The sequence below is a fragment of the Moschus berezovskii genome, chromosome 12, assembly GCF_049115385.1.
Source record: "Moschus berezovskii isolate FMDL1 chromosome 12, NW_MosBer_1.0, whole genome shotgun sequence".
NCBI lineage: Eukaryota > Metazoa > Chordata > Mammalia > Artiodactyla > Moschidae > Moschus > Moschus berezovskii.
In genome coordinates this window covers 19,342,174-19,486,352 of record NC_142471.1, presented here as the reverse complement: position 1 = coordinate 19,486,352, position 144,179 = coordinate 19,342,174, and the positions used below count along the sequence as shown (strand labels likewise).

The following is a 144,179-nucleotide window of genomic DNA, read 5'->3' as shown; positions in this document are numbered from 1 at the left end:
GCAGAGAAAGCCTTCGACAAAATTCAACATCCATTTATGATAAAAACCCTCCAGAAAGTGGGAATAGAAGGGACATACCTCAAAATAATAAAAGCTATATATGACAAACCCACAGCAAACATTATCCTCAACAGTGAAAAACTGAAAGCATTTCCCCTAAAGTCAGGAACAAGACAAGGGTGCCCACTCTCACCACTACTATTCAACATAGTTCTGGAAGTTTTGGCCACAGCAATCAGAGCAGAAAAAGACATAAAAAGAATACAAATTGGAAAAGAAGAAGTAAAACTTTCACTGTTCGCTGATGACATGATCCTCTACACAGAAAACCCTAAAGACTCTACCAGAAAACTACTAGAGCTAATCAATGATTACAGTAAAGTTGAAGGATATAAAATCAATACACAGAAATCCCTTGCATTCCTATACACTAATAATGAGAAAATAGAAAGAGAAATTAAGGAAACTGTTCCCTTCACTGCTGCAACGAAAAGAATTAAATACTTAGGAATATATCTACCTAAGGAAACAAAAGACTTGTATGTAGAAAACTATAAAACACTACTGAAAGCAATCAAAGAGGACACTAATAGATGGAGAAATATACCATGTTCATGGATTGGAAGAATAAATATTGTAAAAATGAGTATACCACCCAAAGTAATTTATACATTCAATGCAATCCCTATCAAGCTACCAATGATATTTTTCACAGAACTACAGCAAATAGTCTCACAAGTTGTATGGAAATACAAAAAACCTCGAATAGCCAAGGCAATCTTGAGGAAGAAAAATGGAACTGGGGGAATTAACCTGCCGGACTTCAGGCTATACTACAAAGCCAGAGTCATCAAGACAGTATGGTACTGGCATAAAGACAGAAATATAGATCAATGGAACAAAATAGAAATCCCGGAGATAAATCCACACACCTATGGACACCTTATCTTTGACAAAGGAGGCAAGAATATAAAATGGAGAAAAGACAGTCTATTAAACAAGTGGTGCTGGGAAAACTAGTCAGCCACTTGTAAAAGAATGAAACTAGAACACTTCCTAACACCATACACAAAAATAAACTCAAAATGGATTAGAGAGCTAAATGTAAGACCAGAAACTATAAAACTCCTAGAGGAGAACGTAGGCAAAACACTCTCCGACATAAATCACAGCAGGATCCTCCAAGACCCACCTCCCAGAATATTGGAAATAAAAGCAAAAATAAACAAATGGGACCTAATTAAAATCAAAAGCTTCTGCACAGCAAAGGAAACTATAAGCAAGGTGAAAAGACAGCCTTCAGAATGGGAGAAAATAGTAGCAAATGAAGCAACTGATAAAGGATTAATCTCCAAAATATACAAGCAGCTCCTGCAGCTCAATTCCAGAAAAATAAATGACCCAATCAAAAAATGGGCCAAAGAACTAAACAGACATTTCTCCAAAGAAGACAGAAAGATGGCTAACAAACACATGAAAAAATGCTCAACATCCCTCATAATCAGAGAGATGCAAATCAAAACCACAATGAGATACCATTTCACACCAGTCAGAATGGCTGCTATCCAAAAGTCTACATGCAATAAATGCTGGAGAGGATGTGGAGAGAAGGGAACCCTCTTACACTATTGGTGGGAATGCAAACTAGTACAGCCACTATGGAGAACAGTGTGGAGATTCCTCAAAAAACTGGAAATAGAACTGCCATATGATCCAGCAATCGCACTCCTGGGAATACACACCGAGGAAACCAGAATTGGAAGAGACACATGTACTCCAATGTTCACTGCAGCACTGTTTATAATAGCCAGGACATGGAAGCAATCTAGATGTCCATCTGCAGATGAATGGATAAGAAAGCCTTGGTACATATACACAATGGAGTATTATTCAGCCATTAAAAAGGATACATTTGAATCAGTTCTAATGAGGTGGATGAAACTGGAGCCTATTATACAGAGTGAAGTAAGCCAGAAAGAAGAACACCAATGCAGTCTACTAACGCATATATATGGAATTTAGAAAGATTCAAATGATAACCCTGTATACGAGTCAGCAAAAGAGACACAGATGTATAGAACAATCTTTGGGACTCTGTGGGAGAGGGTGAGGGTGGGATGATTTGGGAGAATGGCATTGAAACATGTATGTTTTCATATGTGAAACGAATCACCAGTTCAGGGTCGATGCATGTTACAGGATGCTCAGGGCTGGCGTGTGGGGATGACCCAGAGGGAGGATAAAGGGAGGAGGGAGGTGGGAGGGGGGTTCAGGAGGGAGAACTCATGTGCACCCGGGGTGAATTCATGTCAATGTATGGCAAAACCAACCAATATAATATTGTAAAATAATTTGCCTCCAATAAAAAATAAATAAATTAAAAAAATAAAAAAACACTTCTCAAGATTTGGCAATTACTTCTTTGGATGTTATCTAGTCTAGTCATCTTTTTTTTCTTTTTATGCTAATGAGAGAAACCGAAAACATGAGAGGTTTAAGCGACAGGAGGGTTTTCCCCCATATTTCAGGTGGGGTAAATAGGTACAAGTGAACATATCATTCAGCTTCCAGATATAGAGCTTTCTTTATTGACACTTCCTCTAGTGTCAGAGTCATCTTTGGAAAGCTCCATAATGGATTCAATTCAAGAACAACACACGCACACATTTTTCTTAACTTTTCCTTTTTCTCCTACAAAGGAGAGAGTAAACAATATGAGATTAATTGCTTAATTAAGGGATCTTGTTAGACAGAATCTAATTAAGGGAGATTTTATTTAAATCAGAGCAATAATGACTTAAGCTTTCTGCTACAAAGAAAGAACTTCAGCGAGTGAGCAAATTGCTTTTACCTCTACATGTTGACTTTATCTCAGCAGTTTCCTCTTAGTTCTTCAAGAAGGAAATATAAACATTTTGCCAACTTAAAATCTCATACTTACTTATGTGGAGCTAAAGTCATTTGATGGTCACACTTAATTGTGCAGACAGTGTCTCTTTTTTAACTCTCCCAAATCATTGGCAGTGTTTAAGAAAAGGAATCCTGTAAACCTTCCTGTGATATTTTCATTATTTTCTGATTTTTAATTCTCCTTTCTTTCACAATAAAAGATTGTTTAAACTTATCAAAATCACTTTGATTTTACACCTACGGTCGGGATCCTAACATCTCGATTTTCGACACTTATAAATGCTTTAATAGATACATGGACAGTAATTTAGTTTGACTTAAATGTAATAATCAAGCCCATTTATCTAGGCTGACAAGATTTCATTTCCTAATGATCTTTTATTGTAAATTTATTTGATTTCCTTTAATATATTATCTCATTTCTCATCGCCTTTCCTTCAGAAAAATATGAATAATTCTGTATGGAATTATGAAGACTTGGCCTTGAGCTGACAGCTCTGAGAGGCCCTGAATATCTCCACCCTTTTAAACAAATTACATAGTTTGATAACAAAGTCCCAAGAAGAAGGGAACATTAGTTTATCAAGAAGTTATTCTAAAAGACACTGAGGATGGTATTTCTAGGGGTTCTTGTTTTCTTTGCAAGAATGGGAACCAAAAGGGACTTCCCTAGTGGTCCAGGGGCCAAGATTCCACACCCCTCCACTACAGGGGACCTTCATTCCATCCCTGTTCAAGGAACTGGATCCCACATGCTGTGCTAAGAATTCACAGTATAACTAAAAGATCCTTCATACTGCAACAAATATTGAAGATCTTGTGTGGCACAAAGAAGATGGGTGCAGTCAAAAAAAGAAAAATCATGGTCACCAAAATAATGAGGCCAATCTGACTCCATTTCTACATTTTCAACTGCCTACTTGAGCTCTGAGTATCCCACAGTCAATGCTCAACCTTTGGTTATAAAACCAAACTTAGCTTCTTTTCTCCAAAATGCCCCCTTTTCCTACATTTTTATTTCTATTATTGATATCACCATCCATTCAGTTAGTCAAGCTGAAAATGTGCAAGACATTTTTGAGACCTCCCTCTCTCCAAAACACTCAAACTTATCCCCATGTCTTGACTCCCATAAATTCTAAATAGTTCTCAAAACTGTCCCCATTTCTTCTTTCTTTCTGCTACTGTCCTCATGATTCTTGCGTGTACAATCATTACAGCTTCCTCCTTGGTGTCCCTGCCTTCAGTCTCACCCCATCCAGGCCAGTGCACAGGTTATCCTTATGAAAAACCACTCTGACTTAGCTCCTTATCTGAATAGTCTTCATTAACTCCCTATTGCCTGCAGAACTAACTCCATAGTCTTCAGCAAGGCGTGTGCAGTCTTCAGGATCTGCTTCCATCTGAGTTATCCAACTTCATCTTTTGCCACTCTTCCCTGTATCTCCCCTCTTACCTCAAACTCCTCTCCATTTTTTTTGGTGCACCATGTGGTATGTGGGACCTTAGTTCCTCAGCCAGGGATCAAACTGTGTCCCCTGCATTGGAAGCGACGAGTCTTAACCCCTAGACCACCAGGGAAGTCCCTCTTCTCCATCTTTAAAGAGTAAACTTGAGTATAACTTCCTTTGATGATGCCCCAGCACAAGCAACCTCAGTCCCCACTGCACGTTTATATCCTGTGCATGCCTCTGAGGTACTATTTACTAATTGCTGTAATTATTCAGTCATTTCTCTCCCTCACTGGTCAATATGACCCTGAAAAGGAAATGCTGTATTCCATTTGTTTCCTCAGTTCCTAATGCAATGTTTGGCATAATGATTACATAACGGATACTCACGGAATGAAGAGCTGAATGACTGAATAAACTCCAAAAGGCTGTTTAAATTACTTCCCTTTGCAGGATGTCTTATTGTTGTCTCTGTGAAGCACAACTGAAATTTGCTACTTATTATAATTATATTTGTTGAAATGGTATTTGATCTGTGTGTCACAATTCCACAGTAGAAAGAAATGCCAATATAAGATGTAATTTAGAAACCTATAGTTGTGGTATAAATGTAGGCTGCTCACAATTTTAATAATTTTTAAAGACCTTGTTGCAAAATTATATTTTCTTTTTCCTCCCTGCCCCACCCCTTCTATAAACGCCCTATACATGTTTGTTTATGTTGTAGAGAAGCCTTCCATATTAGCTTCCCCTCATCAGTTTATTGAGATATAATTGACAAATAATATTGTGTAAACTTAGGGTGTACAATGTGGTGATTTGATATACACACATATATATTATGAAATGATTACCACAATAAGGTTGACACATCTATCAACTCACATAGTTATGTGTGTGTATGTGTGTGTGTGAGAGAGATGAGGACATTAAAGATCTACTCTTTTAGAAAATTTCAAGTATACAATACAGTTTTGTTAACTATCTTCCTGGGTTTTGCAGCAATCTTTAATTCTTCAGAATCAGGTTGGTAAGCATCCCTTCCATTAACTATCAGGATGTGAAGCAATTTGGATAAACCCATGCCGTTAAAATGCTTTAGGTTTTTCTGGAATGGAAAGAGAGCACCATGAAGATCTGCCTATTTACTTATATCCCATCCTGTTTTCTAGGAACTTCCCTGGTGCCTCAGACAGAAAGAATCTGCCTGAAATGCAGGAGACCTGGGTTTGATCCCTGTGTTGGGAAGATCCCCTGGAGAAGGGAATGGCTACTCATTCTTGCCTGGAGAAACCTATTGCCAGAGGAACCTGGCAGGCTACTACAGTCCATGGGATTGCAATGGGCAGGACATGACTGAGTGACTGACACTTTCACTTCCATCTTGTTTTAAATGGGTTGAAAACAGTTGATAATTTTATTTACTTATTTGCCACATAGCTTATAGGATCTTAGTTCCTCCTTCAGGGATCAAATCAGGCCCTGGCAGTGAGACAGCTGAGTCCTAATCACTGGTCACCAGGGAATTCCCAACAGTTGGTAGTTTTAAAATATAGTATGTACTCAGACTTCCCTGGTGGTATAATGGGTAAGAATTCACCTGCTACTGTTTACAATATCTAGGACATATCTAGATGTCCTTTGGCAGATGAATAGATAAGGAAGTTGTGGTACATATACACAATGGAATATTACTCAGTTATAAAATGGAACACATTTGAGTCAGTTCTAATGAGGTGCATGAACCTAGAGCCTATTATACAGAGTGAAGTAAGTCAGAAAGAGAAAGACAAATACAGGATATCAATGCATATATATGGAATCTAGAAAGACTGTACTGATGATTGTACCTATGTGCAGGGCAGCAAAGAAGACACAGATGTAAAGAACACACTTTTGGATTCAGTGGGAGAAGGAGAGGATGGAATGATTTGAGAAAATAGCACTGAAACATACATTGCTGCTGCTGCTGCTGCTAAGTCACTTCAGTCATGTCCTACTCTGTGCGACCCCATAGACGGCAGCCCACCAGGCTCCGCCGTCCCTGGGATTCTCCAGGCAAGAACACTGGAGTGGGTTGCCATTTCCTTCTCCAATGCATGAAAGTGAAAAGTGAAAGTGAAGTCACTCAGTCGTGTCCGACTCTTAGTGACCCCATGGACTGCAGCCTACCAGGCTCCTGTGTCCATGGGATTTTTCAGGCAAGAGTACTGGAGTGGGTCACCAGTGCCTTCTCCGGAAACATGCATTACAATATCTAAAATAGATAACCAGTATGTTTGATGTATAAATATAAAGCAGGGCACCCAAAGCTGGTGCTTTGTGACAACCTGGAGGGACAGGGTAGGGAGGGAGGTACGAGGGGGGTTCAGGATGGAGGGGACACATGTCTACCCTTGGCCAATTCATACTGACATATGGCAAAAACCATCACAATATTGTAAAGTAATTATCCTCTAATTAAAATAAATTAAAAAAAAAGAATTTGCCTGCTAATTGAGGGGACATGGATTCAATCCCTGGTCTGGGAAGATCCTTCCTGCTGCGCAATAACTAAGCCTGTGCACCACAGCTACTGAGCCCCTACTCTAGGGCCCTCAAACCACAACGATTAAAGCCCCCTTGCCTAGAGCCTGTGCTCCACAACAAGAGAAGCCACCACGATAAGAAGCCCAAAAACCACAAGCAAGAGTAGCTCCCGCTGTCTGCAACTGGAGAAAGACTGCACAGGCAACCCAGTGCAGCCAGACAAATGAAATACAGTGGATACTTTTACTGAAGTAAAGGGAAGAATCCCCTGAACTCGGAAGTAGTTTCTTTAAAACATAGGACAAACATGGAAAAAGCCTGAAAGCTACTTCCCACTCATCAGGAACACCTTAATTTCATTTACAATTACACTGTAATCTTTTAAAAGGTCGATTGATGTCCATATCCACCTATCATTCAACTGAGTTTGGGGATTACATAATACCCATTTAAGAATCGCGTAGGCAAGTTAAGAGATTTCTAATAATGGTAAATAAAGTATTTTGGTTCTAATCCTTTCAGGTTGCTTTAAGGAAACCTTAAATATGAAAAACCAATAACAAAACTAGTTTAAGCATCATATACTTGAGAGATCCCAAAGGTTCCATATGTAGTTGTTTTTTAATTACATTTTTATTTTTTTTCCAGTGGCAACTTGAATGTAAAATAGTTCAAGTTATTCATAGAAGGGCATTGCATGCAATAAAAGCCTGGGAAAGAATCAATATGACAATAAAATTATTCTTTCTTCCTTAGAAACAAATCAACTGTTTCAAAAAAAAAAAAAGAATAGGGGACTTATAGGGAACTTCCCTGGTGGTCCAGTGGTTAAGACTCCTCACTTACACTGCAAAGTGTGTGAGTTCCATACCTACTTGGGGAACTAATAGCCTGTGGGACACATGTTCTGTTTTATTGTCTTAGTAACCAAGGCCATTCACAGACTAGCCCAAAGTGACCTTCCTTGAATGTCACTGCCATCTCTGCTCCTTGGTTGTCCAGCTAGACTGTAGGCTTCTTAGAATTCTTTCCCCCCTTTTTAGTCACACATAACTCAGTTGGTAAAGAATCGGCCTGCAACGTAGGAGACTGCGATTCGATTCATGGGTCAGGATATCCCCTGGAGAAGGAAGTAGCAACCCACTCCAGTAATCTTGCCTGGAGAATCCCATGAACAGAGGAGCCCAGTAGGCTACTGTCCATGTGGTAGCAAGAGTTGGACATGACTTAGAGACTAAACCACAACATATCTGAAATGCACTAATAATTACTTTACAGCCTGATGATTTTTCACATTTCCTCCCAGGTCATTTCCAACACCCCAGAATGTGCCCTTAGGCCTCTTCTTAGTAAACACCCGACCCCTCTACAGGTAACCACACTTCTGATTTCTTTCTTTTTTTTTTTTTTAGAGAATAGTAAAGTTTATTAGAGTGGGAGATGCTGTTAGAACAGCAGGCCAGCTCAAGGAAGAGAGGAACCTTCTGATTTCTATCACTATAGATTTGGCTTGTTCTTGAACTTCACATAGATAGAATCATGTGGTATATATTCTTTTGTGTCTGACTTTTTTCTCCCAACATTATATCTTTGAATTCATCTAAGTTATTAACTATCAGTTCAATTCAGTTCAGTTCAGTTGCTCACTCGTATCCGACTTTTGCAACCCCATCGACTGCAGCATGCCAGGCCTCCCTGTCCATCACCAACTCCTGGAACTTACTAAAACTCATGTCCATTGAGTCGATGATGCCATCCAACCATCTCATCCTCTGTCATCCCTTTCTCCCACCTTCAGTCTTTCCCAACATCAGGGTCTTTTATAATGAGTCAGTTCTTTGCATCAGGTGGCCAAAGTATTGGACCTTCAGCTTCAGCTTCAGCATCAGAACTTCCAATGAAAATTCAGGACTGTTTTCCTTTAGGATGGACTGGTTGGATCTCCTTGCAGTCCAAGGGACTCTCAAGAGTCTTCTCCAACACCACAGTTCAAAAGCATCAATTCTTTGGCACTCAGCTTTCTTTACAGTCCAACTCTCACATTCATACATGACTACTGGAAAAACCATAGCTTTGACTAGAACAACATTTGTTGGCTTTAAAGTAATGTCTCTGTTTTTTAATAAGCTGTCTATGTTGGTCATAACTTTTCTTCCAAGGAGCAAGCATCTTTTAATTTCATGGCTGCAGTCACCATCTGCAGGGATTTTTGGAGCGTCCCCAAATAAAGTCTGTCACTGTTTCCACTGTTTCCCCATCTATTTGACATGAAGTGATAGGACCAGATGCCATGATCTTAGTTTTCTGAATGCTGAGTTTCAAGCCAACCTTTTCACTCTCCTCTTTCACTTTCATCAAGAGGCTCTTTAGTTCTTCTTCACTTTCTGCCATAAGGCTGGCGTCATCTGCATATTTGAGGTTATTGATATTTCTCCCAGACTTGATTCCAGTTTGTGCTTCATGCAGCCCGGCATTTCTCATGATGTACTCTGCATATAGGTTAAACAAGCAAGATGACAATATACAGCCTTGACATACTCCTTTCCTGATTTGGAACCAGTCTGTTGTTCCATGGTTCAGTTCTAACTGTTGCTTCTTGACCTGCATACAGATTTCTCAGGAGGCAGGTCAGGTGGTCTGGTATTCCCATCTCTGGAAGAATGATCCATACAGTCAAAGGCTTTGGCACAGGCAATAAAGCAGATGTTTTTCTTGAACTCTCTTGCTTTTTCGATGATCCAGTGGATGTTGGCAATTTGATCTCTGGTTCCAGTGCCTTTTCTAAATCTAGCTTGAACATCTGGAAATTCATGGTTCATATACTATTGAAGCCTGGCTTGGAGAATTTTGAGCATTACTTTGCTAGTGTGAGAAATGAGTGCAATTTTGCGGTAGTTTGAGCATTCTTTCGCATTGCCTTTATTGAGATTGGACTGAACATTGACCTTTTCAGGCCTGTGGCCACTACTGAGTTTTCCAAATTTGCCGGCATATTGAGTTCAGCACTTTCACAGCATTATCTTTCAGGATTTGAAATAGCTCAACTGGAATTCCATCACCTCCACTAGCTTTGTTCCTAGTGATGCTTTCTAAGGCCCACTTGACTTCACATTTCAGGATGTCTGGCTCTAGGTGAGTGATCACGCCATGGTGATTATCTGTGTCATGAAGATCTTTTTTGTATATTTCTTCTGTGTATCATTGCCACCTCTTAATATCTTATGCTTCTCTTAGGTCCACACCGTTTCCGTCCTTTATTGTGCCCATCTTTGCATGAACTGTTCCCTTGGTATCTCTAATTTTATTGAAGAGATCTCTAGTCTTTCCCATTCTGTTGTTTTCCTCTGTTTCTTTGCAATGATCACTGAAGAAGGCTTTCTTCTCTTTCCTTGCTATTCTTTGGAACTCTGCATTCAAATGGGTATATCTTTCCTTTTCTCCTTTGCCTTTTGCTTCTTTTCTTTTCATAGCTGTTTGTAAGGCCTCCTCAGACAACCATTTTGCCATTTTGCATTTCTTTTTCTTGGGGATGGTCTTGATCCCTGTCTCCTGTACAATGTCACGAACCTCCATCCATAGTTCTTCAGGCAGTCTGTCTATCAGATATAATCCCTTGAATCTATTTGTCACCTCCATTGTATAAGCATAAGGGATTTGATTTAGGTCATACCTGAATGGTCTAATGGTTTTCCCTATTTTCTTCAATTTCAGTCTGAATTTGGCAATAAGGAGTTCATGGTATGTGCCACAGTCAGCTCCCAGTCTTGTTTTAGTTGACTGTATAGAACTTCTCCATCTTTGGCTGCAGAGAACATAATCAATCTGATTTTGGTATTGACCATCTAGTGATGTCCACGTATACAGTCTTCCCTTGTGTTTTTGGAAGAGGGTGTTTGCTATGACCAGTGTGTTCTCTTGGCAAAACTCGATTAGACTTTGCCCTGCTTCATTCTGTACTCCAAGGCCAAACTTGCCTATTACTCCACATATTTCTTGACTTCCTACTTTTGCATTCCAGTCCCCTATAATGAAAAGGACATCTTTTTTGGGTGTTGGTTCTAGAAGGTCTTGTAGGTCTTCATAGAACCATTCAACTTCAGCTTCTTCAGCATTAGTGGTTGGGGCATAGGCTTGCATTACTGTGATATTGAATGATTTACCTTGGGAATTGAACAGAGATCATTCTGTCATTTTTGAGGTTGCATCCAAGTACTGCATTTCAGAATCTTTTGTTGACTATGGTGGCTTCTCTGTTTCTTCTAAGGGATTCTTGCCCACAGTAGTAAATATAATGGTCATCCGAGTTAAATTCACCCATTCCAGTCTATTTTAGTTCTCTGATTCCTAAAATGTCAATGTTCTGTATATTATAAAATGTGAAATAGATTGCCAGTCCAGGTTTGTTGCATGAGACAGGGTGCTCAGGGCTGGTGCACTGGGATGACCCTGAGGGATGGGATGGGAAGGGAGGTGTAGGGAGGGTCAGGATGGGGAACACATGTAGATCCATGGCTGATTCATGTCAATGTATGGCAAAAATCACCACAATATTGTAATTAGCCTCCAATTAAAATAATTAAAAGTAAAATAAAATAAAATGTCAATGTTCACTCTTGCCATCTCCAATTTGCCTTGATTCAAGGACCTGACATTCCTGACATTCCAGGTTCCTATGCAATATTGTTCTTTACAGCATCGGACGTTACTTCCATCACCAGTGACATCTACAACTGGGTGCTATTTTTGCTTTGGCTCTGTCTCTTCATCCTTTCTGGAGTTATTTCTCCACTGATCTCCAGTAGCATATTGGGCACCTATTGACCTGGGGAGTTATCTTTCAGTGTCCTGTGTTTTTGCCTTTTCATGCTGTTCACGGGCTTCTCAAGGCAAGAATACTAAGTGGTTTGCCAGTCCCTTCTCCAGTGACCACATTTTGTCAGCACTCTCCACAATGACCTGTCCATCTTGTGGGGCCCTACATGGCATGGATCATAGTTTCACTGAGTTAGACAAGGCTGTGTTCAATGTGATCGGATTGGTTAGTTTCCTGGGATTGTGGTTTTCAATCTGTCCTCTGAGAGAGAAGGATAAGAGGCTTATGGAAGCTTCCTGATGGAAGACACTGACTGAAGGGGAAACTGGGTCTTGATCTGATGGGTGGGCTCATGTTCACTAAATCTTTAATCTAATTTTCTGTTGAATGGTGAGGCTGTGTTCCACCCCTGTTTTTTGACTTGAGGCCAAACTATGGTGGAGGTAATGAAGATAATGGAGACCTCCTTCAAATGTCCCATGTATGCACTGCTACACTCAGTGCCCCCCACCCTGCAGCAGGCCACTGCTGACCCGTGTCTCCACCAAAGACTCCTGGACACTCACAGGCAAGTCTGGGTCGCTTTCTTATGGGGTCACTGCTCCTTTCTTCTGGGTCCTGGTACACACTAGGTTCCGTTTGTGCCCTCCAAGAGTCTGTTTCCCCAGTCCTGTGTAAGTTCTGGTGGCTCTATGGTGGGTTAATGGTGACCTCCTCCAAGAAGGCTTATGCCATACCCAGGACTACTGCACCCAGAGCCCCTGCCTCCACAGCAGTCCACTGCTGACTAGTACATCCTCAGGAGACACCCAAACACAGTTCTGGCTCAGTCTCTGTGGGGTCTCTGCATCCTGGTGTGCAAAAGGTTTGTTTGAGCCCTCTGAGCATCTCTGGTGGGCATGGGGTTTGATTCTAAACACAGTTTTGCCCCTCCTACTGTCTTGCTGGGGCTTCTCCTTTGCCCTTGAACGTGGGGTAGCTCCTCACAGTAACTCCAGTGCCAAACAGTTGCCACTCCAGCGCCGCTGAGTATAGCAATAATTTATTCTTGTTACTGTTATATAATGTTCCATTATATGAATATATCAAATATAGGCCATTTGTTTATCTATTCTACTGTTAGGAGATATTCTGGCTTTATCTAATTTTTTGCTATTATGATAAAGCTGCCACAAACATTTCTGTCCATGTCTCTGGGTAGGTGAGTGCTCTCATTTCTCTTGGGGACATACCTAGAAGAGGGCATGCTGGGTCATAGCACACAGAAATCTAGCTGCAAATGCATCTGGGAAATGATGCCTTAATTTCCAGCATCTATAGTACAAGCAGATACGCCAGGTGGCTTAAAGATAATGTTGGATGAGCCATTATGCAGATTCTGTACAGAAATTAAAGAGTAGGCTAGGAAACATAATAAAAAAGACAAGCCAGGGCTACTTTGGAGACCTAGATGACAGAAACCAGCTCATATTTCTTGTAAAGATATTGCTCTTCCATTTCACATTGTTGTTTAGTTGCTAAGTCATGTTCGACTCTTCTGAGACCCCATGGACTGTAGCCTGCCAGGCTCCTCTGTCCATGGGATTTCCCAGGCAAGTATACTGGAGTGGATTGCCATTTCCTTCTTCAGGGAATCTTCCTGACACAGGGATCGATTTTGTGTCTCTTGCATCTTCTGCTTGGCAGGTGGATTCTTTAACGCTGAGCCAACAGGGAAGTCTACAGAGTTTAAAAAGTAAGGAATGATAGTTTGAATACCCAAATTAGTTTTCACACATTCTTCCTGAGAACCATGAACTATAACAGTCAGACAAAGGAGCCTTAGTGGTGTTGGTTTAGTCTCTAAGTCATGTCTGACTCTTGTGACCCCATAAACTATAGCCCTCTGTAGCCAGGCTCCTCTGTCCATGAGATTTCCCGGGTAAGAATATTCAAGTGGGTAGTCATTTCCTTCTCCAGGGGATCTTCCTGATCCAGGGATCAAACCCATGTCTCCTGCATTACAGGCGGATTCTCTACTGCTGAACCACCAGGGAAATCCAAAAAAAGACTTAACAGAGGTATTTTAAGGTACGAGGTATACTGTAGTATAACTTACATATAGTAAACTCATCTTTTTAAGGCATAGAACACTTAGCAAAATACAAAATATCTCCAGACCCCCTAAAAAAAACAAATTAAAAAATCCAATTTTAAAAATATGCAAAAAAAAAAAAGAAAAAAACCCAACAAAATATTTCCTTTGTTCCAAAAATTTCCATCATGTCCCTTTCCTCCTCCCTAGCTCCAACCCCAACCCTCGGCAACCACTGGTTTAATTCCTGGCCCTATAGTTGTTGCTGTTCAGTCGCTCAGTTGTGTCCAACTCATTGAGACCCCATGGACTGCAGCATACTAGGCTTCCTTGTCCTTCACTCTCTCCCAGAGTTTGCTCAAACTCAAGTCCATTGAGTCAATGATGCCATCCAGCCATCTCACCCTCTGTCACCCCCTTCTCCTCCTGCCCTCAATCTTTCCCAGCCTCAGGGTCTTTTCCAGTGAGTCAGCTCTTTGCATCAGCATCAGTTCTCCCAATGAATATTCAGGGTTGATTTCCTTTACAATTGACTGGTTTGATCTCTTTGCTGTCCAAGGGACTCTCAAGAGTCTTCTCCAGCACCACAGTTCGAAAGCATCAATTGTTTGGTGGTCAGCTTTCTTTATGGTCCAACTCTCACATCCATATATGGCTACTATAGTTTTCCCTTTGCCAAAATGGTCTATAAATGCAAATATATAGTATATAGTTTTCAAGTCTGACTTCTTTCATTTAACCAAAAGATAATTTTTATCAATGAATTTCAATCTCTTTTTCCCTCCACTAAAAACATTTTTTCTTCACACAAACTTTTATGCAGGAACTTTACATTTGAGACAGATAGAAGTGCATTGCTTTCATGAAACCATGGTGAGAAACCCAAGTCCATGGCTCCCTCTGATGAAGGACACCCTAATTTGCTCATGGAATTGTATTTATCCTTTGTATCTCACAGTTACAATTCCTTTAGAACCTCTGTGATTTTTCAAAGTAGGTTTCTTGTTGCAGGCATGTTCATGGGGCATTTCCAAAGGAGGAAGACATTGCCTGGGAAAACTATCAGAAATGCTAAATGATTTCTAGTCCTCAAATTTTTGTTAAATTAGGGATTACTTACTTTATTAATTTATTTTCTTTCTAAAAATGTTCAATTTAGGTCCACTGGGTGTCAGTTGCCATCTCTTACATATTTTTAAACCTGCTTCTTATAAATATCACTGTTAACCATTAAAATGGCAACTGTCCAGATATCACTTTATCCAAACAAACCTGAAGGGAAGGGTCTTGAAGATGTGGCTTCTAGAGCTGTGCTTTCCAAAGTAGTGATCATCAGCCATGTGAGGCTACCACAGAGCACTTGAAAAGTAGCAAGTTTAAATCAAGATGGGGGAAAGGGAAGGTGGGATGAATTGAGAGAGTAGCATGCAAACAAATGCACTATCATGTGTAAAATAGATAGCCAGTGGGAATTTGCTGTATGATGCAGGGATTTCAATCTGGTGCTCTGTGACGGCCTAGAGGAGCGGGGTGGGGTGGGTGGTGGGAGAGAAGTTCAAGAGGGAGGGGACATATATATACTGATGACTGATTCATGTTGATGTGTGGCAGAAACCAACACAATATTGTAAGACAATTGTCCTCCAATTAAAAACAAATTTAAAAAAGGATGTGCTTAAAGTATAAGGTACACAACTGATTTAGTAGACTCAGTTTAAAAAAAAGAATGTAAAAATATCTCCTTAACAATTTTTGTATTAATTGAGACTTCCCTGGTGTCCCAATGGTTAAGATTCTGCACTTTGAATGCAGGGGGCATGGGTTCCATCACTGGTTGGGGAACTAAGATCCTGCATCCCACATGCCACCTGGCACAGCCAAAAAAGAAAAAAAAAAAAAAACCCAAGCCAATTTTTATATCAATTGAAATGCTACCGTAATGCTATTGAGTTAAGGTATATTATTAAAATTAATTTCTGGCTTAAGAGTTGGACTGTGAAGAAAGCTGATCGCCGAAGAATTGATGCTTTTGAACTGTGGTGTTGGAGAAGACTCTTGAGAGTCCCTTGGACTGCAAGGAGATCCAACCAGTCCATTCTAAAGGAAATCAATCCTGGGTGTTCATTGGAAGGACTGATGCTAAAGCTGAAACTCCAATACTTTGACCACCTCATGCGAAGAGTTGACTCACTGGAAAAGACTCTGATGCTGGGAGGGATTGGGGGTGGGAGGAGAAGGGGATGACAGAGGATGAGATGGCTGGATGGCATCACCGACTCGATTGACATGAGTTTGAGTGAACTCCGGGAGTTGGTGATGGACAGGGAGGCCTGGAGTGCTGTGATTCATGGGGTCACAGAGAGTCGGACACGACTGAGCGACTGAACTGACTGAACTGACTGATGAGGCAATTTAAAATCACAGGTATAGGGACTTACCTGGTGGTCCAGTGGCTAAAGCACTTCCAATGGAGAGGGCCTAGGTTCGATTCCTGGTCAAGGAGCTAGATCTTACATACTGCAGCTAAAGGATCCTGCATGATGCAACAAAGGCCCTGTACAGCCAAACAAATAAATAAATATTAGAAAGTAAAATCAAATCAGATCACATGTGTAGCTCCTATTTACAGCTTGGCTTATATTTCTATGGGACATTGCTGACTAGACAGGTTGTTGACTGTGCAATTTGCTAATTCTTCCCAAGAAAGACCCCACATACGGATTTCTCCAGTCTGGATTTCAGAGATCAAAGGTGACCCAAGCTGCTTCCATCTTTTTAAAATTCTTAGTAAATTTTTAAAAATGAGAAATGCCAAAGGTAGGGTTACACAAATGGTTTTATATTTTTCTTGTGACTTTTCAGCCCTCCAGGCTCCTCTGTCAGTAGAATTTCCCAGGTCAGAATATTGGAGTGGATTGCCATTTCTTTCTTCAGGGGAGCTTCCCGATCCAGGGATCAAACCCAAGACTCCTGCATTGGCAGGCGGATTCTTTTGCTTTTAATGTAAAATACATTGCAATGTGGGCTTCCCTGGTGGTTCATATGGTAAAGAATCTGCTTGCAATGTGGTAGACCTGGATTTGACCCCTGGGTTGGGAAGATCCTCTCAAGGAGAGCATGGCAACCCACTCCAGTATTCTTGCCTGGAGAATCCCCATGGTCAGAGGAGCCCAGAGGGCTACAATCCATGGGGTTGCAAAGAGTTGGACATGACTGAGTGGCTAACCACACAGACACATTGGAATGTAATGAACTGTACCAACCATAAGACAATTATAAGGTCTATAAAAAGGAGAGCAATTAGTGTAATGTGGTCCAGGCATAGAGGACAATTTGAAAGTTAGTAAAGGAACTTCTTTCCATCTCTTGATTTGCTTTTGTAATTTGTATGCATACTCTTATTTGGAGATAACTTTAGAAGTCTAAACCGGAGGTCTTTAGTGAATGCGAGACCTGGGCCCATGGTCAAACTGCCACCACCCACTGCACCCCCAGGGGTTGTCTTTCATTTTACACACCTGCAACTTGCACCTTCTATGTGCCGGGCTCTCTCCTACACTTTACAACATTACTTTGAATACTTACAACCATCTGCAGAAAAGATGCCATGGTTAGAGAATGAAAGGATGACAGATAAGTCTACCCTAAATTCCTCTCAGCAATAATGTCCTTTGAGGGGTGGGGTGATGGACGTTTTGGACAGAATGGATAATAAACAGAGGAAAACACTGATGAGAAATTAATCCCCTGTTGCTTGTCTACATACAATTAAGCAATTCTCACTAGCTTGGCATCCAGACGAAACTAGAAAGCTCTTTTTCAGGAACCGATTGTTTGCCTCTGTGTATGCTAGACTGCTACAAACTAGAGGCATTTAAAAAATTATTATCTGGAGGAGCAGGAGGAAAGCTATAGCTGGGGCCTTCCATGAGAGTGCCACCTCTTCACTGCAAATTACTCATTTCTAACCCTGCATTAGGCGGACGCTGCTTTGCCAACTGCCTTCTCAGACTGTTATTCTCCTCCATGTATATCCGCCTTATGGCTGTAAAGTTGGGTTTTGTATTGTGACTGTGTAAATCAGAGCCTGGAGAGTTTCTTTTTTCTCTGTGGTTGGAACCACAGTGAGACATTCTCCACAATCCGGCACTTGACACACTTCAGCGCTGTGTGGGCAGAAAACAGGGCAGAGGGAACTCTTAAATACACTTTTCACCTGGTTTAAACAAGAGCTTTGATTTCCCCCTTCTTTTAATCCTTGTGAGGCTTGAAGTGAAAACAGAATTCAAAGAGTTGTTTTATTAAAAAAAAAAACAACAACTGTAATAAGATGCTTGGATTTTAACACTTAAAATTATGGCTGAAATGACCCCACAGCACTTCTGGAAGATGGCAGAATTCTGGGTGGTCTGTTAGCTTAGGCAGATTTTCTGTTCTTTTCTAATGCACCTCTGCATGTTGGCTAATTATAAAAGGGAACCAAGATATTTTCTTTGAAAAACTGGAGCTGGTTGGGAAAAGTTTCTCCTCTAACACATTCATTCAACCAGCACTTATTGCACTTCTACTGTGTTCTGTGCAAAGACAAAGTCCTTGTTCTTCAGTGGCTGGAAGTTAAGGCAAGGTATGACAAACTGAACAAGTGCAATAGGCTGCCTGCTGCCTCTTGAAGGACAGGTAGTACTAGGTGAAAAAGAGTGGAGAGGGTGGGTTTTTTTTGTTTTTTTAAAAAAAAGACTTCCATTTTTAAAGTCTTTTATTGAATTTGTTATAATATTGTTTCTATTTTATATTTTTTTTACTTTTTTGGCTGCAAGGCATGTGGGATCTTAGGTCCCTGACCAGAAGTCAAACCTACACACCTTGCATTGGAATGCAAAGTGTTAACCACTGCCACTGGACTGTCAGGGAAGTCCTTAGACTTTATTGTTTAGAGCAGTTTTCAGTTCACAGCAAAATGAGCATAAGGTACAGAGATTTCCACTATGGCCTTGTCCCCACATACATAAACCTTCGCTGTTATCAATATTTCCCACCAGAAGTACTGCATCTGTTACAATCCATGGACTACATTAATGCTTTCAAACTGTGGTGGTAGAGAAGACTCTTGAGAGTCCCTTGGACAGCAAAGAGATCAAACCAGTCAATCGTAAAGGAAATCAACCCTGAATATTCACTGGAAGGACTGATGCTGAAGGTGAAGCTCCAATACTTTGGCCACCTGATGTGAACATCCAACTCTCTGGAAAACACCCTGATCCTGGGAAAGACTGAGGAGGGTAGGAGGAGAAGCAGGCAACAGAGAATGAGATGGTTGGATAGCATCACCTATTCAATGGATATGAACTTGGGCAAACTCCAGGAGATGGGGAGGGAAACCTGGTGTGTGCAGTCCATGTGGTCGCAAAGAGTTGGATGTGACTTAGCGACTGAACAACGCCGGCATGAACCTACACTGACACATCATTATCATCCAACGTCCATAGTTTACATTAGGGGTCACACTTGCTGTTGTATATTCTCTGGGATTAGATGAGTGTATAATGACATGCATTCATCGTTATCATGTAATACAAAGTAAATTCACTGCCCTAAAAATCCCCTGTGCTTTGCCTGTTCATCCCTTCCCTCTGCCCCCACATCCAGCTCCTGGAAGCCAGTGATCCTGTCACTGCTTTCACAGTTTGGCATTTTCCAGGATGTCATATATGGTTGGAATCATGCAACATGTAGTCTTCAGAATGGCTCTTTCACTTAGTAATATGCATTTTAAGTTCCTCTGGGTCTTTTCACAGCCTCATAACTCATTTCTTTTTGGCACTCAATAATATTTTATTATCTGAATATGCCACAACTTATTTATCCATTCACCTAATGAACATCTTGGTTGTTTCCAAGTTGGGCAGCAATAGATATTTTAATAAGATAGACTAGAACTTGCAAAGGCACAAAGCGATGAGAGCAAGGTCCTTTGGAAACCTGTAAGTGGCTTATAGAGTGGTGTGTGGATGCTGACAGAGTCATCCTTCATTCTGGAGGCTCATTCCAAAACCACAGTGGGGATCCTATTACTCTGGTGACACTTCTATCATTATAATATGTCACCTTGTATGTCTTGCCTGGAAATAGATATGTAATATCCTACTTATGATTCACTAATTTATCTGATTAATTTTATAATCCTACTCAAAAGCCCTTCTATTAGGATGACTTTAAGTTATGGATTATGTTATAAAAATCAAGTCAAGGGAAACAGTAACTTGTGGGTTTGAGTACAGTTTGGCCTTCTTATGACTCAAAGAATTATGTGGTTTTGGTTCCTGGTGACTGTTCCATTGCACATTTTGGACAGGAGCCCAGCTTTGGAGGTTGGCAGTGGTGGTGGTAATCTGTCCAATTTAGCTGAATGCTGATGAGCCACCCTTTATTTAGAAATAAACTAAATAATAAACAAGTCACTCTGAAAGCATAGTCTACAGCCTCATTAACAGGAAAACAATGATTATTCCTGTTCAATACTTTATGAACTAAGTGAGGTTTACATGATAGATGTAATTTTGCTTTTAGCATGTCTATGATCAATAAGATCAATATTTTACTTGAAGAATCTAAAGGGAGCTGTTTTTCTCCCTGGCAGACTTTGTCTCTTAATGTAACAAACATTAGTTTATCTTGTAATATTTTCTCTCAAATACACTTCATTTATTGGTGAACTCCATCAGTGATGATGTTTCTGAGGCAGTCAGGTCCTCATAGCTTGAAGAGCATTTTGTTTCATTTGTGAAAACACTTTGATCCAGGGGGGAAGTGTTGGGGGTGGGGGAGGGATAGATTGAAAGTTTGGGACTGAAATATACACAGTGCTATATTTAAAATAGATATCCAACAAAGACCTACTGTATAGCACAGGGAACTCTGCTCAGTACTCTGTAATAACCTAAATAAAAGAATTTGAAAAAGTATAGATACATGTAGTGTATATATAACTGAATCACTTTGTTATTTGTTTGAAATTAACACAATCATTAATCAGCTATACTCCAATATAAAAGGAAAATTAAAAAAGAAAACACCTTGAAAAGCATATGGCATTTTGTTAATGCTAACTATAATTATTCTATTTTTTACTTTCCCTTTTTTCAGAACAATGAAACAGTTCAATGTGGGGATATCTGCTTTATACTATTTAACCACTGATAAATCATATCATAATGATATTCAATCCTTTGAGTCAATAATCCCAAACTCAGAGATGAATCCTAAATCAATGATTCTGTGGAAGTAAAAAGAAATCTCTCTCCCCACTTCAGTTATATGGTGTTATTTTAGTTAGCTAGTTGGAGGAAGCTCAACTAAAATAAGAAAGTGGAAACTATCTAAATATTTAATATTAGGGAAATGCCTTAATAACCAAATATATTTAGAAATGGGCTTCCCAGGTAAAGAATCTACCTGCCAATGCGGGAGATGCAGGTTTGATGCCTGGGTCGGGAAGATCCCCTGGAGGAGGAAATGGCAACCCACTCCAGTATTCCTGCTGGGATAATACCATGGACAGAGGAGTCTGGCGGGCTGTGGTCCATGCAGTTGCAAAGAGTCAGACACAACTAAAGCGACTGAACACACACACATTTGTAGAAATATTATCCTGAATTAACATGCTAGTTAATAAGGTTGGAATAGAAATATGCTTACAATATATCATGTGAAAGGGCAGAATATGAATTGATCCATGTACAAAAGCATATAAAATAAACAAGCTCACGGGAATGGAACTATGACATTAGAATTTGGAGGAGGTTAGGGAGATAGAATTTATTGTGCTACTCTTTTACTGAAATATTTCTTAATGTGATATCTTTTCAGTGACATTGAAATTAAAAACTTACAGGTCTTTAACCCAAAAGCGCCACGAGATTTCATCCTAAGGCAAATTTGAAAAGAATTTCTCATGGGACCAACAAAAACATCACCATGTTGTTAGGTGTTCTTTTGTTTATGACTGAATGTTATTAATACTTGCCCTCTAGTGGCTTACAGTTGAAAACAATTTTGATTTAATTTTTTGGTTACTGTTGCTAATGTTTCTGTTTTTGAAGACAATGACGTTTATTGTAAAATTACTGTTCATGTGGAGTGTTGACCTAAAAGCATATTATGGTTAGTCCGGCCTACCCTAATCTTGCCCTTTGTAGCTCACAGTGATTTGTAAGTTTCACGAGGGCAGAGAGGAATTGGAGTTGGGAACCTTAGTTTTGCAGTGCAAAAAGCTGGCTATTCTGAGATTCTGCTGCATACTAACTAGGTGACCTTGGGAACACTCATCACCTTGCTTTCCTCATCTACTACATGTGGATAATAACAGTACTACTTCAGAGCATTCTTTGAATGATAAAACACTTATAAGAATGTATGGAGAAGGAAATAGCAACCCATTCCCAGTATCCTTGCCTAGGAAATCCCATGGACAGAGGACAGAGGCGGGCTACAGTCCATGGGGTCGCAAAAGAGTCTGACACAACTTGGCGACTAGACAACAAAAAACAACTTTTAGTGATGTTAAGCATTTCTCAGGTACCTGTTGGCCATTTGAAAGTCTTCGTTGGAAAAATGTCTATTTCATTTCTCTGCCTATTTTAAAATTGGGCCCTTCGTTTTTTTCTGTATTGAATTATGTCAGTTCTTTATCTATTTTTGGGTGTTAACCCCTTATCTGATACAGATTTCCCCCACTCTCTGAAAGCAGAGCTTTCCTATGAAACCATCTGAAAGCCCAAACAGAGCAAAGTGAAGAAGTAGTTACCTTAGGACACATGTTGCTCATAAATGTCCAGATAGCTGGGGATAAAGCACAAATGCTCAGAGACAGTGCAAAGCCATAGAGTGGGGGTACTGAGATGCTAGAGTGTAGCTCCTGAGGGAGGGGCCTGGTGACACCAGTGTTGCTCTTGAGGTGACACTGCCCCTAGGACGTCTTGCTGCAAAACAAATACTGAGCACTGTCTCTGCTTTTTATCTTTTTCCATAAAAATGAAAAACTTGATTCCTTTCAGTTAGGAAAATCAGGTACTAATGTAGGCCTTTTGTAAAAGCAAAGTGGCTTAAAACCACATAAAGCAAGTCTTCAAAAAGTGGGGGAGATCTGTCCCTGGTCGTACAGATATTTCTCCCATTCTGCAGGTTGACTTTTCGTTTTGCTGATTGTTCCTTTTGCAGTGCAAAAACTTTTAAACTTGCTGTAGCCCCATGTGTTGATTTTTTTCTCTTGCTTGTGCTTTAGGTGTCATATTCTAACATCATTGCTGAGAGCAATGTTGAGAGGCTTCCTCCTTATATTTTCTTCTAGGAGTTTGACAGTTTCAGGTCTCACGTTTATGTCTGACCCTCTTCGAGTTGCTTTTCGTGTGTGGTGTAAGATAAGGGGTTCGTTTCATTTTTCTGCTGTATTTAGTTTTCCTAACATCATTTGTTGAGGAGACAACCCTTTCCCCATTACATGTTCTTGGCTCCCTTAACAAATACTAGTTGGCCATATTATAAGATCTTAATTTTATCTATATCATTCATTATAAGAACTCATGCAAGTCCTCTAGAATGTTTTGTGTGTTTAAGAAGGGTAAGGAACTTTCCTGGAGGTCCAGTGGTTGAGACTCTGTGCTTCCACTGCAGGGGGCCCAGGTTAGAACCCTGATGAGAGCACTGAGATCCCATATGGCACAGCCAAAAAAAAGGGGAAAAAAACCAAAGTAGTGAATATTTATGGATGGACATTTTTTGCAACTTCATGTCTATAGGACTTTACTGGCTACCCTCCCTACTCCTTGCAGCAATATAACTACTGTGGAAACAGGACTGATATTTTTATGAGTCTCAGCAGACAGGGAGCCCCATGAGAGTCAGGGATGAGAAGGCAGGGGACTAATGTTCGACCGGAACTGTGGGCTCATTTGGCCATGTAGAGTCTTATTTACCTGAAGGCCTGAAAACTCCACTTTCCACTCCTGGAAGAAATGAGCTAGTCTTACCTTTAAGATTGTCACATGCTAGTTTTGATCCAGATACTCCGCTTTTGTGTCTTTTGATAAATACAATGTGTGAAATTTCTAAAAAAAAAAAAAAGAATGTACAGTGTAGCATGAGTGTGTGGGATGTAATGTGGTATTATTATTTCTATTTTTCTAGTACTGATTCCACTGCTACAGGTGTTGATCTTGGTGCTGAGGATGAACATAGAAATAAAAGAAAAATGGGGATTTCCAACAGCTTAAGGAGATACGTTTCCATGCAATAATAGTGAAAATACACAGTAATAAAATATACAGAATACTAAAGGAGTGATTAAAAAGCAGAGACATTACTTTGCCAACAAAGGTCCGCCTAGTCAAGGCTATGGTTTTTCCAATGGTCATGTATGGATGTGAGAGTTGGACTGTGAAGAAAGCTGATCGCCAAAGAATTGATGCTTTTGAACTGTGGTATTGGAGAAGACTCTTGAGAGTCCCTTGGACTGCAAGGAGATCCAACCAGTCCATTCTAAAGGAGATCAGTACTGGGTGTTCATTGGAAGGACTGATGCTAAAGCTGAAACTCCAATACTTTGGCCACCTCATGTGACGAGTTGACTCACTGGAAATGACTCTGATGCTGGGAGGGATTGTGGGCAGGAGGAGAAGGGGACGACAGAGAATGAGATGGCTGGATGGCATCACCGACTCGATGGACGTGAGTTTGAGTGAACTCTGGGAGTTGGTGATGGACAGGGAGGCCTGGCGTGCTGTGATTCATGGGGTCGCAAAGAGTCGGACATGACTGAGCGGCTGAACTGAACTGAACTGAACCGAAAGGGGTGATGAAACTATATGACATTGCTCTGAAGAATTTTTCACATTTTGTGTCTACATTATTGGGATGTACCTAATAATCAGTGGTGACTTACTTAATCATTGACAATATCTTTTCATTTTTAGTGGCATATAAAATAATGGTGTGTCACATAACTGATGGTGTCTCAGATTCAATGAAATACGGTGGTAAGTGATGATATGCAACATTTAAAACAATATTTACCATAGACCAGGCAAAGGGTGGAATGAATGCTTATAAAGCATTATCAAACATAATGCTTAGGAGCAATTCTATGAATTTAGAAAATGGAAAAACCACTGGAGAAATCTATGACTCAAATCAGTGAGGTTATAAAGGACTGCTAAGGTCAGACTTAAGCTAACTTGCTAAAGAAGGAAAATTGATTTGGATGAGCCCCAAGAGAAGTGTAGAGATTCCAGGAAGAGAGATGCTGCCAGTGTGATGTCCTGCTTGAAGAAATTGTGGTACAGTTACCTGTGTGGCTACTCTGATTATTCCTTCCTTACTGGGACCTCTCCCACCTTTACTGTATTCCTTTAAAGCGAGGGTCTGGTGCAGCTTGTCTTAAGTCTGATTTCTTCTCATCCATTTTGCTTTTGAATCTTAACTGCTTAAAGCAGAGTTTCTCAGTCTGAGCACTAGTGACAAAAGGGCAAGATAATTCTTTGTTGTGGAGGCTTTGCTGTGAATTGTGGGATATTTAGCATGATCCCTGGCCTCTACCCGCCAGATGCTTCCCAGTTGCTAAATGTCCCCCGGGGGAGCAAAATCACCCACAGTTGAGAACCGATTGTTTAAAGAAAAGATCATACTTGGTATTTTATTATTTTATTTTAGTATGTATGCATGCATGTGTGTGTGTGCATGTTAAGGAAGAACATTCACAAAGTTTAGGATTTTTTTTTTAAAATAACTCTTCTATCTTGCTATGAATTCTTGCCAACAGACCACAATGACGCCATTGTATGTAAGTCTAACAAGCATCCGCTCACTTGCCTGTTTTCTGTTAACACTGAAGTGTGATAGTGGTAGGAGATTGGTCCCTGGGAAGCATTTTTTCCTTTGAAATAATTTTAGATTGATAGAGGAGTCACAAAGATGGTACAGAATGTTTTTGTACATATACCCCCCAATTTTGTCTTATATTGACATCATATAATCATGGTAGTTTTTCAATAAACCTTTGTTTTCTGCTCCAGGGTCCAACCTCGGATCAGTCATTGCATTCAAAGAGAGTGTGAACGTGAAAGTCGCTCAGTCGTGTCCGACTCTTTGCTACCCCTTGGACTATACAGTCCATGGAATTCTCCAGGCCAGAATACTGGAGTGGGTAGCCTTTCCCTTCTCCAGGGGATCTTCCCAACCCAGGGATTGAACCCAGGTCTCCCGCATTGCAGGCAGATTCTTTACCAGCTGAGCCACAAGGGAAGCCCTAAAGAGAGTGTAGTTTGCTTTATTGTTTGATTTTCATGGAAAGAATAGAATTTATTCCTGGAAACTGCTGATTCTCAAATGATGACAGTGAGCATAATTTTCTACATGCTTGTGTTCAGTTGCTCAGTAGTGTCTGACTTTGTGACCCCACAGACAGTAACCCACCAGACTCCTCTGTCTATGGGATTCTTCAGGCAGGAATACTGGAGTGGGTAGCCATTTCCTCCTCCATTTTCTAAGTAGGATGTTTAGCTGGATTAACACTCACTGAGCTAAAAAGTACCCTTCAGTTCAGTTCAGTTCAGTCGTTCAGTCGTGTCTGACTCTTTGCGACCCCATGAATCACAGCACGCCAGGCCTCCCTGTCCATCACCAACTCCCGGAGTTCACTCAAACTCATGTGCATCGAGTCGGTGATGCCATCCAGCCATCTCAATCTCTGTCGTCCCCTTCTCCTCCTGCCCCCAATCCCTCCCAGCATCTGAGTCTTTTCCAATGAGTCAGCTCTTCGCATGAAGTAGCCAAAGTGTTGGTGTTTCAGCTTTAGCATCAGTCCTTCCAATGAACACCCAGTACTGATCTCCTTTAGAATGGAGTAGTTGGATCTCCTTGCAGTCCAAGGGACTCTCAAGAGTCTTCTCCAGCACCACAGTTCAAAAGCATTAATTCTTCGGCGCTCAGCTTTCTTCACAGTCCAACTCTCACATCCATACATGACCACTGGAAAAACCATAGCCTTGACTAGATGGACCTTTGTTGGCAAAGTAATGTCTCTGCTTTTTAATATGCTATCTAGGTTATTCATAACTTTCCTTCCAAGGAGTAAGTGTCTTTTAATTTCTTGGCTGCAATCAGCATCTGCAGTGATTTTGAAGCCCCCAAAAATAAAGTCTGACATTTCCGCTTAAAATAGAAAGTGGAATTGACACTCTCCATGGCAAAAATAGCTGTAATGGTACGTAGTTTTTAAATCTCTGAAAAATAAATAGTCTAAAGATGGCTTTTGTCTTGACTCTCAGTCTAAGCCATCATTTCATAGTTTTTTAATAAATGCTAATGGAGTGGACCAAAGGTACAGTCCTAAACTGCTGTTTCATATTTAGGGCAAGCTGAATGGTTATTTTCCATCTACTTGACAAATATAACATGGACACAAAGCGACATGGAAAAGCTGTAATCTATTGAACTCAATAAATGTGAGTTGTAAGTAATTGCAGTTCTTTCTTAGTCTCATTTGCTGCCCAACCATTTCTCACTATATGATCCCTTAAAGTCAACCTGATTCAGGGGCAGATCAATACCAGGGAAACCCTTTTGTCTTCTTTTAGGGCATAAAATTTAAAAGACGCTTAAGTCAATATTCCTTTTAATAATGTGTCTTAACGGAAATGCCTGGGTTCCCCCTTCTTGTTATATAATTAATTGAACTGCCTGCCACCCACAAGGTATAGTCATTCTCTCCCATAATTCTCCTTTGGCCTAATTGCCATTCTGCTCTCAGTTCTATCTGTCTTTAGATATTTCTTCTTTTCCCCAACACTGTTGGGCATGCTTTGTACTTAGTTTTATCTTTCCGTGCTTTTGCTTCTAAATGTCAGCATAATTTTTCTGCCTTATAATATTGGAGATGTTATAACCATCCATCAGCCCAATAGAAGAGCAGAAAAGATTAGATATCATTTATCTGTATTGGTTGTTCATTGTAATGACCCAGTGGACAACATGAACAGATAATCTGTTGCTTTGATGGAAACTAATTATTCTTAAGCATGACAGCATCGAAATAGCTTTTGTGACACTGTTTTTAAAAATGACGGCTACCTAGTCATTATTAGTGTAGGCAGAAGTTTCAGTTGTGTTCACTGATGATTTCCCTACATAAGCAACAAAACAGTTTGGATCTTTTATTACTGCTTTATGGGAAAATTTGACCCAAAATTTAAGAACTTTAAAATTTCCGTTGACAGTCAAATATAAGTACCATTGTACAAAATTTTCTTAATGTGAAGAAAATTCCTTAATGTGAAATAATCTAGTATTTCCTAGAGAAAAATAAAAGTATGATTAGAAAATAATCTTGCTGGAAAAGGTTAATGTACTTGATTTTTAGTTTGCTGCTAATGATTGGACTAACCATGGAACTGGGGGAGTAAAGTTGTCATCAATTAAAATTCTTCTCTGATGGAATTTCTAAGTAAAGAAAGCATAGTTTAAGGTTAATTCTTAAAATAACAAAGTTTATCTGCACAAATAGGAGAGGAGGTTTTTATGTTTATGTGCAAACCTTAAAAAATCAGTATACTGATGGATTTATATTTTTATGAAGTCTCTAAAATGCTAAAGAAACTTAATCAATATTCTAAGATAGTATTTATATTACTGGCACCACTAATAACCAAATTAAGATTGGTATATTATTACCAGACCACAGCAGAGATGCACTTTCACTACAGCATGTCTTGGTTTGGGAATAGAAGCAAATTAAATAACTTCACAAGCCAGATGTTTCTTTTTCTTATAACAGGCTTTGCAAAAAGCTTTGGGGATGCTTCAGATGTTGATAGACCATGCCTAATGCACCAAACACATTAAACAAGCTTATATTTATACAAGTTGTGCTGTGCTTAGTCGCCCCAGTCCTGTCCGACTCTTTACAATTCTGTGGACTGTAGCCCGCCAGGCTCCTCTGTCCATGGGATTCTCTAGGCAAGAATACTGGAGTGAGCTGCTATTCCCTTCTCCAGGCGACCTTCCCAACCCAGAGATTGAACCCAGGTCTCTTGCATTGTAGGCAGATTCTTTACTGTCTGAGCCACCAGAGAAGCCCATTTATACAAGCTGCTGCTCCAGCTGCTGCTAAGTCGCTTCAGTCGTGTCCGACTCTGTGCGACCCCATAGACAGTAGCCCACCAAGCTCTGCCGTCCCTGGGATTCTCCAGGCAAGAACACTGGAGTGGGTTGCCATTCGCTTCTCCAATGCATGAAAGTGAAAAGTGAAAGTGAAGTCGCTCAGTCGTGTCTGACTCTTCCCGACCCCGTGGACTGCAGCCTACATGGACTGCAGCCTATCAGGCTCCTCCGCCCATGGGATTTTCCAGGCAAGAGTACAAGCTAACTTATTGTAAGAAAAATTATTGCTGTAATAATAGTTCAACAATGCTGAAGTAGGTAGAATGAAGAATCCTTCTACCTTCTACTTATTTTACTTTCCTCAATCCTGATTCCTTTCTTCAGAAGACTGCTAATGATTTGGTGCATATCTTTCCAAGCTTTTTTTCTATGCATTTATGTACAAGTATGCTGGATCATGGAGAAAGCAAGAGAGTTCCAGAAAAAACATCTATTTCTGCTTCATTGACTATGCCAAAGCCTTTGACTGTGTGGATCACAATAAACTGTGGAAAATTCTGAAAGAGATGGGGATACCAGACCACCTGACCTGCCTCTTGAGAAACCTGTATGCAGGTCAGGAAGCAACAGTCAGAACTGTACATGGAACAACAGACTAGTTCCAAATAGGAAAAGAAGTACATCAAGGCTGTATATTGTCACCTTGCTTATTTAACTTCTATGCAGATTACATCATGAGGAACGCTGGGCTGGAAGAAGGACAGGCTGGAATCAAGATTGCTGGGAGAAATATTAATAACCTCAGATATGCAGATGACACTACCCTTATGGCAGAAAGTGAAGAGGAACTAAAAAACCTCTTGATGAAAGTGAAAGAGGAGAGTGAAAAGGTTGGCTTGAAGCTCAGCATTCAGAAAACAAAGATCATGGCATCTGGTCCCATCACTTCATGGGAAATAGATGGAAAAACAGTGGAAACAGTGTCAGACTTTTTTTGGGGGGGCTCCAAAATCACTTCGGATGCTGATTGCAGCCATGAAATTAAAAGACACTTACTCCTTAGAAGGAAAGTTATGACCAACCTTGATAGTATATTAAAAAGCAGAGACATTACTTTGCCAACCAAGGTCGGTCTAGTCAAGGCTATGGTTTTTCCAGTGGTCATGTATGGATGTGAGAGTTGGACTGTGAAGAAAGCTGATCGCTGAAGAATGGATGCTTTTGAACTGTGGTGCTGGAGAAGACTCTTGAGAGTCCCTTGGACTGCAAGGAGATCCAACCAGTCCATTCCAAAGGAGATCAATCCTGGGTGTTCATTGAAAGGACTGATGCTAAAGCTGAAACTGCAATACTTTGGCCACCTCATGCGACAAGTTGACTCACTGGAAAAGACTCTGATGCTGGGAAAGGTTGGGGGTGGGAGGAGAAGAGGACGACAGAGAATGAGATGGCTGGATGGCATCACCGATTCTGTGGACATGAGTTTGAGTGAACTCCAGGAGATGGTGATGGACAGGGAGGCCTGGTGTGCTGTGATTCATGGGGTCGCGGAGAGTCGGACACGACTGAGGGACTGAACTGAACTGAACTGAACTGATGTATACACAAACACACACCCTCGAATGGACTGTTATGGATATGCCATAGAATGTTTTGTAACTTATTTTTTCACTTAAAAATATGTTTTGAGTGTCTTTCCATATATATATATATATATGAATCTTTTTTTTAAATACTGGACATGCCTATTTTTAACTATTAGATCACTCTGTGAAATAGGGTTTGCTCTTTCATACTAGGCTGTATTTCAGGAAGTCTCCTTCAGACACGGTAGATACACTGGAGGAAAACCTCAATTTTAGGCTCAGCTAGTTGAATGTCTGATTTGAGCTGACCCTTCTGACCATATCGGAAGAGGAAACTCATCCCATGCTCAGAAACAGCCTGAGCTCCTGATTCTGCCCTGATCAGGTAGGAATCTGGCTCTGACATAAATGAGCAGGTCACCTTTCTGGGTGTCAGGTTTCCCATTTGAAAAATGGGAGCCAGGGTGGATTGGGCCTGATTTGGTCCTGTCCCTGTCCAAATTTTATTTCCTCTATCTTTGTTTCCTGAGCTAAAAGCTGCATTTTTGACAGGGGGTAATTCTTCTGGGATTAGTTATAATTGTGTGCTAGTGACAGACATTCAAAACATTAAGTATGAACATTCAGGTCTATTTTTACCCATAGTGGTGGGCATATGCTTCTGTCCTTGAATACACTGCTTGGGATGACCTTTGTCAGCACCAAGGTGTGATAATGCTTACCAACAGGGAGAGAAACAGACAGCCCGCTCCTTTTGTAGCCAGCTAGGAAAGCTGCATTGGAAGTCTTGTTATTACAACATGTTATTGAAATCTGAAGGATTGGGGGCGGGAGGAGAAGGGGACGACAGAGAATGAGACGGCTGGATGGCATCACCGGCTCGATGGACATGAGTTTGTGTGAACTCCAGGAGTTGGTGATGGACAGGGAGGCCTGGCGTGCTGTGATTCATGGGGTCGCAGAGAGCCGGACGTGACTGAGCAACTGAACTGAACTGAACTGAACTGAAAGATGATTCTAGTTAAACTCTTAACTATCATTTGAAAACTGTAGTTAATTTTAGAATCTACAATGTAGAGATGATGCTTATCAACAGATGTTGTTTTAGCACATTTACTTTTAGAATGATGGGTTGAAATATCATAAAAATAATAATATAAGCAGCTGACATTAATGACCTCCCACCATGTGTCAGGCACTATTCTAAGCTTTTTAAGATTGGGAAACTGAGACCCAGAAGGATAAGTAATTTGTTCAAAGGCACAGAGCTGTAAGTATGTTATGCAACCATAATGTAAACTCCTATTCAGGGGAAGAAAGTGAGGAGTTAACTGAATAGTTACATAGTTATAAAATGACTTGAAGGCAGTTATAGATGTGGCCATTAGCAGATGGCAAATGTTGGTGCTGCTCCCTTCTTATTAAGCTGTGAGGAGTCTTGACATGAAAGTGGACCCCCAGTTTCTCAGGTACGCTCAATGGTGCTGCCTATTGCAGTCAGTCCTTTAAAAATATATAAAACAAAGCAATTCCTTATGTTCTCTCTGCAGCTACAGATCATTCAGGCTGACTTTGCAAAGCTCCTGCCCTGGTAGACAAGCCCTGGTGTTGGAATCTGCAAAGTTGATGATTAGTCGAAACTGTCTGGACTGCAGCCACAGGACATCTTGTAGCACAATCAAGCACCACTTCATCATGCCTGGTGACAGGAGTTTTCCCACTAAGTTTCCATCAGGAGTGAGGAGCAAGGGCCCAGCTCAGCAGCTAATTAGACAAGGCAAGGTACAAGGCTAGTACACGCCAACTTCAATAGACTGGAGTGGTGGATCTGTCAAACGAATCTGTCTTGCCTTCTGTGCTTTATACCCATTACTGTACCTGGTTGAACATTAACACTCGGAAATCTGCTGATTTTCTCCAATATCCTGGCCCATGCAGAGAAGATGCTGAAAAGGAACTGTATGTCTTTAAGGTAGTTCCATGCTTCATTATCTTGAAAAGCATCAATCTTCAACTAATTGTTAAAGAAGCACCACAAGATGTAGAAATGTTGAAAGGATGGGTGGAAGTGCAGTGTATGGACTTTTTAGTGTCTCTGCTACGATTTCCTCTCCTTCCTGTGATGTTAGTTTTGAAAAAAAAAAATCAAAGATTTTTAAACATGAAAAAGGTTTCCCTCTTGATACAAAAGTCAACAAATTGCAAGTGTTTCCTTCCCTCTTGCTTCTGTGTCTCCTAAAAGATTAGGGCTTAAACAAAAACCTTAATTTTGTGTGTGTGTTTAACAAATTGCCAAATTATGAAGGCAGAAACTCTAGAAAGTTTATAAACACATATCTGGAATATAAAGATAATATTAAAAATATTTAAATATGCAGCAGTAGAAGCAGAAACACAACAAAAAGTCAAATATTTTGTATCAGATTGGGCTATATGCTTGACCACTGAAGCAAATAACACTGTACAATATGTCAGCCCTAAAAGTGCCAATTATGCGTGTGTTGTGTATATGTGTTTCCATCAGAAAACCTCAAATAAGTCTCTACTTTCCGTGGTAAAAGCAGCATATGTTGAAACTTGGAGGCTTGTGGAATCATCTTGTTCAATCCTGTCATTTTAAGGACGAGAAAACGGAATTCCAGAGTGGACATACCTACCGCCAGTACTCTTTACTCCTGGGGTCCACTGCTTTTTCTACAATACTATGCTTTCATGCTATAGGAATCTTGGGGTAGAACCTCTTTTTATAAGCTGAGATACTTGGGGCCACATCTACCCTGGAATCTCAAGGGCTAGAAGCAATGACTTCAAGGGACCACTCCAACCTTCCACTTACAGTCTGCCTATAGAAAATATTTAATTGTATATTTATGAGAGTGAGGTACTGTCATCTTCTGATTGAGTGATTTCAGGGGAAAAAAAAAACATATTCAGAGCTGAGTCATAATGTGCCGAGTTCATTTGTACATGCTCTTCTGTGTAGCACAGTGGACCCTGCTAATCACAGAAAGAGGAGCAAAGAGGTTGAACAGGAAGTCTTGATTTACTGCTAACTGAAAAGAAATTAAAAATAAAATAATATGATAATTTCCCCCCCCCCCCGCCCCCGGAGCTAACGAGCTATGTGACAGGCATCCAAAAGTAGATCCCCAAATCTATGAGTGTTACTGACAAAAGGTACACTACTTTGTTGCTCATTTTCAACTCGGTGAATAAAATTTCCAATCACATATATTATTGTTAGAATTGCTAATAGATAGTAACAAAAAACACACTGAATGTGGAAACTGGAGACTTGGGTCCTAGATCCAGTTTCTTGACCAGGTAGCTAGCACCCTTAAATATGGAATCTCTTTGGGTCTCAGTTCTTTCTGGTGTAAAATGAAAGGATTAAAGTGAGCTTATGGTTAGGGCTATTTCCATGTCTGAATGGTCCTCTGACTTTAATAGTTTCAGTATTACTGCTATGATATATTCTTTGCTCTCATTGTTTAATTAACTTGTTCCTGGGTATCTGGGTTCAACTCAATGTGGGCCAATTGGCACTGTTACATTTCACGTCCATGGATGTGACTCCTCACAAAAACAGATTTTCTTTTAATACAAAATGCTACTCACAGCAGAGACTACACATCGATAAAGGCACCCCAGTTGCTACACTTGAAAGAAAAATCTGAAAATGTATGTCCTATTCACCGTTAACCTCATTTAGGAAGCAGAAGTAAGCAAATGCTATCTTTGCTGATCCCAAAGTTGTGTACTGAATTTAGATTTAGTCAAAAGTGAAAGCTGTGCACGAAGGATGAGGGCTGAGTGGTTGACATGGAGAGATATGGGTAGTCAAAACTACAGAGCCAACCTCACTGTGATCTCAGGACCTGAACGCAAGGGTGTACACAGGTTTTTTTGTTTTGTTGCTTGTTTGGGTTTTTCTGGACCACACGGTATTACCTGGAACAGGGCTTCTTAAGAAAAGTAAAACAAACAACAATAACAACAGCAACAAAAAAATCCAGACTAAGTTGCCAACTTGGGAAAAGTCCAGAAACCTGGTTTCTCCTGAAACATCAGTTTGGCAGCCCTGGGTCCTGAAATGCAGCACATCAGCCAGTTGCTGGAGGTGTGCAATGTCTACCACGTTTATATGGGCTCATTGTGTTCCTATTTTCCACAGTCCCCATGATTCTCTACTGCCAGCCCTGAGGCCTAATATCAGTTGCCATTTACCATGTTTCTTGGAATATTATTTTCAGATAGTAAAGTTAAAAAATAAAATCTATTCCTTATATCCATGTTTTCATTTAAAGAATACAGGACTTCCCTGGTAGTCCAGTGATTAAGAATCTGCCTGCCAATGCAGGGGACATGGACCAGAAGATCCCACATGCCCCGGGCTGACTAAACCTGTGCACAACTACTGAACCTGTGTTCTAGAGCCCGAGTGCTGCAGCTCTGAAGCCCACGCGCTCTAGAGCCTGTGCTCCACAGTGAGAGAAGCCACCACAGTAAGAAGCCTGGACACCAGCCCCTGCTGGCCACTCGAGAAAGCCCGTGGGCAGCAACAAAGACCCAGCACAGTAAAAGTAATACTAAATCCAGGCTAAGTGGGATGTGTGCTTCTTACACCCTCTCTGCTTTACATCTTATGTGGTATGCCTCTCTCCTGCAAATGACTGAGTTTTCAAGCCTTGTTCTAACAAGCTCTGTCTTTGATATAAGCAGAAAAGGAGGGGAAAAAAATCCAGCTGAACTAGAGAAGCACAGAGTATAGAATATTAGCTGAAATCCTCTTCCCCATTGAAATACATGTTTGATTGGATTGTGATTCCTTAACCAGTTTGAAGCAGTCAGGGTTAGATTTTTGCAGATCTTCCTGATTTTGTAGGTGAAGAAAGTACAGGGAAGAGGCAAGCAAGGCACTGATATGGGAGTGGAGACTCTTCCTCTGGCCTCTCTTGCCTGGGAGCCAGCTCACTATGGACGCCAAGGAATGCCCTTGTGGTAAATTTGCCAGAGCAGCTACTGTCCACAATTCAGCTTGCTCTAATTATTTGCAGTTCCCACTTTAACCTGGAAATCTCTCCAGAGAATACTTTGGGGTTTGAGGTTTGCTGTCTCAAATTCTGAAGGCCTTGGGAAAACTTGGAAAGACTGTTGCAAGGAACTTTTATTAGCTACTTCTTAGACAAGATCCACAGTAGCTGATCACTCCAGAAGGAACAGCTTAATAGGGAATCTAATTAAATATCCAAGTCTTGAGCTGTGTTCTTGTTCTTGTTGACCTTATTTCTCTCACCTTTTATGTTCCGCAGTTCTTTAATTAATGAGGTTATGAAAATTTCAAAGGAACTACACACATGTACACCCTTAAAATGCTAGTATAGGCATGAAATTAGATTATGAAATTGGGAATAAAGACAAGTCATAGATAGCATTTAAATTTAACTTAAAGTGAAGTTTTTATCAATTTTATTTTCAGTTGCTCCCTTATGCCCTCAAGAAAACAAAACCTGGAGATATCAGGGATGAAATTGTTAAATGATTGTAGAAATTGGCTTGTTTTCTGGGACTCTTTTACAGACATGGAAACACAGATTTTGTGTGAGCACATCCTGGTGGGAATTTGATGAAATATTTAGGTAGGAAAAAGTCAAGCTCAAGACTCAGATGAACATGCCGACACTACACTATTCACCCAGTGCTTAGACCTCTTTGGTTGGGAAATGACATGAGAACAGTCTTTGTTTTTATATTCTAGTTCATTACTGGTGGGACCTTAGCCAACAAGAAAACGCTGTCCGAACAGCTTCAGAATTCAGACAAAGAATCACGTCAGTTCTTATTTTAGACGAACTGGTTCTGCCGTTCCTCTTTCAGAGAAGTACAGTGGGTTTCCCCTGGTGAGTCTAATTGAAAGGACTTGCTTCCACTTGAAAGATGCAGTAAACATCTGGCAAGTGAGGAGAGGTTGGAACTGTGTAGAAATCTTGGAAGAAACCAGGAGCCAGAGGCATAACTAACTAGATTCAGGGCCAGGGTCACTGGTTTCATGACTCCTCCATTCATTTGACTTTGACCTTGGCTGTGACTTGATTATGTGTTTCCCTCTGTTCAATGGGAATGATGAGATGGTGAGTCACGTTTACCATTGAGACTATTAATTGTGAATAACTAAAAAGTCCTTTGCAAGCAAGGGCTTCCCTGGGAGCCCAATTTTGCTAAAACAGTTGGAAAAAAATTGGTAGTGTACACATTTCAAGGTAGTAAAAATAAACTGTAGATTTTGCTATACAAGGAAATACATTCTTCCATCATTCCAGGATAACTGTGAGCTTTTATTTATTTACTTTGCCACTCCACTCAGGATCTTAGTTCCCTGACCAGGGACTGAACCTGGGCCCCCTACAGTAGAAGCACAGAGTCCTAACCACTGGACTGCCAACGAAGTCCCTATAAGTTTTTATTATTAAATGCACCCCATGGTAGAACAAGGAGTGCAGAAGAAGCAGGTAAGACCAAAAATAGTAAAAGAGATCTTCATTTATTCACTCACTCAACAAATATATATTGAGCTCTTTCTGTTATCTCTGCACTGGGTTGGAAATAGTAATTAAATATATATAGTCTTTGTCCTTATGAAGCTCGTTGCCTAGTGAGGATAGAGAAAATGGCAGTAATAAATTCTAATCCCAGTAGTATGGGCAAGGGACCTCTTGTGTCTTTTTACATCTGAATATGAATTTTTAAGTCAGAAAACGGATTGTACATAACCCTAGAATTCATTCTAAGATTAAATGGAGGATTTCATATAAAGTACTTAGCACGATACCTGAGAACAATGAGATATTTCTGGAAATAGAGAATATCTCTTTTTGCAAGCTTATTTGTAAAAAATCTAGATCACTGGAGAAATTATTTTTAACTATTGGAAGACTTCCATTGATAGCGGTTTGAAAAAAAAAACACAGAATTAGGCAGTTTAGCCTTGCACACAACTATACCTTGACACACAATGTCAAAGAGGCATCCTGGTAGGCTTAAAAAAAAAAAGAAATAGAAGAAAGCAGAGCTACAGTCTAGTCTTGGCTGTGTTACAATGTAACTGTGAAATCTGGGAAAACTCACTTTATGGGTTTCAGTATTTTCAGCTGTTAAATGGATTGGTACTTGAATTTTTATCCTATTCCAGTTGTAAATTTAATGATCATCTATAACAAATATTAAAGTGTTAGTCACTCAGATCATGTCCGACTCTTTGCAATCCGATGGACTGTAGCCCCCCATGCTCCTCTGTCCATGGAATTCTCCGGCAAGAGTACTGGAATGGGTAGCCATTCCCTTCTCCAGGGTATCTTCCTGACCCAGAGATCGAACCCAAGTCTCCTACATTGCAGGCAGATTCTTTACTCCCTGAGCCACTTGGGAAGCCCCAAAATATTGTTACAAGTAGTAGTCAAAATACTGCTAGTACTAATATCTTTTAGGTGAGGATGAAGACATGGACCACTGATAACGAACATCATTTATGTTATCAGTTCAGTTCAGTTCAGTTGCTCAGTCGTGTCCGACTCTTTGCAACCCCATGAATCACAGCACGCCAGGCCTCCCTGTCCATCACCAACTCCCGGAGTTCACTCAAACTCATGTCCACTGAGTCGGTGATGCCATCCAGCCATCTCATTCTCTGTCGTCCCCTTCACCTCCCGACCCCAATCCCTCCCAGCATCAGACTCTTTTCCAGTGAGTCAGCTTGTCACATGAGGTGGCCAAAGCATTGGAGTTTCAGCTTTAGCATCAGTCCTTCCAATGAACACCCAGGATTGATCTCCTCTAGAATGGACTGGTTGGCTCTCCTTGTAGTCCAAGGGACTCTCAAGAGTCTTCTCCAACACCACAGTTCAAAAGCATCAATTCTTCGGTGATCAGCTTTCTTCACAGTCCAACTCTCACATCCATACATGACCACGGGAAAAACCATAGCCTTGACGAGATGGACCTTGGTTGGCAAAGTAATGTCTCTGCTTTTTAATATGCTATCTAGGTTGGTCATAACTTTCCTTCCAAGGAGTAAGCGTCTTTTAATTTCATGGCTGCAATCAGCATCTGCAGTGGTGTTGGAGCCCAAAAATAAAGTATGACACTGTTTCCACTGTTTTTCCATCTATTTCCCATGAAGTGATGGGACCAGATGCCATGATCTTAGTTTTCTGAATGTTGAGCTTTAAGCCAATCTTTTCACTCTCCTCTTTCACTTTCATCAAGAGGCTTTTGAGTTCCTCTTCACTTTCTGCCATAAGGGTGGTGTCATCTGCATATCTGAGGTTATTGATGTTTCTCCTGGCAATTTGATTCCAGCTTGTGTTTCTTCCAGCCCAGCGTTCCTCATGATGTACTCTGCATATAAGTTAAATAAGCAGGGTGACAATATACAACCTTGATGTACTCCTTTTCCTATTTGGAACCAGACTGTTTTTCCATGTCCAGTTCTAACTGTTGCTTCCTGACTTGCATATAGGAAAAAATAATAACAGAAAAGGAAAAAAAATATTCCAGACTAAATTTTTGACAGATTAATATAAGTGTGTGTATACACATATTTAATAGCATTTCGGATTACCACTGATGGTCTTAAGAAAACTGATAAGCAAATCAACTTAAAAAAATTAATTTTTTGGCCATGCCATGCAGCATGTGAGAACTTCGTTCCCTGCCCGGGAATCGAACCCTGTATTGGAAGCATGGAGTCTTAACAACTGGACCACCAGGGAAATCTTTGATAAGCAAATCAGACCACTGATTAGCAATATACTCAAGCATAGTGGAAAGTATGCATGGAATACTTAAGTAGCTGAAAACCGATCTTTTTAAAGAAAGCAGTCTTTGAATGCGGAGAAGGCAATGGCAAGCCACTCCAGTACTCTTGCCTAGAAAATCCCATGGATGGAGGAGCCTGGTAGGCTGCAGTCCGTGGGGTCGCCAAGGGTCAGACACGACTGAGCGACTTTACTTTCACTTTTCATTTTCACACATTGGAGAAGGAAATGGCAACCCACTCCAGTGTTTTTGCCTGGAGAATCCCAGGGAAGGGGGAGCTTGGTGGGCTTCCGTCTATGGGGTCACACAGAGTCGGACACGACTGAAGTGACTTAGCAGCAGCAGCAGTCTTTGAATGAGATAGATCAGTGGTCCTCAAAGGGCTGTTCTTGGGCCAGCAGCATTAGCATCACCTGGGAACTTGTTAGAAATACAAGTTATCAGGCTATACCTGTCCTGTTAAAAAAAAAACACACACACACAACTGAGCATGGGGCCCAGTAATTTAACAAACCCCCCAAGTGATTCTGATGCATGCTTACATTTGATACCCACTAAAGAGACTCTTGTGCAGATAAGTACTAAAAACTGAATAAAGATTAGCAAGAGAAAAATTAGTTTGGGATTAATTAATTCCTTCATGTATTTATTCAGAATCTGCTATAGGACTTGCCTGGTAGTCCAGTGGTTAAGAATCATCCTGCCAATGCAGGAGACATGGGTTTGATCCCTGGTCTGGGAAGATCCCACAAGCTGCGGAGCAGCCAAGTCTGTGTGTGCAGCTACTTAGCTCTAGAGCCCAGGAACCGCAACTAGTGAGCCTATGTGCTACTACTACAAAAGCCCATGCGCCCGAAAGCCAGTGCTCTGTGACAAAAGAAGCCACTGCAATGAGAACCCCCAGGATCACAACTCAAGAGTAGCCCCTGCTTGCCAAACTAGAGAAAGACCTCCAGCAGGAATGGAAGACCCAGCCAAATTCATTTTATTAATTAATCGATAAAAATGAATATAAAAATCACTTTGCTTGATTGTGTAGGGAGGTAACAAGATATATACTCTGAAATAAAATGAAATGTCATGATTGACAACACAGGAGCCTAGTGAAAAAAAGGATCATCAAAAGTTAAAATCAGAAAGAGATCACCCTTCTGCTTCCTCCAACCAGTGATGAAACCCTGAACATACCATCTTCAGTCTCTGGATCATGGTTTCTTTAGCTGAACCAGAATCAGAGATTCATCCAGGAATTAGGAGGACAAGGTCTCCTCCACCTTGTCTTTAGAAAAGCACTGCATCCTTTGCATGAGCCGGGATTGAGAGAACAACAGAGAGGGAAAGGGGGGTGCGGGAAGGGAGAAAGAAAAGACAGCTGGACCTGAAGTCTGTCAACTGACTTTGGCCAGGACCAGGTATGGTCCAGGAAAGCAAATTGGGTGGAGAATTGTGAATGAAGAGTTTTCAAGGTTGGGTGGAATGATCTGGGGAATGAGGCCATTTGTAGACCGAAAATAAGCCCTATAGACTCATTGCTAGAGAATTAGTCTCCCAGGGACCAAGTGTTTTGGCTGGATGGTTAATAGAAACAAGATCTGAATAAACACAGTACTTTTCTTCCAAGGATCCGATCTCCATTGTCTCTTTCACTCTCTTGGCTTCTCCGTGAGATAGGCGTGGGTGGGTGCTATTTCCCCATCTCACCGTAGAACAAGAACACCAGGAAAGCCAGTGCCTTTGATTGGAGCAAGCTTCATCAGTAAACAAATATTTATTAAGTATCTGACATTGTTTTTTTTAAAGGCATGTGTAGGGATGGTTCCTTCATTTAGTCCAAGGAAAACTCAACAAGTTAAAGGAAAATTAAGGTTCTACTGCTTGTCTCATATCACTGGGAGGGGTAGTAGGGATAGGGGCTCAGTACTTTTTTTCTCATCATGATACATTCCTGCCCTTCCAGGCAGTTCTTGCAGTCTGTCTGTGACCAGCTATGAGGACAGGTTATGAAAGACCTCAATTAACCAGGAAAATTGGTCAGATTAAGTTTTGTTGTTAAACAAAGTCCAATCAGAAAAAAAAAAAAAAGGTTTTGACTCTGCTGTTTAAATTTAAAAAAAAAAACAACCTGAAATAAGAATAATGTAATGTGTGTGCTCAGTTGTTTCTGACTCTTTGTGACCCCATGAACTGTAGCCCACCAAGCTCCTCTGTCCATGGAATTTTCCAGGCAAGAATACTGGAGTGAGTTGCCATTTCCTTCTCCAGGGGATCTTGCCACCCCGGGAAGGAACATGGATCTCTTGTGTCTCCTGCATTGGCAGGTGAATTCTTTACCACTGCCCCACCTGAGCAGCCCGAAACAAGAATAATAAAGGAGTGCAAGCATTTTATTTATTCTTTAATTAGAAGAAAATTGCTTTACAATGTTGTGTTGACTTCTACCATGCAACAACTAAATCTGCCATAATTATACATATATTCCCTCCCTTTGCAAACAGTTTTAAAACTGGGGATAGGAGCTCTTTGTTCTAGCCCTGCCTCTGTCATCCAGTGAATGCTATGATGTTTGACAAATAACTTAGGCTCTTTCTGTCTCAATTATCTCCCCTGTAAAAGGAAGGGGTAGTTCCAAATAATTTTTATGATTCCTTTGAGTGCTCTTTTATAGTTCTATGCTTTCTTTCTGATGGCCAGGGACATCATCATTCCAATATGAGCTCATATCCAGGACTGCAGCATAAGACAGAGGAAGTGAAAAAGAATGAGTCCAAGTATGCTCCAGGAATAAGAAAGAAACTTAGTGTTAACTTTTTGGGGAAAAAACTTTGGTATCTGCTTGTTTTAGTATATTTTCAATGTTTAATATATTTCACTACATTTGGTATAGGTTTATTACTATATATTTGCAAATCCAGTTATCTCAGAGTAGTAAGATAGCAGATGATTTTAACTGGCTCCCCAGGTGGCGACAGTGGTAAAGAACCTACCCGCCAATGCAGGAGACTCAAGAGATGCAGGTTCGATCCCCGGGTCGGGAAGATCCCCTAGAAGAGGGCATGGCAATCCACTCCAGTATTCTTGCCAGGAGAATCCCATGGACAAAGGAGCCTGGTAGGCTACAGTTCATAGGGTTGCAAAGATTTGGGCATGACTGAAGCAACTTAGCATACTTAATTGTTTTAACTACACAGTGGACATACACTGCTTGAGTAATAAGAAAAATAGTTACTAAAAAAATGAACATTGGTAAAACAGAATTATTGAGGTTAAAATCTGAAAAAGTTTGTATGTCTAGTTGAATCCACTCACTTTCAGATTGGAAAACTGAGGCCCACAGAGATAAGTGACATGCTCAAACTGAACTTACAGAAGCGGCCTTGGGACTATTGACCAAGTTTCTAGTCTCTTAGCCCAAAATACTTCTTTTACTATAGTACGCTTTCATCATGTTTTTCTATTTTCTCCTTGAAAAACAAAAAAGGAGACAACAATAATCATTGGCCATTCTTGTAATACAGATTCTGCTTAACCAATCTCACATAAACCCCCTGGTCAATCCAGCAGTGATGTCCTGTTCTCCGAGGGGCAGGGGTAGGGGGCAATCTATTAGAATCCAGGCTTTACCAATAGGCTATGGCCAAAATTCATCTGCAGCAGTAAGGTGGGGTGGCCACCGTTTTGGTGTTTGTGTGTCTCTGCTTGCCAGTGAACATTATGTCATAATAGAGATCATTATTAACTTGTTCAAGAGACTAAACAGGCAGAGGAGCAAGGCAGAAAGGATACATGTGAGCCAAGGAGAAGAAGAGTAACGCCCTCGGCTTGTTTATCCGGAGACAGAAGCACACAGGATGCTCATCTGTAGTTAGCAGGGCCTGTGTGTGAAAACTCAACAGTCTCTTTATATCAGTTTCACTAATTATCCCACCCTTAATTGGGGAAATTTCAGAAAAAAGAGAGACATTTCTGTCAACTTGGAGTTAACTGATTTTTATAAATAATCTAAATGCATTGGTACTCCAAACAAGAGTTTCTTCTAGATAAAGAGTGACAAGCAAATGCCCTACAGAATGACAAATGTTTGCAGGTGGATCTGATACGGACCATCTTTGCAAGGAGACCAAGTTAGCTGAATACTTTTGGCTTATACTGTGAACAAGGTTCCTCAGAAACAAGTCCATTTTTCTGATCCTCATATGTAATCTTTATAAATAAATATTTCTTATGCTTTACATCTGCGTGGAAAATTTGCCTCCTACACAAGCCCCACCTTCCAGCCAGGTCCAAATCTTTCACTACCAATGTTATCATTATCCTTGGGAGTCCAGCTGCCTTGGGTTATGAGGATTTCTTGCAAATATGAACCGAAGGGAGCAAAACATAAAGCACTTCCATTTTTTTCCTTCCCATTTCCCCAAGTTAAATAACAGTTTATTCTGCAGGCTTTCAAATCACTCCCACAAAATTGGCAATAGAAGGCAATCGACACATTCATGCTAATCCACCGAGAAGTAAATACACTGTGGTAAAACTGTGACATTTGCAAAGACCATAGCTCCCCAATTACTGAAGAATTAACTAGGGATATAATGAGGGAGGGCCAAGTATGATTCAGCCCAGAAGGAAGCAGCCTTGCCATCCTGTTTCTATCCTCAAGTGAAAACTTTCTATACATTTGAAAACTTAGAAGTGTGGCTCACTTTGACATCTGCTTTAAATAAAATTGTTGCACCACATTTTTTCTTGGTTTCAACCTAACAGCTGCCATAACACTCCTAAGAGGTTGCTGGCATCAAAATATTTCTCAATTTAGCCACTAGTGGAACCTGCTCCAACCCTTGCAGGGACATTTGTGTCATGAAACCATAGTTCATTGGGTCTAATATTTGTTGGATGTTCATTGAAAGAAAAGGGGGTTTAGTCCATGTAGATTATGCTGTATCCTGGAATAAGAATGAGCAACCTGGGTTTGAGTCTGAGACTTGCCCTGTTGCTAAACAATGGCACTAGGAAGAAACAATTTGTTCAGCACTGTACAAATTACTTGAATTTTTAATATGTGTTTTTGCTTTACACTGACCCTGTGAGGTAAGGAAGTCACTAGCTAGTCATTCCTGTCTTATATATGAAGCAGCCCAGGCTCAGAAAGACTGTTAGTTGCATGCTATCTCATAGCAGCCATTCCCATCATGCATCAAACAAACTCAGGTAGAGGTCCAGAGAAGGCAGGTGTTCCACCTGGCACCACACAGCAAGTCTGATGCAGGACGAGGCATAGTTAGTCTGAAATTTCCAGCCCATTGCTCAGGTCATTGGACCATGCTGTCTCGGTGTGTCCAGCCTCGCCTGGGAGATGAGCAACCTCACATTTCATCCCCTAGGCCAGGAAACTGTTTCTGGGCCCTGATTGGGTCAAAGTGAGCATAACAACCATAGCCAGGTAGTTGGGAGAGGAAATAAAACACTAATGATGTTCTTTACAGTTATAAAAGCATCTCCCGTCCCTATAAATGGACAGCTTGGGTAGACTACTCTGTGGTAATAATAAATAAAGACTTGAACCACTTTAATCTCTGATCCCAGTCCACCCACAGGCTTCAGGAAAATGACTGACCAAGCAGACAAGTTCATAGATTTCAGCCTGTGTCCGATCAGGAAGGGAAGAACATTCTGGAGGCGTGGGCCCTCAGGGAGAAGGCCTAGTCCACTCCCAGACTGCTCCCAGACTGCATGCATGCAGCCTGGAGTTACGGCTCTGCTTTGTCTGGAGCGTTGGACAGTAAAATGCAATAGTAAGAAGTCAAGAGGAATACTCTTTTTTCTTCCACTGGACACTCGAGAATAATGAAATAAATTTTATTGACATACTATGTGCAGGACCAAATTCAAATATCTAACAGGTGGTGCAAAACTTTACATGACAAATCTTTTCCCAAGATATGAACTTTAAATAAAATAATAAATAATAGTGGGGGGAATCTGTTTTCTTGAAGATAAGAAGAGAAGAGAAAGAAAGAGTCGAGAATTGTAGAATATAGTTACTGATGTTACAGTTGCTAAAAGCACCATTTATAAATCTGAACTTACTTGGTTTAGGAACAAAAGATGCACTTTGTGCAATTTGGTTTCATTTATAAAGTGGTCATGTTTTGTGTGTTCCTGGAGATTAAATCCAAAGTGAAAAATCTAGAAAGATATGGGACAAAGAAATTCTCCCAGAAAAGTCTTTAGAAAGAAGTATCTTTTTCTGACTTATTTTACTATTTTACTCTAAGGACTTACATTTAATTCCTTTTTGCAGTTATTCATTAACCGTAACAGATTGCTATGGATAAAAAATGTGATTGTTGGGGGAAAAAATAACACAAACATACATACGCACAAAAAACAAACCAAAAAATCCCTGAGAATTTCTTAAATCTATCAAATTAAACCTAACGTGTCTTATTCTTTTATTTTCCTTCATTTCATATTAGTTTTCTTTTACTTATTACTTGTCTAATGACTTAGTAATTTCTGTGGCATTTTCCCCTAATATTTGACCTAAGTACCTATTCCCTTTAGTTGCCTTCAGGGGGACCTCTGTGTCCTTTTTCATTTTAAGCCTCTCATCTCCCCAGCAGACAGGAGACAGTGAGGAGAGTCTTGTGCTTCCTGGCCTTCACACTTGTCATGTATATAGGAGCTCCCTGGCTCCCTGCTCTCTGGTGTCCCTTTGGAGCTGTGGGAGAAGTAGAGAAGAAAAACTGGAACTCCACACTAGGATAAAAATTTAAACATTTGGTTTCTGGTGCTCATTAATGAATGATATCTAATATTTAACTTGTCGATTGAGTAGATATGATAAATAGGGGATTAAAAGAATAAAGATAAAATGATTTAAATATAAAAGATAAAATGAGAAAAACAAAGCCGTCACATTTTATTAAATTAAAAACTTTGAATATTGTGTGTATATATTTTATCCCTCTTTGTGTCTGCTCACTTTTCATTCAATGTTGAATCAAATTTACTATAATATGTCAGGCTCAAGGCTTTATACTGAGGATTCATAAATGAATGACACAGTCTTTGCAGTATTTGGGCCAGGCATTTCCAAACACTGTTTCATTTAATTTTTTTCAATAATGCGCTAAAGTATATATCTTTATCCCTAGTTAAGAGATGTAAGAATGGTCTTTGAAAATTTAAGCAACTTGTAAAGTTGTAAGTAAATGGAGAACTTGGAATGGCTCGATGACCCCAAATTCCATACTCTCTCATGCTGGCAGTACTGGCTGTAGCCTCCCAAAGACTTTAAGGCAAGACTGTAATCTTCTAGAAGTGGTCCAGAGAAGGGTAGTGAAGTGCGGGAAGAATGAGACAGTGGAGAGTGTGAATAGCAGAGGAAAGGTAGGGCATGCCTGTTGAAGCGGGGAGGCAAAGGCAGGGCTGCATTTGGTGAGTCATGTGTGAGTGTGTGCATGTGTGTGTGGTGTGACAGGTAAGGATGGAGGTGGTGGGGAACTCAGCTCAGCAGGCACTGTGCTGAGCTTCGGTAAAGACTTGAAAACCAGACCAAAGAGTTTGAATTTGAAGTCAAATTTTGAATATGAGATTAAACTCTCCAGCCATCGGAGGATGGTAGGATTGGATTTTGATGGGAAAAATAAATTCTCAATGCAGCCACATTATAAGTAGTGAGAAATGGGGTTGTTCACTGACTATTTCAAAGTCCATCTATAATCATCTATTCCCAGATTCCTCTGCTATTTCAACGAGACTGGTTTACTCAGGTCTAAATGAAACCTACATGCTTGAGAACTCCCCTTGGAGAGGATTTCAAAGATCTCACATAAAGGGTATCATATTGGTTGAATCTGGAAAAAAGAATCAGAAAATAGTCACTTACCAGATATTTGCTCAGCATCTACAACTGCGAAGTTTTGTTCTAGACATGGTTGAGAACAAGACATATGCAGGAAAAAGTGTAACTAGACATACAGGGAAATCTTGATACATGATATCACAGCCATACAACAAGATACGTTCTGTTGCTATGAATTAATATAGAAAGTGGTCCATGAGATAGGACAGAATTGATAAGTGTCAAAGAGTGTCATGTAGCTGGGATAGGGCAGTGACGAGGGGTATCTGTTTTAGTTAGAACCAATGGAAAGATGTAAATGACACTCTTTTGTGAACTTAAATTCCCTGTATTTTACAGAAAGAAAAACTGAAAAAGATGAAGATAATCCTGGTGAAATGGATGATGATATTGAGGATGCCTGGGAAATAATGAGTCTGCCCAGTAACTGTTCTTTCCTTTTGAGCACAGAGAGCCTGAAAACTGACAGTAACTGAAGGACATTAAGCTGGTTGCAAACCAATATTTCATTTACTACAAATATTTTTCATGTTAATAAACTTTGACTAGTAGGATTCCTTGGGGCAGGGAGTATATATCCTGAAAAGAATATTGAAAGATTAGAGAAACATTCTTATTGCTAATGACTTGGTCAACTGAGAGTGGGTAATAGACTTCATTTCTGTTTATTATTAGGCATAACATGTTTTATTCCTTAGTGTAGAAAATATGAGCTTTTGATATCACTGCTTAGTATAACTTAGTATAATTGACTCTTCTGAGCCCTGTTTGAACTTAGTGATTCATCATTTTTCAAATTAGTAGGGACATGGTTAGGGTAATCTGAGTCTGTAATCAGTAAAACCTTCTGAATGCCTTCCACAATAATGGATTAGGCTGTCATTTGTAGTATCTCTTATTTCTGTTATCATCTGAGCTTAGGATGTCAATTTAAGCTCATTAGTTTAATTTTTAAGGTGTTCCTCTTTGCTTCCGACAGTCATAGGAAGCATATCCACTTGATACCTGCTGCCTTATTTGTTGAATTTGGCAGAAGTGACCCCCTTGTAAAAGACAAGATACTCAAGTGTCAAGCGCTTTCAGGGTCATCCATCTTCTTCAGCCCTTCCACCCACTGGGGCTGGACCACATGCACCCACCGTTCAGGCCCCGTCTCTGCTTTCTCTTTGTCATTATGCTGTTGTCAATTCCGCCGTTTATTCAGTGATTAATCATCATTTGGAAGGTTCTGCTGGGAGTCAACAGAAAGGGGAGTATTCCTGCAGGTGGTTTCTCTCTGATTAGTCAGAAGTGATAATGACTTGCTGCTGGGGTTTTGTCATAAGGAAGGGAAGACAGTGAATTCTTTTTCCTTTGCAGAAACACAATTGAATTTTATAAACCTGGGAAATAAACTTAATTGCACAAAGAACATTTGGATGGGTCTTTTAAAAGTGTCCCCCTGATTTCAGCTAAAGCACCTTTAGAATCACAACTTGCTTATAGTCTTACCATTAATATTATTTTAAATTTAAGGCATTAAGATGCACGTTCATGCCAACTTAAATGCCTAAAAATAACTCTGTGGAAGATGAGCTATCTAATGGTGTATCAGCAATCACTTCTCACTGAAGTAATATATTTAATATTTTTGACAGCCACAAGATGGATAATGTTGGTATTTAACTTGGTGCAGTATTACACTTTTATGTTATTTATTTAGGAAAAAATATCTCTGACGACAAAGATTTCAGTTGTATGGTTTAAAGATGACTGCTTCCATTGAAAAAAAGTGTTGAAAAGGATGGACATGCTAGAAAATTTTCCAAAGAGACTTGGGCTCTATAGAAAGCAGGGTGTCATTTTTGTGGTGGCAAACTGCAAGCAGTGAGGAAGTCAGCACACTTTTGACTGGTGGGGGGAAGTAAGAGACCCAGGGAGGGTGCGGAGGAAGATGGAGTGTCCTCAGCCTGCTTCCAGCCCGACCAACCTCCCCACCAATTATCATGCATGTGATTTCTCAGTGAGCAGGCAGGGTTTCCAGAACCAGAGGAATAAGTCCTTCAGTGGAGAGTGAAAAAGAGTCTGAGTGTGTGTGAACCTTTTTTTTTTTTTTTTCATTTCTCAGCTGATCAGTGTGAGGATAAGTGGACTCAGAGAGAATTACTCATTTCACTCTTACTCCCGTGGGCAAATTATTCAGAGATCCCGGATTCTGCTCTGTGGATTTATTCCTCGTTTTCATCCTCTCCTAAAAGTTTCTCTCAACTGACATGTCTGGATAGAGACTAAACATGTTGAGATTCTAGAACCAAATACTTACTTACTTTGAGTAACAAATGATCTTTTTTGCACCCTCCCTCCCCTTTGCCACATTTTGCTGGTGACTGAAATTTTCTCTTCGATCTATGCCCTCTTGGTTTGAGGCTGAGCTTGGTATTTGGAGCCCAGAAGCAATATCTGAAGGATTTCTGTGTAGGTGGAGTAAACAGTGGCCTGCTGGTGTGCACGGTGTATGTGTGTGTGTGCGTGTGTGTGAAGTGGGGAAGGGGTTTCTTTGTATGTGTGTGTTGTATGCTCATGTGTGTATAAAATGGGGACAGGATACAGCTGCCTTTTGGGCATGGAACTTGGGCTGGTACTGGGGCGATTTGCAATTCACAGCCTGAGCCACTCACTTCTTGACAGGCTGGTTCCGAGAACTGGGAGCAGATGTTGCCTGACAGGGAAATAGACAAGGGTGACAGCCACGCTGAGCTGCCAGTCTGGGAGGTGGTGGCTGAGAGTCCTGTGGTGGAGGATGGTTCTTGAAGAAATGGGTCAAGAGTAGCCAGGTGTGTGAGGGGCAGGGATAAGTTCAAGGAGCAGCCCAGATTCCTCTTCTGGGAAAACAGCGAAGTACTGAATACAAGCCTCTGTGTTCCCTCCTGACCTTCTAATCCCTCTTTCCCGATCTATCCCCTCTTGGAGACTTTCTCCACCCTGTATGTATGAGGCTGATGACAGCTTGAGTGTGATCTGTCTCAGGTGGAGATTGCTTTTGACTGTACATCATGAACTGGAGCGGTGATTCCCAAAGTGTGATCCCTTGACCAGCAGTGTTGGCATCACTCGGGAATCATTAGTAATGCAGTTTTAGGGCTCTAACACAAACCTATTGAAGCAGAAACTCTGAGAGTTGGGACCTGGCAATCTATTATAACAAGCCCTCCAGGTATTTCTGATGTATGATATAGTTCAAGAATCACTGACCTAAAGAGACCAAGTTATGATCCACTAGTATTTAGGTGCATTTGTCAATGGGTTGAGGCAAAGGGTACTAAGGAGCCCAGAACTTTAATTAGCCAGAGTATTTCAACTTCAGAAAAGCCAACTGTTGAAAACTTGAGCAGATGTGGTTTCCCTTTGTTTTTTCTAGCGCTCAGACTAGAATTTCTAATTGTTCTTCTGAAGTTGAAACATTGTCCTTTATAAGCAATTATCCAAGGTGTGAATTAGGGAGAAAGGGGACTTGTATTGATTAAGACCTGGTAAGCAAATGGTGCTAATAAAGAGTATTAGGATATAGGAAATTCCCCACAGTTACCCAGCTGTTTCTACTCCAGACCCCTGCTTCAGGACTGACACCAAGGATCATTTGATGAAAGAGAGTGGGACCTTCAGAAAATCAGGTGTGTGTCCAAAGTAGTGGTTAGTACACAGCAGTAGATCCTTACTAGATTCCTATGGAACTGAAACCTCCTTCACTTCAAGAGTTTCTTTGTAACTCTTCATTTATGCATTTATCTCAACCTTCTTGAACCTAATTTTATGGTTTATATAGGCTCTTGCAGTAACAAGTTGCAGATGAGGTAATACATTTACAACCCACAGTGTAAAGGAATGTGTCCCTTTATTTATCCTACAATGACCTCTTCCAAGTTTCAAGGGTGCTTATCTGAAATCTTAACTCTTGGGTTTGGGTGTTGATGCTTCCGACTTTGTCTGAGATAGTCTCTCTGTGATTGTGTAAAGATGAGTCAGTAGTACTGATCAGCGCTGCCACACCTTACCAGGCAGAAAAACCTCCAAGGAGAGGAACGCCATCTGACTTCACACTGGGGCTGGGCTTACGTCTACTAGACTTGGTGGACTTCTCCATCATGTGGTCACAAAGACCCCACTACGTTCCTCCCGAATCAGTGCCTCAAATTCCACTCTGGACACTCATTATTTTTTGGCTAAAACATGTCCTGTGCAAGTATTTTCTCCTACTAGATCTAACTTTCCTGAAAGCAAGGAGTATACATCCATCATTTTTTGTTAGTCCCCGGACCAAGACCATCCCCATGGAAAAGAAATGCAAAAAAGCAAAATGGCTGTCTGAGGAGGCCTTACAAATAGCTGTGAAAAGAAGAGAAGCAAAAAGCAAAGGAGAAAGGGAAAGATATAAGCATCTGAATGCAGAGTTCCAAAGAATAGCAAGGAGAGATAAGAAAGACTTCCTCAGTGATCAATGCAAAGCAATAGAGGAAAACAACAGAATAGGAAAAAGAAGAGATCTCTTCAAGAAAATTAGAGATTCCAAGGGAACATTTCATGCAAAGATGGGCTCAATAAAGGACAGAAATGGTATGGACCTAACAGAAGCAGAAGATATTAAGAAGAGGTGGCAAGAATACACAGAAGAACTGTACAAAAAAGATCTGCATGACCAAGATAGTCACGATAATGTGATCACTGACCTAGAGCCAGACATCTTGGAATGTGAAGTCAAGTGGGCCTTAGAAAGCATCACTACGAACAAAGCTAGTGGAGGTTATGGAATTCCAGTTGAGCTATTTCAAATCTTAAAAGATGATGCTGTGAAAGTGTTGCACTCAATATGCCAGCAAATTTGGAAAACTCAGCAGTGGCCACAGGACTGGAAAAGGTCAGTCTTCATTCCAATCCCAAAGAAAGGCAATGCCAAAGAATGCTCAAACTTACTGCACAATTGCACTCATCTCACACGCTAGTAAAGTCATGCTCAAAATTCTCCAAGCCAGGCTTCAGCAATATGTGAACCGTGAACTCCCAGATGTTCAAGCAGGTTTTCGAAAAGGCAGAGGCACCAGAGATCAAATTGCCAACATCCACTGGATCATGGAGAAAGCAAGAGTTCCAGAAAAACATCTATTTCTGCTTCATTGACTATGCCAAAGCCTTTGACTCTGTGGATCACAATAAACTTTGGAACATTCTGAAAGAGATGGGAATCCCAGACCACCTGACCTGCCTCTTGAGAAACCTGTATGCAGGTCAGGAAGCAACAGTCAGAACTGTACATGGAACAACAGACTGGTTCCAAATAGGAAAAGGAGTAAGTCAAGGCTGTATATTGTCACCTTGCTTATTTAACTTATATGCAGAGTACATCATGAGGAACGCTGGGCTGGAAGAAGCACAAGCTGGAATCCAGATTGCTGGGAGAAATATCAATAACCTCAGATATGCAGATGACACTACACTTATGGCAGAAAGTGAAGAGGAACTCAAAAGCCTCTTGATGAAAGTGAAAGAGGAGAGTGAAAAGGTTGGCTTGAAGCTCAACATTCAGAAAACAAAGATCATGGCATCTGATCCCATCACTTCATGGGAAATAGATGGGGAAACAGTGGAAACAGTGTCAGACTTTATTTTTGGGGGCTCAAAAATCACTGCAGATGCTGATTGCAGCCATGAAATTAAAAGACGCTTACTCCTTGGAAGGAAAGTTATGACCAACCTAGATAGCATATTAAAAAGCAGAGACATTACTTTGCCAACAAAGGTCCGTCTAGTCAAGGCTATGGTTTTTCCCGTGGTCATGTATGGATGTGAGAGTTGGACTGTGAAGAAAGCTGAGCGCCGAAGAATCGATGCTTTTGAACTGTGGTGTTGGAGAAGACTCTTGAGAGTCCCTTGGACTGCAAGGAGATCCAACCAGTCCATTCTAAAGGAGATCAGTCCTGGGTGTTCATTGGAAGGACTGATGCTAAAGCTGAAACTGCAATACTTTGGCCACCTCATGTGACAAGCTGACTCACTGGAAAAGACTCTGATGCTGGGAAAGGTTGGGGTGGGTGGAGAAGGGGACGACAGAAAATGAGATGGCTGAATGGCATCCCGACTCTGTGGACATGAGTTTGCATGAACTCCGGGAGTTGGTGATGGACAGGGAGGCCTGGCGTGCTGTGATTCATGGGGTTGCGGAGAGCGGACACGACTGAGCAACTGAACTGAACTGAACTGAACTCCCTGTTGTAGAGCCTGAACGACTAGATTTGCTTTGACTCTTTATGCATACTTGTGTACGTGTTTTCAGAGAAAGATAGCAAATTATTCATTTGTACCTGAGTATGAATAGGATGTGAGGGGGGATTTGGCTCTATGTTTGGAGGCAAATGATGGAAGCATGCTCCTTTCCTTCATGAAAGTTAAATCTAGCAGGAGAACAAACTTGTAAAGGAATTGCTTGACAGAGAGACATCAGTCTTCAGTGGTAGAAGTCTAGGCATTTCTGATCTGCCCAATTGATCTGGCCAAACAGAGGTGACTTTCCTCCTCCACTCCTCTAGGTAATGTCTGAGAGGAACCTCATTTTATAAAAAAAACTTTTGTTCAGTCAGTGAAAACCAGGAAGAGCAGGACAGCATGGGTGCTCTGGTGACTGGGAATAAAAGATGAGGATATGTTGAAATGAAGCTAACATTTATTGAGCATTTACTATGTACCAGGAACTCTTTAGTATGCTTAATATTTACTAGTTTCTTTCTCATTGTAACGTTATGAAGTTATCCTTTCTATCCCCATTTTGTAGATGAGAAAACCGAAGTGCAGAACCATTTAATAACTTGCCAAAGGAGACCTAGTTAGTGTGTGGAAAGGCTAGAATTCAAGATTAGACAATTTGGGACTTCCCTGGTGGTCAGGAATCTGTCTGCCGATGCAGGGGACATGGATTTGGTTTGATCCCTGGTCCAGGAAGATCCTGCATGCCAAAGGGCAACTAAGCCTGTGCACTCCAACTACTGAACAAACGCACGTGCTGCAACTACTGAAGCCCACACACCCTGGAGCCTGTGCCCTGCAACAAAAGAAGCCACTGCATTGGGAAGCCCACACAGCTCAACTAGAGAGTAGCCCCTGCTCACCACAACTAGGGAAAGCCTGAGTGCAGCAGCGAAAGCCTGTACACCAGTGAAGACTCAGCGCAGACAAAAATAAATGAATAGGTTAAAAAAAATCAAAAACAAACAGACAATTCAATTTCAAATCCTGGCTCTGAAACACTATGCTTTACTGCATCCCTGTAAGGGGAAAAGGGGCACAGAGAGGCAGGTTAGGGTTGAAAATGAGCTACTTCTATTTTGTCATTTTTGCCAAAGATGAGCCCAACACATCATGTAGCAGTTTTGCAGAGAATCAAGATTGGACCTCTCTGGGATTCTGAGAGGGAATGAATGAAACACATTCTCTGTGAGAACTCAGTTTGTCAGCTAGGTCACAGAAAAAGGGTTCTTTAGAGGGCGATCAGAAGCTTTTCAGCTCCTGCAGTGGTCCTCGCCTCTCCTGTTCACCTCTTCTTAATAATTTGATCAGTCCTCTGTGGAAAGCACTTAGTTGCTATGGCAATGAGTACTTTATAAATATTAATAGAATAAAGCCAAACAGAATATCACCCTGTTAATGCAGAGGCTCACAGAATTAGCCTTGAACATTGTGGTCTAATGATGTGCCACTCCATCATTTTGTTTTAAATCCTGAGAACACGTGTGCTAGCCTTGGACCTTGTAGTGATACGGAACAAAGATCTGGAGTAAAGGCTGATACGCTGCTTCAGAAGCCCTGATCCACCTCTTTCCAAGTGTTGTGTACATCATATACATTCACTGTTCCAAAGGTTTTAGTGAAACTTAGGAGAAACAATTGTTATTCTGGCTCCTTGATATTATCTTGGGAAACTTAACTCATGGGATTTTATCACTGAAGGCATATGCTGCTGCTGCTGCTGCGTCACTTCAGTCGTGTCCGACTCTGTGTGACCCCATAGACCGAAGCCCACCAGGCTCCCCCATCCCTGGGATTCTCCAGGCAAGAACACTGGAGTGGGTTGCCATTTCCTTCTCCAATGTGTGAAAGTGAAGTTGCTCAGTTGTGTCCGACCCTTAGCGACCCCACGGACTGCAGCCTACCAGGCTCCTCCATCCAGGGGATTTTCTAGGCAATAGTACTGGAGTGGCTTGCCATTGCCTTCTCCGACTGAAGGCATATAGATTCATCTAATTTAGAGAAAATTGGGTCTAACTAGGAGTCTTAAACGCGAATGTCTACAGAGTTGAGGTCACTAAAGTAAATGAGAAAGGCAGGCTTGCATAAAACAGTTGTGAGTGGTAGGCACTGTGGCGTGTCCAGAGTTTGGAATCTTTTCTAGATGCAGTGTGTATAGAAATATTCCAGTTATGGAAATACACACCACATATATGTGTATGTATGTATGTATGTATATATATGGGGTTTCCCAGGTGCCACAGTGGTAAAGAATCCACCTGCCAATGAAAGAGACACAAGTTCAATCCCAGGGTTGGGAAGATCCCCTGGAGTGGGAAGCGGCAACCCACTCCAGTATTCTTGCCTGGAAAGCCCGTGGACAGAGGAGCCTGGCAGGCTACAGTCCATGTGGTCACAAAGACTAGAACACGACCAAGTGACTGAGCACACATGCTCATATGTACATATATACACGTACATATAAGCTAAACACCTGTAATATCTCACATAAAGGTTAAATTGTGGGGAATTTGCTAGATAGATTCAAATTTATATTCTATTATTTGTCAAAAAGAAACAAGAAAATATAGTTATTGAGACTTAACATTCAGGTCTTCTGGTTTATTAAAATCTTGACTCTGAGAAGAAATACTATACCCTGATTTTCTAAGTGTATATGACTCATTTATTTTCTTCATTACCTAACAGGCTTTTTCCTAGTCAGTATCACTTTTTAAAATCACAATTAGCCTTCTCAAGATGGTACAAAGTCTTTTCAAAGCTGCTATTCTTCTCACAGACAAATCAAAATATTGTGAATAAATCTTTAAATAGTAGCTGTCTAATTCCATGGTTTAAGTTCAGTCTTTAGCACAATTTAAGCATCCAGTGCAGGCTCAGTAGTGAGATCATATCTCTGGAATTTTCTAAGACAATCTTGGTTTCACTAGTTCCTTGTTTTCATAAAAACCAACTATATTTTCTACTTTGGGGTTCAGAAAACCTGGTGACTGTACTTTTAATCTTTTTTCCTCCAGCATTTTTGAAGAAGATTTTTCTGTATGAGTAATTCACCCTGTTCATCTCTTAGTAGTTAAGTACCTAAAAAGGTAGTATTATTAAGTATTTGACATGTTAAGAATTACAGATGGTACAATATGCAAGTTGTTTTCGGTTTTGCCTTCAGGCTCCAAGTAGAACTGAGTCACCATACTTTAAAGTGATTTTGTTTATAGGATCTGTTTCATCAAGGAAACAAATAAATTTGTCACCCCTTCTTTAATTTTTATAGTTAAAATAAATGTGAAGTTTGCGTTTCTCCCAGGATAGAATAAATTATTGTTTTAGTTATCTTTTGCTCTGTATTAAATTATCCCAAAACTTAGTGGCTGAAAATAACAACAAACATTTATTATCTCACTGTTTCTATGGGTCAGAAAATTTGGAAGTGGCTTGTTGAGATGGTTCTGGCTCAAGATTTCTCATGAGGTTAGAGTTATATGTTGCCTAGGGTACCAGTCATGTGAAGCCTTGACTGGGGCTGGAGGATTCAATTCCAAGATGGTTCAAAATGGCAAATAAGTGCTAACTGTAGGCAAGAGACTTAACTTCTTACCATAGGGACCTCTCTACAAGGCTACTAAAGTGTTCACATGACACTGTCACTGGCTTTCCCAGATACAGTGATCTAAGAGAGAATAAGACAGGAACTCAAACATCTTTTATGGATCTAACCTCAGAAGTTATAAACCTTCAGTTACCCAGAAAACTAAAAATAGAACTACCATTTGATTCAGCAATCCCACTCCTGGGCATATACTCAGACAAAACTATAATTCAAAAGGATACATGCACCCTTAGGTTCATAGCAGTGCTATTCACGATAGCCAAGACATGGAAACAACCTACATGTCCATTGCCTGACGAACAGACAAAGAAGATGTGGTATATATACACAATGGAATACTACTCGGCCATTAAGAATACTACTTGGCCATTAGAAAGGATAAAATGCTATTTGCTGAAGAATGAAAGCAACTAGAGATAATCATATTTTTTTTGAGACAATCTTATTAAGTGAAGTAGTCAGAATGAGGAAGACAAATACTATACAATATCACTTATATGTAGAATCTAAAATATGGCACAAAAGAACCTATCTACAAATAGAGACAGACTCACAGCATAGAGATCAGACTAGTGTTAGCCAAGGGGGAGGGGTGGAGGGAGAGAGATGGACTAGAAATTTAGGGTTGGTGCAAACTATAAAATTGAGAATGAATAAACAAGGTACAGAGAAGCATATCTCATCTCCTGGAATAAACCATAATGGAAAGAATATAAAAAAAGAATATCTAAGTGTGTAGCTGAGTCACTTTGCTGTACAGCAGAGATTGGCACAACATTGTACATAAACTGCACTTCAATTAAAACCAGTCATAATGTTTCATTTACACAATATCCTATTTTACATACAAGTTAGCCCTGTTCAGTGTGGGAGAGGACTATACAAGGACATGAACACCAAGGGGTGAGAATTGGTGGCATCTTGGAGACTGACTTCCACAGATACTCATTTAACAATTCCTAATTGAATATTGTCAGTGTGACAGATAGGAAGAAATACCAAGTGTGGTTCTGCCTTTGTAGGGCCATAGAGACCAGGAAAAGACACTAGCCATCAAAGACAATGCATGTTAAACAAGTGGTAGTCATTTCAGGCAACAGTATCTATTGAGAGTGAGCCTACATGGAAACGGTCAGTGAAGGTTTCAAGGGCAAGTGTGATGCTCCTGAAGTTGGAAGGTGGATGAGTGATTAGAAAAAAGAAGGCTCTTGTTCTTCCTACTTCCTTCTCTGAGCCACTAACCATTCTTAAAACAAAATACCAAATTATATCCCCTGGGGTTTGTTGGTTCAAGCAAAGATGACATTTACTCTCTTTCAGGGACTGTTTTAAGAGTTCTACCTATACACCTATACGGTTTCATTTACTCCCCACAACTTTGAGAGATGGGTTCTTTTTTTATCCCTGTTTCTCAAGTGAGAAAACTAAGGAATAGAGATGTTAAGTGATTCTGTAAGGTTACTCATGACGTAAATGGTGAAGCCAGGGTTTTGACTCAAAAAGTCTAAAGAAAAAGAAAGTGAGTTATCTGGAGAATGCTGGAGTTCCTCCAAGGAGCCAAAGACAGATGAATAACAAGGGCTATGGAAAACAAGTGTCACAGTAGCCCTGGGAATCGCGTTTGCACGAATGCATAGACAAGTTCTTCAGGGTGAGACGTCACATGAACTTGCTTCATTGTCCTTGTTCTGAGTTCCCAAAAGAATCTGATTGGTCCAGCTTGTGTCATGTGACCACTCCAGTGGAGGAGACAAGAGAGTCCTTAATTATCAGTCTCTCAGAATCTGAAGAAATGGAGAAGGGCTGACTCCAAGAAAGGTAGCCCAGAAAGATACCTCTTTTTAAACCCAAATAATTCTCTATTTTTAAAAATTTGTATTTTAAAGAACATGAGACTCTGAGTCTTAAACACTATCCTATTTATTTTTAATTTCTTTATGCTGACAATGTTGTTGGAGATGATGATACCATATTTCAGGGGGAAAATAGCACAATAATTGCCTTAGGCACTGAAATTGTTTTCTCAGAAAGGTACCTAATTTATCTTTGGGTTTCTGATGTGTTTGGGTTTCTAATTAGTTTGCCTGAGATTTTCCAGAATGCTGTCCTCTGGAAATGACCATTATCTCTTCCTGCTCAGAAACAATAGTTATCTAGAATTTCCCAATAATTTTTTTCATGATATTTCCCAATTTTTTCCATAGTATATACCCATTTATAATTATTATTTATTTTTATCTATAATAATCTGTTTAGAAATTGAAAAATCTCCATCACTAAACCAAAATCTTTACTAGCACTTATAAAACAAAATTTCTCAAACTCAGCACTATCGAAATTTTAGAAGGGATCAGTTCAGTTCAGTTCAGTCGCTCAGTCGTGTCCGACTCTTTGCGACCCCATGAATCACAGCACGCCAGGCTTCCCTGTCCATCACCAACTCCCAAGGTTCACTCAAACTCACATCCATCGAGTCGGTGATGCCATCCAGCCATCTCATTCTCTGTCGTCCCGGTCTCCTCCCACCCCCAATTCTTCCTAGTATCAGACTCTTTTCCAGTGAGTCAACTCGACGCGTGAGGTGGCCAAAGTATTGGAGTTTAAGCTTCAGCATCAGTCCTTCCAATGAACACCCAGGATTGATCTCCTTTAGAATGGACTGGTTGGATCTCCTTGCAGTCCAAGGGACTCTCAAGAGTCTTCTCCAGCACCACACTTCAAAAGCATCAATTCTTCGGTGATCATCTTTCTTCACAGTCCAACTCTCACATCCATACATGACCATGGGAAAAACCATAGCCTTGACTAGTTGGACCTTGGTTGGCAAAGTAATGTCTCTGCTTTTTAATATGCTATCTAGGTTGGTCATAACTTTCCTTCCAAGGAGTAAGCGTCTTTTAATTTCATGGCTACAATCAGCATCTGCAGTGATTTTGGAGCCCCAAAAAATAAAGTCTGACACTGTTTCCACTGTTTCCCCATCTATTTCCCATGAAGTGATGGGACCAGATGCCATGATCTTTGTTTTCCGAATGTTGAGCTTCAAGCCAACCTTTTCACTCTCCTCTTTCACTTTCATCAAGAGGCTTTTGAGTTCCTCTTCACTTTCTGCCATAAGGGTGGTGTCATCTGCATATCTGAGGTTATTGGTATTTCTCCCATAATTCTTTCTTATTGGGCTTTCTTCTTCAAATGCATGCCTGTGCATTTCAGTATGTTTAGCAGTACCCTTGTTCTCATCTCACTAGATGCTAACTATTGTTGTTCAGTCCTCAGTTGTCTGACTCTTTGCAACCCCATGGAGTACAGCACGCCAGGCTTCCCTGTCCTTCACTATCTCCTGGAGTTTGCTCAAACTCATGTCCATTGTGTCAATGATGCCATCCAACCATCTCATCCTCTGTCATCCCCTTCTCCTCCTGCCTTCAATCTTTCCCAGTATCAGGGTCTTTCCAACAAGTCAGTTCGTTGCATCAGGTGGCCAAAATATTGGAGCTTCAGCTTCAACATCAGTCCTTCCAATAAATATTCAGGGTTGATTTCTTTAGGATTGACTGGTTTGATCTCTGTGCAGTCCAAGGGACTCTCAAGAGTCTTCTCAAATACCACAGTTCAAAAGTATCAATTCTTTGGCTCTCAGCCTTCTTCATGGTCCAACTCTCACATCCATACATGACTACTGGAAAAACCATAGATTTGACTGTATGGACCTTTGTCAGCAAAGTGATATCTCTGCATTTAAATATGCTGTCTAGGTTGGTCACAGATTTTCTTCCAAAAAGTGTGCATCTTTTAATTTCATGGCTACAGTCACAATCTGCAGTGATTTTGGAGCCCAATAAAATAAAATGTGTCACTGAATTCAATTTTTCCCCATTTATTTGCAATGAATCACACTGCCTAGGTGTTTTATAAGTCTTATAAGTCTGGACTTCCTAAATAAAAGTTTTGAAGAAGATAATTAAGTGGAAAAGTCCTTAGATGTAAATGTGGTTCTAATTTTACTTCTCCCATCAGTCTAGCTTTGTGACCTTGGGCAGGTTGCCTAATTGCTGAGGCTCACTTAATTTATGAAATGGAAATGATTTTACCTGCTCCACAACTACCTTACAAGGATATTGAGGTTGTTAACTGAAATAATGGATATAACTGTATTTGACAATTTTAAAAGCACTATACAACTGTAATATGCTGGCATTATCAACATTAAGAATAATATATAATAAATACATACTTCTTGGGGCTGTATTTTTACGTATCTTTGTATCTGTAGAAACTACCACATGTCTAAATATCTGTAAGGACCTTCACAAGTGATAGCTGGTGATGCTGATATGAAGTATGAATCTCATTCATTATATAAACTTAACTCTGATTATACACTAGTCAATGAATAGTTGTAAAATCAAATTGAATTTCAGATAATCACCCAAGAAGTCTGTATTATTACTTATGCATATGAATGCTGACACCTTCTGAAGCTATGAGATGTAAATATTCTATATGAAACATATTGGGGTATCATATAGGATACTTATGGTGTCATGGATTTTTATTGACAACATTAAAGAATATTTTATTTTATACAGCAGCACAGTAAATAAGATGGAAATTCTGGTAAGAGTTCACTCTGAAGTATATTAAGAGAAAAAGTAATGTGCACTTGGGCAGATTCATTTTCTTTTTCGTTTTTACTATAAAAGAGACAAATTCTCCAGAATACAGGAAGAGATTAATCTAAAAGACTTGTCTTTCTCAGATCCTTGAGTTTTAAAAATTGTTTTAACCAAGGTATAAACTCAGCTGACTAAAACTTGTTATTGCAAAAGTCACAGTTGGTTTTGCCCTCCTGATATTGGCCTATTTCACAGTAATGCTAAAATTCAACACCATGGTAACAAATTTGTTTTACTAAAAATATTGAGATAACACAAATAAGACATTAAGCAAACTCATGCATTAGGTGAGTTGACCTTTCTTGAAAAATAAATATTAAGGAAATATTTAAAGGAGTCCCTTTCCCTCCCTCACCTTAGAGTTCACTTCCAGTCAAATATTGCTTTTGCTTGAAAAGAATTAGGTTAATACCTGATAAATGTGGCAGTAAATTTTTACTACATATAATTAAGTTGTAAAACTAAATGGACTTTATGGGTATAATTTCCAATACAAGCTTTTATATTTTTAATGAAAAATAATTGACTAGCTCATTGTACTAAATACTATACTAGTAATAGAGCTTTGAAACTATTCAGTTTGTTTTTCAAAAATGAGAAATTTAGAATGAGATTTAAGTCCACTTAAAAAAAGTGATGTGCACAATATTTAATTAACAGCACTGAAATTTTTCTCTACATAAATTCAGATTCAGAGTGCATTTACTGACCATCTTCTGTGTTAGCTTCTTCAGATGTACTCACTTAATCTTCTAACAACTGACTGCTTGTATCTTCATTAGAAAGAATAATCTGAAGCTCTTCAAGGTAAAGAAACTTGCCTAGAGTTACTAAGTTTTAATAGTGCTAAAATTGGGTTACCAGATTTCCTTATTGTGAAGTCGATACCCTTGTAAGTACACATAGTCAGGGTACTGGGAACCTGGGTACCATTATGGTAGTACCAACTTTCCTGAGTCTAATGTGCTAAGATCTGTGGACCTCATGCTGGACCAGCTAGACATGCCTATAAACTCTAAACTCCCATAAAGTTTCTCTGACCTTGACAAAAATAACTATTACTCTTGGCATGCCTATTTAAAAATGGCTAATTTTTAATTTCAAGATGGTGGGCTGAACTCATAATTTTATTGGTTAAAATTGGTTAGTTTCTTCCTGTATTATCTTGCAGAGGACAAGTGTGAAATGTTCACTGGGTTGAGTTGAAGCTAAAACCTCACTTCAGTCACTCATTCATCTGCATGCTTCTAGTTACAAATACAAATCGATCTGGTTCTGTCAAAAAGTCCATTTGAAAAGAGGTACTAGACGTACACTATGATCAGAAATGGGTAGAAAATAATTTTTTAAAGTAACCAAGAATCTTGGCTTTCTTTGGTTAAAATTGGCTTAACCTGTTTAAGTTTACACTGCTTAACCTGTAGTATAAACATACTAGGAGCTCTTAGACAGGGTTAAGGAGGAGGGTAAGGGTAGATAGGATGTAATGATTTGGCGAGCTCTAAGGTCCGTCTAGTCAAGGCAATGGTTTTTCCCGTGGTCATGTATGGATGTGAGAGTTGGACTGTGAAGAAAGCTGATCGCCGAAGAATCGATGCTTTTGAACTGTGGTGTTGGAGAAGACTCTTGAGAGTCCCTTATACTGCAAGGAGATCCAACCAGTCCATTCTAAAGGAGATCAATCCTGGATGTTCATTGGAGGGACTGATGCTAAAGCTGAAACTGCAATACTTTGGCCACCTCATGCGACGAGTTGACTCACTGGAAAAGACTCTGATGCTGGGAAAGGTTGGGGGCAGGAGGAGAAGGGGACGACGGAGAATGAGATGGCTGGATGGCATCACCGACTCTGTGGACATGAGTTTGAGTGTACTCCGTGAGTTGGTGATGGACAGGGAGGCCTGGCGTGCTGTGATTCATGGGGTCGCGGAGAGTCGGACACGACTGAGCGACTGAACTGAACTGAACTGAACTGAAGGTGACACCATCACTTCAAATTCAAGAGAAATCGGGTCTAAGCAAAATCTAGTCCAATACAGCAAGAATTAGACACAGGGGTCAGGGCTGTGACAGCGCTTCTCAGCCAATCCACATCTAAGCATCTAGTAGACGTCCCAGTGGAGTTAGGGAAGTTGTATAGGTATTATTATTTGCTTATCTGGTATCCTTTATGTCTTTCTTACTTGTAGATGGTGATAGAAATGGATAATCATCTGTAATATGCATTTCCTCATCTTCAAGAACTAGAATTCCTCCCAAACTAGCTAGTTATGGCCACCTAGAATGTATTTCTCAGCCTCCTTTTCAGCAAAGTGTGCCTGTGTAACTAAGATCTAGTTAATGGTATGTAAGCAGAGAGATACATGGAACTGTCAGAAAGTGTCTTTAAGGTCTCCAGCTTCTCTTTATTCTAGCTAGTTGAACTAAAGATATGAATGCTGAAACAGGGGCATCCATAGTGTGTTATGGACTGGATATTTGTATCCCCTAAAATTCATATGTTGAAGCCCTAACTCCACTGTGATGGGATTAGAAGAGATGACTTTGGGAAGTTTTAGATAAGGTCATGAGGGTGGAGCCCCCATCCTGGGATCAGTGTTCTTACAATAAGAGGAAAAGAGATCAGAGCTCTCTTTCTGTATACACACAGAAGATCATGTGAATGCATTGCAAGATGGTGACCACCCACAAGTCAGGAAGAGGGCAGCCACCAAGAACCAAATCTGCTAGCACACTGATCTTTCTTCCCAGCCTCCAGAACTTTGAGAAATAAATGTCAGTTGGTTAAGCACCAAGTCCATGGTATTCTGTTATAGCAGCCCAAACTGATTAAGACAACACAGAAATCCCATGTTGAAGATGGTTGAACCAAAAGGTAAAAGGAACCTGCTGCTGCTGCTAAGTCACTTCAGTCGTGTCCGACTCTGTGTGACCCCATAGACAGAAGCCCACCAGGCTCCCCCGTCCCTGAGATTCTCCAGGCAAGAACACTGGAGTGGGTTGCCATTTCCTTCTTCAATGTGTGAAAGTAAAAAGTGAAAGTGAAGTCGCTCAGTCGTGTCCGACCCTTAGCGACCCCACGGACTGCAGCCTACCAGGCTGCTCTATCCATGGGATTTTCTAGGCAAGAGTACTGGAGTGGCTTGCCATTGCCTTCTCCAAAAAGGAACCTGAGCTCCTGGTAATTGTGCAGCCACGAAACCAACCTTGGATCGCTTACATTAATGTAAACTTAATACACTAATATATTAACAAACCCCCTATATTACTGGGTGTGGCAATGCATTCAGTAATAAAGCTGTGTTTTCTAGCCTCCCTTGAAACTGTATATGGCAATATGTCTAAGTTCTAGCCACTGAAATACAGTCAAGATTATGAAAGAATTCTGAAGTTTCACTGAAAGAAACATAGACAGCTAAGAAAGGCCCTTGAGTATCCCTTCCTTTTCACTTCCTGCTGTTTGAAATGTAGAAGCAATGAATGGAGCTGCAGGGGCTCTTCCAGACCATGAGAGTCTCTGAGGAGCAGAAAGATGAGTGTTCCTCTGTCTTTTCCAAGGTTCCCTGATGACTTTGTGAAGCCATTTTACCAGTACTGGACCACTTATGTTTGGACTTCTTTTACCCAAAGAAACAAGTTTTCTGGGTTAAGTCACTTTATTCTGGTTCCCATTTGGCACTAATGGTAAAGAACCTGCCTATTGACGTAGGATACATGAGAGACTCAAGTCTGATCTCTGGGTTGGTACGATTCCCTGGAGGAGGAGATGGTAACCCACTCCAGCATTCTTGCCTGGGAAACTCCATGGACAGAGGAGCCTGGTGGCCTACAGTGCGTAGGGTTGTAAAGAGTTGGATGCAACTGACAGACTTCGCATGCACGTATTCTGGGTCTTCTATTAGGTGCAAGCAAAGCTAATCCTATCTGATACAGCAGTTCATTAGAGTTATTGAAAAGGTACAGGAAAAATGGGTCAAACCCAGAGACCTGGGACATGGGGCTTGTGTCTCATCTGGCTGGGAAACTGTAGTCGAAGTGTCAGCTTCCTGGCCAACACCTGGCTGACCATTCAGGGTCACTAATGGAGTTAGTTCCCGGTCAGTATGAACCCTGATCACTGGGGGGGAGGAGCAGCTAGCATGCTTCCAGAGCAGGTACTCACGGCTTTGGCACAGCTGGGTCTGCAAGGGTCAGGCCTTTAGTGTCTGACATAGGCTGGACACAGGCAGAAGCAGACAGAATCGACCTAACCCATGCCTCTTTAAGACACAATTAAGGCAGAACAATATGCAGGACGTCTCTCTTCTCTAGGGTTGCAAGCAGCTGGATGACTCTCTAACATCCACACTCGTGAGACCCAGCTTTTCTCCTCTCTGTCTGTCATGTGTGGGCCAGCTGCATCCTTACTGGTCCTCATTTTCCGTGCATTGAGCTCATTTACTCCCATGGGATCAATCTGACTGTGAATACTCTGGACTCCAAAGTGTGGGAAAATTGGAGACACAAACAAGTGAAGCCTCAGTGCTCAGGGGCAGAGAGTAGTGTCTTGCCCTCGCTTAGTATCGTATAAGACCTGGAATGTGCTCTTGTTGCAGTGAATACATAGAGACACTTCTAGACAGTGACTCTGGGAGGGAGCCTGCTGCTGCGTAAGGGGGAGGAAGGTCTGTGTGCTGGAGTTCAGAGGATCCTGGGCTCATATGAGAACTATCAGCTTTGAGCTTTTATTGTCAAAGAGGTAAGGTGTGTGGAAGCATGCTGCGAAATACAAAGTGCCCTACAGATTATTGTATTAATGGAGAGAAAAACAACAAAATCACTCGATTCACCATTGTTACTGAGATGATGAGGTACTGACCCCCTTCAATCTGCCCAGAGACTGCAAGTTGCCCTTTTGTTAATTTCTTTCCATCCAGGCTGCTCTTGGGGTTTATTTTAACCAAAGTTCATGTAGATTAACAAAGAGCGGGGGAATGAAACATTTAGAATGACTTGCCTCAGAACCTATTCCTTTCCAGGGGTGACCTGTTCAGAGTCCTATTGCAAACATAAATGACAGATCAGTGTATCTTCAAAATTAACTATGCTAATGATGTGTACTCAGTTGCTCTTGATGTGTGCTCAGTCGTGTCCTACTCTTTGTGACCCCAAAGACTGTAGCCCACCTGCCTCCTCTGTCCATGGGATTTTCCAGGCAAGAATATTGCTGTGGGTACCATTTCCTACTACAGGGGATCTCTCTGACCCAGGGATTGAACCCACATCTCTTGCTCCCCCTGCATTGGCAGACATGTTCTTTATCATTAGCACTACCTGGGAAGCCCCTAGGTGAGACTAATGAGGAGGTACCCTAATTATGTATGATACATATTAATCACATACCCCAAATAACATGCTATTTACTACTATTTACCTCCATCTCCAAAAGTGTGTTCTACTATTAATAGGTGCTATGTGAAGAAATGGTATAGAATAATTTGGGAAAATGCTGGGTTAAGCAAAGTTGAGCTAGACAAGTATTACTAGATATATGTCAGTCTGGAAGAGGGAACTGTCTATGTGTAAATCCTGAAGTGAGGGCCTTTATTATCCTCTGCAAGGAATCTGACAGGATAGATAATAATTTTCTCTGCCTCTGGCTTGTCTGTCTAGATGCTTCCTCTCAAGATGTTTTATCTGGGGAATGACACAAAGTCAAAGGAATAAATGAGATGATTCATGGGGGCCATGGTAGTGCCTGAGACGGATTTTTCAAGTGTTTTTCTGAACTTAACATCCTTAGTTTTCCAGCCTTACATATATTCTGGAGGCTGATACTTCATATCTTCTCTCTGACTCCCTTTTCCACTTATGATAGGCAGAGTCCATCCTACTTCCTGCAGCCTAGGTCATTCAGTAATGCAGCACTTATGTGAGTTTCTTTACTGCTGGACTCTCAGAACCTTAAAATTCTAGTTTGCATTGTGATTCTCCAAAAGGCACTCAAGAGTGTGGCATTCTATAGTATTTTTTTCATTTGGTGAAATTTTAACTGTTAATGTTTATGGCATTGTGCTTTGTACCATTTATTAAAAAAAAATTTTAAAAAATTAAAAAAATAGAGTGTGGCATTTTCCAAAAGTGTTTGCTCCAGAAGATCCATCTCCACACCCCTTTACATCTCCCTGCAAACATCTGTTAGGGTTGGTGTTCCATGGAACACACTGGTGGAAATGCTGATTTAGCTAAATGAGAAGACATCTTGGTGGTCTCGGTACAAAAGAGTTAATTTCACTGAAAAAAGGGAACAGTTTCCTTCCTGCTCCATGATAAATCCAGGTTATCATAATAGATTATGTCTTATCATGAATTTTCTCTAGAGGACCATCACTGACCTTACACACACAGTCTCCTGTAACTATCCTCCACGCTGGCAACAAGATCTGGGGACAATAGTAGATGCTTGTGGAGCACTTTAAAGTGCTTATAAAAGCCAAATATGTCTTACTTTTATGCTATCCATTACATTTGCTAATGATTTAGGTCAGCTGGGTAAGCAATGTGGTCATTCATAATTAATTTTGCTTTTCCTTATAGCCAATGACTTTAACTACTGGATCGTTTGTATTTTTATACAATATGCAGTCTTCCAGGAACACACAAAAGCTTAATGGGTTTTATTATGTGCAATCCCTGATCCATGATTAACATGTGGTTTAATGAGTATAATTTCAAGAAAGCTTGAAACTTGAGGCCCCCTGCTGCTTCTACAAAGCCAGGCACTGGAATGAAAAGTTTGCCACATTAATGGGTTTTGAATGTTTTAAATGGAAGGTTACTCTCACATAAATGAGACTTTCCTTGAAAGCTTGTTAACAATGCTGATTTCTTTTCCAGTCCTAAATATTCTGATTCAGTAGGTCCATGGTGGGTGAGGCATGAGCTTTTCCAACAAATGTACCAAGAAATTTTTTTAAATTAATTTATTTATTTTAATTGGAGGATAATCACTTTACAATATTGTGATGGTTTACACTGGGGCACACTTCTCAAAATAGTAGACTACAATTCTTTTTTTTTTTGAGGTTTATTGAGGGTGCAGGGAACTGGCTGCCTTAGCTGGGAAAGCTGGAAGCCGAGAGATTGTTCAGGGCACGTAAGCACAGTGTTTGTTTCTGGTTTCTTTAACTATTTTCTCTTTCTGGAGAAATGTGTGGCCTCGCTAAAGCTGAATTTGAAAGGGAGGGTGGGATGAATTGGGAGATTAGGATTGACATATATAACTACCATGTGTAAAACTGATAACTAGTGGGAACCTGATGTATAGCACAGGGAGCTCAGCTTGGTGCTCTGTGATGACCTAGTGTGGTGGCAGTGGGGGAAGTCAGAGGGAGGTACAAGAGGGAGGGGATATATGTACACATATAACTGATTCACTGCATTATACACCAGAAACTAACACAACGTTGTAAAACAACTATACTCCAACTAAAAAAAAAGAACCAGAGGAACTCAATATTTGTAAACATTCCCTGAATGCACGCACACAGCTTGCAGGCACACAGTTTGTCTGGAATTCTAAGTATGGAAGGCTCTAGTGTAGCAAAAAGTGGACTTTCCAGGTTATATTAGATCTTACTTTCTGTAGATGCTCTTTCACCAACACCTGGCTGGGATCCTGTTGGCTGTTTTAAGAACCATAAGAAGACACACTGGAGCTATGCTTGACCTGCCCCTGTCTCTGTGGCCTCCATTCTTCCAACAATTGTCTGCATCCTTGCCTAAGTACACCACAGACTTCATTCAATCTGATAGGCAGGTGGACACGGGTGTTCCTGAATGCTATGGAGTGAAACCATGGGCTGCTTTTATCTTACTCCAGTTTTCAACTGCTCCCATTGAAGTGTTGGGGGAAGGTGATGCTCAGTGATAAGATCATTTACTCAGTCCTCTAACAATTTGCTTCTTTACTGGTGACTCTGGGTAGTTGTTTAACCTTTTAAATTTTCTAGGTTGAAAAATAGCATAATAATAATATTCCCCTTTCAGGGCTGTTAGGATTAAATGAGATAAGGTGAAGTATTTAACATGATTCCAGGCAGATGGGGCTCAAAGAGTGTCAACTGTCTCTCTTCTTCCTTCTCCTCTCTCTCTTTATCTCCTGATCTTCCTCCCCTCTTTCCTACTCCTTTCTCCTAAGTGACAGGCAGCTCAACTTCTATTTAAGAAGGTTGTTTAGGTTATGCAATCAGGTTGGAGGAGGAAGAGGAGTGGGCTAGAGAAATTGTCTTAATACATGTGTTCAGTGCAACTTCCCTTGAATAATGTGTTTATTTGAAATGGCTGAGAATGGGACAATGAACATCCACAAGCTGTCCCTTGGTTCCACCAAGTACTATACCAAGGACCTTGGGAGATACGAAGATGATGGAGCCACTACTCATATATAACACAACTTACATTACTCAGGCTTCCCTGGTGGCTCAGACTGTAAAGAATCTGCCGACAATGCAGGAGCCCTGGGTTTCATCCCTGGGTTGGGAAGATCCCCTGAAGGAGGGCATGACAACCCACTCCAGTACTCTTGCCTGGAAAATGCCATGAACAGAGGAGCCTGGCAGACTAAGTCCATGGGGTCGCAAAGAGTCGCACACGATTGGGTGACTAACACACACAGGTTACATTACTTATGTTAGAACAGAAATATCCTTGGCTATGGCAGCACAGAGGAGGGAGCAATTAATTCTTAGATAATGTGTTATCTCTAATTCAGAATCAGAAAAAAAGGAACTGCCCATCTGCTAAAAATAATAATACTGTCATGTGTATATTGCATCAAGTAGATTATTAGCGAGAATATCAACAAAGACAATAGTATATCCATCAAAGCATATCTACAGGCTCAGGAAGAAAGTGGTAGTGGGAAGGATCTGAGGAGCTTCTTCCCTACAGCAAAGTTCTGATTTCACCCACAAACCTTGTTAAAGGAGTTCTGCTCTTATGCAGAAATAGTGATGGTGAAGTTGAGAGACACCAGGAGAAACCAGGGTTTGCCTTGAGTTGTAGGCAATAAATTGTGTGGGAAATGCCAATTTCAAAATTCCTTCTTCCTACATGATTCAATATGAGTAAGACAGAATCATTGTTGTTGACTATAAAATCCATCTCAAAGACTCAAAAATCATTAATGTCCAATGATACTGATTTGTTTTCTGTTAAATCTGAGTCTTGCAGGTTCTATAAGTCTTTCCTTTGGCAGAAAATTCAATAATTTGTTATCACTGAAGGTAAAAGTAGTCTCAAAAATGTTTAGTTTTGTTTTGGTGTTATACACCTTTAGTCCATAAAATGCTAGCTGTGTCTCCATAATTCTCTCCTGGAGAATTAATTAAGTTTCTTGTTTCTGAGGTTTACTACTTGTCTCTGTTTTTCTTGGAGGTCTGGTGGGAATTCTCACTTATTTTTGGTCTTATGGGAAATTTTTCTATGTTAAAAATTGCAGAGTGGAGAATCATAGACTGATAATACTATTATATGGCAACAAGTTTTCTATCTTATTTTTAAAATGAAAACAATATTGGTAACCTCAAAACCTGACAGAATTTTTTTTTAAATGCTTCCTCAAAGTCTTCATCTGAAAAAAAAAAAAGTGCTAATTTTCAGACACTAAGTTTATGTTATTCTTTGTTGAACAACAAACACTATGCTGTTCAGCAGTCAAAAATCCCACAATATAATGATATTCACTGGGGAAAGCTCATGTAACACATACACATAAAAATATATGTATTTTTATGTATACATATAAATTTCATTTTTAATGAAAGTATGTGTAAGTCACTCAGTTTTGTCTCACGCTTTGCAGTCCCATGGACTGTAGCTCACCAGGCTCCTCCGTCCATGGAATTCTCTCAGCAAGAATACTAGAGTGGAAAACCATTCCCTTCTCCAGGGGATCTTACTGACACAAGGATAGAACCCAGGTCTCCTGAATTGCAGGTGGCTTCTGTACCGTCTGAGCCACCAGGGAAGACCATTTTTAATGGACTCAAATATAAAGATAGAATGCAATCTTTTAGCACAAGAGAGTGTTCCAATTTGGATACAAAATTGATTCTATTTAAATTTAGGGGATTTTTATGACCAACCTAGATAGCATATTAAAAAGCAGAGACATTACTTTGCCAACAAAGGTCCGTCTAGTCGAGGCTATGGTTTTCCAGTGGTCATGTATGGATGTGAAATTTGGACTGTGAAGAAAGCTGATCACTGAAGAATTGATGCTTTTGAACTGTGGTGTTGGAGAAGACTCTTGAGAGTCCCTTGGACTGCAAGGAGATCCAACCAGTCCATTCTAGAGGAGATCAATCCTGGGTGTTCATTGGAAGGACTGATGCTGAAGCTTAAACTCCAATACTTTGGCCACCTCATGCGACGAGTTGATTCACTTGAAAAGACTCTGATGCTGGGAGGGATTGGGGGAGGGAGGAGAAGGGGACGACAGAGAATGAGATGGCTGGATGGCATCACAGACTCGATGGACATGAGTTTGAGTGAACTCCGGGAGTTGGTGATGGACAGGGAGGCCTGGCGTGCTGTGATTCATGGGATCGTAAAGAGTCGGACATGACTGAGTGACTGAACTGAACTGAACTGAACTGAAAGAGGGTTGACACAAGAGGCTTCTTTGAGACAAACCCTGCTGGTTCTCATTTTGACTGATCAGACACACTCAGGCTAACCCAGGTGGGTTCCAGTTTGCTGATTTCCTTCTGTTCGTGCACTTTGAAATTAAGGACACTTTTCAAGAGACAAGCATATTTGAAAAACAGAAGAGGTAAAATCAGAGGGAGCCAATGGCACATTTTAATGTGTTACAAGTAATAATAAACGTTCCTAAAGGTCAGTCCTTGTCTCTCAGTCATTCCTCTTCAATATTATTTCCTTCTCCAGATTACCTAGGTTGTTCATTTTTGTGCAACATGCCTCCTTCTTCCCTTTTGTACACCTAACAGATGAGGAATCCCAACCCACAACCGGGCTGAGTCAATCAGATTTTCTCTCTTAAGATGAGAACAGAGGGACCTGGGAAAGAGAGTTGCAGATGCTTAACTGAAAGGTTTCTCAGCTTTTGGGACTGTATGTTTCTATATAATGTTGTAAGGGAGCTGAGAAGCCTTGAGGAAACAAAGAAGTTGCCCTGGCTTGAAAAGTCAACTCTTCTATCTCTGTGAGGATGCAAGGAGTGGGTAGGGGAGTCAATTTCTACTTCACAGTTCTGGTTCTGTGGGGGACGGGGCAGGCGGGGGGAGGTCCAGATGTCACTTCACCTGCTGTTTGTGGATTCTGTGTGCTTCCCTGAATCCCTACAAACACCTTGCTACATGTTTGCATGGTGTGACTATACTTCTGTTATTTGTAATTACAAAAGCCTGATCAGGATGGAAATCAGGTTAGAAGTGCTGTGGTTCTCCTTTTAGAAAATTTTATACATGGTTATGACTTTTATAGCAGTGATTGCAGCATTAAATATGAAAGTGGGATTGGCTTTTTAAAACAGACAGAGAAAATTCCTTTCTATTGAAATTAAGGAGAAGTCGACTCATCCACTGACCTTTGAGTGTCGTTTGCTAAAAGCAAAACATATTTGCCCATATCAAGAAGTGCTAAGGGCCAACCCATTGCCTCATTGAGCCTGCTGCTAGGTTGAGGGAGACAAATATAACACCTGAAACAACCAGAGAATAATTCAAGGCAGGTAATGATTGCTAGCTAAATCATGGGGTGCTGACTAGATGGGCATTTGATCTGAGAAGAAGAGGTCGACGCAGACTGGAACCTCAGAAATGAGAGAGGCAAGAGGTAAGCTTCAAGAAAGGAGGGCTCAGTCTCTGGAATGGGTAACTGGGCTCAGTCTCTGGAATGGGTAACTGAACTAGGGTGGAGGAGGGTTTCAGGAAGGGCAGGGAGGTAGGAAGGAGCCAAGAATGAGGATGCATATGTGAGTGCCCAATGTCTCTGTAGATGGGGCCCCACCTGACCCCAAGCCTCTGGTCCACTAGGCAGACAAGACACACAGAGATGAAAATGCTTCCGAGACAGATGCAAGGCAAGACATGGCCAGAAGTCAAAGAAATGTCTTAAGAGTTATTTATGACTTGGAGGGAATTTGGAAGAGAATGAATGTACTGAGAAATGATGGGCAGGAGAATGGCTTCAAAACGAGGCTGGTACAGCCAGTGGTCAGAAGATGAAAAGTGTGAACCCAGGCTTGCAGTGATATACAGCCATTGTTCTTAAAGTTACTTTGGTAATGAAAGCATTTTCCTTCCTTCTTTCTTTTAATCATTAGAACATTCAGTTCAGTTCAGTTCATTTCAGTTGCTCAGTCATGTCCAACTCTTTGCGACCCCATGGACTGCAGCACTCCAGGCCTCCCTGTCCATCACCAACTTCTGGAATTTACCCAAACTCATGTCCATTGAGTTAGTGATGCCATCCAACCATCTCATCCTCTGTCATCCCCTTCTCCTCCCACCTGCAATCTTTTCCAGCATCAGGGCCTTTTCAAATAAGTCAGTTCTTTGCATCAGGTGGCCAAAGTATTGGACCTTCAGCTTTAACATCAGTCCTTCCAATGAGCACTCAGGACTGATCTCCTTTAGGATGGACTGGTTGGATCTCCTCGCAGTCCAAGGGACTCTCAAGAGTCTTCTCCAGCACCACAGTTCAAAAGCATCAATTCTTCGGCACTCAGCTTTCTTTATAGTACAACTCTCACATCCATACATGACCACTGGAAAAACCATAGCCTTGACTAGACGGACCTTTGTGGGCAACGTAATGTCTCTGCTTTTTAATATGGTGTCTAAGTTGGTCATAACTTTCCTTCCAAGGAGCAAGCATCTTTTAATTTCATGGCTGCAGTCACCATCTGCAGTGATTTTGGAGCCCATTAGAACACTAGGTTTTGTTTTGTTAAAGCATTTTAAAATTTTATTTTAATTAATTAATTAGGCTGCACCAGTCTTAGTTGTGGCTTATGGGATCCAGTTCCCCAACCAGGGATTGAACCAGGGCCCCCTGCATTGGGAGCACAGAGTCTGAACTGCTGGACCACCAGGAAAGTTCCAAACTTTATTTTATTTTTTTCTACTTATTTACTTTGGCTGCACCACATGGCTTGTAGGATCTTAGTTTCCTGACCAGGGATCAAACCAGTGCCCTTGGCAGTGAAAGCACAGAGTGAACCCATTTTCCTATTAAGAAATCTTAAGTGGAAGCTCAGTGAACAAAATAGATGATAATTACTAGTTCTGGCTGAAGTGGAGGAGTGGGTCTGGGACCCACCTGTTAAATGCCATGCCCCTTTCCCTAGCCTTGAGGCTTGTCCACAGTACTTAGATTTTCCTTTAGTTAGCCGCTTGAAAATCTGGAGCATTGGAAAGTAGAGGGCTGTCACAGTCAGGGATGGTGAGAAAGCAGTAATTGTGAAAGAATTCAGGTGTGAGGTGGTGCATCTCAGCCTGGGATGGAGGGGGAAGTAGAGGGAACAGAGAGGAAACAGTCACTTGTCCTACTCCCCACGTGTTGATCAGAACTGATCATTATACCTTCTTCTGCTCCTTGATTTTCATTTCTACAGGTGGTGCTCGTAATCTCCTTTGGAATACTGAGCGAGGAGTTTTCTACAGATCCCTAAGCTGCAGTTCTTGTGCTGGGAATAAAGAAAAATTAATAGATGAGCAGTGCCAACTGCCTAATTTTCAGGGTTCATCTCATAGGTGTTTCTTCTAGAAGTGTACCTGTCTTTCCTCTTCCAGATATAAGCTGCCTTTTATGTATTTCTGACATTTTACGGTTTCCTGCTTAGGAAGAAAGTGGGCTTCCCAGGAGGTTATATTAAATTGAATAGATTGTCAGGTAGCACTCACTGAAGTTACAACGACAAAAGAGGACCACATTCATCTCTAGCTCTTTATGTTCATGTAGAATTCTTTTTTTCCTGCTTCCAAATTAAGTCTCTATTGGTTTTGGCCAGTTAACTTGGCTTCCCATCCTAAAACGTGGATCTACTTGAGCTGATTTCAATGAGAGGTGAGGTTACAGTGACACAGCCTCTAGAGGGGACACTGATGGACTCACTTATCCATCAGCATTCATAGTCTTTATTAACCCAAGTGAAGCTGATTGAAATATCTTGGCAACCAATCCACATTTGCTGTATTGAAGTAATTTGGTGAATGGGAAAATAACAGTGGTCTATAATGAAAGACTAATATGTGAGGTTCAGACAGTGAGTTCTTAAATGGTCAAATTTACACTGTTGTTAAGAACTTACCTAAGGAAATCTACATACTAAAAAGTAGGAAAGGACCAAAAAAAAAAAAAAAACCCAACCTTTCAAGATGGCCATTATTTGCTCTCCAACAATCAGAATTACCTTATGAAATTAAAAAGGGGGAAACATCAACTGGACCAAATATTTCTAAGTAAACATTCTGAAGTACAGTTCTGAATATGCTGTTCCTCTGCTCAAAATCTGTCCATAGGATACATTCAAGCCTCTCTAAGGCTTGGCTCAGAACTGCCTTGCCAGCCGCGTCTCCATCTGTTGCCTCCATGTACCCCACAGACACCATTTCTCAGGCAGAGCTCCTAGGTCCCATCTCTGTGCCTGTGCTCTTGCTGCTGTGAGCTGCTGAGACATTTCAATACCATCCTGCCAGAATGTTAAGGAAACTCCACTGTCTGGTTTATACGCTGCAGTTCCCTTTTGTGAAGATGTTCATTCATTCGGCATCCCTGAAGAGGTGCTCTCTTTCCTTTGTCTTACTTTAGATGTTTGAAATGAGCTTATAGGATGTTCCTGCCTCCTGCCTAACCACTTTTTAAAAGATATTTGTGTGCATGACTTGTAAATCTCTAAAGTAGATGCTGATATATTGATAAATAGTGGGGGGAAATGTGGGCTTTGAGATCAGCTTGATCTGAGCTCAGATTTTAGCTTCACCAGCTAGTATCTGGCTTGGGCAAATTCTGTATCTGCTCTGTTTCTCTATGTCATCTGTTAAACAAGGATCAAATTAATGACCCCCAGAAGGGTGATTATCAGTGGGGTTTCCCTGATAGCTTAGCTGGTAAAGAATCCGCCTGCAATGCAGGAGACCTTGGTTTGATTCCTGGGTTGGGGACATCTTCTGGAGAAGGGATAGGCTACCCACTCCAGTATTCTTGGGCTTCCCTGGTGGCTTAGTCGATAAAGAATTTGCCTGCAATGCTGGAGACCTGTGTTTGATCCCTGTGTCAGGAAGATCCCCTGGAGAAGGGAAAGGCTACCTGCTCCAGTATTCTGGCCTAGAGAATTCCAGGGACTGTATAGTCCATGAGGGTGCAAAGAACTGGACAAGACTGAGCAACTTGACGTTCACTCAACTTTCCCTTTCAGTGTGATTGGGAACATGCAAGCGATCAAGAATATGAAGTCCAAGTTTGGCCCCTAACTTCAAGGTAGGTGCTCATTGAATGGGAGTTTGCCTTTTGTATTCTCTACATCATTTAGTACGGGTCCCTGAACTGTTAAGGTGCTCAATAACATTTTCCAAGCTGAATTAATATGAACAAGAGATTAGATTTGGGGAACTTCCCTGGTGGTCCAGTGGCTAAGCCTGGACCCAATGCAGGGAGCCCTGGTTCAATCCCTGGTTAGGGAACTAGATCCCACATGCCACAACTGAGAGTTTGCATGCTGCAACTAAGACCCAACACAGTCAAATAAATACATAAAAATAAATTTTAAAAAAGGGATTAGATTTGGGACTTTACTGGCAATATTAACTCTTTTCAGATCTCTTAGTACTACCTTGTACATCAAAACACTAATTTCCAAAATTGGCTAGAAAACAAAACACTATGTTTTGCATATTTTTTTTTTTTTGATAAGGTGGAGGCCCACTTGCTGGGATGCGGCAACCAAACAGGAAGTGCGATGAGGCCATTTTCTCTTGCATCCTCCTGCCTTAGTCCTAGAGCCAGGCTCTGTTTTGGAAAGAGGCTTCTAGCCATGCACTTCTACAGTGGGGAAACCGTATATGGTATGCTGGAACCCACAGTGATTAGGAGAGCAGCATCTGGTTGGTGTCCAGGATCTGAGGTGAGGGAAGCCTTCTGCCTCCGTAACCCCAGCTTCCTAACATGGTTCAAATGATTAGGCAGTGCACTTCAGGGAGCCCTAATCAAGCTTCTATTAATGTGCCTAAGTCCAGACAGTGTAAAGTGCCTGACCTACAGCTAGAGAACAGCTTTCTTCAGAAGGGTGTGACATTTTATTGTGAGCTGCTCCCAACTGAATTTTTTTAAATCCTAAATGCATACTTGCCTCCACTAGGTTTCTCAATTTTAAACAAGTACTATTTGTTCATTGTAGACAATCTGAAAAATATATAAAAGCACAACGGCATACCTAAATGTTAGCATAGCTTTTATTTTAAAAGTCATTACATCCTATAAATGCTGTTTTGAAAACTATATTTGTATATCAATTTACTGTGTTCATTTTCCTATGTCAATAAATTTCCTTTGACAGCAGCAAGTTGAAAGATACCTAGCCTTCTGTCAGAGGTTCCATGGTTTACTTATCCAATTCCATAGAGCTGAAAAATTTTAATAATGTTGAAATAAATATCCTTTCATATATGTAATTTCATATATTCTTTTTGGGTAAATTCATAGAAAAATGATTTCTAGATAGAAGGTATCTATAAATGTTGCCAAATTATAACATTTGTACCAATTTTCACTTTTCTATTGTCTGACAGTTATTTCAGTTTTGTTACTATTGTAACTTATACGATAAAAAGGTCCTCGAACATGATTTTTTTCATACCTATTGTTTTCATAGGATAAATACAATTGCAGTATAAAAAAAATTAGCATGTTTGAAGATTTCACCCATATTGCCAAATTTCCTTTTAGAAAAGTTATTCATTCTCACCTCTCATGATTAGAATTCCATTTATTTCTCAGGATGCTTGCCAGTAACTTATCATTAAATTTTTTTTTGCTAATAAGATTGTCCAAGAACAGTAGTTCAGTATTTTGATTTGTATTTCTTTGATTGTTAATGAGGTTGAGTGTAATTTCATGTGTTTGTTTTCAGTCTTAAGATTTATTAATATAGTAACTCAGCTTTACAAGTAGTTTTTTGGTATTAGAATTAGATCACAACACTCCTGTTTTGGCTGAATTAATTAGCTTTGATACTGTTAATCAACAACTATTTATTGAGCCCTGACTGCCTGCAGAACTGTGACAGCCACAGAGAGGATGCAGCAGAGGAGAAAAAGTGAGTTCCTAAGAAAATGACCAGCTGGAGAGAAAATTCAGATATATACAAACAGATCATTTAAAATGGGAAACTTTGTATGTTTTGTTTAATATTTAAAATATGTAAAAGAATATTAATAATACAAAAGGATCTGAGACTTAGTTCAGTTCAGTCGCTCAGTTGTGTCCGACTCTTTGCGACCCCATGAATCACAGCACACCAGGCCTCCCTGTCCATCACCAACTCCCGGAGTTCACTCAAACTCATGTCCATCGAGTCGGTGATGCCATCCAGCCATCTCATTCTCGGTCGTCCCCGTCTCCTCCCGCCCCCAATCCCTCCCAGCATCAGAGTCTTTTCCAGTGAGTCAACTCGTTACATGAGGTGGCCAAAGTATTGCAGTTTCAGCTTTAGCATCAGTCCTTCCAATGAACACCCAGGATTGATCTCCTCTAGAATGGAATGGTTGGCTCTCCTTGCAGTCCAAGGGACTCTCAAGAGTCTTCTCCAACACCACAGTTCAAAAGCATCAATTCTTTGGCAATCAGCTTTCTTCACAATCCAACTCTCACATCCATACATGACCACGGGAAAAACCATAGCCTCGACTAGACGGACCTTTGTTGGCAAAGTAATGTCTCTGCTTTTTAATATGCTATCTAGGTTGGTCATAACTTTCCTTCCAAGGAGTAAGCGTCTTTTAATTTCATGGCTGCAATCAGCATCTGCAGTGGTGTTGGAGCCCCAAAAAATAAAGTCTGACACTGTTTCCACTGTTTCCCCATCTATTTCCCATGAAGTGATGGGACCAGATGCCATGATCTTTGTTTTCTGAATGTTGAGCTTCAAGCCAACCTTTTCACTCTCCTCTTTCACTTTCATCAAGAGGCTCTTTAGTTCCTCTTCACTTTCTGCCATAAGGGTGGTGTTATCTGCATATCTGAGGTTATTGATATTTCTCCCAGCAATCTTGATTCCAGCTTGTGGATCTGAGACTACTAACAACAAATAGCACAGGTCCAAAAACCACTAAGATAGAGATTGAAGAATGGAATTTATTTTGAGCTTAAACTAAAAAGATAGAGATTACTAATTATGATACATATGACTTAATTCTGGGCTTTTTGGCAGCCAGAAGAAGTGCCATGCAGCTGTCATTAATTAATGAAAGGGTGTGTGCAAGTATATTAAAAGGATCAAATCTTTCCAGTATTATCTGAGCAGAAGAATTCTCACACGTATGTTTCTCTAAGAAGTCTTGAACCACAAAACAAAGTCTTCAACAGAATTTTCTTGAAAATCCTGTCTTTGCATTATGATTTCTTTTCCTTTTTTTTTCAATTGAAGCACAGTTGATACACAATGTTGTATTCGTTTCTGGTATACAGCAAACTGATTCAGTCTTACATATTCTTTTCCATATTATTTTAAACTATGGTTTATTATAGGATATTAAATATAGTTCCCTGTGCTATTCAGTTGGATTTTGCTGTTTATTTTCTATATAGTAGTTTTTACCTAAACAAAAAAGGTCTTAATTACCCAGATAATCATGATGGTGTGATCACTCACCTAAAGCCAGACATTCTGGAGTCTGAAGTCAAGTGCAAACATTACAGGAACAAAACTAGTTGAAGTGATGGAATTCCAGCTGAGCTCTTTCAAATCCTAAAAGATGATGCTTTTAAAGTGTTGCACTCAATATGACAGCAAATTTGGAAAACTCAACAGTGGCCACAGGACTGGAAAAGGTCAGTTTTTATTCCAATCCTAAAGAAAGGTAATGTCAAAGAACGTTCAAGCTGCCATACAACTGCACTCATTTCACATGCTAGCAAGATTATGCTTAAAATCCTTCAAGCTACGCTTCAGTGGTATGTGCACTGAGAAATTCCAGATGTTTAAGCTGGATTTAGAAAAGGCAGGGGAATGAGAGATCAAATCATCAACATCCACCGGATCATGGAGAAAGCAAGGAAATTCCAGAAAAATATCTACTTCTGCTTTACTGACTATGCTAAAGCCTTTGACTTTGTGGATCACAACAAACTGGAAAGTTCTTAAAGAGATGGGTATACCAGACCACCTTACTTGCCTCCTGAGAAACCTGCACGCAGGACAAGAAGCAACAGCTAGAACTGGACATGGAACAACCAACTGGTTCAAAGTTGGGAAAGGAGTATATCAAGGCTGTATGTTGTCATCCTGCTTATTTAACTTATATGCAGAGTACATCATGAAAAACACTGGGCTGGATGAAGCACAAGCTGGAATCAAGGTTGCAGGGAGAAATAACAACAACCTCAGATAGCCAGATGATACCACTTTAATGGCAGAAAATGAAGAGGAACTAAAGAACCTCTTGATGAAGGTGAAAAAGGAGAGTGAAAAAGTTGGCTTAAAACTCAACATCAAAAAAGCAACGATCATGGCATTCAGTCCCATCACTTCATGGCAAATAGATGGGTAAAAAATGGAAACAGTGACAGACTTTATTTTCTTGGTCTCCAAAATCACTGCAGACAGTGGCTGAAACCATGAAATTAAAAGATGCTTGCTCCTTGGAAGAAAAGCTATGACAAACCTAGATAGCATATTAAAAAGCAGAGGCATCACTTTGCCAACAAAGATCCACATAGTCAAAGCTATGGTTTTTCCAGTAGTCATGTATGGATGTGAGAGTTGGACGATAAAGAAGGCTGAGTGCTGAATAATTGATGCTTTTGGACTGCGGTGTTAGAGAAGACTCTTGAGAGACCTTTGGACAGCAAGGAGATCAAACCAGTCCATCCTAAAGGAAATCAACCCTGAATATTCATTGGAAGGACTGATACTGAAACTCCAAGACTTTGGCCACCCGATGGAAAGAACTGACTCATTAGAAAAGACCCTGATGCTGGGGAAGATGGAGGTCAAGAGGAGAAGGGGGAGACAGAGGATGAGATGGTTGGATGGCATCACTGACTCAAGGGACATAAGTTTGAGCACACTCCAGGAGACAGTGAGGGACAGAGAAGCCTGGCATGCTGCAGTCCATGCTGTCAAAAAGAGTTGAACACAACTTAGTGACTGAACAACAACAACAACAGTTTTTATCAGCATGATCATTTCTCACTGTAACAACAACAAAGATGAAGGCATAGTATTACACTGTAGTCCTTCAGTTCAGTTCAGTCGCTCAGTCTTGTCTGATTCTTTGCGACCCCATGAATCACAGCACGCCAGGCCTCCCTGTCCATCACCAACTCCCAGAGTTCACTCAAACTCATGTCCACAGAGTCGGTGATGCCATCCAGCCATCTCAGTCTCGGTCATCCCCGTCTCCTCCCGCCCCCAACCTTTCCCAGCATCAGAGTTTTTTCCAGTGAGTCAGCTCTTCACATGAGGTGGCCAAAGTATTGGAGTTTCAGCTTCAGCATCAGTCCTTCCAATGAACACCCAGGACTGATCTCCTTTAGGATGGACTGGTTGGATCTCCTTGCAGTCCAAGGGACTCTCAAGAGTCTTGTAGTCCTTAGTATTATTATTTCTGAAGAAGTTAGATACATGCCTTTCTGATGATCTGATTTAGTAAAGAAGTAGAGCCTTCAGAATCTAGAGTCAGAATTACTCCTAAATCTTTCACCAATTCATTTAAAATCTTTTATTGAAATATAATTGATTTTCAATGTTGTGTTAGTTTCAGTTGTGTGGCAAAATGATTCAGTTAAACGCACACGCGCACACACACACACACACACATACACAAGATATTGAGTACAGTTTGCTGTGCTATGCAGTAGTAGGTCCTTGTTATCTATTTTATACATAGTAGTGTGTACAGTTTAATCCCAATCTTCCGATTTATCATTCTCTCCTTACTTTCCCCGCCCTGTGGCAACCATAAACTCATTTTCTATATCTGTAAGTCTATTTCTGCTTTGTAGATAAGTTCATTTGTATCATATTTTTATATTCCACACATAAGTGGTATCATATGATATTTGTCTTTCTCTAACTTACTTCACTTAGTATTATAATCTCTAAATCCATCCATGTTGCTGTAAATGGCATTATTTCATTATTTTTCTTGGCTGAGTAAATATTCCATTGTGTATATACACCACATCTTCCTTATCCATCATCTGTTGACAGACACTTAGGTTTGTTCCATGTCTTGGCTTTTGTAAATAGTGCTGTTGTGAACACTGGGGTGCTGGCCAACCCATTTCAGAATCAGTTGTTTCAATTGGTATTTTGACAGACACTGTACCAATGACTGAAGGAGATTAAAGATGAGAAAAATGCGAGATTGCTAATGCCCAGAACCCAAAGTTTAGGTATCTAGTTATTGATTAAAACTATTTTTCAATATTTCATTTATTTATGCATTCAACACATGTGTAATAGGGCTTCCCAGGTGGCTCAGTGGTAAAGAATCCACCTGCCAAGCAGGAGACATGGGTTTAATCCCTGTGTTGGGATGATCCCCTGGGGAAGGAAATGGCAACCCACTCCAGTATTCTTGCCTGGGAAATCCCATGGACAGAGGAGCCTGGCAGGCTGCAGTCATTTAGTGGCAAAGAATCAGACACAACTTAGTGATTAAACAGCAGCATATTTGCATGTTTAATAAGTTTGAGATACTGAGTTAGGGTCTGTTATACAAGGATCAACAATTTTTTCAGGAGAAGAGAAATAGTTAAAACATTATGTGGAAAAACTATGACAATAGTGATAAATGCAAAGTGCAAGGGAGCACAGAAGAAAAAGTGAATCTTTTCTGTATTTGATGTCAGAAAAGGCTTCCAAGAGAAAGTGACATTTTATCTAGGTTGCAAAGCTGAATAAGAGTTCATCAGATCACTTGCTACTAAGAATTTAAAGTGAGTGGAAGTGGATACACAGAAAAGTCTTCAGAAGGAGTGACTAGAGACTGCTAAGGTGCTCAGACTCCATTAGGAAAAACTGGAGGCTAGTAGCTATGATCACCAGTAAAGTTCATCTATGCTAGAAAGACCTGAATGGACGAGGAAGTGAGCTTAACGAAGTCAAGATTTTAGTCAAAAGAAATCCCTGGGGCCAAAAACAAAAGGTGTTCCAAAGGTAAAGTTGCTGTGCGGGGCAGATATATCAGAGTCCTCTGGTGTTCTCAAACTGTGGAAGAATGAGGATTTCACTCAAATTGTGGGAAACAATGAGCTCATATGTATTACTAGGGCTAGAAAAGATGCTCAGAAATTAAACTATGAACCTGATGTGCCGTGGAAACACCGGAACAACATTCAGCTGGTGAATGAGCAGATCACCAGTGACATCTCATCCACAAAGACCCAGCAAGCCCTCAGAAGGGGTCGGAGCATTCACCTCTGGGTGCCAGATCTTGTCCAAGAATATAGTGAAATATATAATTTGTATGGCTCTATGAATTAAGAGAGGCATTTGGGGATTATCCTGGCTCCTTTGCAGAAAATCACTACAAAACTAACTCCTAAGAAACTCTACAGCATGATATTTTGGACTTCCATTTTTGGAATCTGAAATAATCAGGGTATTAGTAATGGAGGAAAGTAATTATGACCCTGTCTCATAAACTAAAACTTAAAAGTTTGGTAAAAATCATTAGCAAATTAATATCAGGTTTGTCTGTAAAAAAAAAAAAGTTCATCTGATTGAGAAGGTAAGAAAGACCTGGTAGGCAAAGGGCACAGCATACACAAAAATACAGATGCATAAAAGTACAAAATAAGCAGACTATTGGAGTAGGGCATAGGGCATGGGGAGAGTTGACTCACTGGAAAAGACTCTGATGCTGGGAGGGATTGGGGGCAGGAGAAGGGGACAACAGAGAATGAAATGGCTGGATGGCATCACCAACTCGATGGACATGAGCTTGAGTGAACTCCAGGAGTTGGTGATGGACAGGGAGGCCTGGTATGCAGTGATTCAAGGGGTCGCAAAGAGTTGGACATGACTGAGTGACTGAACTGAACTGAACTGATAGGGCATGGGGAATATAGGTTTTCCAAGCCAGGTTGGGTGAACTCTATCCTCTAGAGCTCTGCTGTCCAGTTTGGTAGCTGCACGTTTTGGAGGTTACTTATGTTTAAACTAAAATTAAACATAACTAAAAATTCATTTCCTTCGTTCTGTGAGCCACATTTCAAGCACTCAGTAGCCACATGTGTCTAGAGGCAACCGTACTGGAGAGCACAGATTAACATCACTGCAGAAAATTATGTTGCACAGCACTGTTACAGACAATAGAGTGCCTTGAAAGACTGTTGAACAGTGGAGTAATGTGACCATGGACTGCAAGGAGATCAAACCAGTCAATCTTAAAGGAAATCAACCCTGAATATTCATTGGAAGCATTGATGCTAAAGCTGATGCTCTAATACTTTGGTCACCTGATGCAAAGACCTGACTCATTGGAAAAGACCCTGATACTGAGAAAGATTGAGGCCAGGAGGAAAAGGGGGTGACAGAGAATGAGATGGTTGGATGGCGTCACCAACTCAATGGACAGGAGTTTGAGCAAACTCCAGGAGACAGTGAAGAATAGGGAAGCCTGGAGTGCTGCAGTTTATGGAGTTGCGAAGAGTTAGACATGACTTAGCGACTGAACAACAACAGTGTGACCAGACTACTGACCTGAAGTAGACTGAGTTAGAAAAGGAAGGGAGAAGATGAGTGACAGTGGAGAAATGGGTCCAGCCTATGGCATTTGGAGGGCAGAAGCAACATGACCAATTAGACGGATGAAAGCAAGTCGTTGAGTAAAACTGATATTTCACGACTGGGTGGAGAGTGATAACTGATACCATTCACGCAAACAAGGAAGAAAAGAGGAGGCCAATTGGGGAAAAAGGACGAATTCAGGGTTGGACATGTTGCAACTGAGGTACCTATGAGATCTCCATGTGAACAGGTCATTTAATGCTCATGAAAGATAACAGATCTCACAGAAAGTCATAGGAGTCTTCACTATACAGATAAGGTGACCACATAAAATAACAACAGCTAACAGGACTTCAAGATGGAATCAAGATTGCTGGGAGAAATATCAATAATCTCAGATATGCAGATGACACCACCCTTATGGCAGAAAGTGAAGAGGAACTCAAAAGCCTCTTGATGAAAGTGAAAGAGGAGAGTGAAAAGGTTGGTTTGAAGCTCAACATTCAGAAAACAAAGATCATGGCATCTGGTCCCATCACTTCATGGGAAATAGATGGGGAAACAGTGGAAACAGTGTCAGACTTTGTTTTTTTGGGCTCCAAAATCACTGCAGATGCTGATTGCAGCCATGAAATTAAAAAACGCTTACTCCTTGGAAGGAAAGTTATGACCAACCTAGATAGTATATTGAAAAGCAGAGCCATTACTTTGCCAACAAAGGTCCGTCTAGTCAAGGCTATGGTTTTTCCCGTGGTCACGTATGGATGTGAGAGTTGGACTGAGAAGAAAGCTGATCGCCGAAGAATCGATGCTTTTGAACTGTGGTGTTGGAGAAGACTCTTGAGAGTCCCTTGTACCACAAGGAGATCCAACCAGTCCATTCTAAGGGAGATCGATCCTGGGTGTTCACTGGAAGGACTGATGCTAAAGCTGAAACTCCAATACTTTGGCCACCTCATGTGAAGAGTTGACTCACTGGAAAAGACTCTGATGCTGGGAAAGGTTGGGGGCGGGAGGAGAAGGGGATGACCGAGAATGAGATGGCTGGATGGCATCACCAACTCTGTGGACATGAGTTTGAGTGAACTCCGGGAGTTGGTGATGGACAGGGAGGCCTGGCGTGCTGTGATTCATGGGGTCGTGGAGAGTCGGACACAACTGAGCGACTGAACTGAACTGAACTGAACTGAACAGGACTTCAAGTGCTCGGCATGTTCCAAATACTCTGCATAAAGTTTAGCTCTTATAATCTTCCCTATAACTACATGAGGTAGGATTTCCTATTATTAACCCCATTTTACAGGACAAGGAAGCCAGAGAGGCACAGAGAGTTTACATAATTCATTTTGAGGCACAGAGAGGTTACATAATTCATTGTCCAAATTCATACCAGTAAGTGGTAGAGTTGAGATTTGAACTCAGATAAATTACCTAACCAAAAATTCATACACAAAGAATATAATGTGACAGGTTACGCAGACAGGGGGTCTGAATATTTATGGGAGAAATTCCATGAAATTCTAAAAAATCAAATCCCATTTAACTATATAATGAGAGCAATTTTTACAATAGAAGTAAAGTGGATGAATTTTGTGCTGTTTAGAAAATCTACAACTCATGGTCACTGCTTTTGTAGTAGTGGTTGAAGCTGTAGGAATCACTGTTTTTGCCAAGGAAGAATGTGAGGGTGGGGAGAAAAGATAGCCCAAAAGAGAACCTGGAGAACACTGATACTCAAGAGGTGACTGAAGGTAGAAGGTCAGTAGATAAGACCAAAAACCAGAAGAGAGGGACATGCCAGAAGCCAAAGGAAGAAAACATCAAAGAGGAATTGGTCAGTAGGAAGAGTTCATATAAAATAAAGCCTGAAAAAGTTTCCAGTGACTTTCCCAAGCACTGCTGGTCCTTGTCAGAACAGTTTTCATGGAACAGAGGATGAGGGAGCCAGAAGGTTGTGGAGTGAGAAATGTACAGCAAGAGTGTAGAAAAGTCTCCCAGAAATTTGGTGGTGAGGAAAAAGTTATTCTGGGCATAAATAGTCTTAAATATTAACACATAGATAGAAAAAAGCCACTCTTATCTCTTTGAGGAAATGGGTCACTGGGATTCCTGAGGACTAGTCTACAGCTTTTCTCTAAGAACCAGCATGACAGCAGCTCAAATGCTTGAACAAGGACTTCACTGAAACCATGACATTTTGAATCTCAAAAAATCCAGGCATTATAAAATTACTATACATTCAACATTAATGATTTACCTTGTGAGAAATGACAAGGAGGATCATGACATCAATTTGGCACTTTGCTGAGGTAGGAATTTTAACTGTGTGCCTGGTGCTGCTAAGAGGCGGTCCATCTCTTAGCTGGTTTGTGAACCCAGCAGACAGACCAGAATCCTCTCCCACCCCCTGTCACATGAAGTCTTTAAAGGTGTTTTGTTTTGCTTTTTGGTGAAGATATGGCCATCAAATGAGAGACAAACCTCAAAAAGGAAGTTTTCTTAGTGTACAGGTGATGTCCAGACGGGTATGTGTCTAAATGCAAATAGAATTTAGGAGACAACTCTTGTGGCTCAGTGGGTAAAGAACCCACCTACAATGCAGGAGACCTGGGTTCGGTCTCTGGATTGGGAAGATCCCCTGGAGAAGGAAATGGCAATCCATTCCAGTATTCTTGCCTGGGAAATCCCATGGATAGAGGGGCCTGGTGGGCTACAGTCAATGGGTCACAAAGAGTCAGACACGACTGAGAAGGAATTTTCCAGAAGAAATCTGAACCCACTTTCATGATTTTGACTTCTTGACAGTTACAGGAATGTTTCCCTTATGGATGTCAGAGGTGTCTGGACCAAGTAAGTAGGGTGACCACACACCTGGGTTGTCTGGGTTACTCCTGACAGACTTCTGTTAGGCTAGCATAACATTTAATAGTCCTAGTTTGTATGATAAATTATCAGGTCATGATACAGACAACACCATGATGAACTCAACTAGATTACAGGGAAGGAAAGAGGGGTAGACAGAGGGTATCAGGGAAGATTCTGAAGGTGCAGGCTTGAAGAAGACAGGTTTTCAACAGGGGAGAGAAGGGAGAGAAGGCATCCTGATTGGGACATGATAAAAGCACAGAACTGCTGGCCTCACAGAAACCAAATACCTTGAATTCTCCCTCAAACCATGCTCCTGTAAAAACCAATCAAACCCAAAGAAGATAAAATGAAAAGCAGAATGCAATTAACATCTTCTAAGAGACCGAATGCCTTCATTTCAGCTATCTAGTTCTGACCATTTGAAAGTTATTTGTTAATATTTGTATATTTTTATTAAGTTTTTTTTCTGTGGAGAATACTACTGAGCACTTATATTGCATCACGATGTCATTCAAAACAACTTCTTCAACCCGTTCTTAGATTCCAATCTTTTAGAATTTGTAGGAATTATAGTTCTCCTATCTAGCTGAAGAGGGATTTGGATGAAGGAGATAATTTAAACCATAGAGTGTTTGAAGTTTTCTTCCCCATTGTCATTATAAGAATTATATTTAATATTTATATAACACACCTTGTTGGGAAAACAACTCTCTCCACATAAATGGAGAAAAAATGCTGCAGATATTTCATTATGTCCGTTGTTTATTCTTTCTAAAACTCCAACAGTATCAGTTCAGTTCAGTTCAGTTCAGTCGCTCAGTCGTGTCCGACTCTCCGCGACCCCATGAATCACAGCACGCCAGGCCTCCCTGTCCATCACCAACTCCCGGAGTACACTCAAACTCATGTCCACAGAGTCGGTGATGCCATCCAGCCATCTCATTCTCCGTCGTCCCCTTCTCCTCCCGCCCCCAACCTTTCCCAGCATCAGAGTCTTTTCCAGTGAGTCAACTCGTCGCATGAGGTGGCCAAAGTATTGCAGCTTCAGCTTTAGCATCAGTCCCTCCAATGAACATCCAGGATTGATCTCCTCTAGAATGGACTGGTTGGATCTCCTTGCAGTATAAGGGACTCTCAAGAGTCTTCTCCAACACCGCAGTTCAAAAGCATCAATTCTTCGGCGATCAGCTTTCTTCACAGTCCAACTCTCACATCCATACATGACCACGGGAAAAACCATAGCCTTGACTAGACGGACCTTGGTTGGCAAAGTAATGTCTCTGCTTTTTAATATACTATCAAGGTTGGTCATAACTTTCCTTCCAAGGAGCAAGTGTCTTTTAATTTCATGGCTGCAATCACCATCTGCAGTGATTTTGGGCTCATCTTCCTCAAAATTAATCCTGATGATCACTAAATGTTCTTCACTTTCTTGAGTCCTGACTGCTTAACGCTACTTTTTTTTTCTTCTTTTTCTTTAGTTATACATTGATGAATTTTAAGCCTTTTTGGACGAGGACATCTGCAAGGCACATCAGAAATTCTCTTAGTACAGAATATCTGGTGATATCTCAGTACACAAAAAGACATTATAACATATATGATCATATGTAAGACATTGGTTATAGACCTTTAGCACAGTGAAAACCAAACTTTGTTCTCTTAAGTAACACTAGAATAAAAATAGACTCAACTCTATTATTTCTATATAGTCTGACCTTCTTTTAATTTCCATGATATATTACTATTGCTTACTCATATTGGAGAATATTAGAGATACCGTTGACAGAGGGGGAGAGGGGAGAGAGGGGAGGGGAGAGAGGAGTTCTCCAGAGATTCATGTTAGGAGGTTGAAAATGTGAAGGGAAGGGAAGGGAAGGGAGAGAGGAGGGAGGAGAGGGGAGAGAGAGGGGAGAGGGACAGGGGAGACTTAGGACTTTGATTCTACTTGGGATAGCAATATGCCTTGCCTAGAAACACATTTCCCATGCGTGCTCAGTCACTCAGTCTTGTCTAACTCTTTGTGACCTCATGGACTATAGCCCACCAGGCTCCTCTGTCCAGAGGATTCTCAAGGCAAGAATACTGAGTGGGTTGCCATTTCCTATTCCAGGTGATTTTCCCAACCCAGGGATCAAACCCATGTCTCCAACACTGGCAGCAAATTCTTTACCTCTATGTCAAACCACATTTCCCAACTTCTCTTATAGGCAAAAGGAATAGTGATGTGACCTCATTCTGGCCAACGAGATAAGTGAAAGTCATCTGGTGAGGCATCTAGGAAAAGCTATCGTTCTTGTGTTAAAGGAAACACGCTCAGCTAGCAAACACTTTTTGCTTCTTGCCTTTCCCTTTCTTCCTACTAGACTGCAGATGTAAGAACAGAGATAGTGCTGTTATCTTGGACCATGAAGCAAAGGGCATGATGATGTGCAAAAGATGATGAATGGAAAGAGTCTGATAGCACTGCAGATTTTCTTTGCCAACTTTGAAATACCTTCCAGTTGAATTTTTTTGGCCAAAGAATGACACCACCCTTATGGCAGAAAGTGAAGAGGAACTAAAAAGCCTCTTGATGAAAGTGAAAGAGGAGAATGAAAAAGTTGGCTTGAAGCTCAACATTCAGAAATCAAAGATCATGGCATCTGGTCCCATCACTTCATGGGAAATAGATGGGGAAACAGTGGAAACAGTATCAGACTTTTATGTTTTTGGGCTCCAAAATCACTGCAGATGCTGACTGCAGCCATGAAATTAAAAGACTCTTACTCCTTGGAAGGAAAGTTATGACCAACCTAGATAGCATATTAAAAAGCAGAGACATTATTTTGCCAACCAAGGTCCGTCTAGTCAAGGCTATGGTTTTTCCCGTGGTCATGTGTGGATGTGAGAGTTGGACTGTGAAGAAAGCTGATTGCTGAAGAATTGATGCTTTTGAACTGTGGTGTTGGAGAAGACTCTTGAGAGTCCCTTGGACTGCAAGGAGATCCAACCAGTCCATTCTAAAGGAGATCTATCTTGGGTGTTCATTGGAAGGACTGATGCTAAAGCTGAAACTCCAGTACTTTGGCCACCTCATGCGACGAGTTGACCCACTGGAAAAGACTCTGATGCTGGGAAAGGTTGGGGGCGGGAGGAGACGGGGACGACAGATAATGAGATGGTTGGATGGCATCACCGACTCGATGGACTTGAGTTTGAGTGAACTCTGGGAGTTGGTGATGGACAGGGAGGCCTGGCGTGCTGTGATTCATGGGGTTACAGAGTCGGACACAACTGAGTGACTGAACTGAACTGAACTGAAAGAAAAATAAGCCTTTAGTTATTCAATCTGCTATTGTAATGGACTTTTGTTATACTGTGTTATGGGCTGATAAACTCATTATTGATAAATCAGATAATCATCCAATTTTAGTAACACTGTCTTTCCTTCTTTGAGACACATTCTTAGTGCCTGAGAGGAGTTGTGAAGATTAAATGAGTTAGTACAAGTGAGCTGTCTGGCATAGAGACTAGTATTTAGTAATTGTTGGCTACCATTAGAGTAAGTGGGTATAAGTTCCAAGGAAATCTCAAGTCCTTCTCAGTATTTTAATCTAGGAAAAATTAGGTGACAGTAATTATAATTAGTCTTTTTAGAATTAGGCAATTCTTATCAGACTTACTAGAATGTTTCTGTTGGTAGTAGCAAATAACTCATTTTTAATGATAAAAATTATTTTATGCTCTGTTCAACACTTGATTTAAGGTGGCCTGTAGCTGAAAAACATGCAATAAAATAATCAAAGATAAAAATATATATCAGGGGAATTAATATTAAAATAGGAAGTAAGGACAGTGAGAAAAATAGAGAACTGAACACCATTCAACCTAGTAACACAGTAGTGGTAAGTTATACATTTAGCCCAGAGTTTCCTGGTGACCACATGAAAAAGAAATATCACTCAATCCCATGGATGGAGGAGCCTGGTAGGCTGCAGTCCGTGGGGTTGCTAAGGGTCGGACACGACTGAGCGACTTCATTTTCACTTTTCACTTTCACACATTGGAGAAGGAAATGGCAACCCACTCCAGTGTTCTTGCCTGGAGGATCCCAGGGATGGGGGAGCCAGGTGGGCTTCCGTCTATGGGGTCACACAGAGTTGGACACGACTGAAGTGACTTAGCAGCAGCAGCAGCATTAATTCAGTAGCAGCTTATTAAGTGTCTATTAGGTATCAAGCACTGTACTAAGTTCTAAGGATATAATGAGCAGATACATTCTCTATACCATGACACTGATAGTCAAGAGGGAGAAAAAACATAAATAATCACACATGTGTTTTTCAGTTTGGACAAGAAAATGTATACTCCTTAGGGAAAGCAAAGTTTTTTCTGAACTTCACACCAGATAGATTTTTTAATGTGGAGTATTTCCAACCCAGTTTTGGTGGCCAAGTGTTACCATGAGACTGACTCTCCATTTCTAACCTGGTTCCAATGTAGCTACTTCCTCCTCTACTGACAGGTTCTGATTTTTTGGTTGGAAAGAGGGATATAATATATAGCCATCAGCTTTCTGTAACTGAAGGTCTGTTTTGATTACTTCACAAACTGCTAAGATATTAGACATTTTTATTTGTTGTATGAAAGCTCAGGAGAGGATGCCACTATTAAACAAAATTTTTATTGCAGGTTCTGTTGACAAAGAGTAAAACAAATCCCTTTGGTTTCACTCAAATTTATTTCTTATAACCCTGTGGGTAAAGTTTCTGAGAACTACACGCTATATGAAATAAGGTCTTTTCCAGGCCACAGAAGTTTGTCATTGGCATTGCCACTGAATTCAGGTCAGATGGAACTTAACCTACCTGTTTATCTGACATCAGAAAGGGTGAAACATTACACTTATTTCTAGATAATACATGTGCACTCAAGCAAGTACCAGCACTTCATATTTGAGACATATGTCTAGAATGCCTTGTGAATGATACGGAAGTCATAATTACAAACATCTGCTTTGATACTAACTAAACGCAATTCTGATTTTCACTCTTTGGTTTTTCTTTGTTTTGTTTTCTTTGTTATTCTTTCTTTAAGGTCAAGTAACTTTCTTTCTCCTGCTGCTCTTGTGTCTACCTCTATTAACACCTCTTTTCAGTTTGTCACTACTTTTAACTTACTTAAGACTATGGAATAACCATGCCTCCTATAATTGTGTGCCAAATGAGATCCAATAAGCTCTGAATGAGGGCCACACTTTGGGACAAGCTGTTTTCCTCTGCAGGTTCTAAGACGCCACCTGTTTGTTCCTAAATTTAAGATTATCTTCCAGAAGGATGAGGTTTCCACAAGTCTTATCTCCAGGTGCTAGAGTTACAGTACCTCTGGAGGACTATGAGAGTCGTGTGAAGGGCTGGTCTCACTTCTCAGGATGTGTGTGACTTTTGCCTCATTGTGTGCAACACTGATAAGTAAAACTTGGTTTGCTGCAATATGCAAAGGTGTTGGTAGGAGCTGAATATAGACAAAATCACGGACAGCAAACAAAAGGAGAACATTTATGTATTTATGTAGCATCAGTTGTGTGTACAGCTTGGTTTTGGTCCTGTGATCCGGGGTAACTTTTGTCATCAAGGAGGACAAATGGTTTTATGGGGGTTGAATAAAAGAGAAACAGCCATCAAGACTCAAAGCAGCATGAAAGCATTTACTTTGGAAGCATGTGTATCACAACTGAAAAGACAAAAAGCAGCTCAACGTAGTCCTTCCCCAAAGGGACGAGCAAATTCATGAAACAGGTCATATTTTTAAACTAAGCAAATTTTAAAAATGAATTAATTATTAACTCCAGGAGAGATAAAAAATTACATCAGGAATGTAATTAATCATAGCATATACTGTGTGGCTTATCAGTAAGCAGTATTTGCTTAATCATAATAGCTAAAATACTAAAGATGCATTAATTCCCAAACATTACCATGTAACTAATGGGGAGGATAAAGGAGGGGAAGGATATGAAAGAGAGCTAAGCCTTCCTGTACTATAATAAGAAGCCAATAGACAATGTCCATAATTGAAGAATTACGTAACAGTATATTAATGTTACCGGGGCTTCCCTGGTGGCTTAGAGGTTAAAGCGTCTGCCTCCAATGCGGGAGACCCGGGTTCAATCCCTGGGTCGGGAAGATCCCCTGGAGAAGGAAACGGTAACCCACTCCAGTATTCTTGCCTGGAGAATCCCATGGACGGAGAAGCCTGGTAGGCTACAGTCCACGGGGTCGCAAAGAGTCGGACACGACTGAGCGACGGAACAGAAACAGAAACACATATTAATGTTATGTAACAATTTGGGGGTAAATTAGAGGGAAAAAATCACTAAAAGATATAATTGCATGTGGGTGAAGTGGGAAAGGCAAGGAACTGCCCTTTCTAGTGACAAACATTTTAGAGTCTTTGACTTTTGATAAGTGCTTAAGCTAAAAGTTTAATTAAAAACTACATTTTGAACCAAACAAAAAAAGGGATTGTAGAGTGAAAGATCAAGAGGGAATAATTCCTTGGGAGAGGCAGTTGACAAAGCAAATTACAGAATATACCCAATGAGAATCAGATGAAACACGGGAGATAAAAGGCTTGGGACCAAGAGGTCCCAGCTAGGCATTCAGGGGAGAAAGGCTGCAACCAGGAAGTCCACACACTCACAGCTGCTTCCAGGCCCTGGTGCTCACCCTATAACAAAGCCGCTTTTGTTTGGGAAAACCACAGCAAGGCCAGGCAGGGAGCAGAGCATCTTTAATTGGGGTGGCGAGTGAGTGGCCCTGTGAACTCCAAAGGCCTCTAGCAGGCTGGGACATGCTTTTCCGTTCTTCCCTTCCTTGCCACCAGCTGATGGCCTTGCCTTGTATCACTGTAGGTCTTCTGGCTTCTCCCTCCGCTCTGAGTCCTGAGCTGTCTTTCTGCCTCTCTACTCTTCCATCCTGAGCACCCTGCAGACCAGTGTTCATTGTCTCACCTCTCTCTCCTGTCAAAATGCTTCCCTTTGGGTCCCATTCCCTCAGAACCAGCTGACTGGTCAACGAATCTAATAATCCAATTACATCATTGGCGGTAACAAAACAACTTAACATGTTAATCTTGTCTATTAACATTTCTAATTAAATAGCACCCTTCACCACTTCAACTCAGAGGAATTATTTATCTGGGAAAGCTGGGCAGGCAGTATGCTCACTAAGTGAAATAAGTTAGACAAATACTGTATTCTATATGTAGAATCTAAAAAATACAGCAAGGACTTCCTGGTGGTCCCGTGGCTAAGACTGTGCTCCCAGTGCAGGCGGCCTGGGTTTGATCATTGCTCAGGTAACTAGATCCTGTGTGCAGTAACTAAGAGTTAGCATGCAGCAACTAAAGAGTTCGAATGCCCCAACTAAACGAAAGGCTCTGCATGCCCCAATGAAGATCAAAGATCCTGTGTACTGCAGCTAAGACCCAGTGCAGTAAATAAATAAATAAATACATACATATTTAAAAATAAAGTTAAAAACACAACAAACTAGTGAATATAATAAACAAGGAAGCAGACTCACAGAAATAGAGAGCAGAGTAGTGGTTACTAGTGCGGGGGATGGCAGCAGAGGAGTGGGGAAGTAAGGGGGTATAAAGTATTGGGTGTAAGATAGGCTACAAGGACGGATCGTACAACATAGGAAATATTGCCAGTATTTTGTAATACCTGTAAATGGAGCATAATCTTTAAAAATTGTATTAAAAAAAAAGTATCCAGAGGAGAGGGACATGGAGTAAACATCTGTTTCCCTGAAATTGTTCTATAGAAAAAACATCTGTGCATGAGGCCAGCTTCAGTGTCCCCACTTAAAGTTTCTTGGTATTGAGCCTTTACCACCTTTATCTTGTCTCCCTCGGCGTTTTGAAAATTTAGTCCGTTCTACACCCTACTTTGTGCTTGTTGACACGTAAGTTTTCTTAAGACAGGTCACAAGTGTGTCCTTTGTCTTTCTTAGTTGGTCTGTGACCTCCTTGAGGGCTGACTGTTGTCAATGATGTGATATCTTTATGGTCTTTTACTATCTATTCATGTCTGCATTAACTAATTTCTGAGGCCTTGATTAAAGTGGCATAGCAGGGTCCTTTGGCTGAGAAACTTCTTTTGGTCATGAGATGACTCTCATAAAGGAGAAGAAGATACCAGTCTATTCTGTATGGAGAGAGAGACCTGAGAGAAAAGTAGAGAACCTCTCCTGGAGTAGAGAGAAGGAGGCAGACCACAGAGGCCAAGAATGGAGGTGCTCTATAAGAGTTGATCCGCAGCAGAGAGGATTTTCTTCAATGTGGATATCACACTGGGCTTCTGGGAGGTTAAGAACCCACATGGAACTCTGGGGACTTGGTCATTTTTAAAGATTCTTCTTTGCTTTGACTGTCCAATCTAGGCTCATAAGAAGCATTAAGTATTGGGAAATGACATGATATAGTTGTAATTCTCAATATCTCATTATGTACATGGAACAGAGATGTTAAGATACAATGGAAAAGTCCACCTAAATATTCTTTGACCTGTGTCTATCTTATGATTTCAAAATGCCAGAAATGGTGAAGGCTTGACTCCTTAAAGGTACCTAAGTATAAAAATGGTTAAATTATTTACTTGCAAGGAAGGACTATGAATGAATTAGAAATAGGTAGGAATGGAAATTATAGAAAAATGAAAAGGTTTTTACTAATTTAACAAAAAAAGTATCCTTACATTAAGAAAATATTTTTTGATTTTTATGCCCTCAGGTTTTAAAGAAAATGTAACGAATTCTGAATGTTCATAAAATTGGAAAGTACAGGTGAGAATGTAAATGTCTTCTCATTCCTTTCCATTTCTGCTGTGAAAGACTGAATGCCATGTTTATCGTCTCATTATTTCTTAATCCTCAACAAACGACAGTTTCTAGAAAGGCAAGTAAGGTCAGTAGAAAAGAGTTTTGGACCTCTAAAATGTAACCTGAAATTTGAAATAACAAAGACAAACAAAAGCAACAAACATGGGTAAATTCACAAACTGGATACAGTCCACAAAGTTCCACAATTATGCTGTCCATTATGGGAACCACTAGTCACATGTGGCTAGGATGACTTAGGAAGTGAATGTTTCAGTGATTGTTTGGTTTTAATTAGCTTTAATTTTAAAAATGAAGCAGTGTAAAATACTTTTTGTTTTGGTAGGACTATATTCTACTTTCTTCTATCATGTATTACACTGTATTATAGAGGATGTGTTGAGCACATGTGTCCTTCTTAGTGTTATACATAAACGCATAATTGAAGGATTGATTAAAATTATTTTTTCTATGTATCAGTGTAACACAATAACACATTTCTTTGATTATTGTATTCAGATTTCACATTACAGGGATACAAACTGAAATGCTTACTATTCTAATTGTTCAATTCAGTTCAGTCACTTAGTCATGTCCGACTCTTTGGGACCCCATAAATCACAGCATGCCAGGCCACCCTGCCCATCACCAACTCCCAGAGTTTACCCAAACTCATGTCCATTGAGTCGGTGATGCCATCCAGGCATCTCATCCTCTGTTGTCCCCTTCCTCCTCCTGCCCCCAATCCCTCCCAGCATCAGAGTCTTTTCCAGTGAGTCAACTCTTCGCATGAGGTGGCCAAAGTATTGGAGCTTCAGCTTCAACATCAATCCTGATGTCTCCTTTAGGATGGACTTGTTGGATCTCCTTGCAGTCCAAGGGACTCTCAAGAGTCTTCTCCAACACCACAGTTCAAAAGCATCAATTCTTCGGCGATCAGCTTTCTTCACAGTCCAACTCTCACATCCATACATGACCACTGGAAAAACCATAGCCTTGACTAGATGGACCTTGGTTGGCAAAATAATGTCTCTGCTTTTTAATATGCTATCTAGGTTAGTCATAACTTTCCTTCCAAGGAGTAGGTGTCTTTTAATTTCATGGCTGCAATCAGCATCTGCAGTCATTTTGGAGCCCCCCAAAATAAAGTCTGACACTGTTTCCACTGTTTCCCCATCTATTTCCCATGAAGTGATGGGACCAGATGCCATGATCTTTGTTTTCTGAATGTTGAGCTTCAAGCCAACCTTTTCACTCTCCTCTTTCACTTTCATCAAGAGGCTTTTAGTTCCTCTTCACTTTCTGCCATAAGGGTGGTGTCATCTGCATATCTGAGGTTATTGATATTTCTCCCAGAAATCTTGATTCCAGCTTCTGCTTCTTCCAGCCCAGCATGTCTCATGATGTACTCTGCATAAATAAGCAGGGTGACAATATACAGCCTTGACGTACTCCTTTTCCTATTTGGAACCAGTCTGTTGTTCCATGGCCAGTTCTAACTGTTGCTTCCTGACCTGCATATAGGTTTCTCAAGAGGCAGGTCAGGTGGTCTGGGATTCCCATCTCTTTCAGAATTTTCCACAGTTTATTGTGATCCACACAGTCAAAGGCTTTGGCATAGTCAATGAAGCAGAAATAGATGTTTTTCTGGCATTCTCTTGCTTTTTTGATGATCCAACAGATGTTGGCAGTTTGATCTCTGGTTCCTCTGCCTTTTCGAAAACCAGCTTGAACATCTGGAAGTTCACGGTTCACTATCGCTGAAGCCTGGCTTGGAGAATTTTGAGCATGACTTTACTAGCGTGTGAGATGAGTACAGTTGTGTGGTAGTTTGAGCATTCTTTGGCATTGCCTTTCTTTGGGATTGGAATGAAAACTTTCCTTTTCCAGTTCTGTGGCCACTGCTGAGTTTTCCAAATTTGCTGGCATATTGAGTGCAGCACTTTCACAGCATCATCTTTCAGGATTTGAAATAGCTAAACTATAAATTAATTTTCTAGTGAAAATATCAACAACTTCAGATATGCAGATGACTCCACACTTATGGCAGAAAGTGAAGAGGAATTAAAGAGCCTCTTGATGAAGGTGAAAGAGGAGAGTGAAAAAGTTGGCTTACAACTCAACATTGAAAAAACAAAGATCATGGCATCTAGTCCCATCACTTCACGGCAAATAGATCAAACAGATGGGGAAACAATGATAACAGTGACAGTCTTTATTTTCCTGGGCTCCAAAGTCACTGTGGATGGTGACTGCAGCTGTGAAATCAAAAGATGCTTGCTCCTTGGAAGAAAAGGTATAATAAACCTAGACAGCATGTTAAAAAGCAGAGACATTACTTTGTCAACAAAGATCCATCTAGTCAAAGCTTTGGTTTTTCCAGTAGTCATGTACGGATGTGAGAGTTGGACTATAAAGAAGGCTGAATGCCAAAGAATTGATGCTTTTGAACTGTTGTGCTGGAGAAGACTCTTGAGAGTCCCTTGGACAGCAAGCTCAAACCAGTCAAATCTAAAGGAAATCAACCTCAAGTATTCATTGGAAGAACTGATGCTGAAGCTGAAGCTCCAATACTTTGGCCATCTGATGAGAATAGCTGACTGACTAGAAAAGACCCTGATGCTGGGAAATATCGAGGGCTGGAGGAGAAGGGGGCGACTGAAGATGAGATGGTTGGATAGGATCACTGACTCAATGGACATGAGTTTGAGCAAACTCCGGGAGATAGTGAAGCACAGGTAAACCTGGCGTGCTGCAGTCCACAGGGTTGCAAACAACAAAAATTAATAAATGTGGATGAACTTTAAAATTAAGGCATAATACTGGGGGACTGAGTGGAGATGCAGGAGCAGTACAACAGTGAAGGAAAAAAGAAGACTGGAAGAAGGTGTGTTACATATTTTCACAGTGAAAGGCATTTGCTATTTGCTGTGGTGAACCAAAGTGAAAAAGCTGTTTTTTTGTGTAAAAAATTACTTTTTAAGATTATAAAATGCACAGTATTCAGAGATACTTTTAGCAAATTGTAGTGAAATTGATAAGAAGTTTCCTCTTAACAGTCAAATAGCTTGATGAAATAAGTTGCCTGATACAATTTTATGCCTGATGAAGTTTTTTAAATGATTTTTAAGAGGACCTGAGCTTTAACTTTGGCCAGCTGTAAAACTGCTTAGATTCTTGAACACATTCAAATGCACGTGCACACACACACATACAAGATCAATAGTAAAAGAAATTATTATTTCAGTCATGGGGATTTTTATAGAAAACTATAAGGAAAAGACTAAAAAACATATTTTACAAAAGGTGAGAGATCTTTAATTATGATGCCAAACAGATGCCCAAATGTGAACATTCTAACAATAAGATCATTTGATGCAAACTTTGAAAAACTGCAAATGTTTTTCTTTTACTTAAAATACCATGCTACTCATGTATTTTACTTAAAATACCATGCTACTCATGAGATACTGCCCAGTTAATTCTGCAGTTAGTTTTTCTTAAGGAAATGTTGTCAGTTTGTGACCTAAAATCAAACTCATGATGTACATCTTTGAGTGTTCCATATCTGTCAAAGAGGAGTTTCAGTTAGATTTAGAAAATAAATTACATTTTAATCATAGTGGATGGTGCTCCAATTGCATTAGGTAAAAAATTCAAATTTACTGGAATTTTAAAACAAGTGACTAAAATTTTCCTTACCCGACATGTAAGATATCTATTGAAAATTAATGTACTCGGTTTACTGAGGCAGAGTCTATGACTGTTATGGATATAGTTGTTAAAATCTTTTAATATATGTGCAAATGCTATGAATCATCAGAGGTTTATGGGACTGTTGAAAGAAATAGAAGACAATGAGTTTAATGATCTTATGTTCTTTGCCAATGCTCACTGGTTGAGTTGTGGATGAGCTTTACACATTTACTGTATTAACTCTGATTGTCTTGGAAAAAAGGAATGCTTTCCAAGTATTCAATAATCAAAGGAAAAAATGGCCAGTGGGATTTATATTTTCTCCCTGTTATTACAGTGCATATGAATGAGTTAAATTTGAAACTCCAAGAAAAAGGAAAATTCAAGCTAGACAGAACAATTTATGTTGAAATGAAAACGTTTCATAATACAAATTAATGATGATTTTAATAACATGAATCAATATGTAGAGTATTTTCATGAAAATTGGCTGCCAAAAGTAAAAAAAAATTTAAACACATGATAAATTTAAGGTTGTATTTCAATTTATTAAATACTTTTTTGAATGGGATGTTAATAATCCTGAAAGGATACAGGAGGGAGTCAATTTATTTATCTTGGACAGATGTAGCTTTGAAAGTGATATGCTTTTGCTTCAAAGTCAAATTAAATCTTCTTAAAAGACAGTTTTGTCAATGTAGATGCAAAATATTAAAAGAAATGATTTTTAGATAATTGATTAAGTTGTTGGAAAGCTTTTAAATACATTTGGAACAGCTTGGGTACAGGAATCTTTTTTAACTGTAAATATTATGTATACATTGAGATGATGTTCTGTAAATATAAAATCTATACTAGATTTTGAAGACAGTATGAATATAAGAATATCTCAATAACTTTTATGTTGACTACATGTTGAAATTATAACATTTTGGACATAATGGGTTAAATAAAATTTATTATTAATATCAATTCATCTATTTCCTGTAAAAATAGAAAAAACTATTTTTTTAATGTGGCAACTAACACATTTTAAATTATGTGTTGCCTGTACTATATTTCTGTTGCCTATTACTTGTCCCAAAGTCCTGGCAATATGCATTTTGCCAAAATGCTACGAATCTAGTTATATATACTAGTATCTAGTTACATATGGCAGTACTTGAATCAATGCCAATTGTCATGTAATCAACATCAAGTTGTTTGTAAGTCACTGATCCCCTCACCCCTCCCCACATTGTAAAGTAGGCCATCTCTTTGTGAGATGCTTGGTGAGAGTTCGAAGTCCAGTCCAGTCTGTGGCCATGGAACAAAATATAGCCTGTCGTAGAGGAATGGCACCAGTGACCCCAGACTGGTTATAATTTGCTTGAACCAACCGAGGTAAATCATGACTGGAAGGATAACCAGAAATCAAATCCTGTAGATTATGTCAGTCAGTATCTATATGCTCACCTGTACCTGAAAACAAATGGATTCATAGTGCCAAGATCTTAATGAGATAAGATAACAGCTGAAGTCATTGTCTAAGTTCCTGAAAAAGAACAGAGGAGCCAGAATCAATACATTCCTGAGCTGATTAAGGAGAGATTGCTATGGAGGGGAAAACAATGTGGACATCTCTCCCTGTGTCCCCTAGCCAACTTTTCCATACTATCTTCATGTCTGGGTTCATGCCAGATTCAAGGTGTTCATGGCAATGATGTCTTAGAAGATCTGGGTAAAGGGTTCCATCTTGCTGTCTACTGAATAAATGACTTTGGGTAAATCAGTCTCTCAGTTTTCCGCGCTGGATTAGATTAGGTGATTGTTAAGACACTTGTAGAACCAAGTTTGCATTTCTGAATTATTCTGGCAGTAGCTGAGACATGAAGGCTAAACTATATTAAACTCACTTAAAATCTCAATTGCGGTCTAAGAATTGGAATTGAAAAGCCACCATTTTCTTTCTTAATCAGTGGAAGAAGAGTGGAATGATTTCCTTATTTGATTTTTTAATTTATTATATTGTCCTTATTATATTGTTTTATAAGACCTCTAGATATTTTCCCCTTATCAAAAACAAAGTAGCAAGAAAGAAGATTTAGGTGTTCTGTTACATTTCTAACCTTGCTCTTAATTAGCATGGAACCCTAAAAATGAAAGGCTGAACTAATAACAGCATTATGAGAAAAATGGCCAAGGAATCATTTCTTTATTTCACTCATTTGATAAAGCTTTCAAATGTTAGTCTGAACCAAATTTTAGTGGTATTAGAAGTGGAAACTAGCTCTCCAGGGTAGATAATTTTATGCTAATTTCCTGCACCTCAATGTACACAATTATTCTAGGGCACGCGAATGATCCATTCACTGAATGAAGAAAAATTATTCCAAATGATTATTGATGAGTTAATCAAGATCACCATGTCAACTTTCTTTACCTATTAGTGGTAACATCTACAGTATTTCACAATCATAATAATAAAAGAGCCAAATGCTAATGGGCAAGGTAATCAGACCTTAATGAAGAACAGTGAAAAATCTGCTTTTCAAAATAGTTTACAGTCTTCATAATCACTGAAGTGGTCAGTTAGTCCCAGGATTCTTCATATTTCATAATGTGTGCTTGCAAATTTTTTGCTTCGTTTCAAAAATAGTTGGATTTACTAATGTAAGAAAGAGTAGAAATAAATGGAGAGAGACTCCTTTTAAGTGAGTACATATTTTAAAAGCTATTCATGTTTCAATGATGACTTAAAGGGAGGAATCTCTATCCATTCAAAAACTTACAACTATACATCTATGCTTTTTCTCCCATTTTATCCTTGCACTCAAATTTGGTCATGTTATTAGTATAAACTCAGATAAGTTTATACAAACAACTGTATTATAATTATTTTTATATATTCCAGCTTAAATTTGTATTTATTGATTGATTCTGATATTCCAATAACCTGAGGCTTCCCTGGTGGCTCAGAGGTTAAAGCGTCTGCCTCCAATGAGGGAGACCCGGGTTCAATCCCTGGGTCGGGAAGATCCCCTAGAGAAGGAAATGGTAACCCACTCCAGTCCTGGAGAATCCCATGGACGGAGAAGCCTGGTAGGCTACAGTCCACGGGGTCGCACATGACTGAGCGACTGAACGGAACGGAACGAGGATCTACTATGCATAATCCAGCTCTGAAAAAAGCAAATATGTCGCTATACTTTATATCACATGACCTCATTACCCTGGCACCATTAACAAAATATTCTAGGGAGTGGCAAATGACTCAAAGATACTCACTTATCTATAATTTACACTTGACCTGGAACCCATGAGATAGCTTGACACAAGAGCTTGCCCCCAAAGACACACCATACTGAATGTTGACTGGGCAGCACAATAAGATTCTTTGGGCAGATGAATGTGAGAGATACCCAGAGACACAGGAGCAGTGATACAGAGATCAACTATAGTCTAATATAAAATGAAAAATTTTTTTAATAATTGGGAATTAAAAACACAACAACAACCATGTGAGTATAAAAAGAGAATTGTTTTAATTAAAATTTGTTTGAATGTTTGAATTGCCTTAAAGTCAAATGGATAAGTGAAGTGGAAAATTTTAGTTTTTCGTAAAATTATCAGTTCTAAAAATTCTGTACTCATTAGCTTTGCAAATGTCTAAATTCCTTAAAGAACCTCTTTGCTTTAAAGAAAATACACTTTAACTTTTGTTGAGCACCATCTTAAAATGTGAGTTAAGAGGCTTGTTTTTTCCATCCAGGCTTTTCTCCCCCCTCTCTATGCAGTTTTTTTTTTTTTAAAGCACTAACATTTTATGATGAAATGTCAATCATATACATCTGCAGTTCTTCTGCCATTTTGTTCCACCAGGTAACTTTTAAAGCTACTCTTTGTCATTTATTCTTTTTTTACATTTTTAATTTTATATTGGAATATAGTTGATTAAGAATGTTGTGATAGTTTCAGAGATGCAGCAGAGAGACTGTTATACAAATATATGTACCTATTCTTTTTCAAATTCTTTCCCTATTTAGGTTGTTACATAATATTGATCAGAGTTCCCTGTGCTATTCAATAGGTCCTTGTAGGTTATTCATTTTAAATAAAGCAGTATGTGTACATCAGTCCCACACTCCCCAACTATCCTATCCCCCCACTTTCCTCTCTGGTAACCATAAATTCATTCTCTAAGTCTGTAAATGTGTTTCTGTAAATAAGTTCTTTGTAAGTAAGTTCATTTGTATCAATTCTTTTTAGATTTTGTAACGATACTCTTTGTCTGATTTACTTCACTCAACTTGTTGTCATTTATTTTTCAGTGCAATTGGGCAGCAACCCCCAAACCTGACTGGTATTGAGAATCATCTAGAAAGCTTCATAAATAGCAGATCTCTGGACCTTATCTTCCATCTAAAAGCATACCTTTGGAGACTGGCTTCTGGAGAAATCTTTATTTCTAAAACTCTCCAGATAATTCTGATTCTTAATCTAGTTTTAACACCACTAAATGAGACCCCATTGTACTGATTGCCAATGGGAGCAGGGTTGGGGAGAGAAGCAGGCAGGTTAGACGAAGTGTGATTCTAAGAGAAAAGGAAAAATTCTCCTAATTTACAGTTTGGTTTAGAACTGGCCCAGGGAGAATCTGTTAAGTAGAAGTGTTCTTGTTCTATGCTCTTAAAACTAGTGATTTGTGGGTGAAATTTAAAAGTGAATAAGGAATAATAACAATACATGTGGAAACTTTCACTATTTTATTTAAACTTCAGATGTATAAACATGCACTGTTTAGTCAATCTTTTATGCAATCATGGCCTCCTCTTGGACTCTGCACCTTTGCTTATGTGAGTTTCCTGTCATCTTTCTTGCAAAAACCACACTTACAATACTTCATCTACTTTTCAAGTTTCATTAACTTTCAAGTGGGTTCTTTAAGGAATTTAGATATTTGCAAAACTGATGAGTACAGAATTCTTTTAGAATCTATAATTTTATGAAAAACTAAAATTTTCCACTTAGCTTATCTACTTGACTCAAAAGTAATTCATTGAACTAAGTTTTTATAAAAACAATTCTCTTCTTGTACTCATAAGGATTTCTAAACTACTTGATTAAATTACATAACAAGGAACAAATAGAACCAGTGTAAATAGATTTGGGGAAAATACAATTGAGTCTCAGTGCAGACAACTTAATTAGAAGTGCATACTGCGGAGTTATCTGTAGTTGTAAGTATGCAGTCAGTGTGGGTCATCAGTCAGTGTGTTTTGTAGAGATCATGAGTTAGTTCAGTGAGCTGGTTAAAGCAGAGGTTGGTTAAAAAACCTTCTATTGCATATTACTCTATATACAGAGTAGGGTTTTAGAAATTTAAAGTTACTATTACTCTCTGAAATATGTTACCCTCCAATGCCTCAAGCTCTGTTTCTGACATACTAAATTCTACATAATTTTAAACTAAGCACAAAGCTGTGATAATGTCCAATGAGTTGGGCAGAAAGAGTTCTTCACTGTGACTTAGCCAGAATTATGTTTTATTATATTAAGACTGCATCTTATGCAATATTGTACATCAGAGCTCGAAAGTAATTGAAAGAATGGGAGAAAGCCAATTTGAGGTTATAAAATAAATGGATTTTTTAAAAACAAAGAAATGCCATTTTATTACTTTAAAGTGCATGAAATAGCTTATGCCAAATATGAAAGTTTTGTTTCTAAGTGAGGATCTCAATGATCTGATGGTCACATATCAACTGTTGGTATGTAAGCAGTTACTAGTGCATAAAGAAGCATCATCTTGTCCTTTCCACTCAATAAATATTTCATGAATGAATGACTGAAATATGTAGGTGCTTCCAGAGTGTTGAAAGTTATTTTAAAATCTTTATCTCTACAATTTAAAAATATTAAGTTATTTAGTAAATAATCAGATGTCTTAAAAATGGTTTTGTGGGCATATGGTGTTTTGTTTTCCTAGAGAGCACATTATGACATATGGTGGTGTGATTAAGAGTGTGGACTATGGAGTCAAATAGAGTTCATATCCCAGTTCCACCACTTGTTTGAAATATTGGGCAAGTTAACTTGACCTGAGTTTCCTCATCTGAAAATGGGAATAATAATACCTCTGACCTCACAGACTCCTTAGGAGGATTAAATGTGATAGATAACACTATTTGTTGAAAAAAATACTGTTTGTTGAAAGCACCATCCTTTCTCCATTGAACTGTCTTTTCATCTTTGCTGAAAATTATGTATGGATGTGTTTCTACACTTTTAGTCCTATTCCACTGACCCTAGATGCCTATCATTATGTCAATACCACTCTGTTTTGATTAGTATACATTTATAGCAAGTCTTGAAATCAGGTAGTGTCAGTTGTCCAACTTCGTCTTTTTTCAAAAATCGTTTTGGCTATTCTAGATTTTTTAAATTCCATATGGACTTTAGAGTCAGCTAGTCATTTTGCACAGCAAAGGAAACCATCAACAAAATAGAAAACCAACAGCATGGGAGAAAATACTCTCAAACAAATCAACCAACAGGGGATTAAACTCCAAAATATGCAAACAGCACACACAGCTGTCAAAAAATAAAAAACCAAACAACCCAATCAAAAAATAGGCAAAAGATCTAAATAGACATTTCTCCAAAGAAGACATACAGATGGCCAAAAAAGCACATGAAAATATGCTCAGCATCACTAATTATTAGAGAAATGCAAATCAAAGCTACAAGATATCACCTCTCACCAGTTAGAATGGTTATCATTTAAAAAAAAAACTACAAAAAATCATAAAATGCTGGAAAGAGTGTGGAAAAAAGGGAACACTCCTACACAGTTGGTGAGAATGTGAATTGGTATAGTCACTATGGAGAATAGAATGGAGATTCCTGAAAAAACTAAAAATAGAACTACCTTATTGTCCAGCAATCCTATCTCTGGGCATATATCCAGAGGAAACCATAATTCGAAAGGATGTATGCACCCTAATGTTCACTGCAGCACTATTTACAATAGCCGAAACACGGATGCAACCTAGATATCAATCAACAGAGGAATAGATAAAGAAGATGTGGTATATATACAATGAAATACTGTGCGTGCAAGTGTGCTAAATCATTTCAGTAATGTCCGGCTCTTCATGACCCTAGGACTGTAGCCTACCAGGCTTCTCTGTCCATGGGAATTTTCAGGCAAGAATACTGGAGTGGATTTCCATGCCCTCCTCCAGGGGATATTCCCAGTCCAGGGATCAAACTTGCATCTCTTATGTATCCTGCATTGGCAAGCAGATTCTTTACCACTAGCAATACCTGGGAAGCCCAATGAACTACTACTAAGCCATAAAAAAGAATGAAATAATGCCATTTAGAGTGAAATGGATGGATTCAGAGATTGCCATATTGAGTGAAGTAAGTCAGAGAAAGACAAATATATGATATTACTTATATGTGAAACCTAAAGAAATGGTACAAATGAAACTGTTTACAAAATAGAAGTTGAGTCACAGATGTAGAAAACAAATTTGTGGTTACTAGAATGGAAAGGGGGGCAGGGATCAATTAGGATTGACGTATACACACCTCCATATATAGAATAGACAACTGACAAGAACCTATTAAATAGCCCAGGGAACTCTTCTCAATACTCTGAAATGACCTATATGGGAATAGAATTTTAAAAAGAGTAGATATATGTGTGTGTATAGCTAACACAACATTGTAAATCAACTATACTCCAACAAAAAATTAATTTAGAAAAATAAGAATCAGCTGGTCAATTTCTAAAAAGAAAGATAAAAGAAGCCTGCTGGGTTTCTTTTGTGTGTTTTTTCTTACTGTGTTTGCATTTAATTTATAGATCAATTATGGAAGGTATGGGATTTGATTTTATCATGCTTGTGCTCATCCTACTGTCTCCTTATGACTTCCTGTTTGTCTTTGGATATAGAGTATCTTTTTTGGTCGGTTCCAGTGTTTTATTCTCAATCGTTATTCAGCAATTAGTTGTGATGTTGGTGTTTTCATGAGAAGAGATGAGCTCACATCCTTCTACTCTGCCATCTTGTCTCAGCCCTCAGTCAGAGATGTTTCATTTTTTATAAATATTTTTATGTCTTCTAGGTTTCGTGTTATACTTAAAAAGGCCTTTCCTTACTTAGGTTTTGTGTTTCTTCGTTTTGTTGTTGTTTTTAATCCCCCTATTCCTGAAACTTACCGGGTTTTTAAAAAATACACACATTTAAGGCTCTTACCCCGGAGAAGGCGATGGCACCCCACTCCAGTATTCTTACCTGGAAAATCCCATGGATGGAGGAGCCTGGTAGGCTGCAGTCCATGAGGTTGCTAAGAGTCGGACACGACTGAGCGACTTCACTTTCACTGTTCACTTTCATGCATTGGAGAAGGAAATGGCAACCCACTCCAGTGTTCTTGCCTGGAGAATCTCAGGGACGGGGGAGCCTGGTGGGCTGCCGTCTATGGGGTCGCACAGAGTCGGACACGACTGAAGTGACTTAGCAGCAGCATAGAAAAATTTATCTCAACAATATTAGGACTTGTGCCTATGAACAAAGTATACTCCTCCATTTATTTGTCTTCTTTAATTTCCCTCAGTGATATATTTTTATTTATTTTTAACTGGAGGATAATTGCTTTACTACATTGTGTTGGTGTCTCCCATATATCAACATGACTCAGTCATAGGTAGAGGTATGCGCCCTCCCTCTTGAACCTCCTTCCCACCTCCCTACAGTTTTTGATGTTCAGGGCTTATACATCTTTTTTTAGACTTCCATATTTTTAATGCTGTTGTAAATAATATTATTTTATTAAATACAATTTATGATTGTTTCCAGTTTATAGAATTACAACTGGTTTTGGGTATTCATCTTGCTTTCCATCACCTTACAAAACTTACTGGTTTCAGGAGTTCTTTTACAGATTCCATACAATTTTCTATACATGATTATGCCATCTATGAATTAACACAGCTTTACTTCTTTTGCAATCTAGATGCTTTATTTCTTTCTCTTGCCTTATTGATCTGGCTAGCACCTCCAATACAATGTCATAAAGAAGTAAAGTGGATATCTTTAACTTATTCCTGATTTCAGCATGATGTTCAGTATGATGTTAGCTGTAGATAGTCATAAGTTCCCTTTATAAGGCTGGAGAATTTCCCTTCTACTTCTAGTTTGTTAAGAATTTTCCAATAGAAATTTATATTGAATCCTGTCAAACGCTTTTTCTGCATCTATTGAGATGATAATATCATTTTCCTTTTTTAGTTCATTAATATGGTGAACTGTGGATTGATTTTTGAATGTTAAATTGATCTTGCCTCTCTGGGATAAACTTCACTTGGTCAAATATATTGTTCTTTTCATATATCACTGTATTGAATTTGTCAAACTTCTGTTTAGAATTCTTGTAATTACACTCATGAAGGATATTGGTCTGTAGATGTTGTTGTTTTCCTTGTAATATTTTTGTGTGTTTTGGTGTCATGGTAAGATTAGTCTTGTAGAATGAATTAGGAAGTTAGTTCAGTTTTCTGGAAGAACTTATATAGAATTGGTATTATTTCTTCCTTAAATATTTGATAGAATCCACTAGTGAAGTCAATTGAACCTGGAGTTTTCTTTGGGTAAAGTTTTAAACTAAAATTAAATTTTCTAATAGATTTAGGGATATTTAGATTATTGATTATTGATTATATATTACTCAACTTCTTGAGTAAGTTGTGGATTTTTTGTCTTTCAAGGGATTTTTGCACTTTAAGTTATTAAATTGATAAGTATAAAGTTGTTTATAATACTCCCTTACTATCTTCTTAATACATGTAAAATCCAGAGTGATGTCACTCCTCTCATTCCTAAAACTAGTAATTGGTGTCTTCTTTCTTTTTTTTTCTAATAAGTTGGGCTAGAAATATATCAACTTTATTGATTTCCTCAGAGAATGTTTTCATTTTATAAAAATTATTTTTTTATTTTGCATTTTATTTCTTTCTGCCCCAATCTTTCTTTCCATTTGATTTAGAATCAATTTAATATTCTTTTTTTGTAGCACTTCAATGTGAAAGCTGAGGTCATTGATCTAAGATCTTTAAAAATTTCTACTAAATTTTAATTTCTATTTCTATTAAGATAAGTATTTTGAACAACATATATTCTCCTAAGTATTGTGTTAGCAGTAGCCTACCATTGTTTATATTTTTTGCATGCATTTAATTTGCATATTTAACTCAAAATATGTTCTAATTCTCCTTTTGATTCCTTGACTCATGAAATATTTGAAGTGAGTTTTTTAGTTTTCAAATATTTGGGAATTTCCAAGAGATCTTTCTGTTATTGATTTGCAATTTACTTCCAATATACTTTGCATACTTGAATCCTTTAAAACTTATTGAGACTTGTTTTACGGCTCAAATATGGTGTATCTTGTTTGATGTCCCATGCGTACTTGAAAAGAATGTATGTTCTTATGTACCATGGAGTGTTCTACAAAAAGTCAATTACGATAAGTTGGTTGATAATATTATCTTATACATCAAAGATCTAGAGGTTTATAAAGTTTTTCTGTAAAGAGCCAGCTAGTAAATATTTCCAGTTTTGTGGACCATACATTCCTTGTCACAATTACTCAAATTTGAAGTTCTATTGAGTCAGAGCTTCAACAGATATGACTGTATTTGATGCACCAGGAGCTTAATTTGGACCAAAGTTCAGAGTGTACTGACCCCTGCTTTATATCCTTACTGATTTTCAGTCTACATGTTCTATCAATTATTGAGAGATGAATGTTGTAATACCCGACTATAACTGTAGATTTGTCCATCTCCTTTCAATTCTGTCAGTTTTCACTTCATGTAAATTTGAAACTCTAGAGGTCCGTCTAGTCAAGGCTGTGGTTTTTCCAGTAGTCATGTATGGATGTGAGAGTTGCTCTATGAAAAGGGCTGAGTGCCAAAGAGTTGATGCTTTTGAACTGTGGAGTTGGAGAAGACTTTTGCGAGTCCCCTGGACTGCAAGGAGACCCAACCAGTCCATCCTAAGGGAGATCAGTCCTGAATGTTCATTGGAATGACTGATGTTGACCACCTGATGTGAAGAACTGAATCATTTGAAAAGACCCTGATGCTGGGAAAGATTGAAGATGGGAGGAGAAGGGGACAACGGAGGATGAGATGGTTGGATGGCATCACCGACTCAATGGACATGAGTCTATGTAAGCTCTGGGGGTTGGTGATGGACAGCGAGGCCTGGTGTGCTGCAGTCCATGGGCTCGCAAAGAGTTCGACACGACTGAATGAACTGAACTGATTAGGGACATAAATGTTTAGGATTGTTACATCCTCTGATGAACTGACCATTTTATAGTTATGAAAGACCTTTTTTATCCCTGGAAATATTCCTTAATTCGATACCAGTTTTGTTTGATACAAATACAGCCACAAACAGCTTTCTTTTGTGTACTGTTAGGATGGTGTATCTTTTCCCTCAAATTCTCAGAGAAGCCTGTCCTCAGGTCAAGCTTGGTTTCTACTTTGCCTTGAGGTGAAGCACCTGAGTCTGTCAGGGGCTATAAGCTTGAGGTTGTCCGGATCCACCAGTGCCTGGGTGGGTAAGTCTGATTCACTCAGGCATAAATTAAAAAACCACTGTGGCTGTACAGTTAATTCACAACCCCCAGACTAACTTTCATCCATAACAAAATAGACTTCAGTGTCAATATACTTCCATCCATTCACAATCCGGGGAGAGAAGAAGGGTTTTTGATTACCTTGCTAACTCTCCTGTAGGCAGGTGGTGTGGGGAAGGGACTGTTACCTAGACATTGGCTTTTGTTGTCACAAAGTGCTGATTCTGAACACTGCTTTTATTTAAGCAGTGTTGTGTTCAAGTTGTGTGGCATGAAGCAGAGCATCTTAATGGTGCCCTTTTGGCTGTAGCAAAAATGAAAAAATGTTGCTTTCTATTAGCAAGTTATTTTTGCAACAGACATCTCTATATTTTGTTACCAAATAAAAATAGCATCCCCTCCATAGCCTCGTGTTATACACTATCACTGGTCCTATTTTGTCAGAATCTCACCGCACTCAAGCCTTACCTAGGGATACGATACAGGAAAGACGTGAGGGACAATGATGGGCTAAGGTTCAGGGAAGTGGTGAGCCTGAGGAATGGGATGAGGAGGTGTGTAGTACATCTTCCTTGGTAAGAGGAAACACCAAAAATTTTAATAGTTTGTTTTTGAGTCGTATTAAAATGAAGAATTCTTTAGTCCAAAAAAAAAAAAAAAATAACAGCTCTATCAGATATATTAGATGACTTTAAGCACAAGTATCCAACCAGTCCATTCTAAAGGAGATCAATCCTGGATGTTCATTGGAGGGACTGATGCTGAAGCTGAAACTGCAATACTTTGGCCACCTCATGCGATGAGTTGACTCACTGGAAAAGACTCTGATGCTGGGAAAGGTTGGGGGCGGGAGGAGAAGGGGACGACAGAGAATGAGATGGCTGGATGGCATCACCGACTCTGTGGACATGAGTTTGAGTGTACTCCGGGAGTTGGTGAGGGACAGGGAGGCCTGGCGTGCTGTGATTCATGGGGTCGCGGAGAGTCGGACACGACTGAGCGACTGAACTGAACTAAACTAAGCACAAGTTGGCTGAACAACCTTCCTCATAACAGGGTTAGGTCCTGGAACTTCACCTCACAGTCACATCTAGGAGCCTGGATGATTACACACACTTGACATTTCCTGGAGATGATTCTAAAAACTGTTTGTGAGTAAAACAGACCAAATGTCCAAAGATGGTAACAAGATCTCCTAGAGAATACCAGTAACCCGAACCCAGCTCTCTCCGCATGGCCCAGCAGTCTGAAAGATAATCATAACATGTGCCTTAGATATTCACTACAGGATCTACCAAGGTCCATTTCTTCAATACTTCTGTGGAATTTCTAAGAATTTGTACAACCTTTAAAATTATAAAAACTCTCATCTGGGTGCTTTCATCTCAGCCCCATCACCCAAGTGGCCATTCTAGGTTTTATATTTCTACTTCTTGGAAATTATTTAAATTTCTAGCCATGTAGAAATTCAAATCTCTCTTAATGAGGTGATCTGTAAGGACTTCTAAGTAGAGACTTCAGTGTTAAGCTTCTTTTCAATTGCAAGAGATGTGAAAGGCTTCCTGAAAGAATGGCTGGCTTGATGGAAGGTGTCAACTTTAAGTTCCCTGTAAAGGAAAAGTCCTCCAAACTTGTCCAAGGCCAAAGGCACCCCACACCTTTACAGCATGAGGACTATCAACCTGTTCAACATATTTAAAGGGAAAACAGTAAAATATAGGTTGACAAGAGGAGAAGAACACCCACAAAGAAGGACTGAGCACAGAGAGAAATCAGTCAGAACCTCAGAGGAAGGAGCTGTGCTGAGTAGTCACACTTTATAAATGTTAACTAGCTCTTCCTCTGACATTATGAATGTGATAAGATTTGGAGAGACAGTAGGGCAAAATGGACTGAAAACTTAGTCTAGCCTAACATTCTTCTTATTCCATATAGCAAATAAACTTATTATCAAAGTTTATTACTCCTCAAACATAATTTCTATGTGGCCAATTGTTTTATTTGGCCCTACAGCCCCTGACCTTGTTCTTAACGTTATCCTGTTCTCTGGCACTCAGGGACCAAAGGAGAGAGAATGGATGGTTCCAGGAAATAATAATGGATTAACTTCAGTAAAGAGCTCAAGGAAAGGGCTTGTGAAAATGGGTCTATAGAGGATTTGAGAAAAGTATTATTCATAGGATAGGTGTTGGCTACACATGTTTCCCAAAGCCAAATGGCATAACAGGACTATTTAAGGACAATGCTGAGCTCAACACCATATCAAGGTCAGGGTCAGGCAGGTGAGACATTTGTAAAGAGAAGAAAGAGGATTATACTGTCTTAGCATGTTGACTGCTCCTTCTTTAATTTCAGAGGCTACAGGTTTTTGCCCTTTGCCAAGGGGTGTTGAGAGATTTATGGGACCAGAGGGCTTTCGAGGGAAGAAAGCAAGAACTACTGAGACTCATTCCAGAAAGGGACATGATGAGATACTTTATCTCTGATTTTCATTCCAGTGTATCCTGTGTCAGAGACTCAGGACAGTAGCCCAAGTCAGAAATGAAGAGTGTAGATTTCACTCAACATGTGCCTGTGCCAAGCCTTTTACAAACAGCATGTCTATCTAATGAGATCCAATCCTATATAATTAGGAGATGGAACATCCATGAATGAGAGTCCCCTACATAGGGGAACTCTAAAAGTACTCCCAAATGTGAATTCCCTCCCTTCCACCCCCAGCAGGACTCAGCCCCAGGAAACTAGCAAGGTGCTAAGGTGTTGACTCTGGGCAGTTAACAAATCTACTAGTGTTTCTACATTACTCACTCTTAGTCACCAGGCATTCACTGAGAATCCACTGTGAGCTATGGGCTGTTAGTTTGTGTCATTCCCTGATATGCCTGCCTTCTTCAAGTGTTCCTACTTCCAGCGTCTATGTCATGTTCTTGTAGCTCCTGACAATGCAGCTGGATTGGGTACTAACAAAGAAGGCCAGAATGAGCTCAAGGGTATTGCATTATTGCTGGAAGAGTGTTCCCATTAATAAAAGCGGGCATTGTGTAATGTCATTCACATATTACTGTACACGAGATGATGCAATGTAATACTGGCCCTCAGTTCACCCAGAACTTAATGGGAGAAATGAAACTGGTCATTTCAAATCCTTGCATTTTTACCACTGAGAATCATAAAATATTAGAGCTGCAAGGGCCTGGAGAGAATATCTCACCCAACCTCCTTTGTTTTACCAGTGGGGAATCTGAGGCTTATGTTATTCTTCATTGACTCTACCAGCTGGAATCTGTCCAAAGGGCCTGTTTCCACTTACAAATGCAACGTCGGAAAACAGGCTGGGTCCTGTGCCATCTGCTACCACCCTTTGCAGACTGGAAGATGAACAGTCTAGAACAGTTCCAAGCCATCTAATGTACCTCATCAGCATTATTAGTGTCCTGGTTCCAGAAATTCTTTCCTGAGGGTAAAAGAGTGATGTGAGATAAAGGTAGGGAAAATAAAAATCATTCTTATTTTCTTATAATTTCATCTGGTTCATTGCTGCATCAAGGTGAGCTCCCTGATGATATATCTCACCTCTTTTGGGCACTGGTCCAGTACTCCATGCTTGACACAGAGCTATGAAGATTGTGCAGCTTTGGTAGCAACCTCAAAGGCATGTTTGTGTTGGAACATTTTAAAAATGACATAGTCCTCATTGGAGTTTGCACCTGTGTGTTTTTCTACCCTCAGCCACTTCTCCTTCATATGGGAGGTGGGTAGGGATAGAACAAGTTCAGGCTACATATTCTATACAGCATCAAGACATGGATAATGTAGTTCTCAAGTCACATTTTGCCTGAATTATTGGTGTAATTTTGGAATGGGTTACAAGCAGCTTCCTTAAGAATTATTTTGGCTTTGGCAGTCTTTGTTCAAAGGAACAAATGGAAGCATGTTTGGCTTTGTGTGAAACAGCCTAAGAGAAAAGTCATGGACAGTATCATTTTTTCTCTAGGAAAGTTTTCAACCAAGAGAGTACTGCAAATATCATGGGTACATAGAGTCAATTGAATCTCTTGACCCACAGTTGGCCATTACAAGTGACTTGTAGCCAAAGACATATTTTCTGGGGATTAAGATGCTCAGAAGGACTCCTGAGAATGCCAGAAGGGAGACTGGAAACTAGCAGAGCTTGCTTCTGTTTTTGAGAAGGGCCCTCCTATGTTTACATAATACAAAGCTTTGGAAATAGAAAACCCTGGCCAGAGAGTTAGAGGCCAAGACAAGAAATAGAAATTAAATGAAATGCTTCCTCTTGCCTCCCCCTCAAGCCTGTAAAAATAGACAGAAACTTCCTTTTCCACTTACAGATGGGGAGAGTGCTGCTTTGTAGTTAGAGCTGAGTTGTGAGGTTGAGGCAAGTGGGGTGAGTGTTGACAGCTCTGAGTTATAGTCTTCCTGAATTTAAACCCCATCCCCAAGAGGGTCTTTGGGTTGGGAAAAAGCATGACCTCTTGGGCCATGCATAAGAGTAGAAGGTACTTGACTTAACATTTTTTTTGGACATTAATTTTTGGCAAGCACTGTATTTAGCTAGACCCTTCCACTCATTGGAAGTGGGGTACTGAAACGTCTCTGCCACTTACCAGAGAGACAATAAAGAGTATTAGAATGATCTTTTGAAGCATCTATAGGTTCAAGAGAGAAGAATGTGGTTTTACTTCATTTATTCACTTACTTGAGACTTGTTCAATCCCAGTGTCTCCTAATCTGTGCAATTTGCCATGTTTGTGGAGAAACAGAACATTAAGTGATCAATTCGAGGCCTTCCATGATCTTGCATACTTGTCATGGAAATCAGCAGACCCACAAATAATGATAATAAAAAATGGAATGTTACAACCAGGTATCATCATACTAAGTGAAACAGGTCAGAAAGAGAATGACAAATATATGATATCACCTGTATGTGGAATCTAAAATATGACACAAATGAACCTATCTATCAGAGAAGGCAATGGCAACCCACTACAGTATTCTTGCCTGGAAAATCCCATGGATGGAGAAGCCTGGTGGGCTGCAGTCCATGGGGTTGTGAAGAGTCAGACACGACTGAGCAACTTCACTTTCACTTTTCACTTTCATGCATTGAAGAAGGAAATGGCAACCCACTCCAGTGTTCTTGCCTGGAGAATCCCAGGGACAGCAGAACCTGGTGGGCTGCTGTCGATGGGGTCGCATAGAGTCGGACATGACTGAAGTAACTTAGCAGCAGCAGCAGAATCTATCTATGAAACAGAAACAGAATCATGGACATAGAGAACAGATTAGTGGTTGCCAAGGAGGGGGTTAAGGGAGGATGGAGTTGGAGTTTGGGGTTAGAAGATGTAAATAGAATAGAGACACACAAGGTCTTACTGTATAGCACAGAGAACTATATTCCACGATAAACCGTAATGGAAAAGAATATTCTAAAAAAGAATGTGTGTGTGTGTGTGTATAACTGAATTACTTTGCTGTAGAACAGTAATTAACACAACATTGTTAATCAACAGTACTTCAATTTTTAAAAAGTGGAATGTAACAACTTCCTCTAGAAATATAGGAATAAAAAGTTATAGGAATCTAGATTTGAGCAAGATCTTGCTGAGCTGAGGAGAAAAGGGAAGGCCTCATGGTGGAGGTGACAGCGGGAATGGTGAAGATAAGTAATTCCGATGGTGAACAGCATATGCAAAGACCAAAAAGCATGGAACTATGTTTGCAAAACAGCGAATCCTCTAGTTGGAAGCAGGGTAGAGAATGAGATGAGAGGAACAAGAGCTTAGGCTGAATGAAAGGTTATACATGCTAGGCAGGGAGGCTAGACTGTAGGACAGGACAGCAATGAGGAACACTGCAGAGGTGAACCACGCTGTAGAAAAATTTATCTGGCAGATGGGTTTAGAGGTGAAAGAGGAAGGAGGAGGTGGTTCAGGAAGCTAAGACAACAGTGCAGACAACAGGAGATGAAAGCCCAAACTGGGGGGTCAGAGATGAGGGTGGGACAAGAAAGAGGCAGTAGGAACAAAATGAGAAGGCACTACAGCATTAAAACCATAAGTGATCAGACGTGCAGTGAGTAAGGCGGAGCACACTGTCAGGCCGCATCTGAGGATGTTTACCTTGGTCGTAATTCCCCCTGGGCTGTGATCAAACCGTTTCTATTTAGGGAGGAGGGCTGAAGAGAAAACTGATTGCCATGAAGAATTTGTGAAGAGCTCATGCTTGCAAAAATAATGATCCCCAAAGAAAGAATTCAGTGATGTCTGAGAAATAGCCTTAGAGAAAGTATTGAGGACTACGCTGTGAAAGGACTTTCCCAAGGGGGATGGATACAGAGGAGGTACAAGACAAAAGAAGACCTACCTTCAGAGGACTTACAGTTGGGGAGGCTAGAATAACACAAACTATGGCATCAGATACTATAATAACAAATTCAATTAACAGCTCAATCGTGTAGTCCAGATGCCAAGGAAGACCTGGGGGCCTCACCCTGCAGCCCAGCTCCACCCCCCACAGCAACAGAGGGACATGGGCTCCCTCTTACCTGGGGTGTCCATGTTCCCCTCTGTGTAGTCCAGATTGTGTTTAGAACTGTGTTTAGTCCAGGCTGTTTAGAAGCAACAGAAATCAACAGGGGCGAGTGGGAGTCAAGCTTCTTGGAGAAAATGGTCCATGAGGTGTCATTATGGTTGGGAGTTGAAAGGATGGAGAGAGGCAGCAGACCAATTTAAATTAAGGCAGCATGCTGGGAGTGGACAGTCATGATTATGAGTTAATGGAGAGACTAAACTGAACATCTCTTCTCCAGGAATTTAGCAGAGTACCCAAAGGCAGTCATTTGGGAGATATGTAGGGTGCACACTGGCATTAGCACAAGGTACTGCTTGGATCAATGATGAGCCATGTTTGCACCATCAAAAGGGAACACTGGCTGCTGACTGTTAAAGAAACCATATTATAATATTGATATTTGGGGGTGAGGGGAGAAAGAAAGTGGATATGAGTGTGTGTGTGTAAAATAGCAATGTTCCCATCTTCTTTTCAGGAATCCAATAAATAATGCTTAAAATTAATGAATAAGAACCAGCAAGGTAAGCACGATACCTTGTGTAATTACCCTATACTACACAAATAATATACAAATTATATTTACTACTGTGGGCAGGAGTCCCTTAGAAGAAATGGAGTAGCCATCATGGTCAACAAAAGAGTCCGAAATGCAGTATCTTAAAAACGACAGAATGATTCAGTTCATTTCCAAGGCAAACCATTCAATATTATAGTAATCCAGGCCTATGCCCCAACCAGTAATGCTGAAGAAGCCGAAGTTGAACGGTTCTAAGAAGACCTACAAGAACTTTTAGAACTAACACCCAAAAAAGATGTCCTTTTCATTATAGGGGACTGGAATGCAAAAGTAGGAAGTCAAGAAACACCTGGAGTAACTGGCAAATTTGGCCTTGGAGCACGGAATGAAGCAGGGCAAAGGCTAATAGAGTTTTGTCAAGAGAATGCACTGGTCATAGCAAACACCCTCTTCCAACAACACAAGAGAAGACTCTACACATGGACATCACCAGATGGTCAACACCGAAATCAGATTGATTATATTCTTTGCAAACAAAGATGGAGAAGCTCTATACAGTTAGCAAAAACAAGACCAGGAGCGGACTGTGGCTCAGATCAAGAACTCCTTATTGCCAAATTCAGACTGAAATTGAAGAAAGTAGGGAAAACCACTAGACCATTCAGATATGACCTAAATCAAATCCCTTATGATTATACAGTGGAAGTGAGAAATAGATTTAAGGGACTAGATCTGATAGAGTGCCTGATGAAGTCTGGACGGAGGTTCGTGACATTGTACAGGAGACAGGGACCAAGACCATCCCCATGGAAAAGAAATGCAAAAAAGCAAAATGGCTGTCTGAGGAGGACTTACAAATAGCTGTGAAAAGAAGAAAAGTGAAAAGCAAAGGAGAAAAGGAAAGATATAAGCATCTGAATGCAGAGTTCCAAAGAATAGCAAGGAGAGACAAGAAAGCCTTCCTCAGTGATCAATGCAAAGAAATAGAGGAAAACAACAGAATAGGAAAGACTAGAGATCTCCTCAAGAAAATTAGAGATTCCAAGGGAACATTTCATGCAAAGATGGGCTCGATAAAGGACAGGAATGGTATGGACCCAACAGAAGCAGAAGATATTAAGAAGAGGTGGCAAGAATACACAGAAGAACTGTACAAAAAAGATCTTCATGACCAAGAGAGTCACAATAACGTGATCACTGACCTAGAGCCAGACATCTTGGAATGTGAAGTCAAGTGGGCCTTAGAGAGCATCACTACGAACAAAGCTAGTGGAGGTGATGGAATTTCAGTTGAGCTATTTCAAATCTTGAAAGATGATGCTGTGAAAGTGCTGCACTCAATATGCCAGCAAATTTGGAAAACTCAGCAGTGGCCACAGGACTGGAAAAGGTCAGTCTTCATTCCAATCCCAAAGAAAGGCAATGCCAAAGAACGATCAAACTACCGCACAATTGCACTCATCTCACACGCTAGTAAAGTCATGCTCAAAATTCTCCAAGCCAGGCTTCAGCAATATGTGACCCGTGAACTCCCAGATGTTCAAGCAGGTTTTAGAAAAGGCAGAGGCACCAGAGATCAAATTGCCAACATCCGCTGGATCATGGAGAAAGCAAGAGAGTTCCAGTAAAACATCTATTTCTGCTTCATTGACTATGCCAAAGCCTTTGACTGTGTGGATCACAATAAACTGTGGAAAATTCTGAGACAGATGGGAATCCCAGACCACCTGACCTGCCTCTTGAGAAACCTGTATGCAGGTCAGGAAGCAACAGTTAGAACTGGACATGGAACAACAGACTGGTTCCAAATAGGAAAAGGAGTACATCAAGGTTGTATATTGTCACCTTGCTTATTTAACTTCTATGCAGAGTACATCATGAGGAATGCTGGGCTGGAAGAAGCACAAGCTGGAATCAAGATTGCTGGGAGAAATAGCAATAACCTCAGATATGCAGATGACACCACCCTTATGGCAGAAAGTGAAGAGGAACTCAAAAGCCTCTTGATGAAAGTGAAAGAGGAGAGTGAAAAGGTTGGCTTGAAGCTCAACATTCAGAAAACTAAGATCATGGCATCTGTTCCTATCACTTCATGGGAAATAGATGGGAAAACAGTGTCAGACTTTATTTTTTGGGGCTCAAAAATTACTGCGGATGCTGATTGCAGCCATGAAATTAAAAGACGCTTATTCCTTGGAAGGAAAGTTATGACCAACCTAGATAGCATATTAAAAAGCAGAGACATTACTTTGCCAACCATGGTCCGCCTAGTCAAGGCTATGGTTTTTCCCGTGGTCATGTATGGATGTGAGAGTTGGACTGTGAAGAAAGCTGATCAGCGAAGAATTGATGCTTTTGAACTGTGGTGTTGGAGAAGACTCTTGAGAGTCTTTTGGACTTCAAGGAGATCCAACCAGTCCATTCTAAAGGAGATCAATCCTGGGTGTTCATTGGAAGGACTGATGCTAAAGCTGAAACTGCAATACTTTGGCCACCTCATGTGAAGAGTTGACTCACTGGAAAAGACTCTGATGCTGGGAAAGGTTGGGGGCGGGAGGAGAAGGGGACGACGGAGAATGAGATGGCTGGATGGCATCACTGACTCTGTGGACATGAGTTTGCGTGAACTCTGGGAGTTGGTGATGGACAGGGAGGCCTGGCGTGCTGTGATTCATGGGGTTGCAGAGTCAGACACGACTGAGCGACTGAACTGAACTGAACTGAACCGAACCCAAATACAGGGGTGTCTGGGAGAGGCAGGAGCCTAATGGGTAGGGGTGGTTGCCTCTGGGGAGAAAGACATCTCCAGGGGTTGACGTGGGGCAGAGGATGGCCAACTTTAATTATACTGTGTGAAGTTTAAAGCTACACTAGGGTTAGAGTTTTTGAGTTAAAGAAATGCCTGGTACTCATTCTGGGGAACAGTCCAGTGGGTGATAATTTGAGTGACTAATTAATACAAGGAGACTTGAATCCATGTTGCTGCCCTTGTTGGAGACTCCAGGGTAGCTTCTCAGGTGGGATTCTTTTCCACCTTCCTGTGGCCCCGAATCAGCCTACTCGTGATCCTTTCCTGGTTAACACTATCTGAGCCTTTCCTTCCCTCCACTTGCTCCAGTGTCACATGGAAGCAGTGTTTCCAGCTCCACTGATGGCCCTGAGAAAAAAAACTCTGAAACCTCCCATTTCTTCTCATTGCAGATTATTCCAGGATATATTGTTGCTAGTCATGTCTGACTCAGTAGTGTCTGACTCTTTGCAACCCCATGGACTGCAGCACACCAGGCTTCCTCCTTCACTATAGCGTAGTGTTAATAAAAACGATCCTAAAAGATCATGCTGTGAAAGTGCTGCACTCCATATGCCAGCAAATTAAGAAAACTTAGCAGTGGCTACAGGACTGGAAAAGGTCGGTTTTCATTCCAACCCCAAAGAAAGGCAATGTCAAAGTAAGTTCAAACTACTGCACAACTGCACTCATCTCACATGCTAGCAAAGTAATGCTGAAAATTCTCCAAGCAAGGCTTCAATAGTACGTGAACCGAGAACTTGCAGATGTTCAAGATGGATTTAGAAAAAGCAGAAGAACCAGAGACCAAATTGCCAACACCCACTGGATCATAGAAAAACCAAGAGAATTCCAAAAAAACATCTACTTCTGCTTTATTGACTACACCAAAGCCTTTGTGTGGATCACAAAATACTGTTGAAAATTCTTTTTTTTTTTTCCCCTCACTTTCTTTTTTTTTTCAGTGTTTATTTATTTATTTTTTTAGGTAATTAATTTATTTTATATTGGAGGCAAATTATTTTACAATATTATATTGGTTGGTTTTGCCATACATTGATATGAATTTGCCCCGGGTTTACATAAGTTCCCCCTCCTGAACCGCCCTCCCACCTCCCTCCTCCCTTTATCCTCCCTCTGGGTCATCCCCGCATGCCAGCCCCGAGCATCCTGTAACATGCATCGACCCTGAACTGGTGATTCGTTTCACATATGACAACATACGTGTTTCAATGCCATTCTCCCAAATCATCCCACCCTCACCCTCTCCCATACAGTCCCAAAGACTGTTCTATACATCTGTGTCTCTTTTGCTGTCTCGTATACAGGGTTATTATTTGCATCTTTCTAAATTCCATATATATGTGTTAGTATACTGTATTGGTGTTTTTCTTTCTGGCTTACTTCACTCTGTATAATAGGCTCCAGTTTCATCCACCTCATTAGAACTGATTCAAATGTATTCTTTTTAATGGCTGAATAATACTCCATTGTGTATATGTACCAAAGCTTTCTTATCCATTCGTCTGCAGATGGACATCTAGGTTGCTTCCATGTCCTGGCTATTATAAACAGTGCTGCAATAAACATTGGAGTACATGTGTCTCTTTCAATCCTGGTTTCCTCAGTGTGTATGCCCAGGAGTGCGATTGCTGGATCATATGGCAGTTCTATTTCCAATTTTTTGAGGAATCTCCACACTGTTCTCCATAGTGGCTGTACTAGTTTGCATTCCCACCAACAGTGTAAGAGGGTTCCTTTCTCTCCACATGCTCTCCAGCATTTATTGCATGTAGACTTTTGGATAGCAGCCATTCTGACAGGTGTGAAATGGTATCTCATTGTGGTTTTGATTTGCATCTCTCTGATTATGAGGGATGTTGAGCATTTTTTCATGTGTTTGTTAGCCATCTTTCTGTCTTCTTTGGAGAAATGTCTGTTTAGTTCTTTGGCCCATTTTTTGATTAGGTCATTTATTTTTCTGGAATTGAGCTGCAGGAGCTGCTTGTATAATTTGGAGATTAATCCTTTATCAGTTGCTTCATTTGCTATTATTTTCTCCCATTCTGAAGGCTGTCTTTTCACCTTACTTATAGTTTCCTTTGCTGTGCAGAAGCTTTCGATTTTAATTAGGTCCCATTTGTTTATTTTTGCTTTTATTTCCAATATTCTGGGAGGTGGGTCATGGAGGATCCTGCTGTGATTTATGTCGGAGAGTGTTTTGCCTATGCTCTCCTCTAGGAGTTTTATAGTTTCTGGTCTTACATTTAGCTCTCTAATCCATTTTGAGTTTATTTTGGTGTATGGTGTTAGGAAGTGTTCTAGTTTCATTCTTTTACAAGTGGCTGACCAGTTTTCCCAGCACCACTTGTTAAAAAGACTGTCTTTTCTCCATTTTATATTCTTGCCTCCTTTGTCAAAGATAAGGTGTCTATAGATGCGTGGATTTATCTCTGGGCTTTCTATTTTGTTCCATTGATCTATATTTCTGTCTTTATGCCAGTACCATACTGTCTTGATGACTGTGGCTTTGTAGTAGAGCCTGAAGTCCGGCAGGTTAATTCCCCCAGTTCCATTTTTCTTCCTCAAGATTGCTTTGGCTATTCGAGGTTTTTTGTATTTCCATACAAATTGTGAGATTATTTGTTCTAGTTCTGTGAAAAATATCATTGGTAGCTTGATAGGGATTGCATTGAATGTATAAATTACTTTGGGTAGTATACTCATTTTTGCAATATTTATTCTTCCAATCCATGAACATGGTATATTTCTCCATCTATTAGTGTCCTCTTTGATTGCTTTCAGTAGTGTTTTATAGTTTTCTATGTATAAGTCTTTTGTTTCCTTAGGTAGATATATTCCTAAGTATTTAATTGTTTTCGTTGCAACAGTGAATGGAATAGTTTCCTTAATTTCTCTTTCTATTTTCTCATTATTAGTGTATAGGAATGCAAGGGATTTCTGTGTGTTGATTTTATATCCTGCAACGTTACTGTAATCATTGATTAGCTCTAGTAGTTTTCTGGTAGAGTCTCTAGGGTTTTCTGTGTAGAGGATCATGTCATCAGCGAACAGTGAAAGTTTTACTTCTTCTTTTCCAATTTGTATTCCTTTTATGTCTTTTTCTGCTCTGATTGCTGTAGCCAAAACTTCCAGAACTATGTTGAATAGTAGTGGTGAGAGTGGGCACCCTTGTCTTGTTCCTGACTTTAGGGGAAATGCTTTCAGTATTTCACTGTTGAGGATAATGTTTGCTGTGGGTTTGTCATATATAGCTTTTATTATTTTGAGGTATGTCCCTTCTATTCCCACTTTCTGGAGGGTTTTTATCATAAATGGATGTTGAATTTTGTCGAAGGCTTTCTCTGCATCTATTGAGATAATCACATGATTTTTATTTTTCAGTTTGTTAATGTGGTGTATTACGTTGACTGATTTGTGGATATTGAAGAATCCTTGCATTCCTGGGATAAAGCCCACTTGGTCATGATGTATGATCTTCTTAATATGCTGTTGGATTCTGATTGCTAGAATTTTGTTAAGGATTTTTGCATCTATGTTCATCAGTGATATTGGCCTGTAGTTTTCTTTTTTTTGGGGTCTTTACCAGGTTTTGGGATTAGGGTGATGGTGGCCTCATAGAATGAGTTTGGAAGTTTCCCTTCCTCAGCAATTTTCTGGAAGAGTTTGAGTAGAATAGGTGTTAGCTCTTCTCTAAATTTTTGGTAGAATTCAGCTGTGAAGCCGTCTGGACCTGGGCTTTTGTTTGCTGGGAGATTTTTGATTACAGTTTCAATTTCCGTGCTTGTGATGGGTCTGTTCAGATTTTCTATTTCTTCCTGGTTCAGTTTTGGAAAGTTGTATTTTTCTAGGAATTTGTCCATTTCTTCCAGGTTATTCATTTTATTGCCATATAATTCCTGATAGTATTCTCTAATAATCCTTTGTATTTCTGTGTTGTCAGTTGTGATCTCTCCATTTTCATTTCTAATTTTATTGATTTGGTTCTTCTCCCTTTGTTTCTTGATAAGTCTGGCTAGTGGTTTGTCAATTTTATTTACCTTCTCAAAGAACCAGCTTTTGGCTTTGTTGATTTTTGCTATAGTCTCTTTTGTTTCTTTTGTATTTATCTCTGCCCTAATTTTTACAATTTCTTTCCTTCTACTGACCCTGGGGTTCTTCATTTCTTCCTTTTCTAGTTGCTTTAGATGTAGAGTTAGGTTATTTAGTTGACTTTTTTCTTGTTTCTTGAGGTGTGCCTGTATTGCTATGAACTTCCCCCTTAGCACTGCTTTTACAGTGTCCCAGAGGTTTTGGGTTGTTGTGTTTTCATTTTCATTCATTTCTATGCATATTTTGATTTCTCTTTTGATTTCTTCTATGATTTGTTCGTTTTTCAGCAGCGTGTTGTTCAGCCTCCATATGTTGGCATGTTTAATAGTTTTTCTCCCATAATTGAGATCTAATCTTACTGCATTGTGGTCAGAAAAGATGCATGGAATGATTTCAACTTTTTTGAATTTACCAAGGCTAGATTTATGGCCCAGGATGTGATCTATCCTGGAAAAGGTTCCATGTGCACTTGAGAAAAAGGTGAAATTCATTGTTTTGGGGTGAAATGTCCTATAGATATCAATTAGGTCTAACTGGTCTATTGTATCATTTAAAGATTGTGTTTCCTTGTTAATTTTCTGTTTAGTTGATCTATCCATAGATGTAAGTGGGGTATTAAAATCTCCCACTATTATTGCATTATTGTTAATTTCCCCTTTCATACTTGTTAGTAATTGTCTTACATATTGCGGTGCTCCTATGTTGGGTGCATAAATATTTATAATTGTTATATCTTCATCTTGGATTGATCCTTTGATCATTATGTAGTTTCCTTCTTTGTCTCTTTTCATAGCCTTTGTTTTAAAGTCTATTTTATCTGATATGAGTATTGCTACTCCTGCTTTCTTTTGGTCTCTATTTGCATGGAATATCTTTTTCCAGCCCTTCACTTTCAGGCTGTATGTGTCCCTCATTTTGAGGTGGGTCTCTTGCAGACAACATATATGGGGGTCTTGTTTTTGTATCCATTCAGCCAGCCTTTGTCTTTTGGTTGGGGCATTCAACCCATTTACGTTTAAGGTAATTATTGATAAGTACGATCCCGTAGCCATTTTCTTTATTGCTTTGGGTTCGAGTTTATACACCCTTTCTGTGTTTCCTGTCTAGAAAAGATCCTTTAGCGTTTGTTGGAGAACTGGTTTGGTAATGCTGAATTCTCTCAGCTTTTGCTTGTCTGTAAAGCTTTTGATTTCTCCTTCATATTTGAATGAGATCCTTGCTGGGTACAGTAGTCTGGGCTGTAGGTTATTTTCTTTCATCACTTTAAGTATGTCTTGCCATTCCCTCCTGGCCTGAAGAGTTTCTGTTGAAAGATCAGCTGTTATCCTTATGGGAATCCCCTTGGGTGTTATTTGCTGTTTTTCCCTTGCTGCTTTTAATATTTGTTCTTTGTGTTTGATCTTTGTTAATTTGATTAATATGTGTCTAGGAGTATTTCGCCTTGGGTTTATCCTGTTGGGGACTCTCTGGGTTTCTTGGACTTGGGTGATTATTTCTTTCCCTATTTTAGGGAAGTTTTCAACTATTATCTCCTCAAGTATTCTCTCATGGTCTTTCTTTTTGTCTTCTTCTTCTGGGATTCCTATGATTCGAATGTTGGAGCGTTTAACATTGTCCCAGAGGTCTCTAATATTGTTCTCATTTCTTTTAATTTGTTTTTCTTTTTTCCTCTCTGTTTCATTTATTTCTACAATTCTATCTTCTAGCTCGCTTATCCTGTCTTCTGCCTCTGTTATTCTACTGTTTGTTCCCTCCAGAGTGTTTCTGATCTCATCTATTGTATTATTCATTGTATATTGACTCTTTTTTATTTCCTCTAAGTCCTTATTAAACCTTTCTTCCATCTTCTCAATCCTTTTCTCCAGGTTATTTATCTGTAACTCCATTTTGCTTTCAAGATTTTGAATCATTTTCACCACCAAAATTCGAAATTCTTTTTCATGTAGATTCCCTATATCTTCCTCTTTTGTTTGTGTTGGTGGGCATTTATCTTGTTCCTTTACTTGCTGGGTATTTCTCTGCTTCTTCATCTTGCTTATAATGCTTTGCTTGGGGTGGCCTTTCCCTCTTCTGGCCGTTTGTGGAGTTCTCTTTATTATGTAGTTTCCTTGCTGTGTGTGGGGTTGGACAGGTGACTTGTCAAGGTTCCCTGGTTATGGAAGCCTGTGTCGGTGTTCTGGTGGGTGGAGCTGGATTTGTTCTCTCTGGAGTGCAATGAAGTGTCCAGTAATGAGTTATGAGATGTCAGTGGGTTTGGAGTGACTTTGGGCAGCCTGTATATTGAAGCTCAGGGCTAGTTTCCTGTGTTACTGGAGAATTTGCATGGTATGTCTTGCTCTGGAACTTGTTGACCCTTGGGTTTAGCGTAGGTATGGAGATGTTTGATGAGCTCCTATCGATTAATGTTCCCTGGAGTCAGGACTTCTCTGGTGTTCTCAGGATTCGGGCTTAAGCCTCTTGCCTCTGGTTTTTGGTCTTATTCTTGGAGTAGCCTCTAGACGTCTCTATCTGTCATTTCCAAGGTGGTTCCCTCTGTTTTAGCTTCTGTCTGCTGGTCTCTTCAGTGTCTAATTTCCGCCCTGATACTAGGGGGTGGGTGGACACTTTTTAAGGCTCAGTTGTTCAGTCCTGTTCTGGGAAGGGAGGAACACTGCAGTCGAATATCTCTGGCGTCTGTGGGGAGTGCTCGCAGCGTCTCGGCCACACTGGGTTTGCCCCCGCTCACAGCACGTATGCTGTCCCAGTCTATACTGCACAGGCTCTAGGTTGCTCTGCCGGGAACTGTCCGAGGCCGGCACCGGGTTGCATGCACTTCCCAGGTCCGAGCGGCTCAAGTTCAGGTTCTCAGGTACTCCACAAAGGCGCAGACTTGGTTGGACCTGCGTTTTGTGCCTTCCCCGGTCCGAGCAGTTCAGGGGACCAGGTGTTTGGCGAGCGCGGTCTCTGCGACTTATCGCCTCCCCAGTCCCTGCCACTCAGTTTTCTGGGTGTACAACCGGCGCACCTTCTCAGGGGGATATCGACCGGCCCGAGCCCAAGAAGTCCTGATTAGCAACAAGCCTGTGTGCAGTTTGTATCAGATGCCTTTTTGGGGCCGCGGTTGCCCGCTCCGGCTCTGGCTGCACTCCCTGCCTGTCTCGGCGGGGGATGGGGGATGGGCCGACCGCAGCCGGCTCACTCTGCTCAGTCCTTTATTCTGTGAGCGGGGCTGGCCGAGTCATAGGTTAGAGCTTTCCGCCTTTTCGTGGGGAAGCTATCCCACAGTCTGCTTTGCTCTCCCCAGTTCTCTCAAATTGTTCTCGCGGCATTCAAGTCCAGTCCTCTCTCTAAGCAGTTCAGCCGGCTCCTCCCTGCCCAGCCCCCGCTTGCTAATGGCGTATGCAGGCGTCTGCGCTGCTTCTCCGCTGGGAGTTACCGTTTGGCGGGTAATCTGTGGGTTTTAAAAAAATCTTAAAAAAAAAAGAGGGTTATGTGGCCCTCTGAGCTTCCAAGGCTCGCCACAGATTCGCCAGTGAGAATGTTTCCTGGTGTTTGGAAATTTCTCTCTTTTTAAAGCCTCCCTTCCTGGGACGGAGCTCCGTCCTTACTTCTTTTGTCTCGCTTTTTATCTTTTATGTTTTTTCCTACCTCCTTTCGAAGACAATGGGCTGCTTTTCTGGGTGCCTGACGTCCTCTGCCAGCATTCAGAAGTTGTTTTGTGGACTTTACTTGCGTTCAAATGTTCTTTTGATGAATTTGTGGGGGAGAGAGTGGTCTCGCCGTCCTATTCCTCCGCCATCTTGTTCCTTTTCTCCCCTGAAAATTCTTAAAGAGATGGGAATACCAGATTACCTTGCCTGCCTCCTGAGAAATCAGTATGCACATCAAGAAACAAACAGAACCAGACATGGAACCATGGACTGGTTCCAAATTGTGAAAGGAGGACGTCAAGGCTGTATATTGTCACCTTGCTTATTTAACTTCTATGCAGAGTACATCATGTGCAATCCTGGGCTGCATGAAGCACAAGCTGGAATCAAGATTGCTGAGAGAAATATCAATAACCTCAGATATGCAGATGACACCCTCCTTATGGCAGAAAATGAAAAGGAAGTGAAGAGCCTCATGATGAAAGTGAAAGAGGAGAGTGAAAAAACTGGCTTAAAACTCAACATTCACAAAACGAAGATCATGGCATCTGGTCATATCACTTCATGGCAAATAGATGGGGAAACAATGGAAACAGTGACAGACTTTATTATGGGGGGCTCCAAAATCACTGCAGATGGTGACTGCAGCCATGAAATTAAGAGATGCTTCCTCCTTGGAAGCAAAGCTATGACCAGCCTAGACAGCATATTAAAAAGCAGAGACATTACTTTGCTAACAAAGGTCTATATAGCCAAAAATATGGTTTTTCCAGTAGTCAAGTATGGATGTGAGAGTTGGATCATAAAGAAAGCTGAGTACCAAGGAATCAATGCTTTTGAACTGTGGTGCTGGAGAAGACTCTTGAGAGTCCCTTGAACTGCAAGGAGATCAAACCAGTCAATCCTAAAGGAAATCAGTCCTGAATATTCACTGGAAGGACTAATGTTGAAGCTGAAACTCCAATACTTTGGCCACCTGATGCAAAGAACTGAGTCATTGGAAAATACCCTGATGCTGGGAAAGATTGAAGGCAGGAGGAGAAGAGGGCGACAGAGGATGAGATGATTGGATGGCATCACCGACTTGATGGTTTGAGCAAGCTCTGGGAGCTGGCGAAGGACTGGGAAGCCTGGCATGCTGCAGTCCATGGAGTCGTAAAAAGTCAGACACGACTGAGCAACTCAACTGAACTGAACTGAATAAAAACGATGAGAGAATGAAGCTAAATCCAACTTAGCTCTTACACTCATGGTTAGAGACTATAGTTCCTAAATTCTCACATTTGCTCCTAACTCTTTGGCCTGAACTTGACTGCTCCATTTTTATTCCAGACGACCCATTCAGTCAGAGATAAAAGTAGACCCTGAACGGCACAATTAAGTGTCACCAGCAAATGATTTGCACTTTGAAGAATCCCCAAATCAGGGAAATCTATGTAAGTGAAAGCTAATTATTCTACAAAAGAATTATTCTTCTCTCTCCAGACTAAAAACGATCTTTAGAGTCTTGGGTTTATTTTGAACATGCCCCCAATCTGGCTTCCTTCTTCCCCTCTACTCAGTTCCCCTCCAAAAAAAACAAAAGGAAAAAGAAAGGTCGGTAACCTCTCCAGATCCGAGAGAAGATAGCAGCAAATGTACATCAAACTGGCATACTTGGAAATTCATATCCAGCTCTGCACCTTATACAACTTTATTAAAAAACTGTATTATCAATCCAGGGAGGAAATCTGTAAAAGATGTTAGCATATCCTGATCCTCATCATTCCCCAATAGCCTTTTCCTTTATAAAGTCTCTGCTCTCAATATTAAGTTTTTACTGAGAAAAGCAAAAGATTTCCTTTTCTCTCTCCCTGTTCCTTTGGCTTGCACCAACACAGCTCTAAGCCTGAGCTCTGGGGCATTACGTTTACAAAGGACCTTTGTCTCAGTCTGAGCAGTCAGAAATGGGGCCCTCTGATAGGCTTGCTTGTTATTGCTCGAAAGCCCCAGACACTCCGGTGGCCAAATGTCTTTACCTGGCTTTTCCGTAGCCAACAATCAGTGATACTTAGGATGCAAATATTCAGCAATAAATAATAATAAAAGTCCACATGTCTTTCTCTGTCTTTGCCCCCATTTCTTAATGGCATTCACTTTTATCTCAGAGAAGTACCAAGAGCTTAGGCACCAAACTACTGTTGGGGCTCAGGCCTTACCTAGGGGCATTTCTCTGGCTCTGGTGTGTCATCCTGTGTTTCCCTTACCTGCACATGGAAATCTGAGGGAATTAGGACTTATTGTTCTCATCTGTCCCAGTTTGACAAGCATTTTTTTGCTTGTTTTGTGGCTCTGTAGCAGAGTGAATGAAGGAAGTAGGGCAAAGGGTCCCAGCAGAACAGTCAGCCTGCCAGAGGCCTGCATCCCGCCAGAGGGAGTGAATGTACCGGGGTTGGGGGTAGCAGAAGAGGTGAGATTTTCTGGCTAGTTAGGCAGACTCTTCTATCTTTCTCATCTATTCTGAGGCTGGTCGTTCTGGCAGCACCTGAGCAGAGCAGTGGGACCAGAGAAAAACAATGGGCACTTCCAGGAATATCCTTATCCGTTTCTGGGTGTTGCATATCCAGTCACTGTGCAAGCCAGTGGAGGAGCCCTTGGGACAAAGCTTTAGGGACTGGAGTGAAATGCAGCCTGGGTCCTGGCCACCAACCTGCCATGAAGAGAGGGAACGAGAGATGGGGACAGGGAATGTACCCAGCAAAGATTCTTCCAAAATACGGATCCACAGGACAATGAGTCTCTCTGGTTCTCTCCCTGGACCATTCAATAGTTACTAAGCCTTTTCAGACTGGGCTGATACTTCTTCAGTGTGAGTGCTCTGAGATAATTTAATGAAGACAAGCTCGTCTGACCTCTGAGTCTGAGAAGAAGGATCGTTCACATACAATAGTTCTTCAATGACATGTTTTCCTTGTCTTGGCTATTTATCACCCAGCTTTTCTCTTTTGTTCACATATAGAGAGCCCTTCTAGGCTTCCCTGGTAGCTCAGCTGGTAAAGAATCTACCTGCAGTACACGAGACCTGAGTTCAATCCCTGGGTTGGGAAGATCCCCTGGAGAAGCAAATGGCTACCCTCTCCAGTATTCTGGCCAGGAGAATTCCATGGACAGAGAAGCCTGGCAGGCCACAGTCCATAAAGTTGCAGAGTCGGACATGACTTAGCAACTTTCACTTCACAGAGCTCTTCTACATGGGGCCCGTAAGACACTGGTTTTGGATCACCTTTAATAACTGTCATCTCCTGGGAGCATTCTGAATGAGCTAAAATATATAAATCAATGAGTCTGGTTTCTGCGACATAATGAGGAATAAATTAAATTCTAGCCACTCATTATTGTCACTACTATTTATGTGCTAAATATATGCTTTTTGGGTGAATGGACAGACATATGGCTAGATGGAGGGGAATCACCATCCTCTGCAGGCAGACGCTGAAGTGAATTATAAAAGTATTTCTCCAATAGTCTGGTCAACCAGGTCTCCAAACGGGAACTGGAAGTTGGGGATTTTCATATTTTTAATGTTTTTGTTCCAATATTCAGTTTTGTTTTGTTCCAATATTCACTGGGATACCTGAGGTTTAGTTTAAGAACTGATACTCGAGTCTCCCTGACTCTCTTTTCCCAAGTGAAAGCCCAACTTCTGCTGATATATTATCACCAATAGCAATATTATTTCTAGAAATCCTTGTCTTGATGGCTGATTTCTAACATAAATAGAGAAGAAAAAATAAAACAGTACCAACTTCCACACCACGCAGTAGAGAAACAAACAGAAAGATGACTAGTCACTACAGTGGCTGAGGGCTTTTGCACGCTCAATTACCTGCCTGAGCTGCTGGCCTGCTTCCTGGCTGCTTTTCTGTGCATTGCTTGACCTTTAGACTAAAATCATTAGAATACATACCCAGCATCACATAAATGATTTTCAATGACTTGGCTGCTTAGGGAAAACTCATTGACGTGCAGTGTACAGTTACTTATGCATGGGAAAAGACAGATTAAGAGTCCTTTTTGACATCAGCTTGCTAGGACTGCATTTTGTTATGGCCCCTCTATAGATTAGTGACCTCCCTATGGATTGCTGGCCTAAATGACATTAGAGCAGCTGGCATCTCCTTCTCTAGCGACCAGGTAAGGAAGTGTATCCGTGGCTGAGAAGTTCTCTGCCCTGAGTTCAGTCCTGAGCAAGCTGCCGTGTCACTGGTTGGTGGAAAGAGCGGCATTATATCCTTTTATACTTCTGTGGTTGTTTGGATTCATCTGTGTCTTTCACCAAAGTCCTAGTTTCATTTGATCTAGATACCAGAGTTGCATGCTTTAAGAGCTTAGACGTCTCTTTCCCACCTTATCCTCTTCTACCATTCTCTCCCTAGAAAGGGGAAAAAAAGACTATAAATGTATATAGATTCTGACCCTAAATCATCAGAGAAAGGCTCCAAATGGATAAGAATGCCTCCCCCACCCCCATGAGTCAAGCACTGTGGTATTCACAAAGCGATTCATCCACTCATGTTTATCTTAAACAAGTTCCCCTCATTCGTTTCATTCATGCCAAATATTAGGAGGAAACAAATGAATCTAAAACATGTCTTTGCTCCCTGAGCAGACAGATCATTATAAGATGTCACATAAAGAACATGAGAAAGATATAAAGAACATGACTCTGGAGAGCTAGAAAGATGACGTTTGAACTGAGACCTGAAGCAAAGGGAAAGGTGGAATGCATAGGAATGGAGAAGAAGGACACTTGCCCTAAGAGAAATGTGTCTGTCAACAGAGCTTTTGAGAATCACTTCCTACAAATTAGACTTTCCTTTCCTCTCCCCCCCAGAGAGAAGAGACTCTGTGAACCTCAGAAAGTATTTATTGTATTTACCTTATACAGAACTGACTTTAGAGTCAGGTTTCAACTCTTTCCTTTGGAAACCAATGTGTGATTATGCCAGACACATGGACATAGCAGGTAGTTCCCCTCTCATTTTCAGCATCAGCCATCCAGGTAGACAGAACATCCTGCCCATAGAAACCTATCTTCAGCCTAACTACAGACGAAAACATGTATACATTATACATTTGTACAATGTACACACAAGATATATGTATATAACAGCTGTGTGCTCTGCTTAGTTGCTCAGCTGTGTCTGACTCTTTGTCACCCCATGGATTGTAGCCTGCCAGGCTCCTCTGTCCATGGGGATTCTCCAGGCAAGAATACTGGAGCGGGTTGCCATGCCCTCCTCCAGGGGATCTTCCCAACCCAGGGACTGAACCCAGGTCTACTGCATTGCAGGCAGATTCTTTATCATCTGAGCCACCAGGGAAGCCCATAACAGCTGACATAGACATAAACGTACCTAGATGTACTTGTGAATTTATCACATATTATATTTACACTGTATATCACATTATATATTACATGTTACTATTTAGAGTGTGTATGTTTGTGTATATATACCCATACACATGTTGTTTGTTGTTTAGTGTCATGTCCGACTCTTCTGCGACTCCATGGACTATAGCCCACCAGTCTCTTCTGGCCATGGATAATCCAGGCAAGAATACTGGAGTGGGATGTCATTTCCTTCTCCAGGGGATCTTCCTGATCCAGGGATCAAACTCACATCTCCTGCATTGGCAGGTGGGTTCTTTATCACTGAGCTACCAGGGAAGCCTATATGTATATAATGAAACCCATGTATATATATGAAGCCTATATATATATATGTGCATATATTATATAACCAGCAATTTTCTGTCCCTTTCCTGTTATAGCTATACCATATTTTCCTCCTCATACTTAGAGCCTTATTATTATTAGTGCTGATGATTCTTTATGGGCTCTATTTCCCTTTTTGGATCCATTTCCATTTACCACTGTGCTCTGTACCCTGGAGGCTGACCTGACTCTGGACCATGTTATCTGAGCCTCTTTGCTGAGCAGCTTGCATTGGGTTCAGCAATAGGAGGCACTGCAGGGACCCTGGAGAGCTGGAGAGAGAGGTCTCAGGATAAATCCTTCCTGCTCTTCATAACTTCTCTCCTCCACAACTACTGCTTCTGTCCTGGGGACCAGAAGCGCTGCTCCTTCCCCTCATCCCCTAAACCCTAGTCCCTGTAGAACTGCCTCCATTCTTTCTACTCCCTGGTAGTTTCAACATTTCTTGTTTATCCTTACCCTCAACTCTGTATATACTTCTGTCATGCAAGTCTCTTCTTGTGAATTATCATGGGGTGAACTCTGTTTCTTGTTTAAAAAATTTATGGCAAAAAGGACTGGGAAAGTCCAGCATGTCCAGATACCCTTCTCTTTTTCTATGTATATATACTTACTGGGCAATCATGCTTTGAGAAAAATTGAGTTGTCATTCAGAGTTTGATCCTATTTTCTTCTACCCTTCACTAGAATAAAGTTGCTTAAGAGATGCTGTATTATTGCAACTCAATACCTTGAAACCAAATTTCTAAGCCACACTTGGACTTACGGAGGTTTTGCATATCTTTACCATGGTAGCAACCCCAACACTAGTTTTACTATCATAAGACAGATAAATAATAAAGTGGGTAAGAGAGATCATACCTTCACTCCTGCAGTTTTCTATTCTTCAGGGCTGTTCTTGGCATAAGCAAAGCTAAGAAAGCCTTTGTCCAACTTCAAACCATTAGGTAAAGATGGATCCCACCCTGGGGGGACATCCTTTTGCCAACAGGCCAGGACACCTCTAGTGCTCCAAGTTGCATTGGTTCATTTGTTCCAGAACTTCGCTCTGCTAGATGCTAGGGAAATAATTATAGGAAATAAAGAAGGCTTATCTCTGAGACTCCATACTCACCTCCTGCTAGTCTCTGCCTTGCTCACTAGGTTCTGGCCACACTGTTCTTTCTGATCTCTTTCATGCCAGAAGACCCATCTCAGGCCTTCACGTAGCTAGCTACTGGCTCTGCCTGAAAGACTCTTCCCCCCAGTTTTTGCTAGGCAAACTCCTCCCATCCTTCAAGTTTATAGGGACTGATGGGGGTCTATGAGACTAATGTGATTGCTTTTATGGTACCTATTCTACTCCTTCATAGCAGAACTGCAATTAAAGTGTTTAAATGTTAAAATATTTCTTTAATATATATTTCCCTTATTAGACTGTATGATTCATGAAATCAGTGTTTACCTCAGTTTCTCTAAAGCCTAGCCCAGGGCTTAGCATACAGTAGGTACATAACAAACTTAGTTGAATGTTGAAATGAATTCATTCATTTGAGGAACTTATAATCATGACAAGTAGTCAAACCATGTGCAGAATGAATAAGTGAAGACGTAAGTGAACAAATTTATTACTGAGACATTTTAAATTTGGTGTAAAAACTCACATCACTGTCATGTTCACGTTAAAAAGATTGTGATGATGTTTACAGAGGTCTTTGCACTTGTTCCCCTAAGTATTGGGGTTCCCCTAAGTGTCTCAACGGTAAAGAATTTGCCTGCCAATGCAAGAGACGTTGGTTCAATCCCTGGGTCAGGAAAATCCCCTGGAGGAGGAAATGGCAACCCACTCCAGTATCCTTGCCTGGAAAATTCCACAGACAGAGGAGCCTGGCGGGCTACAGTCTATGAGGTCACAAAGAGTCGGACATGAGTGAGTGACTGAGCACACACACACGCACTCCTAAGTATTCTCAGGGCTGTCTGACCATACGTCTGTTCAGAAAACACACTCTCAACTTCTATTCCTCTTTATATACCTGTTATAGAAAACACTCAGAAATTCTGATTGTTAAACTGAATTAACTAAATGATGCCTTAAGAAGCAATGTCCCCCACCTCCACCACCCTCTGGGGTTCTATGATTCAATCAGGAAAACTATATGTCTTAAATGAGCTTTGTTTTTCTCTAGATATTCTGGCAGCTGGGAAACTTGGAAAATAAAAAATAACACCTATCCATGAAGAATAATGGAAATGGAGGTTTGAGGTAAAGAAGATGGAAGTCAATGAATGAAATCAGATCCATTAAACCGTTGAGGTACCTGCCTTCCTGCTTGTTGTATCACTGTGACAACACAGCAACAACTTGCTTTCCTTGCCAACAAGGCCTGACAACTCTACCTTTCATGCTGGAAAACAGCAGCTGTAGCACAACCTGAGAACAACACCACTTCTGTATTGAGAGCCCAGTTCTTAGGAGCTCTAATCATTCCAAGATAGCATCTCCCCAATTCTCAGAATAGCCCTCGGAGGGAGGGAGGAGGCTTATATTGTTATAGGCTCTATTTTGCATACAGTAAAAACAAGCCAAGCTGAGGTTAAATGATTTGTTCTTGGTCAGGTGTGAGTCAGAGACTGAACCACCAGGAAAATAGTCCTAGGCCATTGTTCTACCCTCTTGATATTGTCTTTGGGGTTTCAGAAGGCTATAGAAACTGCTTGATGCAGAAAGGTTTAAAATGGGGAGAATACATTGTATTCTGGGTTAGGTTCCATGTAACTGATGCAGAAGCAGAAATATGAATGTAGAATTCTACCCACTATTCTTATAACTGGTGGGGGAAAACTATAGGGGTGGGGATGGTGGAGGGGAGAATGCCAGGTAAGCTATTGTTACTTCCCAAAATATAAATGTTGGCCAGTGACTCTGAGAGCTTGCATTTGACAAGTGTAAGGGGAGTTGCATGTCTGTATTTGTTGTGTTCGCATCCATCAGTAACTGTTATATTTGCAGGACCTTTGTAAGCCAGGCACTCTGTTAGTCACCTAGGCTATGGTGCTGAGTGATAAGGCACTGTCCCTGCCTTCATGGGGCATCTACTCTAGTGAGACTGAACATATTAAACAGAGAAAGAAACTAATAACAATTGTCATGGTGGATCAGATGTCTTCTTTTAAATAGACTGGACCCATGTATTAGAAAAGTTCCTGGCCTTTTTTATTCTCTATCTCTTAGCAGGACATTCAAAACCCACCACAGGGACTTCCCTGGCAGTCCAGTGGTTAAGACTCTGTGGAACTTGGGTTGGACCCCTTCCCGGGGAATTAATATCCCATATACCAGGTGCAGCATGGCCAAAAGATTAAAAAAAAAGAAAAAGACCCCATTGCATTATACCCTCAAAATACCTTTCCTCTCTAACAGTCCCATTACCTCCTTCCATAAACACACTGTACTCCAGCCCCACTCAACTCTGTGATCACCATTCCTGGCCTGCTCACATTTGTGTTTTTATGGCTTTGCTGAAATGAGCTGAGAGACCGTTGGTTTCTCAGCTGACAGACTGTAGACTGGAGGTAAGGGTGTGAAAGGGTGAAGTGTCAGGGAGGAGAGGTAGGAGTCATGCTGAGGGAGAGTTCAGCCCATCGAAACGTCTGGCTGTGATCACAGGTGCTGTAAGTGGAGAGAGTGGGAGAATGGCCATTATTACTGTGCTTAAAGCGCTTGTCTGACATTTCAGCTTGTGCGGCAGGAAGCGTAGTAGGTTAGGAGATTGGGTGACTGGGTTGTGGTCTTGCCTCCACCTTAGGTAAGTCACAGAAGCCTCTAACCTCAATTTTCTCTTTGGTTACTTAAGCAGGTAAGATTTGGTGTTCTCTGACCGTACCTATCATTCTTCAACCTGATTTCACATGTATAAAACGTACATGTATGTGTGTGTGCCTGTGTATGTGTGTATGAGCACTGGGTGATAAGACAGGGGATAGTAGTTCTGAAAACTGGATCAGCCTTTGGGAACTACTGGTTCCTTTCAGTTCTGCTTAAAACCAATACTGACAGTTTCATCTGCTGGATCTTACTGCTAGATTTGCTTGAGTGAAAATCTCTTTCTCAGTATCTCACACAATTTCACAAAATAGTCCCTAGACTTGGATGATCAGGATGATGGCAGTATCCGTTAGGGCTTGGTTGTTAAGTTTGAATGTATGACCAAACTGTTGGTGAAAGCATTTTGTATTCCTAGACAGTTGATCCATATCAGATTACCTTTTACTTTTTTTGTTAGGTTGTTATCACTGTCTCTGCTTTGGGCAAAATGCTAAAAGAAGTATTATACTAAAAGCTAAAATAAAGAAGTATTTTCCTGAAAAAAAAAACTGTGCTAAGGTACAGTTCTATATTCATATTTTTGTTTTTTTCATCAGTTATGTGGAACTCAACCTAAAGTAAAGTGTATACCCCTCCACTGTATACGCTTTGGGATCAAGCAACTTTTACAGTCTTCCTAAACCCGAAGGACCCTTTTCTGTTCCTTCTTTCTTGACCCCCAATTCTACCTGGGAGACAATGTCACAATGTGTCCATCCATCCCTAAGAGGCCTAAGTGTCTGTCCTCTAGGAATGTTCGAAGTGCCTGGCGTCCCGGAACTGGTACAGGGAGCTTCTCCAACATAAGACAGCGCTGGCTTGGAGGTCACTGAATCAGACCTTGCTCCTACTCTTTGCTCATTTCTGGGCTAGAGAATCAATTTCCTGAGCTTTTCCAGTTTTCAGGCACATGCAGACTGAGTCTTCAGTACTGTTCCTAAGACACAAGACTATTTCACAACACTAGTGGCCTAACACAGTATGATTTCTAAACAAAAGAGACATGTTGTGCACTTGCCAAGACCAGGTCCTCACAGCTAGTTGAGTAAGAGTCTCTGAGTGACTCCTCCGAACAAATGCTTGGGGGTTTCAAATAATGGGAGGAGTTTTACACAAACTGTATTGTAGCCAAAGTTGACATGTTTTCAGGTATTTAAAATCTACTCTTTCCAAATGGAGGAGATTTTTCAAGTTTTTCTTTTCAACTGTCATTTATTTCTTTTAACGATTTAAAAAGCTATGTCCTCAGTAGATCTGAACCAGGTAGAAAAAGTCTGTTAAAAATAGCTTATTGTCCAGTAGATGATGAGATAGGGTTTAAGCTACAGAGGTTCCCAACTATGGAGCCCCAGAAACTAATTCATCCTTCTCCAGGCTCTGCCAAGGTCATTTCCAGAGCCAGGAAAGGAATGACTCAGAAATGTGCTGGTTTCGGTAGCACATGTCTTACCTTCAGGCCCAGAAATCTAAATCTCAAGAATGTTGTTCACTTTGCTTTGTTTTTGTAGGCAGGGAGAGTAGTTTTGGGGGGAATGGCACCTTTTATCCATCTGTTAGGCTGTACCCTGCAGGCCTGCAAGCCCTGTACTTGCCCGACTTTGAGACCAAAGAACCCAGACACCAACAGAGACATCAGTGGTTTAATGGCAAGGGGGATCTTACACGTCGGAAACAAGGTACTGGGGCAACATCCTACTGTGTGCGACAGACAGTGGGCAGGTCATGGTTACCAAAATCTCGAGGAACCAATTTGGATAGACATTCCCAAAACATAATAATTCCTATAGAGTTTACTTAAAGGCTCTTATTTACATTTACTTAAAGTTAAGTTATTTTCTCTGCTGACAAATTTGCAACAGATATAACAAGGTCATATTTGGTCTCAAATAAGGCTAGGTACAATAGATATATTTAACACTGATGACTAAAGACATGTCTGTATTAATCAAACTAACAAGCTTAAGCTAGTTTCAATACCAGATATGGATTTAATTCTAATATTTCCTAGATCACAGGAACCTGAATTTCATTCTGGAGTTTCTTTTATTTCTGAGAATTTATCCGAGTGCTTAATTTTTTAAGCCAATTAAACAGAACTCATCCACAAACCAATTTTGGCAAAGTCATTTGGAAGGAGAGACACCTCACATTTATAAAGTACACATGAACATATGTACATACATAGACACAGAGCTCACAGTTTTCCTACTAAAGTTTAAAAAGCTTTTTTCCCTTCACTCTCAGGGATCACAGGTGATTAAAGTTCCAGAAAGCCCAGGTAGATCATTTATATCTCAAAGGGACAAGAAGAGAAATACCAATTCCTTCTATTAATAGAAAGCTAGCTTCCTCTAACCAGTTTTAAAACATCAAGTCCCATCCTGGACATTTCCAGGAATTTCTTCAGTTTATAAACAGCCAATCATGTTTAAATGAATAACAGTAATAGACAATAATAGGTATCATTCACTCACATTCACAAGCCTCACTTTCTGAGGAACATGAATCACCATTCAAGTTATTAGGACACCCTAAAGAGGGTTAAAACCAGGAAGAGAACACCAGATTCGGTCTCAGGTGCTGAGACACTCAGATGCACACCCAACCATTTCCAGAAGGCTCACTTTGATACAGTATCAGAAGCATTAGGAGGCATTGCTCTCTTATACATCTTCCATGGTTTGCTAGTGAGGACTGATCACACCCCCTTCCTTGGCAGGCAGGTGGCTACTAACCAAGAGAGCAGGAAAGAAGCCTGCCCTCGGAGATGGCCCCATATAAGTGCTGCTGGTCACAGAGGCCGTCTTTGATACTTCTTGACCAGCTAACATAACGTCTTCCCATGCCTGGGCACCTAACCTCCATCTCCTGTTAGCTTGGTGTCTGTGGCCTTTCTTAATATAAAAGCAGGGGCCAGCCCAGAGCTGTGGCCACTACCTTATGGTCTTTTTCCCACTGTAATGATGGCCAGAATCTCCACCACAGCCTCAGGGCCATCTCTGAGTTCTCCGTACTCTCTCGCCAGCCCCCACTCTTCGAGGACAGCCATCATGGGGCTCCACGGATTAATGGCAGCCACCCTGGGATTTCCCCTGTGACTTTTGGGATTATCCCCTGAAACTGTTGAGTCCCACATGCTAGTGGAGGCCCCACAACTTCCCACTCCTGTCCTTACTTCCCAGCTTCTCGGCACTCATGGGAGTTTCCTCAGCCTGCTCCCTGCAGGTCTGCAAGCTCTGGACTTGCTCAGACTCTGGACTAAAGAAAGAGCCCGGAGTTAGCGACAGAGACATCAGTGGCTTAATGGGTGGGGGTAACTCACCTGTCAGAAGCAAGGTCCTACAGGGACACAGTGTGCGGTGGCCTGCGGGCGTGTCCTGACGGGCGGGGCAGGGCAGCCAACTTTGCTCCCAGTGGGAGGGGGCGGATACAAGTTATCCGGGGAACCAACCTCAGATTGACTCGGTGGTTACCAGGGAAACCAGCAGAGGGGCACGCCCCTCATCACCCCTTTGACAGTTACAGGTGGAGATGTTCTGCTCTACAAATTAGAACAATCAATAGTTGGAGCTGGGGGAAAGTATGTCAGTTATGTGAGTAGGTGTAGGTGAAGCAGGTGCTGGTCAAGCAGGGGATGTACAGAGTATGAGAACTGGTGCCTTGACTGGCCTGACCTTATCCCATCGAAGAGGGCTTTGTCCTCTGTGTTTGTCCCTCGATCCCCTCCACTGGTTGCCTTGTATAAGAGCCAGGACACAGGAGCCAGGTTCCGTGGGACCTTCAGTGGCTCACCTTTAAATATAGATTTCTGCTCCTTCTGAACAGATCTGGAACAAAATTTGCTTCAGAAGAAAAACAAAACTGTTGATTGATACCAAGTTTGGGATTATATGTGGTTGGAAACTTATCCATACCACCTCCAAACATTTATTATCATACAGAGTTTTAAAGTCTGGGTGACTTTTCTTGGTGCCCAATAAAGAGCAGAGAGAAGAAATCTTGGCCAGCAGTAGCCAGCAAAAAGCATTTTGGTTTTGGGTGTTTAATTATTAAGAGTCTAATATGCCAAGGTTGACTTTTTATTAGCATGTTTCTTATCCTTTAGGAAAAAGTTTTGAAACAGTCTACCCAAAGGTTTTCCTATCACAGTTTC

At 40.4% G+C, this 144,179-nt stretch overlaps 1 pseudogene; it reads left to right on the top strand.

The window, feature by feature from the left end:
• Positions 1-31,956: 31,956 nt before the first annotated feature.
• Positions 31,957-84,569, top strand: LOC129555195 (nicotinamide/nicotinic acid mononucleotide adenylyltransferase 1-like; annotated as a pseudogene).
• The last annotated feature ends 59,610 nt before the right edge of the window (positions 84,570-144,179 follow it).